At 37.9% G+C, this 144,179-nt stretch overlaps 9 protein-coding genes and 1 long non-coding RNA gene across 11 annotated transcripts; 5 read left to right on the top strand and 5 right to left on the bottom strand.

The window, feature by feature from the left end:
- Positions 1–24,684: 24,684 nt before the first annotated feature.
- On the bottom strand, positions 24,685–31,510 carry slc22a4 (solute carrier family 22 member 4). Its single transcript, XM_085289569.1, has 10 exons — positions 31,025–31,510; positions 29,594–29,697; positions 29,366–29,520; positions 28,822–28,993; positions 27,754–27,880; positions 27,407–27,507; positions 27,090–27,304; positions 26,026–26,208; positions 25,332–25,467; positions 24,685–25,224 (listed from the first exon to the last, which is right to left on the bottom strand). The coding sequence occupies exons 1-10, from the start codon at positions 31,451–31,453 to the stop codon at positions 25,143–25,145; spliced, it is 1,704 nt and encodes a 567-aa protein (XP_085145695.1). The 5' UTR covers positions 31,454–31,510; the 3' UTR covers positions 24,685–25,142.
- Positions 31,511–37,215: 5,705 nt separating this feature from the next.
- slc22a5 (solute carrier family 22 member 5) lies at positions 37,216–42,440 on the bottom strand. The gene is made up of 10 exons (XM_085287985.1): positions 41,726–42,440; positions 41,530–41,633; positions 40,831–40,985; positions 40,562–40,733; positions 40,317–40,443; positions 39,280–39,368; positions 38,910–39,124; positions 38,641–38,823; positions 38,236–38,371; positions 37,216–37,977 (listed from the first exon to the last, which is right to left on the bottom strand). Exons 1-10 carry the CDS (start codon positions 42,113–42,115, stop codon positions 37,923–37,925), a joined length of 1,626 nt encoding a protein of 541 aa, XP_085144111.1. The 5' UTR covers positions 42,116–42,440; the 3' UTR covers positions 37,216–37,922.
- Positions 42,441–45,593: 3,153 nt separating this feature from the next.
- Positions 45,594–61,330, top strand: LOC146566041 (organic cation/carnitine transporter 2-like). Its single transcript, XM_085289564.1, has 10 exons — positions 45,594–46,877; positions 47,303–47,406; positions 48,603–48,757; positions 48,861–49,032; positions 49,268–49,394; positions 51,267–51,364; positions 53,796–54,010; positions 54,246–54,428; positions 54,937–55,072; positions 56,005–61,330. The coding sequence occupies exons 1-10, from the start codon at positions 46,398–46,400 to the stop codon at positions 56,066–56,068; spliced, it is 1,734 nt and encodes a 577-aa protein (XP_085145690.1). The 5' UTR covers positions 45,594–46,397; the 3' UTR covers positions 56,069–61,330.
- On the bottom strand, positions 59,601–68,811 carry LOC146566040 (organic cation/carnitine transporter 2-like). The gene is made up of 11 exons (XM_085289565.1): positions 68,456–68,811; positions 66,770–66,952; positions 66,539–66,642; positions 65,664–65,818; positions 65,397–65,568; positions 61,721–61,853; positions 61,432–61,526; positions 60,647–60,861; positions 60,281–60,463; positions 59,988–60,123; positions 59,601–59,732 (listed from the first exon to the last, which is right to left on the bottom strand). Exons 1-11 carry the CDS (start codon positions 68,660–68,662, stop codon positions 59,663–59,665), a joined length of 1,653 nt encoding a protein of 550 aa, XP_085145691.1. The 5' UTR covers positions 68,663–68,811; the 3' UTR covers positions 59,601–59,662.
- Positions 68,812–68,960: 149 nt separating this feature from the next.
- Positions 68,961–78,373, bottom strand: LOC146566039 (organic cation/carnitine transporter 2-like). Of its 2 annotated transcripts, XM_085289566.1 has the most exons (11): positions 78,124–78,373; positions 76,926–77,108; positions 76,282–76,385; positions 75,691–75,845; positions 74,037–74,208; positions 73,097–73,223; positions 72,736–72,836; positions 72,157–72,371; positions 70,020–70,202; positions 69,753–69,888; positions 68,961–69,244 (listed from the first exon to the last, which is right to left on the bottom strand). In XM_085289566.1, exons 1-11 carry the CDS (start codon positions 78,328–78,330, stop codon positions 69,175–69,177), a joined length of 1,653 nt encoding a protein of 550 aa, XP_085145692.1. In that variant the 5' UTR covers positions 78,331–78,373; the 3' UTR covers positions 68,961–69,174. The 2 variants fall into 2 exon arrangements, with proteins under 2 accessions (XP_085145692.1, XP_085145693.1); XM_085289567.1 differs by lacking the exon at positions 74,037–74,208 and having other exon boundaries at positions 68,963–69,244; positions 73,097–73,227.
- A 6,779-nt stretch (positions 78,374–85,152) lies between these two features.
- LOC146566038 (uncharacterized) lies at positions 85,153–85,532 on the bottom strand. The gene is made up of 2 exons (XR_014894022.1): positions 85,355–85,532; positions 85,153–85,261 (listed from the first exon to the last, which is right to left on the bottom strand). It is a non-coding gene; the product is annotated as an uncharacterized LOC146566038 (long non-coding RNA).
- Positions 85,533–89,626: 4,094 nt separating this feature from the next.
- On the top strand, positions 89,627–92,294 carry LOC146566037 (uncharacterized). Its single transcript, XM_085290187.1, has 3 exons — positions 89,627–89,681; positions 89,821–90,144; positions 91,987–92,294. Exons 1-3 carry the CDS (start codon positions 89,627–89,629, stop codon positions 92,292–92,294), a joined length of 687 nt encoding a protein of 228 aa, XP_085146313.1.
- An 11,413-nt stretch (positions 92,295–103,707) lies between these two features.
- On the top strand, positions 103,708–111,290 carry LOC146566036 (uncharacterized). The gene is made up of 8 exons (XM_085289562.1): positions 103,708–103,760; positions 104,918–105,002; positions 105,178–105,235; positions 105,845–106,165; positions 106,505–106,771; positions 107,099–107,365; positions 107,606–107,731; positions 110,974–111,290. The coding sequence occupies exons 1-8, from the start codon at positions 103,726–103,728 to the stop codon at positions 111,072–111,074; spliced, it is 1,260 nt and encodes a 419-aa protein (XP_085145688.1). The 5' UTR covers positions 103,708–103,725; the 3' UTR covers positions 111,075–111,290.
- Positions 111,291–116,704: 5,414 nt separating this feature from the next.
- Positions 116,705–118,655, top strand: LOC146566035 (uncharacterized). The gene is made up of 4 exons (XM_085289560.1): positions 116,705–116,839; positions 117,049–117,108; positions 117,205–117,263; positions 117,368–118,655. Exons 2-4 carry the CDS (start codon positions 117,085–117,087, stop codon positions 118,623–118,625), a joined length of 1,341 nt encoding a protein of 446 aa, XP_085145686.1. The 5' UTR covers positions 116,705–116,839; positions 117,049–117,084; the 3' UTR covers positions 118,626–118,655.
- A 2,654-nt stretch (positions 118,656–121,309) lies between these two features.
- On the top strand, positions 121,310–142,517 carry LOC146566034 (uncharacterized). The gene is made up of 5 exons (XM_085290186.1): positions 121,310–121,325; positions 121,578–121,637; positions 121,894–122,211; positions 124,180–124,458; positions 142,156–142,517. Exons 1-5 carry the CDS (start codon positions 121,310–121,312, stop codon positions 142,449–142,451), a joined length of 969 nt encoding a protein of 322 aa, XP_085146312.1. The 3' UTR covers positions 142,452–142,517.
- The last annotated feature ends 1,662 nt before the right edge of the window (positions 142,518–144,179 follow it).

Here is a 144,179-nt window from a genome sequence, read left to right as displayed (position 1 = left end):
CTAATGCTGATTATACAGGCAAAAAGTTACACATTATTACAGTGTAGAGACCTGTTTAGAGTGGACTAATTATCATTAGTTGAATGTTATTTCCAAACTGTGAATGTACCAAATATTCTTTTATTTATTTACAATTTGGTAAACTGAGCTGAATAGGTGCTGATTTTATCAGGACACCCATGCTGAACATTAAGTTTGCTGCTTTCGAAGCACACAAACAAGACGCACTACCTTCTAACAAACGCAAACCTACACCACAGCAGCTCACTCTCTGGGCAGTATTTACTTTTAAGGGGATTTATTTGTATTTTCTATATATTATTTTGTCCCCTTTGTTCTTTTAAAACACATTTTAACAAAGTGTAAAGTGTTTATTTGTTATTTGACTGGTTGAAACCCATTTCATATATACTAGACATAATTTGAGCATAATTATTTTTTTTATTTATGCAGATAGAGTATGTGTGAAGCATACATTGCATTGTTTGGTAACATTTGTTTAAATGATTAGTAATAAATATGAAGTGAAAAAAGTTTGGAACATGTTTATTTTGTTTAAAATATATACTTATTCAGGAACATTGTACATGCATTAGTTAAACGGTTATAACATTCTTTTGGAAGGATGTTGCTGCTTCATTTCACAAACCCTGTGTATCTCTGTTAACATGAGCGTCTATCTCTACATCTCGGGTATATCCCGGAAAGTACGGGTAAATATGAAGCTTATCTTCTGAAAGTCATGTTGGCTTTTTACTAACATAATTAAATATCAGCAAATGACTTAATCGATCTCTCTACAAAAATATTTGGGTGAAAGGCAATGGAAAAAAATGGCGTTCTTATCTTGCCAGTATGACAGATCATTAACGACTCTTACTTGTTATATACGAGCGTAAGTACATAATTCACTTCGTGCTATCGCAACACATGACCTCTTGTTTGTTCTGCTAGTTCTTATATACTTTGTTTACCCAATAAAATTGGAAAATGTAAAACTTTCTGTCAATTGTTGACCAAAACATCATGTTGACCTTGATGATCTTGTTGAATATAAGACAAATCTTAATGGATTGTTAACATGACCCCAGTCTAAACATAGATTTACCAGAATTAATTGAAAGTGCATCGTGCATACAAAGAGGAAAAAAACAGTAGTGAATCACCAGGTGGGAAGGTTGTGCATTTTTAGTTTAGTTCCTGTTACATGACACCATTGTGATTTTGTCTAAAGCATGCGGTTCTCTTTATTGTCTGCAGTTCTTAAATAAATGCTTTTTCTCTTTGTTATCCCTTTAGAAAAGCTTAAATATGTCACAGAAGCACAGTCAGTTTCAATAAAATGTTGATACCACTGACTGTCAAGGGTATGGAAGCTTGTTTCTGTCACTGAAAAACATTTTTTCAATACATAAGACCAAATTAAGCTTATTATGTCAAAATTTTGACGTCTGAGAAAATGACTCAAAATTGAAGAGCTAACTTGAAATTTTTGTGATCTAACCTTAAATTTTGACACACGGATGGCAAAAATGCTTTTATTCAAGACAACTCTAGAAGCACCAGATGGCAGATATTTTAATTAGTTAATTTAATTGGTTTAATTTTAACAATTTTAGGAGCACTGTGGCACAGTGATGATTCAGACCAGTGAAAGGCAGCTGAAGGAGAAGTGATGGTTTTGACATAAAGCTGAAAAAAATTGCTTGTGACTGTTCGAATGAATGTGTGGAATCATTGGATAAATATGAGAGTTCAGGAGAAACTTCAGCCTAATCTAAAACCTGGCTGATTTATTACAAAGTATATAAAGTCTGTGTGTAAAAAGTGACCAATAAGATGCGCAAAAAATGAACACAATTCATGTTTCGCTTCTGTTTTAAGCTGCACAAATGTAGATAAAGTTAATACAACATTAATCTAACATACATCAGATTGAGGCCACAAACTCTGTCTGTTGAAAAAAGCAAACTGGTGCCATGGCTGGCTGTAATACCCTAAAATTTCAGGCGATGACTCACTGGCAACCATAAGAGCCACATCAGGTGCAAAATAAGATAAATAAGCTCTTTGGTCCACCTTTGGAGAGCACATTGGAAATGTGCTTGCCAAGAGAAAATGGTTTGTGTTGGGATGTTAAAAAAAAGATAAACACTAAAATGTGCTTAAAATTCCGATCACGTGCTAAAGAAATATAGGCGTTAACACTGTCCCACGGCCAGGAAAGGGTGTAGCACTCAGGGAGGGATGCAGACGATGCAAAACTGTTCCTCCCTACATAGATGACACGGCCATGAAGAGATCTAACATGCAAAAACCGCAAGAGAGGGCCGAGGGGGGAGGGGACTGTATGTGTTGGTAATACACTTGGTGAATCTCTGGTGCTTTCCACCTAACAAGTATAACCATTAGACTTGTTTTGTGCTAATTTTAATGATGCTTCATCCTGAACCACTTTTGAGTGAAGCTCAACCAAAGTTGTTTTTTCTCTTTTCTTTCTTTCTTTTTTTTTAACGACACAGATGTGTTTGTGAAGTTACTTCCTCAAAGCACTTGTAGACACATGCATACCACAATAACCAGCAGGGTAAAATCAAGCTGGCTTGGCATTTCCCTAGGATTTTCAGTCTTGTGACAAAGACTAATATCACTCAAACATTAACAGTTATTAATATTACAGCGAAGCAGCAGTTGTTGTGAAATCAATAAAAATAAACCAATTCTTAGCAGGTTCTAATATGATTTAACTGAAACCTCAGATGAACTAAAAAGCATGCAGCATAACATGCTGTCATGCCAAAATGCAGAAGCAGTGTGTGAAAAACTAGAACTGTAGAACCAAAGAGGGCAAGTTGCAGCCCGGTGCTGCTAGTCAAATGCGCTTGATTAATTAATTAAAGTTGTGGCATTTTGCTGGTCTGGAGTATTCAGGTGTGTTTCAAGATATCAAAAAGGAAAGACGTCAATGTTTAAGTTTGTGACAGTTAATTTAACAAAGGCTGAACAAGTATGGCTTGTTTGGAAAGGCTGCCAGGCGAAACCGCCTTATCTGAAAAAAGAACCTGGGAGCACAGCTGAAGTTTGCAAAGCTGCATCTGAACAAACGTTTTTTGGATAGATGAGACCAACGTGGAGATGTTTGGCGCTAATGTACAGTGCCACAGTTAGAAAATACAAAGCTTATCAGCAGAAAAACACTTCATAGCACACTTCACGAGGGGTGATAATTTGGGTTTGGTTTGCAGCCACAGAAATTGGCCACGTTGCAGTCCATGATTCTGTAGGCAAATGTTAGGCAAACAGCAAAAGTCTGGCCGAAAACTCGGTCATAAAACAGGAAAATGGTCCCAAGCACATCATCAAATCCACAATGTGAGAGATGAGAAAGAAAATAATCAAGATGTTGCATTGCTTCAGGTAAAATTCAGACGTTGGTTGGACTGCAATGCTGCGGTGGGACGTTAAGAGAGCTTGCCTGCAAATCTTAATCAACTGAAGAACGCTGTAGAGAAGAGCGGGCCAAAATTCTTCCATAATGATGTGAAACACTGATAGAGTCGCACCGAGTAGCTAAAATTTTTTCTACCAGCTACTGAACCATGTGCTGTGCTTAGTTTTCCACACACTGCGTCTGCACATTGGCTTCGCTGTTGTGAAACAATGGCATGATGTAATATGTCTTGTTGTTAATCTGAGTTTGTATTTAATATTATTTAAATTTGGTAAGAACCTGATGAATTTTTACGGTCTCCTGATTGACTCCTGAATTTAAAAGGGTGTCCATTCTTTTTACTATGACTGTATAGTAAGAGTAAAAGCCAGATATTTTGAATTAGTTTCACAAGTACAGTAGAAAATAGAATACGTAATATTCTAATTTTAGAAAATTTAATGTTATGGCAATAATGAACACAAGGAAACGCAAACACAGGAAGTCCCATTGCACAAGCATGACAACTCACTGTCTGATAGTGAATTATATGAAACAATTATTTATCTCCAGGTTTACTTCATTGCAGCAAATTCTCCAAGATTTTTTAGTGGTCGATAAACAAACTCTAGCTGTCCCAGCTCAAAGTTTTTAGGAGACCGTCTTGCATATAGGGTTCGTAAAAAAAGCAAATAAGAGACACAATTATCCATGTTTCAGAAGGATATACGACGACAGCGTGCAGAAACTTGTTTTGTCATCTATAACCCGTTGTGAGGAATTTAGGCAATGTTTGATCATTATCTCTTTTTCTCTCACTGATTACTGCTTTTCCAGTTTTGTAGTGTTCATATTCTTATGAATATAGATAAATATATGTGTGACGTTTTGTCTTTCTTTTCAATAATCTGCTTAATACACATAAAAATAAGTAAATAGAAAGATTGGCAAAATGTTTTTTTAGGCTCAGGATGGAAGACAATCTGAAAAATATTTCCTAATTAATGCCAGAATCTGTGCTGTACCACTCACTCACACACCGAGGCTCAGAAAGCTTGTGGTGTATTTGAGTAAAATGAGACCAGGAAATAAATGATCTTATTCTGCTTAAAAGACTTTTATGATGGTCAAGATGGTTTGACCACAAGTCGAGTGCAAACATTGTAGGTTATGCAGGTTATTGACATTTTCCTAGTACTTTTCCCTGTGGGTGTGGGTGAACTCAGTAATATCCTCCCAACCAAATTCATAACTTGGAGGCACATATACGTTTTTTCACCACCGCTCATAACATAAAGCTGCAAACTGGAGCAGATAAATGAAGCCAATGTAGACTTAGTCAAAATCACAGCTGCTCAGATGGTCATTTGAAGCTCGCTCTAAAAATAACCCACCCTTATGTTAAAACTTAATAGGAGCAGAATAGAACTTTTAATAAATATTTACACCGGCCATAGAGACTAAAACATTTTTTTATGTTTAATCACTATAGCCCTACAGGTGGTGAATGCTTATATAAATTACATAAATTGTAGTGGTGTTTTAAATTATGGATACAGAGCAAATATAAAACCTGCAGATTTTTGATGTGGCCCTTGAGGCCTGGCGTTCCCCATCCCTGGCGTAACTACTGGGGGTGCACTAGACTCCTTGTTTAAGTATCATGCCAGATACCATGAATCAAAGCGTGAATTATTGATGCTTGTAATGTTGGTGCCTTTAAGAGCATTTCTACTTCTTATTTTTTAAAAATAAATGGCTTGAGGTGAGATTTTTTTGTGCTGAATGAACTACCATTCTTTAAAGACATGCTAAAACGTATTTGTTCCATTCAACAGTTTGGGTGAACATCCGTTAGGCGATGACTGTCTACACAGCTGATGGTAAATACATTATAATGATAAGGAACCCCCATAATGTCACTAACTGAATTATATTTTCTGGATTACATTTGCATGACCTCACAGAAAAATTACTAAAAGAAATTTAAAACTCATTCTTATCAACAGATCAACCAGTGCTGCTGAATGTGCCACTGAACCAACTGTTGTGGCTGCTTAGACAGCTAAAAGTCTACACTGTTACAGAGAGAAATAACATTATAGAAGCATGTTCACCAGCTTTGTCCATGGCCACTCTCAGAGCTGTGATTACATCAAACCATACAGATGCACCTAACAGCTCTGACTGTTTTGATTGTGGGTGTGACCCAGCAGCTAAACAGTGTAACACTGACTGCATGTAGCAGTTGTGTGGGTGCACTGCTGGCTGAGTGTAATACAATATGTTGTTTACACTGATAAAACGGCATGTGAAATTTATTGCAAAGGATGCAGAAATAATCCAGAATAAACCTCCAAACTATGGCCTTTTGTGGGCTCTGTAGAATTATACTACACAAAAACAGCATTAGCATTACTAATACTACAGTTTAAGCCATCTTGTGTTGGTTTCCTTTGATTGCACAATACAGCCTTTTCCATAATTCTCGTATTCTGGTTCCAAATTTATCAAAAGATAAATAAAATAATTCCTAATAAAAAAAAACAAACAAAGAGCAAATCATAAGTAAATAGGGCTTGACTGTATCAACAGGAGGTAAAGTGCTGCAGTGTTTGCAGCTTTTTATACTCCACCTATTAAGTCACTCTTTGCCCTGTGTTTGTTACTTTCTAACAGGAAACTGCGTCATTCAACAGTCAGTCAGCTTTCTTCCCTCACCGTCTAGGTTGAATGTCTTAGTTTTCATTTTTTGTTTTTTTTTTCCAATTCTCATTACACCGTGCCTCTGAAAATCTGCTGTTGGAGCTATTCAGACATGTAATGATGAGCTCCATGCATATTTTGCTTAATTAACTGCCCCAGTTCTGTTATCTTTTCTTTCAAATCATCAGCCGTGATTCATATGAAAGACATAGTGATTTGACTCACAGACATAATACGGAGTTTCTGTAAAGGACGAATGTTTTGAACATTCTTTGCGTCAAACAACCCACACCGTACACAAAAGAATTTGCAGAGTTGCCTCAGGGAAAAGTCGTGTGTTTTTTCTCATAATCTGGATCAAGTTGTTACGTAAAAAATTGTCAAGTTTTGTATTCACATAATCACGCCGCAATAGAGCTTCTTTTCATTGTGAGAATTAGGTTACTGTAGCCGTTGAGGAAGTCCAACATTAGCATCTGCGGTTGCTGCACAGTTGTTATTTGATCCCCCTCTCAGCAGTGTAGATTCTCACCAGAAAACATAATGTTTGGTCTCATAAACACTACTGTAACTGCTGTAAAATCACCAGCATGCTTTGCATGCCTTTGCAGAAAATAGAGGTTGCATGTTGCAGATAGATGAATTCTACTTCTGTATTGCTTTGATTTAAAATGACAGTGATTTTGTACAAATAGCTACATACATGTACACTCAATAGTGATTAGCCTACTAATGAAATCATTCACTTGCGTTTTACTCCACCCTGTACTGTGCATGTTCTGCATTATAAAAAAAGGCGCCAGATTAGAATGAGTTATAAGTTTATTTATTTAAACCAGGAAGTGAAACTCCTGAGAGCAAGAATCTATCTTGCACGTGTTCCACTATGGGAAGAACAGGCAAAAAGCACGAAAGTTTTAAAATCATGACCCTTTTGCTGTTATGCAACAGTGTTGATCATGACCCACCTTACTGCCAGTGTGCACAGAATTTGCCCTTGTTAATCACATTTTTAGAAATATTAGAAATAATAAATGAACTTTTAACTAAACAGGGGTGTGGTACTCCTGGATTAATTAAATCTTTAGTACCTGAAGCCTGAAGACAAAAGGAGAAAAGCCAAACATCTGTAACACGGAACGAACCAGAGCGGGTGGATTTTCAGGTTTGACGATGTCAGCTTGTGCGGTTTAAAGTCAGGATTAAGCTCTCTGGTGGAACGAATGCGTAACATGCATACCAGCCCGAAGAGAAAACACAAATGGATGATGGTAGAACCGTCATAAAAGCTGAAATGATTGACATGGGATTTGCAATTAAAGGTGTTCTTGCATGAGTTCAGTTACTTTGGCAGAAATTGAATTCCCCAACAACGACAAAGTGTTTCTTGGGAACAAACTGCTCTTATTAATGTGCAAATGTAAAAATGTAGGTCACTGATGCTTTAAACTAGAACACACTCGTTACACAAGTGGCTTTGTTTCTTTAACAAAAAAGATGCAAATTAAAAGAAATAGTCATCGCTGATCAGACATCTTGAGCTACAGGCTGGACTGTGTCCCAGTGTAGTGTCTGATTTTTAAAAGGCCGTCACCTCTCGCTCCCAGTCGGTGTCTTTTCAATTTGGGTTTCAACTCTTAGTAAGACTTTGAAGCCAACAAAAGAAACAAGTTTTCAGCAGTTAAGCATTAGTTTCACAGTGAGTCAAACTGGAAGGCTCTGCTGTCTCATTACATGATACTGATAAGTCACACACATTCCAAAACAATCACCACTCATACTTGGAGTATCCTCTGGAAACATTTGCTCCACCTAATTTTTGTATGAAACCAGTGAAACAAGATGCAGGACTAAAATAATTTTAAGGTGCTCGATTTCAGCTCTATGTAGGCTTTGGAGTGTTTGTTACATTAACCCAAACAAACCATATTCTCTGCAGCAGAACTGCTTACAATACATAATCTAGAAGACAATTTGGAGGAACTATATTGACATAACTTCTGTATCCCAGCACTCGTTTGGCAGAAGTTGTTACTTTCATTCTGAGCAGCTGAAAACAATAGCAGGAAGCAGAAGGAGTAGATGGCCAACTGGTGGGCTTATCGTTGTGATCCATGCTCCATGTTTTAACATCCGCTCCTAGAAAATAGCTTGGTAGAATAGATTTTGTTTTCATCATGCACTGGATTAAGATTATTTTTTAGATGATTTAATGTTCTGGTGTTGGATTAGAGAAATCAGAGCTAAAAGGTATTTCCTGACACTTTCGGGACACAGAGCTAATAAAAACTGAGCGTGTGTAGTTATGGAAGTATAATCCCCATTTGGCGTCACTGGGTTAAGAATGGACTTGAGTTGATCCTAACCGTTTATGTATATAGACTACTTTGGCTGCTCATTACCATAAACATCTAATCAGCTAATCACATAGCAACAGCTGTTTGCCCATTGCAATGCGCATGTAGACATTGTAAAGATTGGGATCTAGTGGGTTTTTCTCACACAACCGTCTCTCCAGTTGAATGGTCCAAAAATGAGAACATACTCAGTGAATGTCAGAGGTCAAAGGTGAGAGGATAATGACCAGACTGCTTCACATTGAAAGGAAGGCAACAGTCACTCAATTAAACACTCATCACAACCAACCTATGCATTGGAGCACAGGTGTCCTGCAGGTTTTAGATGCGTCCTTAATCCAACACAGCTGATGAACTCCTCAACATGTCTTGAAGTTCTTCAGATGCCTGGCAGTGAACTAATCATATGATTCAGGTGTGTCGACCCAGGGTGAGATCTAAAACCTGGAGTTCGACACCCCTGCAATAGAGCAACACCAAACCTTTATACAGATTTGTTACAGCAGCAGAAGACCACACTGTGTGGATCTCCTGTCAGTTAAGAGCAGAAATCTGAGGCTACAATTCATGCAGGGTCGCCAAAATTTCAAAACAATTCATGAAAATGTGTCTGATGAATCCAGATTTGTTCTGCAACATTGGGCTGGTAGGGTCAGAACTTAAACTACGAAAGCATGGATTGTCCTGTCTTGTATCAGTGGTTTGCGCTGCTTTGTGATGGCACAAAGCTCATAATCATCTCAAACAGTTTTTTTGAACATGATGTTCCCTGGCATTCAAATAGCCTCATCAGATCTCAGTCCAATAAAACACCTTTGGGAGTGGTGGACCAGGAAATTTGCATGTGCTGCTGACAGATTTGCAGCAACTGTGTGATCTTGTAACCAGTACCAGTATCTGTTGAATCTATGTGATGACGATTTAAGGCACCTTTGAAGACAACATGGGGTCCAACCTGGTACAGGCAAGGTCCCAAATACACATTGGATAAAGAGGCTCATATATGTCAAACTACATTTAGTAATATGAGCTAAATGTAATTAGCTCATATTACTAATTATCTGATTCCAAGACAATTTTGAAGTAATTTAATTTGCCAACCAAATTGTAGGCTCAAAGAGAAATAAAAAAATAAAATTAAAACACAGCCGCTTCATCTACTGTTGTCTAACATAACTAGAGACCATATGTTGTGAATAACATTTGGCAACAACAAGCAACAAAGGAAAAAGTAACTGCTGGTGATGTAAAGCGGACACATTGAAGTTAATTATAAATATTTAGTGGGCTACTTAGACGTCTGGACTGCAGAATTTGTCCCGGTAGCGATGCCTGTTTAAAGATTACCAAAGTGCCTGACCTGACCTACTTGAACAGTTGTGAACTCTAGTATCTTGCGTTTCACACCTTTTAACAGCACAGATGGTGACTGATGTATTTGTCTTAAAAGGTTCATTCAAGCCTGTATGCTGAAGTACAGACTACTGTGTAACTTTGGCCTCAAAGCAGACTCAAAGTACCTAATGCTGGTTGCTCTTTAGACTGTTTAGATTGTAGCAACTACCCCAGATTCTTACTGTCTGTGAGCTACAGAGACAAGTGGTGCTGCATTTTGCTCAGATAAATATTTGGTTTTTGTTATTAACTGTTTTCCCTTTGATGCAATTTCTTTCCTTCCACCATTTTCAGTTAACATGTTTTCATCCTGTCACATGAATCCTCAGTTTTTAATGATTTAATATGTTGTAAACTTGTCTCATTGACTTGACGGATAGTTTTATTCTCTGTTCTTCTATGTATGCATGTATGTGCATATGTGGGTGACCTCCAATGTTTTGAAATGCACCTAAAATAAACAATATTTCTAATTATTACTATTGTTACTATTATTACTATGCAAAATAGAGTTTTGTTAACCAACTGCAAAAATGCACAATTAACATAGTAAACTTTTTAAAAGTTTCTCAAAGTACACTTGCTAAGATCATGAAGCACGTTTTGGGATCAGATCATGATAATGTGATGCCAAAACATGTAGGTTTCTCCCTAACCTAATTCAAAACCTCCAAAGCGGTTCAATACATCAATATGTACATGAAGATAAACTGATGAATGAACGTTCACCTATAAAATGTTTATTATTACTTTGTTTATTGTCTCCTTTGTCTTTTTTTATTGCCTTTCTTCTCTCTCTCCATTTCCTTTACCTTAACTGCTAGTTGACTTTCCCGAGCTTGGCTCTGCTGCAGGTTTCATCCTATTAAAACATAATGTTTTAATGCCTCGATACATGCAGTCATTTGATTTCAATCTTTATTATTCTAAGATGTTTACCGTAAAATAAAGATAATAATAACAAAGTGCCCCGAGATAACTGCTGCAAATTGGTGACGTATGAAAAAAAACTGAACTTTGGTAGTTGGTCACATATGCAGAGGAAGAAAGACTGCTCTGAGACTGATTTATGCACGCTGTGGGTATGCCGGTGTCTGTGAGTGAGTGGATGTGGGTGTGTGTCTGATAGAGATAAGGAGAGGGAATGAAAGAGCGACTGTGTGTTACAGAGAGTGAAATATTGGTCGGCTGATTTACTGGAAACACCAGAACTGCCTGTGGTTTCATTCAAACAAAAGATGATTGCAGTAAACCTTCAGGATACAACACCCTATAAAACGAAATACGAGCCATATCATCTCCCAGAGTTTAATCTAAATCAGACAAGGCTTTACATTTTTATAATATCCAGTTTAACCTTTAACCAATCAAGTGGGTCAAGTGGGATCACAACAGACTGGAAAAAGAAGTGCATGTATACTTCACTTATATCAGCTACGGCTAGTAAAAAGTTGCTAAAAACTGCTGCTTTAAATAAGGATATTATTAAATGATTACAGCTACTGAGCAGAAAAACTTATCGCTAACTTCTGCAATTCTGTTTTAAAAACATATATATTATTAGTGTATATTTTTTGAGGTAAATCAAAGACTAGGTGGTGCACAGCCATGGTGGTGAGCAGGTGGCCTCTGTCATGTCACAGGAAGAAGGCTGTGGGTTTACACTTGCTAGCCGGTTGGTCCCATTTTGTGTGATGGTTGTAGGTGTAATGTAAGCAATGTAAGGTGCAAAGCTGTACTCTACCTCTTGCCAAGTGTTAAATGGGATAAAGCTCGGTGTGACAGAGTTTACAGACAAATATGAGTGCTCTACACATTTATGAGGTGCCAAATAGCAAAAAAACAAACAAAAACCCCTTAAACTCTGAATCTGTCTTCTGTGCATCCTTGGCCTCAACACCATGCACGGATAAAAAAAGGTGCAGGTGTTTAAAAGAAATTTGCATTTACCTGGACGTTGAACCAAATGATCCACACACAGATACGATTGCATACATAAAGACTACTGGTGCATCTCAGAAAAATTAGAATATCATGAAAAATATTTGATCAAGAAAGGGAACCTTCCTTGTATTTAGTAAGTATTATATCTAAAGTGAAAGATTTCAGGTAGGGTTTTTTTTGGCTTCTGTTTTAATTTTAATGATTAAGTTGTATAACTAATAAAAGTCACAAAGTCATAAAAGTCACAAATATGGTACCCATGAATATTAGAATATTGTGTGTACAAGTAAATTACTGTTCAAACAGTATAAATACTGTGTATCACTCAGTCTAGTCCAGTTGAGGCAACCACAATCACGGGGAAAACTGCTGACTTGACAGTTCTCCAGAAGATGATCATCTACACCATCCATAAAGATTATAAGTTCCAGAAGTAAGTCTATTTATATAGCACTTATAAAAAACAAGTGTTACACAGTATAAACTATAACAATTAAAACCATATAATTGGATAAAACAATGTAAAAAACAATCCTGCACAGGTAGGTCCTCTTTTTTAAAGCTATCAACAGTGTCCACATATCTTAATTCCAATGGAGGCGAGTTCCACAATTTGGGAGCCACATCCTCAAAAACACAGCCCCTACCTGGGCCGAGTTACCGGCAACAAGCGCTGATCAGCTGTCCTAGCACTTAAGAATGGATGTAGTAGATGTGGGGAGGCATCTGACCATGAAGAGCGCTGAAAGTAATCACTGAAATGCTAAACTTACCCTAATTTAAAGGGGAGCCAGTGTAAAGAAGACAGAATTGGAGTTACATGGGACCTTTTGGAGGACCTCGTGAGCAGCTTTCAGTAGCATTCTGGACTTTTTGCAGTCGATCTCGGGACGATCTTGGCACGGATAACAGCCGACAACAAACGGCAATAATGAAGGAGTCATAATACAAACCAGTGTACAATCACTTCCATTTCACACTGAGGCACAATACATTTATGCCTGCCATGTTTCTCAAATGACAAACAAGTTTGTACAAGACGGTCAATGTATTTAGCAAAAAAAAACCCACCAAGTTGTCAGAGGCACAGATAAGAACTTCATTTCTTTCAGGCATGTAAAGACAAGACACTTATCTCCCATCCAGTTCTTTATAACATTAACGTACTCCTAGGGGGCAGGTAGTTTGGCACTATTCTGGGTTTTGAATGACACATACAACTGAATATCATTTGCGTAACAAAAGCAGCAACAAAAGGGTCGTTGCTGAAAAAAGTCTGCTAAGGTGCATCGTTGATTTGCAAAATAGAAATGTGTTCATTTAACATGAAAATCTGTTGGTTGAATTCAATTTAATCAATTTCATCATGGCAATGTGTGGCGTGATTAAATAGTGACTAAGGTTGATGTCAGCGCATGAAGAGCCACCATCATTTCTAATAAAAAGGAAATCCTGAGCCAGAGACAATGCCAAAAGCATCTAACCTAAACAGAAGAGGAACTGGACTGTTGGTCAGCGGTTCTAAGTCCTCTTTTCAGGTGAGAGTATGTTTTGTATGTAATTTGAAAATCAAGTTCCTAGAGTGAGGAGAAAGGGCGGAGAAGCATGTCGCAAGTCAGGCGTGAAGCTTCCCCACTCTGTGATAATTTGGGGTGCTATATCATCTGCTGGTGTTGGTGGTGGTTCGTCCACTGTTTTATCAATCCACAAGTCAAAGCATCCATCTACCAGGAGACTCTAGAGCACTTTATTCTTCCATCTGATTCCCTATCCAGCAGTACTTAGCACCTCCCTACAGAGTCAAAACCATGACCAAGGGTAGCTGTTCAAGTTATTACTGCACTTGACTGGCTAGCCAACTCACCTGACTAACCCACAGAGAATCTGTGAAGTGTTGTCAAGAGTAAGCCGGAAACACCCAGCTCAAAAATATGCAAAAGCTAAAGGCTGGTATGAAAACAACCCGGACTTCAAAAACATCTTAACCTAGCCTCCATGCCACATCACATTGAAGCTGACGCCATTTCTAAGGTTGAATGAAGGTTCAATTGGATGGCATTCAAAATTAAATAAAAAAGCTTCCATCATGGTCTTCATTTATGTCAATGCTTGTTTACATATTTAATAATATTTCTCAGTGCCGCAGTCTTTCGAACAAAGCGGTAAAAAAGGAAAGTCTTTCTTCATCTCTATTTCCATCTTTGCATTAAAATTCAAACACGTTCATGCGCTAATATGAAATATTCCTGTTTTTAATTCTTGATGACCAACTTTAACTTTTTTGTTTTTTGCAGATTTACACTCCTTATGCTTACTAGTCATAGCTATAGTTATTTAACACAATTAATTACACATAATTGCACTTATAATAACCCAACAATATGATACATAACACGATAATAAAGGTGAGTTAGTTGCATTTCAATAATTTTAGCATGGTTAATTTCAGTATTAAAGGTACTAATACTCTCCAAATTCTCACAGGTTACATTTTCAAAGATGCAAAGTTTGCACTGGAGTACTTTTTATATGCCAATATTTCTAATTTCTAATAATTCATATTGTTTCTTAGTTTTTTTCTTTTCTTTCTTCACTTTTATCTAATCCCAAACAGTCAGGGTAGAAGGACTGTCTTCACGAGTCTGGTTTGAATAAACGTTTCTTTCCCTTACTGTTGCCGGGGACTTGCACAAAATGGATTTTTGGATTATTTGAGTCTTTCTCCACGCAGCTAGGTCTTACTTACAAAGTGCCTTAAATAAAATAAAATAAAATTCAATTTAATTATACATAACACAGAGAGAGAAGTCACGCAAGCATTCATATTCAGTAGAATCACATCCTGTTTGACTGTCATACCTTTGTAAACAGGAGTTACCTGTATGCCAAAAAAGTTGACGATGTGCAAAAGCAATCAAGTGTGCATGTGGGTGTAAAGGAGTGGGTGCATTGTAGGCATGGGTGACAGAGATAAAGAGATTTGGATGGAGTGAGGAAGGGTAAGACAGTGTGATAAGCCAAGGCTGTTTTTGGCTGTCTTCTGGCCACATATTGGTTCGATGCTTTATAAGCTTCTGTGTGTGTATGTGTGTATGTGTGTGTATGCACATGCATGTTGTTTTTTGGTTGGGAGGGTAGCTAAATGAGTGAAAGAAATGAGACAAAGGAGAAGGCAATTTACTAGAGTTAGCTCATTTACTGGAAAGACCAAAATCCTTTCTGTTGCTTTTCTGTCTCTTGCTCTCTCACACAGACACACAAAGGAAGTGGATGTCATTTAGTGGCAGGATGATATAGCGCCCATATTTTACCACATTATGTTGCAAAATAAATGCTGCTCTGCCCAGTCAACAGGTGGATGTTAATCAATAGTCACATGTGGTTACCATAAGTGAAAAACATCCTGATGACTTCTTTTCTTAGGAGTGCAACTCACAATCAACAGTGCACTAAAAATAGTCATGTTAAATCACAACTCAAACAAGTCATCTATCATGAATGACTTATCTCTTTGAGACTACCATCATCTAAAGGCTTACTATGCCATGTGGGTCTTCTCAATAAAGTTATATATATGCCTTCTACAAGAAAATGCATGTTTTTCTGCAATCGTTTCTGATAAAGTCACACAGATAAACAGAAACAGTGCTGTGCTAAACAAAACAAGAGCAAAATGTGGTTTATTTTGTTAGTTAACTTAAAATGTTAAAGGCCTAGGAGCAGTGACAGCTGGTGATCTCCAGAGGAGCAATACCTTCTTCCTGTAATTTGTCTGTTTAAATTAATGATACCAGCCCAACCTGCATCATCACAGATTTTGTGTGTGTAATGCCAACAACTCTCCATTAAGGTGGCATGCAAACAGAGAAAAAAATATCTTTTGTTTTATGAGCCAGGGAATGCTGTTATTATCCAGCCTGCCGAGCTGCTTTAACAAACACGTATGTGCATTATAGTGATTGGCACGGTAAAGCTGAAAAACAATCTATGCGGATGTAACAGGGTGTAAACCGTCTTGGACAATTTTGGCATTCCTGAGCATCAGGACACGACAGCTCCCAAGGAATGTGTTGCTTAAGAAGTTCCTCTATATTCCTCGAGAACATAATATCTTCCGCACACTTCAGGATCCATTAGACACATTTACCACCGCCCCAGTGACTGAATGAACTTTTTCCCTATTTTTGCAATCCACTTTCCAATGTCTCCAGAACCTTTTCGTGATATCAAATCTACTGCTGATAAAACATAATAGTAGTAAAAAATTTTTTTTAAAAATGTGTCAGCATGAGAATGAGATCAAGAATACTTTGATGTGATGTGCCAACTTTGAGGTCTTGGTGTAAGCAATATACACTCTTTATTTGTGTTCGAGCCTGTGTGTACAATAAATATCCCATTTACCCGAAATCACCCATCATTCTAAATGTCTTTGTGCTGCCGTGCCATCTGCTGTGGGTGTGGCCACAGGTGAACAAAGTTGTTGCTATGAAGCCAAAACAGCAACAACAAAGACAGCAAACAGGGTTAAAGATAAACATGAAGGTTTAAAAAACAAACCTCATAGTTTTGTTTGTTAGGACATAGCAGACATGTATTATTCTTTGTCCTGGATGCTGTTAATGTTAGCCTCAGGCTGGATGCCTGAGGCTAACATTAACAACTGTGAGTTAATCCCTCCAAATATATTTTTTAAAATATGTATTTCCTTAATGTCAGCCAACAGTAGCGTGACATTAAAGAAATACACTTTATCATACTCTGAAAGCATAGCAAATTAATGGCAAGTACAACTTTTTATTTCTGGGTGTGCTGCAAGAGAACCTCTACACATGCAGTTACACATATGTGATTAAACAAACCCCAATAACTGAACCCAAAACTGCCATCTGTGACAGATGTCAAGTAATTCCAGAGCTAAAAGTTGAAAATATGCACTGGATAATTCATATAAATGGTCAGATAAGCGAAATAAAAGTGGACGAACAGCCAATGCAATAAAAAAAAAAGCACCTGCTGAGTCAAGCCCTTTTCATGGTCTGTGTCAGCCTCAATGTGACCTGCTCTAAACTGGAGGCTCGATTTCTCTTAAATCACGTGACTTGAGAGAAGCAGATGCTTTGCATTTTTGTCCTCTGGCCAGTAGATGGTGCTGCTCAGAGAGAAGGCGAGGCATTTCTAATAAATCCGCCTGGAGTTGGAAAGTCAGGCTTCACCTTTCATGCTTTCATTTGAACTGTGGTTTAGCCGCAGTGGAATGTTTTTTGTTTTTTTTTTTGCTTTTTTTTTTTTGCTTTTTTTGCACCAGGCTTTAAAGTTTCAGCTTTGTAAGAAGAAGCCACAGAAACCACAGCATCAAAACAAAAACTCATCTCAAAGCATTTTTTGCAGGAGAGTTGCTTTTTGGGGGGAACTGAATGCTATTTTTCCTCTTTCTTTCTTTCTTTCTTTCTTTCTTTCTTTCTTTCTTTCTTCTTCTTCTTTTAAATAAACCACTTCTTTTATGAATTATCATCTTTAGTGATGATGAGAGGAGCTCACGGACTCAAGTTTACTCTCTGCTCATCAGATATGGGTAACATTATACTTGCAAACGACCCTCTGCATTTGAGTGCCCGACATCCTTGCATCACTACACACTAGCTTAGTGGTCTATAAGATATCACAGAAAAATGACACAAAACAGAAGGAGGGTATGATTTTTCTATCATTCCATTACAGCAAACTAAAAAAAGCAATTAAAAAACCCACATAAGAAACAGTGCAAAACAAACTCTACCCGAGTGAGTTACTGGCCTATTTGAGATTGCGGTCCTTATCTCATAGGAGGAGATGTATCACCAAATGTTGAGACCTGAGAGTTGGTACACATGTATTTTTTACTGTAAGAATCATAGTATTTATGACTCTTTGCACACGCAATGCCAGTTAGCAAGATCATAAATGATTAGATAACATGTTGTTTGTGGTTTAGTACTTCTAGGTGAATGCCACCCACTCACTGCCAGCTGTTTGTAAGTCGTGCAGTCATGGTTTTACTAAACGAGTAATGATCAGTGTAAACCCTTGAATTTGTGACCATACTGGGATTTAAAATCATGGCATGCAACACACTCACTCATTTGTGGTGTGTCTCTGAGTTAAGGTGTCATACCACTTAGCAGTGCACATGAACATCAAAGAGAACTTAAAACTTCTAGGGTTCAAAAAGTCACTCAATACTGGCATTTTCTTGGGTTAAGCATGCTGCACGTTCACAGTTAAATAATGGCTAAACTTTTGGATTGTTACCACAATGACTTATTCAGTCCTCCTAGGTGTCACAAACTTAAAATGGAACCCCCCCCCCCCCCCCCCCCCGGTGGCTGCATGTTATCTACATGAATTATCTGATGACCAGTGTTGAAGGAAGCATTCCACTTCAAATCAGATTATATGGAAACCAGACAAAAGCATACCTAAAGCTTAAGTATTCTTATGCCGTGACGCTGATACACATAGTCTGCTTAAGTTAAAGTGTTGTATTTTGCCGCGTTAAATATATTTTGCCTACTTTGAATGCTTTTGGAAGGCTTTCAGAGCAGAGGGTTTGCCTGGTGATAGCATGGAGAAGTTTTTTTCATCTTATGTTTTTGCTACAAGAGTTCCTGTAACTCTGTTATGTAAAGGTCGCTGCTGGCAGGCTGGGTTCAAAGTAGCACATCTATCGCTGCTGTAGTTCAGTCGATTCATTTCCTGTTTTTAATGTAGGACACTCATCATGCTGCTCTGCAGACTGATTGTAATAAAACAAAGAAAACTGTATGCTCTAAGACTGCTTTTATGTGGCGAATTGTTGCCTTGTACATATGTTAGCAGACATGCAAAATATAAACGTCAGATGATTAGCAAACAAGGGCAAGTACTCAGCTCATCATTAACACTCAAACCACAAAACTTCCTTTTCTCATGCCATAAGCAGAACACAGTCACCAAAGCCATTTTAACTAGGTCTCCAGTGCCACCTACTGGTTATTAGTGATGTTGTGGTTCTTTAAGTCTTGACCAATGGTGACATCTGGTGTTCATTTATTAAACTGCATGTTTGGCCTGTGAGGTTGATGAGTGGCACAAACAAACAAACATTTTGAGACTTTTTAGTCAAATTGATAAAATTTATTCTAAATGTACTAAGAATTTAAAATAAATGTATCAGCATGTTTTGGTATGCTTTAGTGCTAATAAGTGTTGGAATACAAATATAAATGGAATGTTATGTTTATAGAAAACATAACCTATCAAAATAATTAAAGGAAAATAATTGGAATTCCGATGTTTTGTGCATTTATGTGTCAGCAGTTACTTTGTGGCAAACCTCATGGGGGGGGGGAGATATACACTTTTTTTGGCTTGTAGCTTTTCTTCCAAGAAATTATTAAAAATATAAAAAAATGTTTTCTGTTTTAATTCTTTTCATTTGTCTGCATCACAGTCATTAAAGGTCCAAGTTATAAAATCGATGTAATGGATTAAAAAGTAGAGTGGTACAGTGCGGCAGTTATTTGCACTTTTATGCCACAGCAAGGTGTTCAAATCTACTGGCCTTGGTCAACCCAAGCATGTTAAGTTGACTGGTGATTCTAAACTGGGTGCTGGTGTTAATGGTGCTCTGTCTCTCTCTGTGTTAGCGAGTTATACAGCCAACCTGTCAAGGCTATACCCCATTTCTTCCCTTTTTACTGCTGGCATAAACTTCAGCTCCACCCGGACGCTGAACTGGATAAGTGGGAAAAAATGGATGGACGGTGTAGAAAGTGCCAAAAGTGTCAAATACTCAAGTGAAAATACTTCAGAGTAAAATACTTCTATACCTGGAAGTAAGACGGTAGTACTATTTTGAAGCTTTCAAAACTTTTGTAAGTGATAGAATTAATCTAAGTAAGTAAATACAATGTCATGAAAGTTCCTGTGTAAGTCCAGAAGGGAAAAGCACTCAAATGGTATGCCACCTAACTAAAAAAAAAAAATCATCCATCAACTCTGGGGCTGAAGCCTATCCCAGCTGTCTCAGCACGAGAGACAGGGTACACTGTGGACAGGTTGGCAGTCTGTCGCAGGGCTAAACAATCCAGGAAAAAAAAATCAGCCAATAACAATCTATTTTCCACTTTTAGACTGCAAGAGCTCTTCAGCTAGCAATCTATGAATTTTAAACCAAAAAACAAACAAAAGATTATATCTCTATTTTCCACATTTCCTGGCCAAGCTACATAGCCCTGTAGTGGAGCGAGCAGCCAAAATATTAAACTCACTCTGTTATGTACAAGTTACAAAAAGACTCAGTTATAACTGTGTTATAATTCAGTGCAGCATCCTAGTTTGTTTTGACAGCAGTCTGTAAGTGTCTGGGAACTGTAGAGACCAGCTGCTGGACTTCTGCGAGAGGAATTCTTGCCTGTTTTGGGACTCTAGTTGCTCAATTGTCCAGGGTCTTTGTAATACTTTTCATTTCATAATGGTCCAAATGTTTTCAGTTGGTGAAAGGCCAGGGCTGCAGGCAGGTCAGTTCAGTAAACAGATTTTTCCACAAAGTCATACTATTGTGATAAAAAAATACTTCATCTGGAAGGGAGTATATGTTGCTCTAAAAGCTCTAAAATATACCTTTCAGCACAGCTGGGGCCTTACAAGGCATACAAGCTGCCAATTTCATGTATCCACATACCATCAGTTATGCATTCAATGTTACATTTTGTATTAAACGTGGGACATTGTCTAGCTTTAGACATATGATATATTTTCTGTGTTCTATTGTGGATAAAATATAGGTTAATGAGATTTGCAAATCATTACAATCTGTTTTTATGTTTTACAGCATCCTATTTTGTTGATTTTCTGTATATGTATATGTGAGTTTTTCACATGGTGCCAAAAACGGTGTACTTTAGTAAACAATATATGCAAAAGCTTTGTTTCATAGCCTTAAATCCTCGACCACTTCGTCTACGCAAAATATTTTATCTAATATAAGATGAAATACACAGTTGTGTATATCAAGGGTGTAGATTTGGTTTTGGCATTGGTGGGGACGGATGATTCAACCACCGAACACTGCCCCGTTTCTTTTCTTCTTTTTCCTTATCGTCTTTGCGTCTTGATAAAAAAAGGAGAAATATACTTGCCTACATATGCTATTTTACATGCTTTTAAACCATTTAAAATTTCAATTCATAGTTTTATATGTGAATTAGTTCAGTTCATTTTTATTTTAAACATGTACATTCACAATCATTACAAAATATCATTCCATTTTTTTGTTTGAAAAGGAGTAGACAGAAGTATACACTTATTTGTCCCGACCCCTCTCATTAATTTAATTTAATTTTAGTCTTAAATTAAACAAAAATATAAATATGAATTATATAATGTAAAATTACTATTAAACAAACGACTAAGTATTTTAGACTTTAGTTTACTTCAGCCATATTCCATATAAATCAGGTATCATACAAAAATAAAATTAGCTTCAAATACAGTAATGACCCACCAAGTCATCATCCAATTTCACCTGTGATCTTGTGTCACCATTGCTCTCTGAGCTTTGTGTTGGTTCTTCTGTCACCTGACAAATAGGACATACATGACAATAAGAATAAAATGTGTAGCTGCTTCAGTGTTTCTGTCAATTTGTGCAAAAATACTTTCTTATATCTATGTTGTTCCTTTTCCTGCCATCCTCCTCTCCTCCTTGCAGGTCCTTGCAGCGCAGGCTTGCCGCTGCTAAAACTAAACAGAGCTCCCTGAAAGGCACAGCCAATCACATTGGCCATATTTGTCACATGAGGTAGGACTCCAGGAGAGAACGTAATTTAACTCTTTCTGCACCGCTAGGTGACTGAGACGTTGACAGATCGTTTTTTTTTCTTTCTGCCGGTTTTGTTTTTCTTTACTTGAAGCGATTAAATTATTGGTGGGGACAATTCAATAATCGCTGGATACTGGTGGGGACATGTCCCTTCCGTCCATGCCAAATCTACGCCCTTGGTATAAATTATTGTTATATTGTTATTGTATATATTGTTCTTAATTATTTGTAACTTTTTTTTATTACAAAACAGTAGAAATTCGCATAAATCTAAACACTATGCTTAAATTAATAAGCGTAAGTTAAACACATTGAATATTTTTGACATATTACAAAACGAATAAAAAAATGAAATAGTTGACTATGGCGACAACTAGCGGTTAAATATATATAGTACAGCTGTACAAAAAGTATTATCTAAATAGGGGATTGCCTGAGAGCAGCCATTTAAACAGTCCCAGCTATAGAAGATTTACAATACAAACCCAGAGGCTTTTTCCTTGGAAACTGAAAGAAACCTATGAGATATTCTTAATATATTGCTAAAAAAACCCTTTAAGATTAGCAGTGTAATGAAGGAATAGTTTGATTCAGCGGTTTTGCTACTTAAGGGCCTAGGAAGCAATTTTCCGTCTTTCCGAGAATCTAAAGAGTCATACTGAAAACAGATGTATGTGTCAGTCAAGATGTACATAAAAGGCACAAATGTTTTCATTTAGGCCTTTGTGGATTAAAATATTAAAGTGGAATTAAATACTGAGCACAGTCAATAGTAACGAATAAATACTCTTTAAGATTCATCACCGAGGGGAAAAGATGGGGCTGGAAAAAATAGTTCACCTTCTGTCTGTGAAGCATGACGATCCCTACCTTTTGGTGTTCCTTTATTCATGTTTTGTTTTCTGTGCATATCGTGCATATCGCGTTTCTTTATAATTTTCTAATGAATAGCACGCCAAGAATTGACAGAGAAAGTTGCATTGATTTCCGATTTCATATCTGTTAAGTGATGTAAGCTCCAGCTATTCCAGTTACATCAAGGCTGTAATGAAAAAACAGAACTGCCGCCATCTGGGGCGAAATGATGCGAGTATGCAGATTAAAAGAAAAAAACTCACCTCAACATGTGCCTCCATCAATATATTCCGCATAAAAGATGAAAAAAAATCCATCCATATATGAATTAAAGCTCGAGTGGATTTGAGCAAAGAATGAAGCAGTTAGCTTGTGTGTTCGGTTTCACTTTTACTTTGCTCGGCCCTTCAGGCACAATTCCTACGCAAGACTTACCAGTAACTCCGATTTGCGTTCATCGCTGTGGTCAGTTTTGTTCTTGCAGCTTCCCGAATCCAGCTTCTTATATACAAACAGTCCAGTCGATATTAATTATTTTTACGTTTTGTAATAAAATGTAAAACAATTACACCGGTTTACATTTAAATCGTGCCGTCGCATCTGAATTGAAAGCGAAATGCTGGCGGACTTTCCCCGGAAACTGATGACGCTTCATTTTTTAAAAAAAACAAAACGGTTATTTAAAAAACGCATAAAACTCTAGCCAACACCGCGGCCTTTTAAAAGACGCGCACAAAATAATTAATTAGCAGTTAACTAATGTCAACGATGAAATGTGTCAACAAAAATATGTACAAGCATCTTACATCACACACTGTGTCCTCACACAGCCCCACGTAGCCTAGGCGTCTCATTGCCGCAGTAATAATAGCCTACTGCTGCGACACCAAGGTTTCCTGGATCTTTTGTTTTTGTTCGTTGCCTCCAAGCGCTGGTGAAAGCACGCACATTTTTTATGTCTTATTCAGAGATACCTATGTATTATCTGATTATAGTGAGGGTGAATTAAAATGATACTTTATTAAATATCCATGTCCCTGTTCACACTGCTCTTACCCGTGGAACCTAAATTATTAAAAATAGTAAAATAGACTCATCTTAGTCTAGGTGGCTTTGTCTTTAAGTAGCAAAAAAAAAAAAAAAAAAAAAAAAAAAAAAAAAAAATCTATCAGTTATCCCACCCATTTACCACAATTAAATAGTTCGTACAGGGTCCAGAGAGACAGAATATTAGCACTATTTTTCTGTCATCACAAAAACGGAATTGAAAGAAAGGTCATACAGAAGTTGGGGAAACTATTTATTACATCACAGAAAGCTCAGCTTTTTTGTGCAGATGTAAAACGCAGTGAATAATAATAATAATAATAATAATAATAATAATTATTATTATTATTATTATTATTATTATTATTATTTTTATTTTAAAAAAAGGATACACCAGTGATGCTTTGTGTTCATTTCATCTCCTCCTGCATTACCAGGTCTACCCAGCAGAAGTCCTCCAAGTCACCTCTCCTCTCTGCCTAGCTCAGGTTCAGCTGTCTAAATACAGCCTTTGGCACCACAACAGCACCTTAAGTAATGTTTTACCCACCAGAGCAGTCAGTTGTACAGTAGGAGGATTTAAGCCATGGCAAAAGACATTTTAGAGTGATTAAAATCAGGCAACTCAAAGGATAGAAGCAGCTGGAAGAATTTCAGTAGGTGAATAGTGTTACCTGTCAGCAATACTACATTGCATTTAAGCATTGCTTTAAATAAGGTTTGTGCACATTCATTTATGCAGAGCTGTCCCTGAGATCCAGAAACACCATTTTAATCAGGTCGAGGTCTGGACATTGACCCGGTAATTGCAACACCTTCATTCTTTTGATGTGTTACTAAATAGAAGAAGCTTTCTCCTGGGCCTCCACATGAGGGAGTAATGCAGTGATGATTCTAAGGGCTTTATATATGTATACTAAATCATTTTTTCTGTATCAGTTGACTTGTTTCCAGGACAAATAAAGAGATTGAACCTTTGGCTCAGGCTTGGCTGTCCCCATACTGACACTCCTAACACGCAACCCCACTGATATCTGAAGAAGGTGGGGAGTTCTTTTATGTCAAAAATGTGTGTAACTGTAGAAACCACACCGCCAGGAAATGTATTTTAATTCTAAACTATTTATTTTGTAATAACACATTACCATTATTTGCCACATAGACAGAGGATTTTGGAGAAGTGTGCATTGTGCTGCATATTCTGCACGCTGCCTGTTGCAGGTGGTGAGAGATGTATTTGAAGTCCATTGGGACTCAGGATGGAGACATATCTGAATGCTCCACACCAGCAAATTTCCTAAATTTCTAGAGGTGGCTGCATCTGCTGATGACAAGAAACATCACAATAACACAAGTAAGCTAAACAAACAAATACAGTACCGTTACAAAATAGTTCAAAATAAAAGACATAAAACACAAAAATACTGAAAAGAAGGTTTAAAATGTATAACATGCTGTTTAACTGCAGAACGTCATGCTGCTTCATGATGTTCTGCAGCAACTGAATATCTGAAAAACAAAAAACAACAAACAAACCAAAAAATAAAAACATAGAGAAGCCAAACTATAATTTAGATTCTTTGAGCTGGCAAACAGATGGAGTCGCTTCATTTTCAGCCTCCTTTTCCTTTTCTCCTTTTCTCCTGCTAGAACAACAAGGTGTCGTTTAGCAACAGTGGGACATAAAATTTTTAACTGTGACAAAATAGGTATTAAACATAAAGATTGTAGATATATTAATGCCTAAACGTACCTGCATATCTGTGGCATTTGTGATATAGTCTCTGGCAAGATTTTTCCATTTGTTTCAGGCAACAACAAACATAAGACAGCACCACATATTGCTAGAACTCCCATTAGTATGTAGGGGAGTGCCTTGAATTCTTGTCCTGCAAATAGAAAATGCAAAATAAAATGATAAGGACATCAAAACAAAAACAGACTATCTGTTGCTAGTAAAATAAAAAGAAGAAGAAATAAGCAAAAGTTAATTTTTTTCTTGTTAAAGAACATAAACCTTGACCTTTTAATACAACTTCAAGTCTGAAAAACAAAAACATCAATAAATACATAAATAAATAGAATGTAAACAAAATTATGAACTGAAAAATGTGCTTAATTTTCCAGAGTTCCAGCTGAACTGGTAGCATTGTTAAGCAGACAAATTGGAGAGAATAAGGGCAAAACTTTGGGATTTTGTACTATAAGTTGTTAAGACTTTTTCTCTGTATTATTGTGGAGTCTTTGCCTTACAATTGAGACAACTGTTGTTGTGAAATGAATTGAATGGAATTGGAAAGACAGAATAGTATTGACAGTAGCATTACTATGTAATAAAAGGTACTAAGCCATAATAATAATAAGCCAGCTAACTTTAAATACTTTGTTAAAAATAATCCTGGTAAAAGCCAAATGCCTGAAGAAGTAAAACAAACAAAAAATCCTACCTAAGTAAATAATAAATGGGGAGATGATGGTCCCAATCCGTGCAGCCATGGAGCAAATCCCCATTGCTGTGTTTCTGATAACTGTGGGGAACAGCTCTGATGTGACAGCATACACCACACAGAATGCTGATGTGATGCCAAACTTTCCCAACATCTCAAGAAAAACAGCCACACCTGGTAAACCTATGGAAGTAAAAAACATTTAACATTACAGCACAACCTAAAAAGTCAAAAGAGATGCACATAACTAAGTGTTGTTTCTAACTTCCTCATGTAGCTAAATATACCTTACTTAATCATTCGAGCTGTGCTAGTGCTAAATATTCATGAGCAGTCGATTAATATGCACTTTTAAACAATGCAGCCATGCTAAAGAGACTGCACTTAAGGCCTTTACACACAATGCATTAGATCGGTCCAAATATTTTGCACGTTAAAATATCTGTTCTAATTCTCACCGACTGCAGAACTTCACTTGACGATTTGCCAGGATTTAGTTTAATGAACAAAAAACTTTTTGTCAGTTCCAAATAAATAGCTCTGACCAGTCAGGCCACTGCATCTGGCAACAGGTGCAATTGTAACTTAAAACGGACACTGTTACCGAGTATACAAATACTAAAAAATACCATTTTACATCAGACGAACAGCTACAGTAGACACTGCTCCGGGTCAATGGCCCTCTGAAATTATTTCTCTGCCTCCTCAGATGTGGTTCCAACTCTGTCAACAAGTGCTAAAACTGCTCAACTGCCCTATTTTGTCTCAGTGCATTTTCTGGTGAAAATGCATTTGGAAAATTTAGAACTTTGTGTTTCTTTTTGCACGCGCTCAGTCTGTAATGCCCTTTAGACCCATGTCCGATTTGGTCACAGCGGAAGCTAAAAGTATTCAACTTGGTCAAATAACACGTCACATGCATTCTGAATACATTTTTATTTTATCAAGGTAAGTAAATGGGGTTTTCTTCCTGTTACATTTTCTGAGGACGAAGTGCAAACATTTGTTCATCCACAGTGTGAACTCATTAACAAGTGACTTGCTTGTAACACTTTAATCATTACCTATTGGAATGAGGTGGACACAGAGGATCATGACACCCCCGAGAAAGAGCGTGGAAGACTGGCAGAAGCGCCTGGGGCAGTACTTAAGCAGTACCAAGGCAATTATGTAAGCTGGAACTTCTACGACAGCAGACAAGAAGCTGTTTATGTAAGGGTCACCGTTCAGGTTGGAAGTGTTGAGGACTAAAGCATAGTAGCTGATGGTGATGATGATCCTGCACAGAAATTCAAAGCAAAACTTAATTTGACATAACAAGCAATTATTTTGGTTTAAATCTTTTAATCTCCTAAATCATATGAGCAAATTCTAGATGTACCACAGAAGTGAACATATCAGTGTAATAGAGAATATATTGCAGCTTTTCACAATGACCAAAATGTTTTGCTTCTCCTCCTTCATTGTGAGCGCATCTTCAATCTGTGGCAAAAAACAGACAAAGTGGTTAAACTTTGGATCCTGGACCTGCAGACTTCTGCATATGTGCTATAAAGCCATATAATGAATTTTTATAAAGAAAAATAGGCTAACTTGAAATGCAAACCTAAGCCAAGAGACAAGCATAATCATGATGCAAATGTCAAAGGTTTTAGTTTTATTCTAACCTAATGCACATTTCTCAAAACACACTCTGATTTAAAATCACCAACTTGCTGATGCACTTACCTCAGCTTGCGTAAAAATTGCCTGTGGCGGCTCTACTTTGTTCAGCTTTGCAGCGTGCTTCAGGATTGCTTCAGCCTCGTTTACTCTTCCTTGAGAGATCAGCCAGCGAGGAGACTCTGGGACTATCCTGAGCAGACAAACACAGTGGCAACATAATATTTTCAGAGAAACACAAACTTGATCATTAATCTGATAGTAAAGCAAGACATTGACGACATCCCTGCCAAAACATCTTGTTGAGTTAGCTGTTTGTTGGTTGAGGTTGAATAGTCGTTTTTGTTTAGGAACGATCCTAAAGTAGTGAAATGACCCAGTATCTGAATGGCAGCCATGACAAGAGCTGATTGATCTGTATAAATGTTCAGGAAAAGTGCTTCAGTGATTTCACTATTTGCCCATCTAGTGTAGAATATGCTGGACTATCCTTCACAAAAAGAAAGGAGATGATCATGTCCCACAGTTCAAGGCAGCACACCATTCATAAAAAACAAAACAAGTGATCAACATGACTGACAAGGAATTCAGATCACGTTGCAAATTTTGGGTCTGTTTACCATATAAGGCTGTAAATTTCTAATATGCTGACATATTTTGGAGTCAGAGTTTAACAAACTAACCGGAGAAATATCCAGCTGGCCTGGGCTACAGCTTGGAGGATGTTTTCAGTTGAGTTGATATTTTACTTATTGGCCTTTCAAGATGAAAATTAGCTATTAGCTAAATCTGGTAAAATGAACCTTTTCTCTTAGGGGATTAATGTTTTTGACAAGTTAAGTGGAAAAATGAAACAAAGAGTATGCAACATTTTTTCTATAAATTAGACAGTTTTAATACTGGCAATGAAAATATACACTGTTCCAAACATATGGTTTATAACAGTGAAAATGACAGTGTTAGCCCCTACTGTATTTAACCTTAAACAAACAAACTATGAAGTAAAAGCTGGTGTTTTGCTATCTTGAACTATAAATTAATGTATTACCCTTCAATAAGAAATTATATCTTTTTCTTGAGTTGAAAACAACTTTCAGGACACAAGCCATAATGCAACAAATGAAAAAGTCTCACCACCACAGAGGGACGTAGATCAATCCACAGGCAGCCATTGGAATCAGCAGCAACTGCCATTCCCGGAGGAAGTAGGCTGCTCCAGGCATTGCCATGTACCCCAGTGCTGAGCCCATAAAAACTCCAAGAGAACAAAACGCCACTCTGGTTTTTGGGCTTAGAATTTCTGAACCTGTAAATGTCAAAAACAACATTTTGGAAAATTTGTAATATTGTTACAAGGAAAGTTCTGAAACTGAGCATTAGTGCAGTCTGTCTTACTGTCTTACTTATCAAATCAGATAAACCATTACGGTCTGGCATGAAGCACAATTCATATGTAGTTTTTGAGGTTGTAACAAGAGTTGTGCATAAGTGATACATAGTATGTCTATATAACAGTTAGGAATTATGTTTGCTTATTTCTTGATTTCTTTATTCTTTCATTTAGGGCTTCCTAAATTTTATTGTACATCCAAGCAATTGACTTGTACTTCATGCACAGACAAAATTACTTAATGTCTGTGCAGCATAAAAAATCTCATTCCTTATTAGGAAAACATACCTAGCACAAATGCAATGATGTAGTTGGAGAATCCCCCAGCACCCACCAAAAAGAAAATGAAGGTGAAAATCTCCCAGCTCGGGGAGAATATCTGTGCTGTGATTGATACAGTTTGAAGCAGCATCATGATAAAGAGTATTGGTCTCCTTCCGTATCTGTAAGGAAACACAGTCTAGTAGACTAGATCAACACAAATACTGTTCAAACATTGTTGTGTGGAGTACAGACCTGTCGGACACCAGACCTGAGATCAACGCTCCCAGTAGCACACCAACATAATAAATGGAGCTGGTGAGTGGAAGTTTGTATGCATTCTCACAAACCAAGTCCCACTGCAAAATCAGTACATTGTTTTCACTCACTTACAATTTGTGGTATACATCTGCAAATCTGTCAACCAATAAAGAAATGACAGGTGACTCAGATTACAATTTAAATTAGTGGTAGGTTATAAATCTAAGGTAATATGGTGATAAGTTCTGAAATCCCACTGTAGGCAACGGGGTCCTGCATGGGCTACATCTTGGAGGATGTTTTCATGATATGCTGATATTTTACTGACTGGAATTCTCAGTAACTAGTTGAAGACAAGAATAGAATAAGAACTCACAGTATCTATGACTTCTGAATATGTAAAGTAAGAGTAACTCTCCCACAGGTAGAACAACTTTTATTTTTTAATAGTTCCAGGTAATTGTTTGTGCAACAACACCAATAACTTCATTAATTTTTCATAATAACTATCAGTTAGTCTCCCCAGTACGGGGAGAATTTAATCACACGTACAATTTGTAAAACACCTACTTTTAACTCATATACACATATACTGATAGAAAGTGAGAAAAAATCAGTTTATGTTAGGATAGTTATTGTTTTAGTCTTTTTATTTGCATGATGTAGAGGAAACATTGTGGTTTGATGTTGTTTTGATGCTTGAATGCTTTGCAATCACTGGGGAAAACAAGGAACTGTCAAACTTTATAAAAAATGTAAGTCAAAATCCTCACCTGTGGCATGAGAGAGATGTTTGAATAAGATGAAAAGGACTAATAAACTAAAGAGCATTAATCTTAAATCCATTGTAACTGTAATGCAACTTTAATTGACAGTAACATTAAAAACATGATGCAGGATGCTGCTGGTTGCTGAGTAAATTCAAGTGTTTGTGTGACTTCTTTCAGTCTGCATAATTCTTGAAACAGTCATCTTTAAGCAAGATTATATCTTAACAAGCATTTGTGTTTGTTTTTTTACGGCACTAATGTACAAATAATTACTTGCTCGACTTCTAGTTGCTGCTTAATTTCCCATTAATAATAATATCACACACCATGAACCCTGTGTATAAGAGTAGAAAATTAAAGTTTGGCATTTTGACCTGTTGTTGTTGTACCTGGTGGGCTGCCATAGTTTAGCAGTTTACATGAATTAGTTTTACTTTGCATAATAGCTTAATCATGTCATGGAAAAGTCTATGTAAAACTATCTTGTCTGAAATTCTTCACATCCAGCTCCATGCCAGGCACTTCACTTAAAAGCACATCTGGTAACACTGATAAGACTTTCTAGTTACCAGATTGGCAGATCAATGCTATACCTTGTGCATGCATGTTCTAGATAAATCTATGATGCTAAATAAAATCATGACAAATTTCTCACCTCGGTAACAATAGTTGACTGGTAGATGCTTTTGCTGTGTAACCACCCATCTATACAACTCTCCCAAGGTATTTCACTAACGTTCACATCGACATTTGGGATAATATTGTTCTGAGAGTAGTTCCTGACCACATCCAAGTTAAGCCTTGAACAGGAACTCCGCTTTGCATTGCCACTAACAGTTTCCAATGGGATTGTCACGTTTTTCCACATCTCGCTGATGTTGTAGTTTTCAGGAATATAGCATTCGTGAGATGGAATAGCACCTATGAATACTATATAGCCGCCAATAAATCCATTTGGGAGAATGCTTATGGCCAGTGCTAAAAAAATCCTGAGCTGAAAGGGTCCCCAAGATCCAAGAAAAGCTGTGATGGTGTCATAGTCTCTGATTTTTACCGTATTCGTTACTTCACCAAAATCCTTCATACTTAAAAGAGTCAGTGCTGAATAGCCAGAAGATTGGATGAGCACTATTGGTCTAAGAGATTTCAGAGGTTGTGAACTGTAAAGCTGAGCTCAGGTTTTATATGCCTCACCTGATATGGGAGGTTACACAGTTACATAAAGTTTTTTTTACAACACTATTTGAGCTTTAGCACATGTTTTGTTGTGCTAAACAAGTGAATATCCTGTAGCTGAGGAGACTAGCGCATTATGACCACAGTTACACAAGATTTTGAAAAGTATTTTATTTAGATTTTAATATTTTCAATGACTTTGATGTTTTCTTCACAGTAGGTTAGGTAAATTAGACATACCAAATACTGTGCACAGAATAAAATTTCAAAACAAAAACAAGTAAAATAGAACTTTTGAAATAGAACAGATACCATGACTTAATAAATTGGATTATTTCAGAATATTTCAGAATTATTTATTTTCATTACAAAGAGAATATTGCAAAGGATTGAGGTGGGACCTTATCTTTGAATGCCCAAAAACCTGTGAACCATGTAACCAGGTTTATTGTCCACTACCTGGGCGGGTACATGCTGATGGGCCAGCATGCAAAAAGGGCTGGAAGAAAAGGTTTCATTTGGGAAACATAAAAAGTAGGCTGGATCTTAAAAGATGTTGGAAGCTTGAGATAGACAGCTGATGTGTTAATGATGCTGGGGATGTTGTAAAGAGAGCACCACAGTCTCCCCCTCCTGGACTGGAAGCAAAGACGGTTGACATCCCAATGAAGCTTCAAATGGTGAGGCGGTTAGTGAGCATACTTAACCTAAGGACCATGGGGCCTTCAGAAGGAGGGATTGAGGTAGTGATACAGCACAGGGCAGCTTTAAGCTCCCGATTAGCCCTTTCTTTTTGATTGTTGAACTAGAATCCTGAGAACAAGCTAACTTTTGTGCCTAGTACTTCACGCAAAAACAATATATAAATTGGGAATGTCTGTCTGTCTGAGAAAATGTGTGAGGGAATGCAGTTGGAATACAGAGGTGGCTGACAGGAGTGGTTGCAAAAGAGCTGAAGGCAGGAACGAGGCTTGCTTTTGAAGCAAATTGAACAGGTTGCACATACTCTCTCTGTGGAGTGGGCTACCAAAGGTTAGCTAAGAGATGGTGCCACTTTAACCGGGGCACCAAGCAAATCTGATAATGTGCACCCAAGGCATCACTTGCATGCGAACGAAGGAAGGCGTAGATACATGGGTCGGGAACAGTAAGTAAAATCACAATGCAAGCCAAGAGTGAGTATGCTGTTTATTAAGTTAAGAAAATAGGGTCTTTGGAACACGATGATCTAGCAATGCATTTTTCTGAAGCATTACCTCTTGGGATGGCGTGGACACAGAGGATCAGGATGGAGGAGGAGAGCTGAAGACTCGGAGAAGGTTCTGGAGCATTACTGAAGCAGTACCAAGACACTTCTGTAAGCTGGAACCTCCCTCAGCAGATGAGAAGCAGCTTAAGTAATGGTTGACATGCTGGTTTGATGTGTTAGGGGTTGAAGTGTAGTAGTTAATGATGATGACAGCGATCCTGCTAAGACAGATACTCATAACGAATGAGTTACCCTAATTTAGTTATTTCAATTACAAAGCTTAGTTTTTTTTTTTTGAGGCAATGAGTTTTACATTATTTTTTGAAGTTCTTGGAAATAATTAGATTTTACAGTGTAGAGACTTCAGAGTAAAATTGTAAGACTGGAAATGCAAAATACACAACCAAATATCAAACGAATTAGGTGCAGTTTCGAGACTTAAATAACCAAACGTTTGTACTGTATCTAGCTCATGCATATGACTAAAGTTTACATTTTCATCTCTTGGTTTTAATACTTTTCACATTATATGTGGAAACTGTACACATACCACAGAAATGTAATGTTTTTTTCTTCATAGACAACAAATCTTCAAGGTGTGGGGAGGAAAACAACAAGATGAAACTGTAGTTAAACTTTGGATCCTAGATCTGTAAATGAAACACGACTTCTGCACACATGGTACAAAGTGATATAATGAGTGACCTAACACAAACAGGCTAACCTGAAATGCAAACCTGAGCCAACAGACAACAGGAACTCGAGTCTCTTGGTGTAAGCAAGTCTTAACCAAATACTTTTCATATTCACCGGGAACAAAAATATTTATATTTAATATTTGTTTATAGAAATATTTGTTTAACCAAAAAAAAAAAAAAAAAAAAAGTCACAAAGCCCTCCTACAGCCTTTTCTAGCCTCTTCTGCTATATTACTTCCAGATGATAAAAAGGCCAAGCCAATGAAACTACATCATAATTAAATTATCTTTCATCTAGTTTTTAGAACCTTTGACCTTTTTAGCACCTTTGCAGATTGTGAAGATCACATATTCAAACAAACAACATATTTCCAAGACTCTTATTTCAGCTTGGGTCGAAATAGCCTCTGAGGGGCCTCTTACTTTATTCTTCTTAACAGCTTCTTCCAGAATGGCCTTTACGCTTCCCTGAGAGAGCAGCCAATGGGAAGACAACAATACTAACAATATAACTACAATATCTGACAATATCAATGTAACCAAACGATGACCTGGACACATCAAAGAAAAACTTAAATTGGATGTTAAAGTTTACTTTAAAATCACTTTAAAACAGTCACAAATTAAGCCATCACCATCGCTTATTAATTTCATATGATGGTGTTACCTTTATTTAGTAAATGGAAAAGGGACTGGATCTTATACAGTATTTCTGTTCTACTGGAGCATCAACGTGTTTTATACAACATGTCTCATTCATGCGTTGACACCCATTCAAACAAGCACTTTTTATTTTTTACAACCAAATGCTTTCTATTGAACATTAACATTTCAGATGCCAACTTGGGGTTCATTAACTTTCCCAAAGAAGCTTTGACATCAAAACTTTGTGCTCAAACTACCAGCCTTCCAGTTACCGGATGACCAGTTCAACCTCCTGAGTTACAGCCACGACCATACACGTTGATTTTTTAATTATTATTCAACCATCTTGTTGCTGATTGACTTCAGTGTAACTGATTTGTTGCATCATCTAACCTTCTTAAGCATCAAGTCACAACCAGTTTCCCTGGAAAATATCTTGATGCTGCCTTGACAATTATAGTTTCTCTAAAGATAAGATAAGATAAGATAAGATAAGATAAGATAAGATAACCTTTATTAGTCCCACACGTGGGAAATTTGTTTTGTCACAGCAGGAAGTGGACAGTGCAAAAGTTATATAGCAAAATTAGAATACAATAAGAATAAAATACTGTACACAACTGTACAGAATAGAATAAAATACTATATACAGTAGAATAAATAGAATAAAATATACAATAGGATAAAATAGAATACAAATGCTGTATACAACTGAGTAAAGGAGTGGGCCCTCTACTCCAAACGACCTGAGTCTCCGCAGCAGGTACAGCCTGCTCTGCCCTTTCCTGGGCGTCTGAGTTATGAGTCCAGTCCAGTTTGTTGTTCGGATGAACACCAAGGTACCTGTAGCTGTCCACAGCCTCAATGTCCATACCTTGGATGTTCAGTGGTTGCAGTGGAGGATGTTTGTGCCTGCGGAGGTCTACCACCAGCTTCTTGGTTTTACTGGCGTTGATCTGGAGGTAGTTCAGCTGGCACCAGTCCACAAAGTCTTGGGTCAGTCCTCTGTACTCCTTGTCGTCCCCATCAGTGATGAGGCTGACTATTGCAGAGTCATCAGAGAACTTCTGCAGGAAGCACTGGGTGGAGTTGTGGGAGAAGTCTGCAGTGTAGATGGTGAAGCGGAACAGAGCCAGAACCGTTCCCTGTGGGGCCCCCGTACTGCAGACGACCCTGTCCGACACACAGCCCTGAGTTCTCCCATACTGTGGTCTGTCGGTGAGGTAGTCCAGAATTCAGGTAGTGAGGTGATGGTCCACTCCTGAGTTCTCCAGCTTGTCCTTCAGGACCGAGGGAAGAATAGTATTGAAGGCACTGGAGAAATCAAAGAACCTGATTCTCACAGTGCTTCCAGTGGTCTCCAGGTGAGCGAGGGAATGATGTAAAATGGTAAATGGCCTGTATTTATATAGCGCTTTTACTAGTCCCTAAGGACCCCAAAGCGCTTTACACATCCAGTCATCCACCCATTCACACACACATTCACACACTGGTGATGGCAAGCTACACTGTAGCCACAGCCACCCTGGGGCGCATTGACAGAGGCGAGGCTGCCGGACACTGGAGCCACCGGGCCCTCTGTAGGAGGTGAATGACGGCATCATCCGCTCCAATGCCAGGCTGGTAGGCAAACTGAAGTGGGTCCAGTGATGAGCTCACCAGGTGCTGAAGCTGAGCCAGGACCAGCCGCTCCACGGTCTTCATCAGGTGGGATGTCAGAGCCACCGGCCCATAGCTGTTGAGGTCCTTGACGCGTGAAGTCTTTGGCACTGGTACAACACAGGAGGTTTTCCTATCACATGTCCGGCATGACCTGCCCGAAACCGGAAGTGACGTTATTTTGCGGAAATGTAGTTTTTTACCATCGTGGCCTTATGAGCCTATACTTGTGTTTTTAAAAGTTATGTTTGACTTTATGACTTTCTGTGTCGTTTCTGGGATGCTTAGGACTCATATTGCACTGCTGGAAATATTTTATTTTGATGCATATGCTGTTATTTTGCAAATTTGCACTATAATATATTTTTTTGTTTTTCCTGCAGTATATGAAAATTGGTGTATCTCAAAAATAAAACTATGAAGACACTTAAAATAAATTTCCTTTGGTGGGAAACTAGTTTGTGCAACTTTTTTGTATTTACAGTTTTGAGGGATAAGCCTCTTACATTTCTCTAACTAGAAATATATGTTAAAAAATCAAAAACGATTTAAAACTTTTTTTTGCAAAACTTTTTTTGCAATTTACGTAATTACTATGCACTTAATGCAGACATATTATTAAAATGTGGGCTATAATGGTTGTATTGATGTATAGCAACTTGAAGTGCTCCAAAAAATGGCTCCACAGCATGTAAAATATACTATAAGCTCTGGCGGACTTGGTTCTATGGTAGGTCTTAAAGGGTTAAGTTAGAATTTCTAGTTATTAGATCAGTAATGTACTTTGTGCAATCATTCAATTACATAAAATAAAAGGTGCCAAAAAAATCTGTTCAGGAGGATACTGATGGCCAGTTGCGAAGGTGTCATGATTTTTATGCTGTCCATTTTGTGACTAAATTTCTTAACATTTAAAGCAAAACGTTTTCTTAGTACTTAGAGCTCAGAATTTATATATAGCTCATTTAATCTAGGAGGTCAGATAGTTATGTAAAGTGTCATTTTTTAGGTCTCTTCTATTTGTGTTTCATACAGGTTTTTAATACATTTTACATAATGACAGCTGAGACATTTCCAAAGCTAAAGCTAAAGCTAAAGCTAGAGCTTCAAAAGCTTAATGTGGGACAGCAACTCAAGAGGAATTTATCTTGATACAGTTATGACAGAATTCACTAAATAGGCTTGGAGCATATGACAGCTTAGAGAGACACCATTGTTAACAGCACTGCTTGGTTCCATCTCCCGTTAACCTCTGATTTCTTCGCTGCATTTTATAGCAATTCATAATCACAGTATTGTAGAACAAGTGGTATGTATCAATATGTGGTTTATATTTCTCATTTCAAAACAGCTTGAAGTGGCCCAACAAATTAATAGAGAGCATATATTTAAAAAAGACATAAAAATAAACAAACAACATTTAACAACAAATATTCAATGACAATTTATTTGAAAAAACAGTAAAACAAACATGTAATCTATTAACATCTTGTGCATTGATTCAGTCAAAGATTTGTAACACTTAAATGGTTTCAAGTCTCCCCATTTCAATATTGGGGGTTGGGGTATCCCAGAACTCCTTGCTCTGTCTTCTCTTAAACAAACAAGATATTACAAGTTAATTAGTAAGCTTCAGATATGCTGGCAGGTGAAGTTTGCTACCTTTGGACATAATCAAGCAAACTGCTAGCCATTTCCAGATTTTATGTTAACTAAGCTTAAGACCTGCTGACTGTACCCTTTTCTTTATTAGTATGGTAGCATGATGCTTTTTATTACAGTAAATCAAACTTTTCACTGGCAGTAAAAACAATAAAATAGACAATGATGTTAAATGTGGTATTAGCTGTTAAAACACAAAACCAGAACTGTGCGCTAATAGGGTTCAAATGTTAATTTTTTACTTGAATTTTGTGACCATTCAATTCCGTAAAAAATGAATAATGTTTTTATTTTCAATATGTCTAAATACTTATAGGAATTCTTGAATTCACAATCTTAGCATGCTTGTGGGATTTTATTTTGGGATTTCAGATGGTCACTTTCACGCAAAAGACGCTTAACATCAAATAAACTAAAGAGAAAGAGCTTGCCCATCAGAATGGGCCTCACATGGTATGGGTGGGTTAACTATTGCTGCATTTGTTATGCATTTCTTCTTCTTTTGGTCCACTGCAAAGCCTGAAATTACAAAAAAAGTGAAAAAAAGAGAAAAATGTTATTTTCTATTTCTTCACATTTGAAGGTATGTAGCATAAAAAAATATATTGCCCTTTTACAACATGCACATCACCTTATCAGGAAGTCAATCAATCTAAGTGTTCTCAGAAATTATGCATTGACAAATACTAAAATCAAGTTCTGATGTGTTCTACAGCCCACATGTGAGACATGTAGCACTTTGATCATATCTACATGTGATGCGTGAACTGCCCTCACCCCTGACATTTTTGCATCTGCTCCACGGTTTCCGGAAGATCTTTATGAAGGGTCTCCGGAAGGAAGAGGTTAACCACAGAGGAAGCAATTGTGAGACTTCCCATTAAAATATAAGGCAGAACTTTATTATACGTACCTAGAAATAATAAAGGAACAAAAGTCAACTTTAGAAAATGGCATACTTTTAGATACCTAAATGTATAACCTCATGAAATGTTAAGCATCTACAAATCTATGTTTACTTCAAGTTTACATGAGATGCTGCAAGACATACTTTTACCTGACTATTTAATATTTTTACATACCACTGCTGTTTTTCTGTGCTGGTTTTATAGGTACCTACGCTATATCATTGTATGACTAAGCCAATGCAGTGTCTGTGTGAGATATCTAACATCTGTGTACCTAAAAAAATGACATAAGGTGCTGTGATACTGCCAACACGTGCAGCTGAGGAGCACATCCCCATGCCAATATTCCTGAGTACTGTGGGGTAAATCTCAGCAGTGTAGATGTACACGATGCTGAAGGCCATAGTGAAGCCAAACTTTCCAGTCATTTCTAATGCCAGAGCAACATTGTGAAGGGCTGAGGAGAGAAGAAATAGAGAGAGACTTAATTGTTTTTTGGTTTCATGATATTAGAGCTTTACTTTGTAAGAAGGGAAACCTTACTGTCAGGGATGAACTGGATGAGCAGAAGAACTCCTCCTCCAATGATAAGGAACAATGAAAGGAGCACTCTTCTGGGACATGTTTTTAGCAGCCACGTAGAGACTATGTAAGCGGGGACTTCGGTTGTAGCAGACAAAAAACAGTTCACAAATGGGTTGCCACTGAGGTTGGAGGTGTTCAGCGATAAACCAAAATACCCAATGTTTATTGCCATCCTGAAAATACAAAAAGAAAAGTACAGTGTCATTATTTACCAATATTTGTGTTATTATATAAAGGTCAAGTCAGCCATCTGTTCACACTGACTATTTTTGCTGAATTACAAAAACCTAAAATGTCAGAAAAAGGTGAAAGCAACCATAAAACGTACCATAAAAGGAGACACATCAGTGTGATACATCTCAGATTCTTGGATTTCAGAATATCAAGCATGGTATATGTCTTGAAAAGAGGCAATTCCTGGGTGTTAAATGGAGACAGAATATAATTTATGTGATTTGAACTTCTACTTTTGTACATAGACTATTGTCAGTATATCATAAGCAGATTATATGTGGGCTTTGTCCAAGGAAAAAGCATTATGTGGATATGAATGGGTGAGATTGTACTGTATTTTAATCTTATAGTAATCTGAGGAATGATTCTTAATTCCAAACACTAGCACTAGATTTCTATTCAAGAAAGCAACTTATAATAAAACATTATGGGGCAAAAAAATGTAAATGACTAAAATATTCAATGTGGCCTCTAGAGTCACATTTTTACATTTAGTCTGTGAATATTAAAACTACCAGCGTACACCTGTCAGCCACAACATTGAAACCACCTATGTAGCATTGTGCAGGTGCCCCTCATGCCAATAAAACAGCTCTGACCCTTGAAGGCCTGAATGTGATGTCTGGCACTGGGACATTAGCGGTGGATCCTTTGGGTTCCAGGGTTGGACATCTGTAGATCTGGCTTGTTCCGCTGCATCCCACATATCTGATCGGACTCAGATCTGGGTCAACACTTTGGGCTCTTTGTGGTACCCCCCTAAGCAGGTTTGGCAGTGTGGCATGGTGCACTGTCCTGCAGAGGGAGGCCGGTGCCGTCAGAGAGTGTTGCTACGATGTGGGGAGTGGGTCTGCAACAGCATTTAGGTGGGTGATACATGTTAAAGTAACATGCACAAGAATGCCAAGACCCAAGGTTTTTCTGGCAAAATAATGCATTGGAATGAGAAGACAAATGCTATTTGTTTCATCTGTCAGTGGTTTTAATGTTGTGGCTCATTCTGTGTGTCAAATTTCCAGAAATGTAACCCTAAATTTGTTTTTCCATTTTTAGAAAATACTAGATATGGACCTGAATGTTAGACAAATGCATATATTAATACTAATATTAATAACAATGAATGAACCTCACCTCAGATTCTTTAAAGATTACAGGTGGTGCCTGAACTTTATTTTTACTTGCAGCTTCTCTGACAATGGCCTCGGCCTCTTTGACTCTCCCCTGAGTCATCAGCCATCGAGGAGACTCTGGGATAAACCTGCCCAACCAACATAGTTTTAGAGTCTATTTTCTTCACAGTTATTGACAGTGTAATTGACTTTGCATTTATGCATGAATATTGGAATAAAAATCACTGGATATCATAAAAAACATACCACCACAGAGGAAAGTTTATCAGAGAGGTTGTTGACAGAACTGCAACCAGAGTCCTCCATTCTCTGATGCCGTATGCAATCCAAGGAAGTGTCATGTACCCAATGCAGTAGAAAAGGAAGGCTCCGAGAGTTGTGAACAGCACACGCATAGTTTTACTCAAAACCTCAGTTCCTATCCAAGATGAAATCATAAATCGTTAGTGACAAGCTTGTTACTGAAGGCAGACAGAGGAATCATACCAAACACATGTTTAAATTATATTTCAAACCTAGAACAAATGCAGAAATGTAGAGGGATATCTGAGAGGCTCCAACCCAGAGGTACATGATGCAGAACATCCTCCACGAATGAGAAAAGGACTGAAGCAGGACGGAGAGACACTGGACCCCAAGAGACATAAAAACAACCTTCTTCCTTCCAAACCTGATTAGAAAGGAATCGTATATATCGCAGATATTTATTCACAGATACAGAGCATTTATAAATGCATGTGGTTTGTTTTCGTTTGGTGAGGAAATGCAATCAAATAGCTACAGTTAAGGTTTAAAAAAACAAACAAACAACACAGCTAAATGAACAAACCCTCTTTGGAAATGAACCGAAATTGGAAACATTAGAAACTGAATAAGGAAATAAAAATTTATGTTAAATACAAAACTATATTAGCCCGTGTGTTAGCACCATCCCTCTTATAACAGCAGATGGGGCTGCTGTCATTAATTCCACTATATAGTGTGGCTATAGGTTTTTTTTTTTAACTATTCCGAAATCAGTGTCATTTGCCAGCTATTTATTTTTCAGACACTACTGTAATCAGCACTGTATGAACAGACTTGATTTAGAGAAACTAACAGACTTGTAGTATATAGTAAATGACAGAAAATGTCTTATAATTAAGTCAATGTAGGTATAATTATACAGGGTGGATTCAGGGTAAGTAGAAAAAGGATAATTAGGAGTAAAGTACCTGTCTGAAAGCTGTCCTGAGACTAGGGACCCAATGAGATATCCCACAAATAGACTCGAGGATGCAAATGGAACTTTCCATTGGTTGTCACAAACAAGGTCCCACTGTAAAAGATGCGAATTACATAATAAAAAGACAGCTTAAAGCTTTCAAAACTGGAATTTCATGTTAGTAATCATAATAATATAATACTGACCTCAGTGACTATAGTGGATTGGTAGATTTCTTTGCTGTAATTCCATCCATCTAAACATCCCTCCTGCTCCAGGGTTGTCAGGTTAACTTCTCTTCCAGGAATATATCCTTGTGCAGAAAGATTTCTAACCACGTCTATCTTATATCTGCTGCACTGGCTCTGAACTTCCTCACCATCCACTATCGTAAAGGGAATGATGGCATCTCTCCACTCCTCGGTCAGGTTGACGTCTGGAATCAAACAGTGGTGTTTCGGAGCTGCTCCAACAAAGACAATGTAAAGCCCGTTGAATCCGGTTGACACAAAAACAACATTTAGGAGAAAGAATGTGGTCCAGAAGTAAGGACCGCTCTGTCCAAGAAATGCTGTATCGTCATCATAATCTCCCATTCTTTATATATAAGTATATTACAAAAAATACCTCCCTGCTCTGAAGGGAAAAAGGCAAAGTCTTGTAAAATTCTTCAGAGCTGGCTTTCTTCTTAAACTCTTCAGCTTAGTGTCAGAGTGTTAGAGCTGAGCTCTTTGTCAGGCAGAGTGAGCCGGTCTCTTGGTGGGACGGAGTTAAACTTTAAATTTAAGTGCTGAGTTTTAAACCTCCTTTCTAAAGGATAAATTTTCATCGCAATGTGAAACTTCTTGTTGATCCTCTAGTCTTATAAGCAGTCAAGGCAGAAAATGAATCGAATATTAAAGAATGACAGACAGCTCATGCGGTAATTTGATTGGATTTGATTTACTGTAAGTAAGAATAACCAGAAGCTTCATAGTTACCCAGCCCCCTCACCCAGCCCCCTCACTACTGTGGAAATTTCCTCTAAACAACATTCCACTCTATTAAATACTCCCAAGAAGTCCACGTGCCTGTACTCTAAATGTTGCTAAGAAGAATTAGGTCTCTCACTGGACTATTTTAAGAAACTCTGTTAAGGCAGACATGACTTCATGTAGATTAAAGATTTTTTGTGTGCACCTATTGATCATGCTTTTGTAAATTTACTACAGATTTTTATATTTAGCCACTTTTACATCATGTACATGGTTTGGAGACTGATTGGGGTCCTGTATTGCAGCTTAAGTTCAATTGCATTTTTAATAAGACATAAAATATATAAATAAATAAATAAATAAATAAATTCCTCTTTATAAATAAATAAAGAGGAATGATTAAAGTAAAAAAATTACAAAACCTACAGGCAAAATCTTTATACTCTAAGAACAAAAACCCAGATCGTGCAGAGAGTGCTTTTTCTTTTTAAACAATTTTTAGTGATTAATTTTGTATGTTTTTAGCTCATCTAAGAATTGCACCACCTGCATTATCGTAATTAATTTTAGAGCTAAAGCTGCTGATATCCATCTAATGTACACTCACTACTGACAAACCGCTGATGATCAAACTCTAAGTGTTTTCTTTTACTGTGAACATGGCATGGTTGGTGGTGCCAAAGAGGCTGATCTGAGTATTTCAGAAACCGTTGATCTATTGGGATTTTCCCATGCAAACATCTCCAGGGTTTACAGAGAATTGCTGTCTTTATGACGATAATGTATCCATCATCTGGTGGCTGCTTCCAGCAGGATAACACGCTCAAAGCTCAAATCATTTCAAACTGGCTTCACCGTACTCAAGTGGCCTCCAGTGTCACCAGATCACAATCCAATAGAGCACCTTTGAGATGTTGTTGAATAGGACGTGTATTATGGTTGTGCAGCCAACGATTCTGCAGCCAAGGCATGACAGCATTTTAATATGCAACAAAAACTCTGAGAAATGTTTTCAGCATGTTGTTGAGTCAATGCATTCAGAAATTAGGTCAGTAAACCTATCTTTGTTCATAGGCCACACACAACCCAGTTTGATCCTTAACGGGTCAGACTGTTAAAACTGCTGTATAACCTGTATGAATACAAGTCGGCACCTCGTCTCAAACTTGCGAATACCCTATGTCACGAAAAATTCAAGTTACGAAGGCGCTGAACGGCAATATCCTTGCCGTGGCACAGAACCAACATCCTTATTATTTTTCAGCAGCGAGTCTGAATATTAACAATGATATAGACTTTGAGTTTGGATGAAAATATAGCCAATATAATATGTGCATCCATCAGACAGCTTGCCAGTCTTAATAGGACTGCACGATCCTATTGGACAAATCATTACTGACTGTGAAGTTCTTTGAAAAACACTTTGTTTAGTCCCCCAGTGGGTTGAACTGGATCTTTTGATTGGCTGTCTCTGAACCAAATGCTGTATATTTGACATGCATAGAAACCAAACTAAGATGTGAAACAATATATTGTGAAGACAGTAAATAAAGTACAAGAAAATAATAATGAATATTCCAGCTGGGCCAGTCTTCAATTTCTTAACCACTTACTCAATTCAGGCCACATAAGAAAGGTTGTTTGGTCTTTATTCATTATACAGTGGAACCCCGACTTAAAAAATTAATTCGTTCCCGAGGGTCTTTCGTAAGTCGAAAATTTTCGTAAGTCGAAGCACCCATCGCGCCTTTTGAGTAAGGCGATGCTGAACGATAGGCTATAGGCTAATTGCTAACTAGAACAACAATACGTCGTTCAAGTGGAACAGCGAAGCGCAATTACGAAAGGCAAGGGGTTGTCACATGATTCGGAAGGCATTGTGGGGATTGTAGGCTTAGCCAATCAGAGCCAGCAGATTTTATTACACGGGCAGAAATATTGCCGTTCAGCGCCTTCGTAACTTGAATTTTTCGTGACATGGGGTATTCGTAAGTCGGGGTTCCACTGGATACATAAAAAAAGATCAAAAGTATACAGATAAATCGTTTCCCAAAGTGAAAATACTCATCTATAGATGAAAATTTAAAGCTGAAATTATTTACTGTCTACAGACAAGTTTCCTTCTAAGTGCATAACAACATTTAAAAACATATCAAGTTGTAACAATCACGTGAGAGTCCAGCAGCAGGTGGAATAAAGAGTCTTGCTTAACAGCTCTAACAAAGGGACTTACAGCTCCTCAGGTCACACATGTTGAAAAGACCACATAGATTAAACAGCAACATGCATTTGAAACATTGCAATGAACAGTTATGTTTCTACTTAATAAAGCCTGGAAAACACAAACACTTATGCAACATCAAATAAGGCTTTTAAAACATGTATCATGTATAATAGTAAATATACTGCTGGCTTTTTCTAATCTAATTCATAAACAATTAATGTCACCGATGTTAATGAAGAGCATGTGTCTCCAGTGTCAGCCTGCATGATTTCCTTGTTAATGCTTGGGTGAAAAACAGCATATTCCTTGTCTTTTTTTTTTTTTTTTTTTTTTTTTTTACAACAAATGCGTAAAGCAGTGTACACAATCATTAACCCAAGCTTTACCGGCAAGCAGGTTTTCATTGAGGAGATCATGTTTTACACAATCAGTAAATGCAGAGGCTGGGATTACATGCATGTGACAGTTCTTTCATGATAATGGTTTGTATAAAGATTAGATATGGCGGTAAGACTATCCTACTCTTTGAGCAGAGGGAAAATTACAAGAGCAATGCGCTTCCCCCCCCCCCCCCCCCCTCTCATTTACCCTCTATCTAGCTGTAATTTTTTTTCATTTAATTTTAATAATTGACAGACATTCTGATACACGGTGTTCATTCTTCATTGGTTTTTGGTACTAATGTAGAACAATGTGTAGCCTACAATTTAAGCTGGAATGTAAGTGAGTGGTGGCTGGAACCGTATTTGCTGATCTAGTGGTATCCACCTTCTATAAGTCTGTTACCTAAAATGTTGAACAAGGGTCATAATGCTTACGTAATCAATCATGTTTAGGAAATTATGAGTGTTCGACTTCATGGTCTTTTTGTGGCAGTTCGATTCAGGAGAAAGACACAGTACAACAAAAAAGGTGTCTGGTCTTTGGGGAGGGAAGACTTTAGGGAACTATAACCAAAGAGAATACCGCGCATCGTTATCTGGCCTTGGACTAAAGATAATTTCTCATACGTGTCATTACGATAATTAAAGAGTCCAGAGTGCATTCTGTATGGCAAGACTAAAGTAAGGAATTTGGAAACACAACTTCCAGTGCAGGGGTAAGACGTTGTCCTTTCTGGACTGTCCCTAATGATGGACTTTTCCGTCACAGTGATTTGCTTGCTCTTTGAAACAGCTGTCTTAGCAGATAAATCCAATGCACATTTTATTGTTGTACCTCAGGAAAAAAGCTTTGGCTGATGTAAATCAGCATAGATCATGGCAGCTAATTAAAGCATATACAAAAGGACACTTGTGTAAATCGAATCAAGTATTTTGCTGTCATTATTACTTTGAAATTATTTTAAAATCAGTAATGTTTTATTTGTGCTTTTGAGTATTAGGAAATAGAAATGAGAGATGCTGTAGCTGTCATAATGCACGTGGACTAAAATGCAATAAAAATCGATATGGCTACAGTTTCTATACATATATTAGGAATAACAACGTATGCCTCTTTTAGTTCAGTACAGATAAAAGCAGACCTTTGGGGGCTTAACAATGTATTATTGCGTCATGCAGTTTAAATCACGGATTGCCCCTTTAAAGACAAGTTAATTTGGGGAACTTGGACAATAATTAAAACGGCGCGAGGTGGGAGGGATGGTTTAGTAGTTGAAACAAAAGCTCTGCTTAAGAAATGCCCACTCCAGTCACCATTTCATTTTTCTTAACTCTGGCCCACTGTGCGAACCCTGAGCCGACAGAAACCAGTAAGATGACGGACTATGAAACTTCAACGGCTTTCCTCGGAGAGTGGGGATGTTTCCAGCAGCAGGTGTTTTTCCTCCTTTCTTTGACCGTCATCCCTAACGGTTTGACTGGCCTTTCCACGGTGTTCCTAGCCGACACGCCGTCCCACCACTGCCTCATACCCGCGCAACTCAACCTCACCCCCGCGTGGAGGAACAGCAGCATCCCGCTGGAGCAAGAGAGCAGCCAAGGTGGCGCGTTGGTGCGCAGCAGGTGTTCCAGATACAAACTTGTTGATATCCTCAGTTTCTCTGAAAAAGGCTTGCTGCCCGACGTTGATGTGAATCTGTCTACTGTGCCGAAAGAAAGTTGCTTGGACGGATGGGAGTATGACCAGAGCATCTACATTTCTACAATCATATCGGAGGTATATATACACACCTTTTTTCTAAATGCGGAAAAGGCTGCTTCTGCTTTTATGCTGAGGTAGAGCTAGGCGACTGTGTATAGCCGTATAGGTTAAATGTTGTGATATACAGGAAGTGTGTTAGCTAAACTCGTGTTATTATGGGAATTCATCACAAAGTCAAACAAGATGTGGCAACATTTTCTCAAATAACACAAAATCTCTAATTCGTGGAAAACTGGCCCTAGGTTGTGTGGTTTACAGGAACAATGCTGTTTTATGCTTTTAGATTGTTGTTTAACATCTGAAACACACTGGGCTGTTTGTTTTTTCTTGAAGAGAAAACAACAACAACAACAACAACAACAACAACAGTGTGTTGTTGTTGTCTGCACTGTATATAGAGTGTGATCTGCACTGTATATATCTTCTATGTGTTTTTTCAGTGGGACCTGGTTTGTGATGAAAGCTGGAAGAAACCACTGACTTCTTCTTTCTTCTTCTGTGGAGTTCTCACCGGTTCTTTCATTTCAGGACAGCTCTCTGACAGGTTATGGACAAGATAGCTTAATTCAGTTAAATTCTACTTATTATTATCAATTTTTAAATTCTAGTCCTATGCTTCAAAGTTGAGCTAGAGTACTATTGATCTACTGAATGAACACATGTGGAGTAATGTGACCTAGCACATCTAATCTAGTATTTACTGAGGAATAGTTTTTTAAAAAAACTTTTATGCCCAGCTGTATATTAATATAGCTAATCCTACCACAATATGTGTTAGATATGATATAGAAATAAATGCCCTTAAGCTCATATCTATTGCTACAGAACTAAGCTGTTGAACAAAAGTCACTGCATACAGTAGGCTAATCAGGATGCTCAAGTTAATTATACACTTTTCATTCCACAACTCCGTGTCACAGCATCAGTGAATCACAAAATGATAAAATTTTGAGCCGCATGTTAATCATCCAGATTAGTTTTTTAAAAACACATAAATTTATATTTATTAGCAAAACAGTGTCAAACCACATGCTACAAATGTTTTACCACGTGTCCTGATACTAAACTGGTCAGCTTCCAGTCGAGACCAGCTATCTATAGCTCTGCTGTACTATGAAACAAAAAAAATAAAACAAGAAAGGACCCTATGCAAGGCAAGATATCTCTCTTTTCAAACTATTGCAAGTATTGCAAAAAAAAAGAAAAAAGAAAAACAGGCCTTAGAACAAATTTAGATGATTCATAACTCATTGCATTTTGTTTTAATTGAAAGCAGCTCTTGAATAATCCCTCACAAAGTCTAAACACATTTCCAGCACAACTCAGAAGCCAAGTTGGGTTAAAGGGGAAATCCATTGTTACTCATTAGAGTAAGATTTTTTTTTTTTTTGGGGGGGGGGCAAACTTAAATAGTTAATTGTTTGCTTATGTCTCAGAAAACCACACAATTTCAGACTATTTCATTTGTACTGGACGGAAGCTAATGGCTGGGGCGAGGATGAACTATCCAGTAAAGTTGCTGTAAAACAAAATTGTAATTAAAAAGAAGCAAAGAGATGCAGTGTCAGGGGATTGGTCAGTCTATATGGTATTGGTAGTCATTAAGTGCACATGTCATCTCATTGAAGTACACGTAGAAAAAAAGAATATATGAGACCTTATTGTTGTTGTGAATTTGACTGACTCTCCCACTTTATAAAACATGCTGATTTGTTCAGTCTTGCTGTATTTCAATTTCAGGTATGGGAGAAAAATAGTTCTGTTTGCTACTCAGGCAATTCAGACGGTATTCACATTGATCCAGGTCTTCTCTCCATCTTGGATGGCGTTCTGCGCCCTGTTCTTTGTCGTTGGTGTGGGCCACATTTCCAACTATGTGGCTGCGTTTGTGTTAGGTACTCTATTCAAAAGTTTTCAGATATGTTTTTTATAATACAAAACTTTTATGTAATGTAACTTGTAATTTGAATGTTTTTTATTTATTTATAATTTTCCAAGGAGCGGAGATATTAAGCCCATATGTGCGGACTGTTTATACCACGGCGGGTGTGAATCTGTTCTTTGCTGGGGGCTACATGCTTTTGCCGTTCTTTGGTTTCTTCATCAGGGACTGGAGGATGCTCCTCTTAGGCATTTCACTGCCTGGCTTCTTCTTTGTGCCTCTCTGGTGGTAGGTAGGTGTGTGTGTGACTGTACATGTTACGGTAACTGATAATGCACAGCTGTACATCTGGGGAGTGTTAGGATTTTTTTTTAGGGTAATCAAATTATTTTCCCTTGGATCCTTTTTAATGAAGCCAGTACAAAATATTGACAAAACATTTACATGATGTCCTGACTGCGCTTTCTTTGGTTTGAAAAGACTGAGCCTCTGTTTCTGCCCCCTCTTTTGTTTAATGAAAAAGGTTTATCCCAGAGTCTCCTCGGTGGCTACTCTCTCAGGGAAGGATAGAAGAAGCTGAGGCCATAATCAGAGACGCTGCTAAGAAGAACAAGGTGGAGCCTCCATCAGTCATCTTTAGTCTCTTGCAGGTGAGACCTTTTTTTGGGTGCAGTGCTAGAGAAGCGGCAGTTCTTTTAAAATATTTAGGGAAGACAAAAATGCCTTATCTGTCAGTGTTTTCTCTGTAACTGAAAATCTGTTACTGTCACTACACAAATAATTTAGAAAGAAGGCTGTTTTACTGGAGACAGGATTGCTGTTTTTCATTTGTTTTCAGAAATCACTTAGACACTATAATATTAATGACTGAACAAGATAGTAAGACGGTAAATATTTCTTCTTTTCCAGGAAAATTACAATGCATACACCTACAATTAAACCATGTCACTATGTTTTTTAATGTTCCAACTGAATTTTCAGTATTTCTAGGTGAAAGGGCAAGAAGCATGAACCTTTTCAGGTTCACTGCTCAGTGTGCATTGAGAGGTAATCATTTACTGTTTTCCTGTTTTCTGCATGAATGAACGTTAATCTGGCGGCTAACAGACAGACATGTTGTCAAGGTTCATTTAACACCTTTCCTTCTTGCACTCTTGCACTGGATAATGTGCCTTTTAACTATTGAAGGAAGTCGACTTTAATCGACAAGGAGTTTTCAACGTGCTGAAAAGAACACCAAGCACTGTTATATTGTGCTTGAGTACAGCTATACATGTGTTATGAGCCTAAATGTGCATAGGTTAGATAGGTTAGCTGGTAAATGGTTGAGTATATGGTTAAACCTGTAAGGCCTAAACTTTAACAGCAGTTGAACAAAAGTGTCTATTGTGTAAGAACTGATTAAACCTGTAACTGCAAATAAAGGTAAGTTTATGAAAGAAGCTGTGAAGACAACATGTTTCTTAATATTACCTTGGTTTTTGTCTACCTGAATTCACTTCATAGACAACTGTCTATTAAAAATGAAAGACACCATTACCAAGAAACTGAAAAGAACCCTTAAATCCAAAAAAATGGTAGATTTCCGAGATTGAAACATGAAATAAATCAAACTGTTAATTGCAGTAATAGTGTTCATTGTTAAAAAAAAAAAAAGATCACATGCTTAATAATGGAAAATTACCAGTTGAACTCTACAAAAGAACTTTAAAAAGTGGGTCTGTTTTTTTCCACAATGCATTCCTCCATTCAGATGACCTCTGTGTTATTTTTTTCAACTTTGGTTTCTTGAATAGAGTTGCCACATTCATGAACTTTATCCTGCGCAGCAATCTCTCCCCCTTAGAGATAATGTACCCTTTGCATGGGTTACAAAATGTTGCTTTTTTTTCTCTATCTGTTTATTGTAACTAGGTCTAGAACAATATAGACGTCCAATGTCTTTATGGATGCACATTTTTTTTAATTTTTGTGAACAGATCTGCTAAAAAATGTGTAGAGTTAGCATTTATTTGGTGTCATTTCTGGAAACTGGGAGTGGATTATGGTGGTTTTTGAGGGATTGTTTTTTTGGGGGGAATAAAAAGCTGAATACTTGACCGCTGTCTGTTTCAAATTATAAACATCTGTCTCAAGCAATCCATGGGGATATGATTAGCTTACAAATGTGGTATTACTGCAAATGGCAGTATAATATGCGGTTTAGGGGATATAAATGCATTCCCTCCCCCAACTTTATTATTATACACATAAATATTGGCTCATTTAAATTAAAATCCTCACATTTGAATATACTGTACACACACACACACACACACACACACACACACACACACACACACACACACACACACACACACACACACACACCCACACACACACACACACACATATATATATATATACATATATATGGAAAATCTGACCCTGAACCCACAAGCTTCTCTCTCGTTACATTACTTCCAGACTGATGGCTCTGCTTGTTAAGTGTTTGTTATTCCACATGCATCGATGCCCTGCAGGAACAACTTAAGCCTGAGAAGAGAAGGGCCCACAACATCTGTGACCTGCTTCGTTCTCGAAACATCCGCTGGATCTCTGTCACGCTGTGGCTGATCTGGTGAGTCCCTGCTGTCCCACCTGACCCTCACATTTGGTACCGTGACCCTACACACACAGCTACACACATTCAAGCACTCACATGTAGGCATAAACACACACAACTGCTCACATTCACATACAAAGTTTTAACCTGTTCATGCATCACTTTAACCACATGTCAGCCTGTTTCACTAACAACAAATAATGACCTGTTGGGTGCTGTGAAGCCTGCAACTAAGATCAAAATCAGGTTTTGCGTAACTGCACAGTATGCCTGTATTCGCCCTGTGCACGCTTCCTTGCTGAGTCCGAAAACAGATGCAGCTGCATTTCTGTTTGATCAGGAAACAATTCAATCTAGCTTTACACAGTTAAGTCTTTGCTAGTGGATAAGATTATATTTTTCTTAACCTCTGAAGTTAAAAATATTAATATGAAAATATTTTTAGGATGCATATCCTGAAAATATCAATTGGAATAAATATGTATTCACACATTGCATATTACAAATAACTGACTTATAAAACTCAAATTTTTCATTTCTCTTTCTATTAAAAACTTGTTTTGAGTGCTTTAGGGTTCCTGTAGGGGAAACCCAAGATAAGGTTGAGTTGTGGTTCTTGTTTGGCTTGCTGTTATAATATTTAGCTAGTCACCTTGTATATAAACGGGCGGCTGTGGCTACAGTGTAGCTTGCCATCACCAGTGTGTGAATGTGTGTGTGAATGGGTGGATGACTGAATGTGTAAAGCGCTTTGGGGTCCTTAGGGACTGGTGAAGCGCTATACAAATACAGGCCATTTACCATTTACTATAAACTAAAAAATGGACAAAGACTGCAATGGTTTCTATCTGCTTTGAAGTTGTGGTTTTATGTGTTGCAGTCTTATTATTTTAGCCAAAATTGTCAATTTTTGGACGTTGATGTGCTAAACAAGCTAGCAATGCTAGCTAGCTTGGTTAGCAAGGCATATCCATACACATTATAGATGCATTGCACACACAAAGATACCTGTTAGTTAGTGTTAACATACTAAAAAAAAAAGAATTTCAGTTCAGTGACTTTAATTAGCTTAAATGAAATGTGGCACAGAGCTGGGAACCTAGAGCTGGGAACCGAGTTTAAAACATAGATGTAGCTTGAAAAAATGTTGCCAATACAAAAGTGACTGAAGCCTACATTCTTCAGAAATCAATGGATGAAGTTGCAGTAGCTGCAGCCATCTTAAAACTGTCTATGCCGCTCACTCAGTGTAACCATGTTCCTTATCTGCCATAACTTTGAGGCTTAAGGCAACTTTTGAAAAAAGACAAAAATAAAACTAAGTCCCCTATCAATATAAAAGGAAAAAAATAGCTCTAGGTTTATTTTGTTTCTTTCTAGGCATAAAAACTGTAAAGTACGGAAGCGTAGAGCAGCCACCCAGGCAAAAGAAAAACAGAGCTATATCATGTTATAACGTGAGAAGTTTATTGTTCTAACAATATACTTTTCATGTTTGTACAATATACTATCACGTTAGTACAAAATACTTTTCACGTTTGAACAACATAATATCACGTTATTACAACATACATAATTATCATGTTTGTACAATATAATATTTATATTGTACGAACGTGAAAGGTTTTTGTTATAACGTGATAATTATGTATATTGTAATACTTTATAGGATATTGTACAAACATGAAAAGTATATAGTTAGAAAAATAAACTTTTCACGTTATAACGTGATATAGCTCTATTTATTTTATTTTATTTTTTGCCTGGCTGGCAGCTCTATGCTTCAGTAGTAAAGTACTTCAGGGCTTTTGATGCCATTATCAACTGACCCTAGAAAATTTCATCTTGGCTTTGTTTTTCAGCACTTGAAGGAACCACTTGGACACTCACTAACTGTGTTTATCTGCACTTTTAAAAGTCAAACAAAATTCTAAAATGGATGTTCTTAAAACATTATGAAGCTCTACAAAGCTATGACAAACTTATGTTACACCACCTAAAATACTAGATTTAGCCTTTCATCTATACCACTTCTCACTTTTAGTGGAGGTTTTGTAGATGTTGCCATCACAACATCTACAGCAGGGGTGCCCAATCCCGGTCCTCGAGAGCTACCGTTCTGCAGCTTTTAGATGTATCCTTGTTCCCACACACCCGAATCAAATGAATGGCTTGTTATCAGGCCTTTGCCAAACACGATGGCATGCTGAAGAGGTAATCAAACCATTTGATTCAGCTGTGTTGGAGTAGGGATGCATCTAAAAGCTGCAGGATAGTAGCTCTCGAGGACTGGGATTGGGCAGCCCTGATCTACAGTGTCAAACCACCAAAAAACTAAAGTCTGTTGTTGATACAATGTTTCGTTATGTTTCTGACTACTTTGTAGTGCCATACTATTGAGATGTACAGAATAAGGATACAAAAAGGACACTTTATATCCTCACAGGAACACCTTGACCATTGCCTACTTTGCTGTTTCCCTGAACACGGCAAACCTTCATGGGAATGTGCACTTCAACTGTTTCCTGTCAGCTCTGGTGGAGATACCAGCCTACATTTTGTCATGGACTATGTTTCGCTGGTGTTCCAGACGGCTGACTTTGTCCTCATCATTGTCCATGGGAGGGTTATTTCTGCTACTCATTCAGCTTATTCCAACACGTATGGCACTTAAATGTTTTGTTCAAAACTGATTTATTATAGCTGTAATTTCTGGCAATCTTTAACTAGTTTTTTTTATATCATTATATATTATGTTCACATGTTCTATTTTGAGTGTTGTTCTCATATTTATTGATTAAGTACAGTCATTTTCAATCTTTTGCAAAACTATACCGTTGTTTGAACAAATAACTTACATCAAACCTCGAACAATTTAATGTGTTTTTCCCTGTAGATCTGTTCTCTTTGGCGATAGCACTGGAGATGATAGGGAAGTTTGCAGTGACGACAGCGTATTCTTTGGTCTACGCCTTCACAGCTGAGATCTACCCAACTGTGCTGAGAAATACAGCTCTCGGTGCCTGTTCTATGGCCTCCAGAATAGGAAGCATTACTGCTCCGTTCTTCATTTACTTAAGTAAGGATCTTCTGTCCTCTCTTTAAAGTTGTGTTAATCACTGGTCATAAGGATGAAAAAGAAACACATTTAAAGTGAGGAGAACATATGCTAAGCATCCTGCCATTACATCTAGCTTATTCTTAGTTTCTCGTTAAATGAAGATGTGTTTATGCATTTCTTTTCATCTATTTTAGTAAATACTCTGTCACAGGGCTTGATCATTTAGACGTTCAGAGTCAGATAACTTGGCATTTTGAAGTTTGGAGTTAAACTAACTCCTCAAGGAAACCAGACCACACACGTCCAAGGAGAACATAGCAACTTAGAAATGTCCCAACTAGAACTAAACAACAAGAAATACCACCAGCTGAAGTATAATAGAAGACTTGATTAGCAATCAGAAAGGAAACAACAGCCTTCAGTTAAAATTTACAAGTTTCTTAGCATTTAAGGGATTTTTTTTTTGTAACCATTGTAGGCAAGGTTGCTTTTGACTTTCTTAACTTCCTTTGATATGTTGCCACAGGAAGCTATTCCGTTTCACTGCCTTACATCCTTATGGGAAGCCTTACAGCCTTAGCAGGGTTGCTGAGTCTCCTGCTGCCTGAGAGCTTTGGAATGCCTTTGCCTGAGACCATTGATCACATGCAGCACTTTCCCGGGTAAAGAAAGAGTTTCATTATAGAGTGAGATTAGGTAAAAATATTATTTTGCTATTTTTTTCAGTGTAGTTTAAATTCACAATTGTTGTAGTTTGGTAGTTTTACTTTCCGGTGTTATAAAGAGGGGCCAATCTTTCGATTTTTAATAGTTTTAAACATAAAGTTTAAATTTCCTTTTTCTTGTATCACAATTTTATGCCATTATATTTTTTTTTTTCAAAAAATGTGTTTGCTTAAATTTGAAAGATTACTCTTTTACCCAACTCTGTTAATTTTTGGTGTGTTATTTAGTTCACAAGCTCAAATACATTTGCCCTTTGATTATTTTTCACAACAGCTAAACTGAATGTGCAAAGATTAGATTCTTGCTTGTTTAATAAGTAATGTCTATTTGCATATATTGAAAACACCCTCATCTGCCCTGCATCTTGCCTACATGCAGTTAGTATCAGGGATTATCGTCATGTAATATATATTTCTCAATATATTTGTCATAGCTACAATTGTGTTTAATCAGAAAAGGTAAAAAAAAAACTATGATAAAAAGCTCACTGCATAAAAGACTGACTGTGCTTTGCTGTCATCTTGACCATGTCTATATGTCTAAATGCATTGAGTTGCTTAGATATATGTGTTCATGAGCAGTTGAACCTATTGAAGTGGACAGTGAGTGTATGCAATATACTGAAATGATAACCAAAACAATTGCACCATAGTTTACAATATTTTATTGGTGTCACTATCATTTAGTAACTCGCAAATTTACCCAGATTCGCCCAGTCTGGTCAGCCAATCCCATATAACAGATATTAAAACATTTAGTGGGAATCAGATAATTGTTTGACAAGTGTTTCCACTTCCTCTTTAGTCCAGGACAGAAAATCAACAGAAAATGCTTGATTATGACTTTATTTTTTCTTCCTTCTCTGTAGATGCTGTCAGAGAAAGCCTTATACTCTCACACACATGAGAGAAGAGGAAAATGCTCCTGAATGAAAGACTACATAAACAAGGAGAAAAGTGAAAATCTGACTTGATTCGAATCACTGGATGAGCAGAGATTGTGTACTCGTTTCCACTAAGTGACCTCTTTAACCCTTTAAGACCTACCATAGAACCAAGTTCGCCAGAGCTTATATTATATTTTTACATGCTGTGGAGCCATTTTTGGGAGCATTTCAAGTTGCTATACATCAATACAACCATTATAGCCCAAACTTTAATAATATGTCTGCATTAGGTGCATAGTAATTACATAAATTGCAAAAAAGTGCAATAAACTACAAAAAAATTGAAAATCGTTTTTGTTTTTTTAACATATATTTCTAGTTAGAGAAATTTAAGAGGCTTATCCCTCAAAACTGTAAATACAAAAAAGTTACACAAACTAGTTTCCCACCACAGGAAATTTATTTTGAGTGTCTTCATAGTTTTATTTTTGAAATACACCAATTTTTATATACTGCAGGAAAAACGAAAATAAATATTGTGCAAATTTGCAAAATAACAGCATATGCATCAAAATAAACTATTTCCAGCAGTGCAATATGAGTCTTAAGCATCCCAGAAACGACACAGAAAGTCATAAAGTCAAACATAACTTTTTAAAACACATAACAAGTAAAACACAAGCTCATAAGGCCCCGATCGTAAAAAACTACATTTCCGCAAAATGACGCCACTTCCGGTTTCGGGCAGGTCATGCGGTCATGTGATAGTTCACGCTGATGGACGTAGGAAGTGTTACAAACAGCTGATGGATCGGCGAAGCGTGTTTCTGGAATATCATGTTTTTGTTGCTGCAAGTGATTTTTATGCAGTTTTTGCAAAGCTATATGTGGAAGGAAACTGTGACCTAGGACAAGCTGATGGCATAAGATGTAAGTACAACTCCTCCAGTTTCATATGCAAAAAAAATTATTGCGCTAGCTTACTTGGTTGCAGAGCTACCGGGATTTAAAAATAGTTACGCAAAACAGAGCGTGCCCGCTCCGATCGGCTGTAAAGGGTTAAGGACGTAGGTAAAATTATTGCTGTGTTGTCACTGGATGTATAAAATTATATCAGTTCAAGGGGACCAGAGAGGTAATTTCCTTACAAAACTGGAAAATATTTTTTTACATTATAGCAAAAAAAATATTATAAAAGGAAGCTTATACTCACCACCAATTTGACAACATTAGGATGTACAGTAGGAAACTTGAAAGAGTAACTTGCAGAAAGTTTGTAGAAATTCAGTAATTTGCTTAGAATATAGTGGGAATACATAATGCATTTAATGCATTTTTAATGGAAGGTTTATTCATTAATTGCTTACCATGAACCATGATCTGACCATGATCTGCCACTCTGAATGACATCATACATGAGTATGCCATAAAATACCCAGATACCACAAAGTAATTCTGATTGTGATGATAAGACACCAGGAAGTAGACCGGCTAGTAGTAGATTGATAGTAGAAAATAGTAGATCAGCTCAAGGCCACAACTTAAGGGGGACTTGTAAAAACAAACACACAAACAAGTAACCATTATAATCTAATGTAATAAAAATAATGTTTTCTTTGGATTCAGCTGTTAATCAGATGCAACCAATTACATGGTGCTGCAGGTCAGAAGAAGTTCTATAGCAGGGGTGTCAAACTCCAGGCCTCGAGGGCCGGTGTCCTGGAGGTTTTAGATCTCACCCAGGGTCAACACACCTGAATCAAATGATTAGTTCATTAACAGGCTTCTGGAGAACTTCAAGACATGTTGAGGAGGTAATTTAGCCATTTAAATCAGCTGTCTTGGATCAAGGACACATCTAAAACCTGCAGGACACCGGCCCTCGAGGCCTGGAGTTCGACATCTGTGTTCTATAGGCTAACTAATTACTCAGTCACACTAGAGCTGGGGTGTCGAACTTCAGGCCTCAAGGGCTGGTGTCCTGCGGGTTTTAGATATCACCCTGGGTCAACGAACCTGAATCAAAAGATTAGTTCATTACCAGGCCTCTGGAGAATTGCAAGACATGTTGAGGAGTTAATTTAGCCATTTAAATCAGCTGTGTTGGATCAAGGACACATTTAAAACCTGCAGGACACCGGCCCTTGAGGCCTGGAGTTTGACACCTGTGCACTAGAGTAAAAATAGGGCAGCAATTTGATTGTGACTAGGAAACATGTTTGGTTTTCTGGTGATTGCACTGATTTCTTTTCTTTTTTTTTTTTTATATTTGGGAACTGACTACAAGTAACTGTGTCAGCCAGCCTTTAGCCTTTGGGGGCCACTTTCAAGAGTAAGGTGAATGCACAGCTGGCCTACAAGCCAACCTGTCATGAACAATCACCATCTGACTCAGACTGACTGCAGTCCTTCTCAGGTGAACTAAATGGCCTGCATTTGTATAGCGCTTTTCTAGTCCCTAAGGACCCCAAAGCGCTTCACACTACATTCAGTCTTTCACCCATTCACACACACATTCACACACTGGCGATGGCAAGCTACACTGTAGCCACAGCTGCCCTGGGGCGCACTGACAGAGGCGAACTGGTGAAGGTTTGAAAATAATTGCTGTCTAATTTAGGAACCCCATTCATTCACCAAATAATAACAAAGTAATAGACTGGCTCTGTTTTATTTTTGTTATTTCACCATCCTGATGCACCAAGGTCGCTTTGAAGGCAATTGAATGTGAATGGTTCCTGGTCTTTAACCCTTTCATGCATAGTTGTCACTACAGTGGACAGCTATTCAAAGGCTGTTTTCTTGTATTTGTGTCAGTGTTGATGGTATACTTGCACATAAACCACTACATTGGACACTGATGTGTCACTCCATACCCTGGCACCCACTGAACGTTTAATGTTACTATAGATGTATGACGTGTTTCATTATTCATTCATTCATGATGATGAATATAAATATTTAAGAAAAAAACCTGATTGAGGTTGTTATAATTCATGCATGAAAGGGTTAAATCAACCATTTAAATGAAGTGAAATGAAGTTTATTGCACATGGTTGCAGTAACTTTGTTCATGCTGCAGTTTCCAATCACAGTTGTGCTTTCTGTGGCTGTAGCATAATAAATGAAGAAAGGGTAGGTAGAAGAGATAGATTTTCTGTCATTACTAAATCATTATTTCAGTACTCACTCTTTACACACAACAACAAATTCACTAATTCTTCACAGATTATGACTTCAGTTACAGAAAATTGTTCATAAAGTAATAAAGTAATTATGAGTTTGTCAAACGTGCCCTATTGAAAATATTGCATATTAAACAAATGCAAACATGTAATAAAATAATGCTTTATGTTTCAAGATTAACCAAATTACATAGCAAAATTGCTGACAGCCTGTTCTGCTAACCAACAAGGACATTCAAGCTGCTGCTCCAAAAATATTGGTTACATTAAGTTTACCTTCAGTCATACACACTGTTAAAACAACATCGTCTGGATTCAAATTGTGTAATTACTTCGTTTTCTTCAACTTTATTACCATGTTATTACTGACTCCAATGCAAAGAACAGCAAAAACATAGCAGTGAGACACAGGAAGTAAAAACAATATATTCGTGAGTCATCGGTGTTGGAAACAATCATAGTCGACTTTCAAAAATCTTCACGTGTTTTGATTGTCCTTTTCTAGTAATGAAGGGACATTTCATTCTGTGCGGGACAAAAGACAAAGAAAACACAGTTTTGTTTTTGCAGAAAGGACGTCTGTAAAAGTGTCACCATCTTTGGGTTTACTGCCAAATTAGTTATTGCTATTTTGGTGCTTTTAAGACACACTAAGAGTCAATTTTTGTAGTTGCAGAGTTACTACGTTATCACAAGTCTGAGATCTACGTCTGAGGTCAAGTTTTTATGACAAGTTTCACATTCAATAAATATTACATATGTTCTTCCAACTGATCTCACCTTTCTCTTTTATGCATCTGTTCAATAGTTTGAGGCAAAGGCCGTCCGAAACTCTCTGGTAGGAACACAGTAGCGAAGGCAGACACAACAGCAAGAGTCCCCAGTGTAATATAAGGCAGATATTTAAAGTACTGACCTGCACAAAGACAGGGAGCAATTAGGATTGGAGAAAGGCCTTGGCCTTGTGTTTATGCAACGTAATGTAGTGTGGGAATTTGTAGTCTACACAGACCACTAGATATACTTGATAAAATGCTTATTTATGAAGATTTGAGAAACATTCCTTCACTCACTCAGCTTTAACAAAAATGGTGCAATACAGCTTCCCACTCTGGATACAGTAGTACACATTCCTGTTGCAGTATTCCTGAGTACTGTTGGGAACAGTTCTGCTGTATATACAAACATCAGGGCAGTACCGGTGGTAATACCAAATTTTCCCACCATCTCTAGAGTAATAGACAGATATGATAGACCTGAAGGGAAAAAAAAATTAAAGATTTGTATAATGCTATATACTAATTTGCTTCAGTACCTACTTCTAATGTCGGTATTTGAGATAAGATTTGCCTGAAAAAAACCTCAGACATATAAATAAATAAATAAATAAAACCTCTGACACTCCTATGGACACAATATGGTGCATTTTTTCTGCTTACCATGAGGCACAAGTTGAATGAAATACAGTGATACTCCTCCAAGGAGCAAGATGCTTACGACAGCGAGTCGTCGTGGAAGGTATTGCAAAGCCAGCCAGCTGGTAATGTATGCTGGAACCTCCACGGCTGCTGAGATGAAACAGCTGATAAATGGATCGGCATGGAGTCGAGATGTATTTAGGGATAAGCCAAAGTAGCCAGTACTTAGAGTGAACCTGTAAACATATGTCAAATAAAACATGGTAGCAATCTGAAAAGGAATCTGCTTGGAATTAGCAGTAGTGGGTTTATATTATCTATTCATGCAATTGAACGATGAGGTTTTTGTTATTAATCATATTACTACTGCACTTCTCACTACCAAAATCAATAATCACATCTCTGTAATGTGTTACGTTACAATGCATTACACTCCAACTCTTCCCAGTGACTTACCAGTAAGGAGCTTTTCTGGGAGACTATTGGGATTGCATTGAAAAAGACCTTCAAACGCTTGTCACCAGTGAATACTGCTAGTTGTGTTCACTGAGTGCCAAACCAGCAGGAATTATGTGTCTGCAAGGCCAGTGCAGCCAGCTCTCTGGTGATTATGGGCCTGCAGTGGGTGATGGTGCTGCAAGTGCTTGTAAAAATATAATGTGAATAAATATGGCTTAGAGCAAAACACTGCTCTTCTAAACAAAACTGTCTTTTTTTCTGTTCTCTCATCATTTATGGGAATTCAGCGATACACATAGGATATTCTATTCATCCCCAAAATATAAGTGCTTTGAATTACTACTCACCACACAAGGCAGAGAATGATCGATGTGTTTCTGATGTTTGCAGTCCTTAGCAGGCTGAAGATACTGTGACGTTCATTAGCCTGAGTCTTATCTGCCTAAAAGACACAAAATCCCAGTCTCAGCATCTGTACATATGGCAATATCTGTTGCTCCAGGGTTCTATCCCTTTTTTGGTAACAGTAATATTTCTGATCATTTGGGTATTGTCGTGCGTAGTGCGAGAGATATTTATGTGTCTTCCTCAGATTCTCTTTACGTGCCTGAATGATTTAATTCAAAGCCAACTTACTGGTGAATCGTAATCATCAAAGATGACCTGTGGAGCCTCTACTTTGTTCTTCTTGGCAGCATATTTCACTATGTTCTCTGCTTCCTCCACTCTTCCCTGTGAAAGCAGCCACCGAGGAGACTCTGGGATTAACCTGCATCAGTATTCAACACAAAGAAACAAAAAGATTTAGCCTGGATCCGGTGGAACAGAAGTTATAGTATTGCTTATTACTCTCTTTGATGCTTGGCCAGAAGTTATATACTGTACAGGGTGGGCCATTTATATGGATACACCACAATAACATGGGAATGGTTGGTGATATTAAAGTCCTGTTTGTGGCACATTAGTATATGTGAGGGGGCAAACTCCTCAAGATGGGTGGTGACCACGGTGGCCATTTAGAAGTCGGCCATCTTGGATACAAATTTTGTTTTTTCAATAGGAAGAGGGCCATGTGACACATCAACCTTATTGGTAATGTCACAAGAAAAACAATGGTGTGCTTGGTTTCAACGTAACTTTATTCTTTCATGAGTTATTTACAAGTTTCTGACCACTTATAAAATTTGTTCAATGTGCTGCCCATTGTGTTGGATTGTCAATGCAACCCTCTTCTCCCACTCTTCACACACTGATAGCAACACCGCAGGAGAAATGCCAGCACAGACATCCAGTATCTGTAGTTTCAGGTGCTGCACATCTCGTATCTTCACACCATAGACAATTGCCTTCAGATGACCCCAAAGACAAAAGTCTAAGGAGGTCAGATCAGGAGACCTTGGGTGCCATTCAACTGGCCCACGACGACCAATCCACTTTCCAGGAAACTGTTCATCTAGGACTGCTCGGACCTGGCACCCATAATGTGGTGGTGCACCATCCTGCTGCAAAAACTCAGGGAACGTGCCAGCTTCAGTGCATAAAGAGGGAAACACATCATCATGTAGCAATTTCAAATATCCAGTGGCCTTGAGGTTTCCATTGATGAAGAATGGACCCACAGCATGTCAATGGCTGTGAACAAAGAGAAACTTGTAAATAACTCATGAAAGAATAAAGTTACGTTTTTTCAAAAAGGTCTCAAAGACTTTAGAGTCAGACCTGTTACAGATCGTCAACTTTTCCTTAATGTCGTGTGTGTCCAGAACCACTAAAAACTGCTGTAATCAAACCTATACTGAAAAAGGACAATCTTGACAAGACACAAATGAAAAACTACAGGCCGATCTCAAATCTCCCATTTTAAAGTAAGATCATTGAAAAAGCAGTTTCTCAACAGCTCAATTACTTCTTAAAACAGAATAACTGCTACGATGCCTTCCAGTCAGGTTTTAGACAGAACCACAGCACTGAAACCGCTCTGACAAAAGTGTTTAATGACATATGTCTGAACACAGACAGTGGAAAAATGTCAGTCCTAGTTTTACTGGATCTCAGTGCAGCATTTGATACAGTTGACCACAACATATTATTCAAACGACTGGAGAACTGGGCAGGTCTTTCAGGAACTGTACTAAACTGGTTCAAAACATACTTAGAAAACAGGAAATACTTTGTATCAATAGGTAACTTCACATCCGAGCAGACAAGTATCACATGTGGAGTTCCCCAAGGTTCCATCTTGGGACCCCCTCTGTTTAACATTTACATGCTCCCACTGGCACAGATTATAAAGAACAACAAAATAAACTACCACAGCTATGCAGATGACACACAAATATATATCACAATGTCACCAGGAGACCGAGGCCCTGTACAGGCTCTTGGTAAATGCATTGAGGAAATCAATGACTGGTTGTGCCACAATTTTCTCCAACTAAACAAAAACAAAACTGAAGTAATAGTCTTTGGCGCCAAAGAAAAACGATTACAGGTCACCAGAGAACTTCAATCTATACATCTAAAAACCACAAACCAGGTGAGAAATTTGGGTGTAGTGATGGATGCAGACCTAAACTTAGAAAAACACATTAAGACAATAACAAAATCAGCTTACTATCACCTCAAGAATATTTCAAGGATAAAAGATCTGATGTCTCAACAGGACCTGGAAAAACTAGTCCATGCATTCATCTTTAGTAGGCTTGATTACTGTAACAGCATCTTTACAGGTCTACCTAAAAAATCAGTCAGACAACTACAGCTCATTCAGAACTCTGCTGCTCGAGTCCTCACTAAGACCAAAAAAGTGGACCACATCAGTCCAGCTCTGAGGTCTTTACACTGGCTGCCTGTCCGTCAGAGGATAGACTTTAAAGTTCTGATGCTGGCCTATAAAGCTCTGAATGGTTTAGGACCAAAATACATCAGTGACCTCCTGACCCAGTATGAACCTTCCAGATCCCTCAGGTCATCTGGATCCGGTCTTTTATCAGTTCCCAGAGTCAGAACCAGACATGGAGAAGCTGCATTCAGCTTTTATGCTCCTTATATCTGGAACAAACTCCCAGAAAGCCTCAGATCAGCTGAAACACTCAGTTTATTTAAATCCAGGTTGAAGACTTACCTATTCTCAGCTGCATTTGAATAAAGCACCAAATCCACACTTTTAAGCTTAAATTTCAAAACTTACACTAACTACTGATCTTATCTATTTCTGATTTTATCTGTTTTGATTTTATATACTGTTTTGTTTGTTTGTTAAGCTTAAATTTCAAAACTGATTTTATCTACTGTTCTGATTTTATCTGTTTTGATTTTATATACTGTTTTGTTTGTTTGTTTGTTTGTTTGTTTGTTTGTTTGTTTGTTTGTTTGTTTGTTAAGTGGGTTTAGAGCTCTGGGTAGCTCCCCAGCTGGGTCTAGACTGGGTCTAGAGAGTATTTTAAATTCAGGGAATTTAAAATAGAAAGTAGCTCGTCCACAGAAGGACTGGTAGCTCCCCATTACGATAAGGGTTCAGATCGCGCGAACAGGTGTGGGATTAGAGCTCTGGGTAGCTCCCCAACTGGGTCTAGACTGGGTCTAGAGAGTATTTTAAATTCAGGGAATTTAAAATAGAAAGTAGCTCGTCCACAGAAGGACTGGTAGCTCCCCATTACGATAAGGGTTCAGATCGCTCGAACAGGTGTGGGATTAGAGCTCTGGGTAGCTCCCCAACTGGGTCTAGACTGGGTCTAGAGAGTATTTTAAATTCAGGGAATTTAAAATAGAAAGTAGCTCGTCCACAGAAGGACTGGTAGCTCCCCTTACGATAAGGGTTCAGATCGCGCGAACAGGTGTGAAATGTGTGTGTTTAGTTAGTTAGTTTGTTTGCTTGTTTTAATCAATTTTAAATCATGCTTTTTATTTGTTTTTGTTTCTAATGTCTCTGTAAAGCACTTTGAATCACCTTGTTGTTGAATTGTGCTATACAAATAAATTTGCCTTGCCTTGCCTTACGTTGAAACCAAGCACACCATTGTTTTTCTTGTGACATTACCAATAAGTCTGATGTGTCTCATGACCCTCTTTCTATTGAAAAAACAAAAGTTGTATCCAAGATGGCCGACTTCTAAATGGCCACCATGGTCACCACCCATCTTGAGGAGTTTGCCCCCTCACATATACTAATGTGCCACAAACAGGACTTTAATATCACCAACCATTCCCATGTTATTGTGGTGTATCCATAAATGGCCCACCCTGTCTAATGAATTCATGAGAAGATAAACTTAACACAAACGCAGCTTTATTTTTTTCAAGAACAACCTACCACCAAAGAGGAAAGTAGAGAAGGCCAGGGAGAGATATACCTAACAGGAGATATGTCCAGTCCCTTAAAAAGTAGGCAAAGAGAGGAAGCATCATAAAGCCAAAGGCAAAGGCAAGACATACACCCATGGATGAGAAAAGGACCCGCACATTGCCAGTGAAGATTTCAGTGCCTGCACACACAGAGAAAGCCAACAGAAGTTTTGAGGCAATGGAGGTTATTGGACACATTGTTGCAGTAACCAAAGAACCAAAAATATGCCTTTACCGAGCACAAAAGCAGAAACATAGTTAGAGATTTGTCCCAAACCACTGATGAACAGGAGGATGCAGAACACTGTCCAAGATGATGAGAAGATTTGAACAAAAGTGAAAAGAGTCTGAAGTGCCATGGTCAGAAACAGAACTGGCTTTCTTCCAAATCTACAACGAAAAGTCAAAAGATGAAATAAGTGTAAAAAAACAAATAAGACATACTGCGTATCATAAAGTATTTATTATAAAGTATTTATTAAAAAGTATACTTGTGTGTTTATTGGTAATAGCAATATAATACTCTGCAATAAAGTAAAAATGTAATGAGGACTTTTATTACATGCTAAACAGAGCAATTGTAGAAATTAAAAACACTTTATAATACGGCCTGAAACTATTAACTATATAAGAGTCTAATTCGCCTGTAATTAAATTGAATTTAAACACATTTTATTTGAAATTATAATAATTAAAATATTTAAAAAATATATATATTTTTAAGAATTACATTGACTTACAGTCTTAAATGTATGTACACTAGAATAAGGCGATAACAAGTTGTGGTTTTGCAGGGAAAAAAAGAAAAAGAAATAAACAATGAATAAATATTGTTTGTTTTTCCACAAAATTAAATTGTATTTTGTAAAATTACAGTACTTATTACTGTTTGTAAGAATTGTACGTATTCTAGTGTACCTAACTTTAAGTATTTGTAGGTAAATATAAGTACATTTTAATTTCAAATAAAATAAATTGAAATTAAGTCTAATTACAGGAAGCCATATTATAAAGTATTAATATGTAATGATAGCTAGAAAGAATTTAAAAGATCAATATACAGTTTGTGCTGCTTAAAAGGGGGAAACAAGTATTATTTTTTAACTTTACCTGTCTGACAGCTGTCCTGAAAAAAAGGATCCAACTAAAACTCCCATGAAGTAAACTGTGGAAGTAAACGGCTGCTTCCACTCTTCACTGCACACCAGGTCAAACTGAAACGTCCAGGCATAAAAAATTGAATAAAACAATACAAAGACTTCATGTGCTGTTTATGCCTCGTCAGATCTTAATTTTCAATTGTCAATCATTGTTCAAATATCGTCTGTATTACACACTTACCTCAGAGACTATAGTGGATTTATAGATGTCTTTGCTATAGCTCCACCCATCAACACACCCCTCTTGCTCCAGGTTAGTAAGATTAACATCCTGGCCTGGAATATATCCCTGAGCTGAAAGATTTTTGACCACATCCAGCCTGTATCTCCGACATCTGCTCAGCTCCAGCTTCCCATTCACCATCTTGCAGGTAAATAAATGCATTAATTTATTTACTTTTCTGTGAAATTGTGTTGAATACCATACTATAAAGGAAATAGCATGCTCTAGAAAGATAAAGAAAAACAAATCTAAAGTAACTGCAACAACAACAAAACAAACAAAAAAGCAAGCAAACAGAAACAAACAAACAAATACTGAAATGTAGAACTGGATAACAGGAGAATTAGGTTATTGACAAAAGAGGAAAAAAAACGAAACTAAACAAGAAACAAAATACTTTCAAAATAAAACAGGAAGTAACCTAGGGGGGAATTACCTAAAAGAGACAGGGGTACACTGGAAGGGCCAGATCAAAGTAAAACACAAGCGATCACAATACAATTCAAAAAACCAACAGAAACAAGATCACAAAGTTTCAACAACTAAAGATTAGACACAGAGGCATTACTCTTGTAAAGATAATCTTAAAACCTGTAAGAACTCTAAAAAACACAACTCAAAACTAAAGCTAAAATAAAGAATGGTTAAAAATAAACAAGAATGCAAAGTCCAAAATCATAAAACCCCAAACCATGACAGTATTTTGACCACTTAGTGCTCATAATAACCCTTCACACATATAAATATATACCCTATCATAAAATATGGCCATTCTACTTTATTGAGCTTAAAGCTAAAGCTGGCTTTGCAGAATGCAAAGAAAATACATCTACAAAGCTGCAAATATGATCATTAAAGTAAATATCAGACACACACATTTAAAAAATTTGCACATCCTCCAACATTAACATTTAATTCAAACATACAACATGTTGTCTTAGAAAAAAAGTAGGTAATTACAAGTAATTGTGAATTCGCTTTAACTGTCCTGCCCATTAAATGGGTCTGAGTGTGATTATAAATAATATATAATTGTGTGTTACTGTATATGCCTTTTAAAGTGTTGGTATTGGGCTGGTATTGCATTTGACTAACTCTGTTTCTAAAGAAGGAAGCTATTTCAAATGTAGCTTTCGTTTATGCTGTGCTGGCTGAATGACTGAGTGACATTCACAGACTTTTAGTGGGAACTATCATTCCTTCCAGCCATGCAGCATTTCCTTTGCCACTGACTGTCATACAAATCCAAAGCAGATTTCGCCCCACCTTAAATGATTCAAATTTTGTTATCATGACTCATCTGTCATAACGACTTAGTTACAGAACGCATTGTCGAGAAGTTATCTTGCACAAGCCAGACTTTTATAATGATGTTCCAGTTTGTGTATCAAAGCTGCACAGTGAAAATACTATTTCTTTTTCACCTAAATTTTTGCTTTATGTGAAGTTTTTCTTGGTCTTGTGGTTATGTAATTCACGACTCAAATTTCATACTGACATTTCAGACTAAATACATTAAATACCTTTGAAGAAAATATTAGATTTAGACGATTTGATTGCAACACTGACACAACTTATCTGTATTGGTGTTGTAAAGATTACATGCAGCTCTTCTTGTTTCTTTTAATTAATATACTTCTTTACCTCCATTGGAATGATAGCTTGATGCCAGTCTTCTGTCAAGTTAATATCAGGAACCAGGCAGTGGTGTCTGGGAATGTCAGTCAGGAAGATGAGGGAAAAAGAACCAAATCCATTTGGCAACACGCTGGCACAAAGTAGGAAGAAAACACTTTGCTGGAAATGTCCCCAGTGACCAAGAAATGCTGTGACTTCATCATAATCCTGCATACTCTTGGAATTCTGTCTTTTAAATCACTTCTTCATCTATTGTGAAAGTAAAAAAATACTCTTTAAAGAAAAAGTTGCATAAATAAACAAGTGCTACTCTGAAAGTGAGGACTCCAGAAACTCTGCAGAGCTTTTATGTAGTGTGCATTCTTAAAGGTATCAACTCCAAATTTGACTTTTTATAGTCACCACTGGGTTATAGATTACAAAGGCAATAACAAAATGCTCAGATGTTGAAAGATAATCTTTGACCATCACTTGCATAATAGGTTTCCAAGAAATATGGGAAAACTTCCAACTTGTGCAAGACAGCATTTATTATTAACCATCTATTGAGGATTTATTGGTTAAATAAGACAAAAAAAAGAAAATTATAGGTTTATCTTTGTTATGAGACTATTTATATATAATACAGCTTTCAGTCATTTAACAGACAACAAAGCCAAACAAAATGTAAATATAAAAGACTGTAAACAACAACAACATCTGTCTAGACCAGGACAAACAAATAGTCATAGTGAACTGTCCATTGGTACCACAGGTACAGGCGTCATATTTCTTGTAAGACATGGGCACTTCACCCTGTTTTAAAGAGGAAAGACAAACACGAGTTTTATTTTCAGCGATAAACTTCATTATCATTATTACTTATAAGATGTGAACACTTATTTTTTGTACTATTGGCTAAGGGCTTTCATTCAATCTGCAAAAAAACCCCCAAAACAAAACATTTGGCCACTTGGTGGCAGTAAAGTTCACTTGGAAATAAATAGCAATCTCACTTCTTAACCTTCCTGTCGTGTTCAGGTCAATGATAGTCAGTGATAGTCAATGATTTTTTAAATTTACATACCCAACATTTAAAGTTAAATTGAACATGATGATACATTTAGAGTCACCCTGAAACTTCTACTTCACTTCTACTCAGTCACTTTCACTAACTCCCTAAATGACAGATACTCGCCTGACAACATACTTTTCTGCATACTGTGTACCATGTTTAAAGAACTTGCTGTATAAGAATGTAAAATTACAATTGCCTTTATTACTTCATAGAAAGTAAAATAAACTGTGAATGAAAGTAGCTTACCTTTCTCGTCTTTGCATTTGTTCAATAGTTTCAGGAAGAGGTTTCTTAAAACTCTCTGGAAGGAAAAGAGCTGCAAAGGCAGCCACAACAGCCAGACTCCCCAATATAATATAAGGTAGATACTTATAATACATACCTGAAGACACAGAGGGGGAAGTTAGGATGAGAGAAAACTCCTTTATGAGTGTGCATTAATCAAATGAGGTAAAACAGACAGTCAGAAACAGTTAGTACTAATGCTAAATGAATATTAATCAATGCACTCACCCAGACTTAACAATAAAGGGGCAATGCAACTTCCAATTCTGGAAACAGTATTGCTTATCCCCGTTGCTGTGTTTCTGAGCACTGTTGGGTAAAGCTCTGCGGTGTAGGCGAACATCAGGGAGGAACCGGTCGTGATTGAATACTTACCCAGCATTTCCAGTGCAAGAGCCAGATTTGATAGATCTAAAGAATAATACATTTGTTTAGTTTGTAGATATAAGTAAACAGTAAGAGACAAAACTCTAATCAAGTCTGTGAAACTTGTTTTATATAAGATGGTAATTCTGCATATACCTATCATATAGTCACTTCCTGCCTAGTAACACGAAAAGATCACAAAAACAAATTCTATTCTTCTATTATGATTATTTACATGTTCATATTTTTGTTGGTTCACATCCTACAATGTTAAATAACGTATCACATTTCGCACAATGCACACTGATGCTTTGGGTTTTTTTCCATCCTCTTTTCAACCTCTGTCCCTTTAAGGGCCCCACCTCCAGAAAAGCCTGATTTGTGATTTGTCAGCTCATCAAAGGCAACTTTGGCATAGTCTCCTGAAAGCTATCTGCCCTTAACATACACCTGTAGTTTCCTGATACACAATGAACCAGAAGAGACTGTGGATTCCAGCAGAAAGTCAGAAAGAAATGCATTCATGCATTCTCTGGGCCGAAAGATACTGTAATAATCATCCTCCAGTCAGTACTAATGCTAATGTAAACAACAATAGCCATGGACAAGGCTAGAACTAAAGATACAGGAAGCTACCTTTTTCCAGGATACATTACATTACAAAAAAAAAAGTAATCCTAAACTTTTGTAATGCTTTGAGACATTTTAGAGTTAGCAGAAGGGGCTCTAATGCGAAAATTTTAGCAGGCTCTAAGGCAGCTGTTGCATTTGGATTGAGTCAATTTCTTGTTCTTTGAAGAAAATGTTGCCAAACAGCTGCTCTGCAGACACGTCACTGCATGCAGATAACTGATGATAGATCAGTTACGTCACGCAAAGAAAGGTTCAGTGTTTTATATGTATGAAAGAATAACTATCTTTGCCAGAGGCTTTATAATTTGTAACTGGAAGAACTTTTATGTGCAAAATAGCTACAGTGCTTTCCAAAAATAATTTTTTGGGACTTTTGGTCCCCTTTTTCTTTAGATGTTACCTGGAAGATGGGAAGCAGGTGCAGTGATTTATTAGAACATGTGCAAACCCATATGGGAATATAGGTTTCTTTGTATAGTACAAAGGAGGTTAAAGTCAATATTTGGTTCCAGATAGCACATCTTTGTCTGTTTCCTGCCTTTTGTTCAGTTCTCTGTCAAGACGATCCCAGACCGTTTCAATAATGTTGGGGTCCAGGCTGTAAGGAAGCCAATGCGTGTTTTTCTATATAGGTATGTTTTTACTATATTGCCATGCTAAAAGTTGAAGCTGTTGTCCTTCAGATAATAGGTACTTTTAAACCAAAAGTTTTAAAAATGATTTTTGTTCCAGTTCTTGAGGATTTTGGTATATCTCAGCCTTTTTGTTTACCCTCCTTAGGAATGTTTTTTTTTGACAGCCATACATTGCACACCATCCCAGTTTATGCTGCATTTTCAGCAAACATCACTCTTTGCATCTTGTTGTTGTAAAAATATAATTTCATCCTTGTCAAACTGTTATCTTTGACATTTTTATAGATTCCACTGAAGAAATGAGAACAAATTACACGTTTCAATGGCAGGCTGCTAGTAACGAATGCCTAAAGCAATACTTTAGGTTCTTTGTTATGAGTTGTAGGTAGACACGACAGTGTTTCATGCTTTGAGCTAGGTGCCCTGTTATGCTTGAATGATTCATAAATCAATGCTTAACAGTGGCTTAACAACATTTTTTCCCTAAAATGGACAATTACAATGACTGAAATTTAGAAGACCAAGACAAAATACAAAAAAACCAACAAGAAAGTCTGGGTCCTTGAAAGCACATAATAAATAAATTAAAAAAAAAATCACAGTAGTGTGTATCACTCATCAAAGGAAAAGGAATAATTATAGTATGGGCACTTTAAGCAATAAGTAACTTATATATGACTCATCAATTGTTCTAATGTGAATTCTTGCAGCTTGCTTTTAAGAAATTTTACCATCTGGAACAAGTTGAATCAGGTAGAGTGGCACGGCTCCGAAGACCAACGTAAGGATCACAGACAGGCGTCGTGGAAGGTATAGCAGAGCCATCCAGCTGGAAATGTATGCTGGAATCTCTACAACTGCTGAGATGAAACAACTGATGTAGGGGTTTTCATGGAGTTGTGCTGTATTGAAAGACAGGCTATAGTAGCCAACAATCATAGTGAACCTGGGAAAATCAAAGGGAAATGAAAGCGTTTTTTTCATCTAAGTGAACTTTCCAAAGATTTTTCTGCATGCATGCATTTTTTTCAAATGCAAATCGTAATCATTTTGTCTATCACAGATCTTATATTATGGAAACAGAAATACATGAAAAACCAAAAGAAAAATGAATTTTCTTTTAGTAAAAAATCATTTTTAGTTAAGAGACAGGTCATTTTAGCTGTTTATCTGCTAATTCTCCTTTTGATTTCCATGAGGAATCCGGCAAATTCCTTGTTTGTTAATTTTCTCGTTGTTTCATTATTTTCTCAATCTGAGGATGTCTCATTAAGTCGCTATGTACCACACTGTCTTCACTGTTTACTCACAACACAAAGCAGAGGATGAGTGTTGTGGCTCTGATGCTGCTCTGCCTCAGCAGGTCAAAGACATTGTAATGCTCCTTGGAGTGTGTCTGCATCTTTTCTGTCTGGAAGACACATAAAATTAGTTTGACTGTGTGAGCAGGGCTTTTTCAAAAAATATTAAAACACAAAAATGTTTAAGATTTCTTTTTTTTCATGCATTTTTATACTAATAATATCAGTCAAATGTCAAATATATTAAAAAAATATATATATATATTAATATATTTATTTATTTGTAAAACTTGAACTTGTTTTCAAATGATAACAACTGTGTTCTGCATCTTGGGTTAATCCAGTAATGTTTAAGTGAAAGTTCACTTACACCACAGTCTTCAAAGATGATCCTCGGAGCTTGAACTTTGTTCCACTTAGCAGCAGTTCTTATAATGGCCTCGGCTTCCTCAACTCTGCCTCGAGAAAGCAACCACCGGGGAGACTCTGGCATAAGCCTGGCTTAATATTTAACACAAACAGAAGGATGCAGACTTAATCAGAGGGATTTTGGAGACAAAGCAAAAAAGACAGTGAAATAAGGTCAATAAACTTGTTAGTGGGAACAGTTTGTTCTTTTTGTTTCAGCTGCTCCCTTTAGGGGTTGTGACAGAGGATCATCTTCATCTGTCACACCTTATCCTTAAGATCCTCTTCTATCACACTGACCCATGCATTTCCTCGTTCACTACATCCATAAACCTTATCTGTGATTTTCTTCTTCTCCTGTCTGCCATCTCCATGTTTAACATCCTTTTCCCAGTGTATCAGCTATCTCTCCTCTGTCCATCTTCAAACCATATCAACCTGAACCTTGCCTCTTTTTCTCTCCAAATATTGAGCTGTCCCTAGGAAATATTTATATCTAATCTTGTCTGCTTCTAGTAACTGAAAAATCTGCCATCTTCATTTTGGCCTCATGTCTTTCTGTAAACACTACTGTGTCAAAACCTTACATTACAGCAGGCCTCACTACCCTCTCTTTGCATCTTCACCATTCCAACTGTATCCCTCTCGTTCACATACATATTCTTCTACTGGCTATCATTCCTGCAGTCCATATTTCCACCTGGCTTGGCTCTCTTGCACCTACACCGTACTCTTTCTTTAGATAACAATATCATCTGTGTATGTCACAGTCTATGGAAACTCCCCCCTGACTAATGTCCACCACAGTTTCAAGCAAGTCAATACATTTGATTCAGTTCCTACAGGGAATGCTATATAAAGATATGTAGAGAGATAGATATGCTAGAGCTAGTGCCACCTACCACCAAAAGGGGACGTAGGCCACACAAGGCAAAGATAAAGCCAATGACAGTGATTTCCAGTCCCTTAAAAAGTATGCTAAGAGTGGAAGTATCATGTATCCAATAGCAAAGCCTAGACATGTGCCCAAAGATGAGTAAAGGACACGCACTTTGCCAGTTAAGACCTCAGAACCTGCAAAAAAAGAGGGGGTAATGATGAATAAAAACTTATGTGTTACAAAAAACAAAACAAAAAAAGGAAACAAACTGAAGATTGCACAAAAAACTCTGTTTGTATGTTATCATCACCATGCAGAGTGCCACCCCACAATAAATAAGCTTTCATGTATATTTTTTTAACATCTGAATTTGTTTATGGCAGTGAGGTGTGGTTTGTGGCTCAGCTGCAAAGGGACACGTGAGACAGAGTGCTTCTAGAAGCACTGTCCACTGAGAGGGTTCACGCATCTGCAGCAAATTTGCCAATCACTGCCTGTTATTTTATGTAAAAGTGTGCTGAGACCCCTGGAAAGACTGAAAGTGCTGGAGGCAGCGGGGGCTTGCCAGTAAAGACTTGTCAAAATGTGTTTCAGAGTGATTTTTGTGAGGATTAAATGCACCTTGCCATTGGGTATATATGGCACACAGACTAAACGCACACAGTGTGCATTAAGAAACTGAATAAAAGCATAGAGGCTGCAGAAACTACTCAGAAATATGTGAGTGATGTGACACCTGACAGGTTAGCTGTGAGAGTTACAGCAGAATGATCTGCAATAAAGCAGCTGTCTTCTGAATGACTCCTTCACTCCATTTGAGCTGTCACCTGACTTCAGTTTCTGACTAATTTTGCACTTATATCAAAACATCTGCTGCTCTTTTTGCTGTACAAAGCACACGTGTAAAACCTGCATTTAGACATTCCTCTGGTGTTTTCTATTCTTGGCTCCCTAGTTTATGCTCCTTGTGTTAGATTGCATCAAAATGCATCTTTCAAACAGCATCATTTATTAATTGGCATGATGTTAGTAGATCAGCAGTAGAACCTAACGCTCCCATTGGCACTTTTTAGGATTGTGGTGTCATTACAATTTGTCCCACTGTCACGGCTGCGGCAGCAGTCATGTGGTGTGTGAGAGTAAGGACCCAAGATGCAGGTACAGGCTGAGATGCGAGTGAGCTTTATTTACAGTAGTGGCAAAAAACAGGAAATGCAGAATGGGGAGCTACCAAAACTAACCTGAAACCATAACTACACGGGATGATGAGCAGGGATGACACAGAGAATGTAGAGCAGAGAGCCACAGAGATACACCGAGTAACACAGACGGTCCGACAGTGAGCAAAGACAACCCCACACTATAAATACACACACAAAAGGAAAAAGGGACAGCAAACAGGAGGGAGGCACAGCTGATCCTAATTAACATGACGAGACAAGAGACACAGACCTTAAAAGTAAAACAGGAAACGCAGAACACAGGGAATCCACATAACAAAACCTGAAATGAGAACTCAAGAAATACTAAAGGGCTGAGGAGCTAAAGTGAGCAAGAAATCAAAAACTAAAAGCACAAAACTCAAAAACACTGGGTCACTGACACAGGACCATGACACCCTCTTATAAATCTGGCCCTTAGTTTTGTATCATAGCTAAATAAATGTTCCATCCTACCCAACACAAGAGCAGCCACAAAGTTGGACATCTGTCCCAAACCGTTGATGAAGAGGATGATGAGGAACATAATCCATGAACCAGAAAAGACTTGAGCAAAGGTGAAAACTGTCTGTAGTGCCAAAGCTGCAAAAAGAACGGGTTTTCTGCCATATCTAGACAGAGAAGATAAATATATTAGTAAACATATACATGCATAAAAAGTGTTGTACTTCCTATACAGTTGTGTGAATTGCATCTAAAAATCTGGATGGAAGGAGCACAAATTGAAAATAAATAAGTACATATCTCAAAATAATAACTGTGTTCTACCACTCTATTTCTTATTATACTGGTAAAAATACAACTCCATCATCAATTAAAATCACAGAAAAGTTCGTCTGGATGTAGCATTTTCAGCAGCATAATACATGTCTTTTATATTACTGACTATTATAAGTGTATACTGTAACATGATCTTTTTAAATGATTTTCATTTTTATTTCTTTTTACAATAAAGACAATCTTAATATCGAAACACGGAAGCCTTTCCTGAACCTTTAAAGAATGGTGTGGTGTTTGGTCTCTTTCACATGAATCTCATGTCAGTACCTGTCTGACAGCTGGCCTGACAAGAACGATCCAAGGAGTCCTCCCACGAAGAAAACAGTAGATGTGAACGGCTGCTTCCATTGGTTACTGCACACCAAGTCAAACTGGAAAATGAGATATTAACAGTTGAATGACTGAATATGTGCATGCAGGAAATAACAATGTTAAAGTCAGTGTGATTTGTGCTGACTGTTGCTGGCTGTATTCAAATGTCTTTTCACTCTAAGTAGAAAGAAAAAGGGTGCGTCTTTCCTGGTGTGCAGAAACTAATCCCCAAAGAGCACCTTGAACTTTAAGCACTGACAAAATAATGACAAGCTGAAGACTCAAAGGTCAACAAGATTACAACAAGATAATGAGAAATAAGCCATGTTGATAACAGTAGAGAAAGAGTTTTCTAGAGGAATTTATATCATGTTCCTATGTTGACTGACTGCACCTACTGTATGTTCACAGGTGTGTTCTGTCCTAACTGTTGAATAAATGGATGGGTTGAAATCCCCTGTCTTGGATAGGGTAGGAGGAAAGGAGCCACATAGACTAAGGACTTAATGATATATCTGCAACATCAAGAAAAAACAGCTGATGCTGCTAAAAAATACTACATGAAAAATAAGTAGATGTAGAAGAAGGATTGACCATACCTCAGAAACTATAGTGGATTCATAGATGTCTTTGCTATAGCTCCACCCATCTACACAGCCCTCCTCCTCCAGGTCTGTAAGGTTGACATCCCTGCCAGGAATGTATCCCTGAGCAGAGAGATTTCTGACCACATCCAACCTGTATCTGCTGCATCTGCTCAGCTCCTGTTTCCCATCCACCTCCTCATAGTCACAAGGATACAAACAGTTTTAGGGTTATTAGTATTGAGACATTTAAGAAAAACTCAGTAGGATGTCATAGTGTTTACAAAAATATGTAATATTGAGGCAACAATGGGCCTATACGGTGGCCCTGAGAGGCCAAATGGACTGCAACTTAAAAAAACACCAGCAATAACAAAAATGCTGCGAAAACACACAAAATACAACGGAAATAGTACAAACGAAAACAGAAATAGGAATAACTAAAACAGGAATAGGAAAAAACAGATTTCCAAAAGCACAAGGGAAGTGTTTCTGGGGAGACAATAACCTGACGGACCAGTTGCAGGAACCAAAATAGCCCAAGAAGTGGAGGATCTATGGTTTTGTAAGGAAAGAAAAGATGAGAGGAAAGTGTGTTAGCCTAACTATTAGCCTAAAAATCCATCATCACTATTATATAAATCATGACAAAACACACCTATTATTTTTTGGGTTCCTGCAACTGGTACATCGGGTTATTGTCTCCCCAGAAACACTTCCCTTGTGCTTTTTCCAACCAAAATATTTGTATAAAATTGCACAAAAAGAATAGATGGTCCAAATCCTCCTCTTCTGTTTCACAAAATACACAATTACCGGTTTCTATTTCTTGGAAATGTGGATCTTCTGACGACCAGGGAACTTGAACTTTGTGCTTTTTCCTATTTCTGTTTTGCAATATTTTATTGCATTTCATAAAGATTTAATGGTTTTTAGTTTAAATGTATTGTTTACACTGCTTTTTTTAAACTTTCAACTACCAGCAACATAAAAACTCATTTAGTTCCCAAAAGTAGTTTTCTACTTCTCCCAAGCATGTTTTTTTTGTTTTGAAATAAGCATAAATGTGTTCGAATAAATACAAATGTTTTGAGTTACATTATTGGAATAATATTTGAAGCAAACTCAATTATCACTGAAAAACTGCATCAGTAGTTTAAATGTTTTCTTTGATGTGCTGTATCACAGAGTTGGGGCTCTCGCAGTCACTTACTTTGATTGGGATGACACTTTTACGCCAGTCTTCAGTGAGGTTGATACCAGATACCAGGCAGTGATGACTCGGTGTATCAGTCAGAAAAACGAGAGTGAAAGCACCAAATCCATTTGGCATAATGGTGGCAACGAGCGAGAAGAAGACAATTTGCTGGAAACGTCCCCACTGCCCCAGAAAACCAATGGTTTCAGCATAATCTCTCATAGTCAAATAATTATAACTCTTTTTCTAAGCTGCTGACTCTTCTGTCTTCCTGAAACAGCATTGTGTCCAGCCACACCTGTTGGCTGTGCTTACATGTACTCCACCCAAACACACACAGATCCTGGCTCCTATTACCTCTTTTGTACTGTTCAAAATAACCTTCCCTGCAGAATTCTACAAAGAATTCTGGACAATTTTGGCACCAGTATTCCACAGCATGTTGCAGGAAATCGAGGAAAAGGGCAGACTACCACCAAATATGAATTCTGCCAACATTAGTCTCCTGCTAAAACCAGGCAAAGACCCTTTATTTCCCTCAAGCTATCGTCCAATTTCTCTTTTAAATGTAGACCTTAAAATAATCTGCAAAGCTCTCTCAAAGAGATTAGAGAAAATGACCCCCCTCTTAATTCATCCTGACCAAACTGGTTTCATAAAAGGTCGGCACTCCTCAACAAACACTCGTAGATTACTTAATTTAATAGACTACTCATACGATAAAAACATCGAAACCATAATATTATCTCTAGATGCAGAAAAAGCATTTGACAGAGTTAATTGGAAATTTTTATTCGCAACTTTACACAAATTTGGTTTTGGAAACTCTTTCATAAACTGGATAAGAATATTATACAATTCCCCAACGGCTCGTATCAGAACAAATGACCAGACATCCTCCAGCTTCTGTCTCCTGACGGGCACCAGACAGGGATGCCCACTCTCCCCTTCACTTTTTGCAATTTTTATCGAACCTCTAGCAGCAGCATTTAGACAGGCTACAACAATTAAGGGCATAAAATGTAAGAACATAGAACATAAAATCAGTCTCTATGCGGATGATGTGTTGCTTTTTCTGCAAAACACACAAACCAACCTCTCTGAGGTAATTACTTTAATAAACTGGTTTTCAAGAGTTTCAGATTATTCAATTAACTGGCCAAAATCTACAGTTCTCCCCATTAACTGCTCCTTCCATAATTCTTCCTCTGCCCCACTGCAATCCGGAAATATTAAATATTTAGGTATTAATGTCTCTCCTAAGCTTTCAGACTTAACTAAACTAAACCACATCCCACTTCTAAAGAAAGTAGAAGGCGATCTGACTAGATGGAAATCTTTACCCATATCACTCATGGGAAGGGTCGCCACTATAAAAATGATGATCTTGCCAAAAATAAATTACTTATTTTTGATGATCCCTAACAAACCATCACAAGATTGGTTCAGATCTCTGGATTCATATATTTCCAAATTCCTTTGGAAAGATAAACCCCCGCGTATTAGCTTAAAAACGCTACAAAGAACCAAGGATAGAGGAGGATTAGATCTGCCTAATTTTCACCAATACTTCTTAGCCAACAGGCTTCAGTTCATCTCAGAATGGTTAAAACATACCTTCTTAGTTGAGCCCTGGCTAGATGTTGAACAGGCACTATGCAAGGATCTAGAGATTTCAGACCTACCATTTATTAGCTCAAACATCAAAAGACATGAATGCTTTAAAAGTATCAACATCAGCTTTTCTCTAACAGCATGGTGGGAGTTTCTAAAAATAACGGAGTCTTCATTAATCCCATGCAAACGTACACCTATCTGGAATAACCCTGACATATTACAAAACAATAATATGATTAATTTCCCAGAATGGAGTTGTAAAGGAATTAAATACTTAGAACATATATTAGAGGGAACAGAATTTATTCCATTTGACAGACTAGTTGAACAATATAGGATCAACAAGACAAGGTTTTTAGAATATCAACAAATTAAATCCATAGTAAAAAAGAAATTTAACCTCAGTCAAGTTGAATTACAAACACCACTAAGTGCGGCACATTTTCTTACTCTTAAATCCCCCAAATTATTATCTAAAATATACAGAACACTTTCTAAATTAGATGAATCAATATCCCTTCCTACTGCAAAGTGGGAAGCAGATTTATCAGTCAACCTAGACCAAAACTTCTGGTCTCAGATTTGCTTAAAAACTTTTAAATTAATTAAAAATCCCAGTCTGCAATTAATACAATACAAAATACTTCATAGAGTGCACTATACAGGTCATCGGATGTTCAAGATGGGCTTTACATCTTCCAACAACTGCTCACACTGTCAAGGCAATACACCAGACAATTACATCCACGCTCTTTGGTTCTGTCCACCAGTGCAAAAGTTTTGGCGCGAGATATGTGAAGACTTATCAAAGTGTCTGAAATGTAACATTCCAACTTCCCCCTTAGTGTGTCTACTGGGCAGCTTAGATAATGTCACTTCAGAAAAGAATATAGCCCATATGATCTTCACTGCCCTATGCATAGCCAAGAAAACAGTCCTCATGAACTGGAAAAATAAAAATAATCTTAATTCTAACCAATATAGAAATTATCTATTAGATTACATTAGTCTTGACACAGCCTCTGCCACCACATTAGATCAATTGCTCTGGGCCCCTTTTATCAGCTCCATCACCTAGTGGGGGTGGGGGGTCATAGTTTGGTCCCGCCTTCACTGTTGTGATTGGTGAGGGGGTAGGGACAGGCTTAGGGCGTCGGGGGGTTCCCTGGAGGCATCTTCCTTGGGGGGCTCAACCCGGGGTAGCGGTCACGTCCGGTTGGGGGCTCTGTTGGCTCTCAGGTGACTGTTTCCTCGCGGCTGCGTGCAGCGGGGCTAGGGGAGGGTCTGTGCTGACGGACATGGGTTACTGACCTGGCAACCTGGCTGCCCCTGGGTGGGTCCGGGATGGGCGTGAGGTTCTGGGGGCGCTCCGTCTCTGGGCTGGGGCCCGGGCCGGGCCTCGGGGGCTTGGGTCCTGGTTGGTGTGTTGCCGGGGTTGTGGGCGGGTGGGTGCATGGGGGCCCGGCCCTGGAGCAGGGTGCCGCCGGTGCGTCGAGCCGCCTGGGGGGCTCTTCAACTGGTGGGGGGGATGGTCACATCTTGCAGGAGCTTTCTTCTCTTCAGGAACTCTCTGCAGGAGGGGGAGATACAGGAGAGGTGGAGGAAGATCTCAGCCTGGGCGTTTACCGTCTTATGTAGTCTGGAAGATGTGTGGATGGTGGGGTGGGTGCAGTTTTCTCTGTGGTGGGGTTGGGTGGACTGTCCAGGGCTCTGTGGAGCCGGGGGGCGCTACTGCACTGGGCCCCGGTCTGATGGGCCTGGGCCCCCCTTCCCTGGCGGGTCGCGGAGGGTGGGGGTGCCTACTGGGGTCAGCGGGGGAGCTGGCCCCAGGGAGGGGTTACCTGCCCCTCCCTTCCTTCCCTCCCCATCTCCAGCTGCCTCCCTCTTCCCGCTCCTCCACAACCACCCACACATGCAGGGCCTTGGAGTGGGGGTATGTCACCAGGGTGCAGAGGAGGCTACCCCCCCCCCCCCCCCCCCGTCCCCTTCTGGCTGCCTCTGCCTCAATTTTATCCCACAACTTAGACATTCACATTATTCACACTCTCATTACACATACATATAGGATCTTGGGGGTGGGCACAATCACGGAGTCCAAATCACCATCAGGGTGTATACCTCACCCCTGACGTCGTTGCCCACCTCTCAATTTTAAATACACTTAGTCATTGAGGGCTAGCAGGAGGGACTATGCGCTTACCTGCTGCTCCTTGGCAGGTAGCTCCATGCCCTCCTGGGTTTTAATTGCACCTTAGAACACATATGCATCAACACTACAATGAGCAGGTGGAGGGAGGTTTGGAGTCTTCTCCCACCCCCATTCTCTGCGGCCTGCTGGAGCGGGAGGGCTAGTAGGAGGAGTTGGCCGTCCGACTGCGGTCTGGGGTGTGGGGCCTCCCTGCTGCTGCGGAGTCGGGGTGGTCTGCCTCTCCCCACCGCAGGGAAAAGGGTAATACCACCTGGGTCTGGGTGCAGTTCCCCCCTCCAGGGGCAAGGGTACCTAGACCCGGTTTGTAGAGTACGCTTGGGGAGTGTGATTGTGTGTACAGCGTCTCTTTATGTCTGTCTCCACGTTGGTTGAGTGTGGAGTGAGTGCATATGAGAGCATGAGGGTGGGAATGGATGTTTGTGTCTGTGTGTGCCTGTATGTCTGTGTCTATATGTCAGGTTGGGTATCAGACGCCACCTCTCTGGGGACACCTCAGGCCCTCCAAGGTTTGGAGGCCTATCTCCACCCACCACCACTTCCCCTGCCGGTGGCGGACTCCCTCAGGTGTCGGTGTGTTGGTGGTTCTTTGTGTCTGGGGGTGGGCGTCCGGGTACACACCGGCTCACTCCTTGGCGGCCGCTTGTCGGGGCCTGGGGCCTGGGGCCTGGGGCTCGCTCGGGCCCCTTTGGAGGTGGGGTGCCCCTGGCCTCTCGGCCTGGGGCTCGGTCACTCAGGCACAGCTGGGGGCCGGCGGAGCTCACGGGCGCGTCACTGCAACTCCCCCTGACTTCTGCTCCGCGGCTGCTGGGCGAGCCCTCATCTGGGACTCTCCTCAGCTCTTACTGGAACAGTGGCGCGGCTGCCCCTCTGTTGGTCTTCCATGGTCTCTTGTGTTCTGGGGGCCTCTGGATGTCTGGAGTTTTGATCTCCTCCATACCCACTTCACACCCTGGAGGACGGGGCTGTGGCCCCCCCACACTCCCTAGCAGATCATTACATGGAGAAACCTTTGGAATGCAAGCATGCTGATCCACACAGGTATGCACACATGGGTATTCACAGACGCGGACTAAAGCTTTCTTGGCTGCTGCCTCAAAGCACACTGTGCGCTGTCTATCTTGCGTGCTGCACAATATCGTTTATTATTTAGTAAATATTGATATCTATGACTAGCTAGTTTATTGTGATGGTGCTTTGTTTTCTCTATTATTATGTTGCTCTTTGTTGTTTGCTGTCTCCTCTGTTTTTTTTTGTTTTTTTTTTTTTTTCTCCATACAGGTGACCCAGGAGTTCTTTTTTTTTTTTTTTCTCTCTCTTCCCCCCCTTCTCACCGTCTCTTCTCCCCTTTGGTTTTCTTTCTTTCTCTCCCCCTCTTTCTCTCATTCATTCCCCCTGTCCTATTTATTAAAAAAAAAAAAAAAAAAAAAAAATGACAAAGGATGAACTGAAGCTCTGCCATCACGTAATGTTGCATACTGCTGTTTCTGATGTCATTTAGAAAAAAAAACAAAAAAAACAAAAAAAACAAAAAAAAACAAAATAACCTTCTAAACTTTTATTTATATATTTTTAAACTGTGACTTTCACAAGCTGCTGTGTTTCCAGGAGTGACTAATGTTATCATAATGACACATCTGTGTATTTTTTTTTCCAGTTAACTTTTCACTGTATACGTGAACATACACATTTAATAACATACTTGTATATAATATAACTGAGATTTGGACAAGGAGTATACATAAGTAACTGTATCATTGTGGCTAGGGTATAGTTTTGCCTTAGCTGCAGTAGGAGGAGTGGGTGCAGTGCAGAAATCAGCGCCTAGTGGAGTTATTGGCACACAGGGTGTGGATTGCCTAACAAACCGGTCTTTATTCTATAGGATAATAAGGAGAACCTTGTGTGCGTTTCATAGGACAAACACACACATATAGGCGTGGCCGTGTCAGCTGCACAGCTCTGGGCAAGAAACCCGAGCTGTTGCTGCGAGAGTGCACCCTGGAGCCAGGCACATCAAGCAGGGTTGAGTTTCCAGTATGCAGAGCAATATAAGGGAGGCTAAATTTAGGAAGCAAAACAAGATGGCTGTTACTAAAAGTTAATCTAGATCTAGATGTGCAATCAGCCATTCCTATCATTATGGGCTCTAATATTGGAACACCAGTGACTAATAGCATTGTTGCTCGAATGTAGGCTGGGTAGTGAAAACACTTTGAAAGGTACAGTTATATCCTATGTGCCATATGTTTATATGCATGTTTATCTAAAATATAATGTCATAAATGCTACAATGGTTTTCTCGAGCATTTGATAGAGCTATAGTTCATGACTTTAACCTGTTGTCTGTCTTGACACTTCTCTCACTCAAAGCTGCAATTGGATTGGCGAGATAAGGCTAATCAGTCAGCCTCAAGCGCTGTGGTTGACACACTACAGCTCAGCAGTGCTGAAGAAGCCCTGGAATGTCTTAAAATTGTGACTGAGCCACTGACTTAAATATAATTCAGGCAGGCATCCCTGAGAGATCCTAAATATGTCCAAATCTTTTCTTTTACTAATCTAAAATTCACTGAGGTGTAAAATATAAATGTTCTCTCTGCTATTTGCAAATCATAATGTTGTAGCTCCATTACAGTTAATATAAACTAATGCTGCATTATTATTCCACAGCAGGTTGGAAAGAATGAAAAAGCTGTCATGCCAATGAGACTGAGAAGACCAAAAATAAAAGAAAACAAAACAGAATTTGCTCTAACGTAGTGAAGTCAATTTGAAAACTGCCCCCTCTAGCTTTTCACAGTGTGCATTACACTGTATGTTCATAATTAAGTGACGCAAATACTCTGAAATATAGTAGGGACATAATGCCCTAGCTTAAACTAAGAAAATAAGATTGATAATAATCATTAACATTATTAAACAAATTTAACGTTATGAAATGATTTAACAATGTCAGTTATAACTTTATAATATGCTAAGTGTGAGAAGCAAGAGTCTGGTGAAGCACTGGTGTCATGTCAGTCATGAAGGTGCAGCTACAATATCAATCATAATACTGAACCTGTCCTGCCTGTTTAATCTTAGTTACTCAGTATAAGGACTAAGGCCCTTTATATTTTAAAATTGTGCAATGTTACGTAAGGCCCAAAATGGCCTCCGTACAAGAAAGTAGTAGCTCTAATATTGACCAGTAACGAACCACCACACGCACACTGTAATGGGTTACACAAGATTTATTTGTTCTTTCTCCGGGTAAAACTACTGGCTGAAGACACAACTCTGGCCAGGAATCCAAGGCCCAAAGCCACCGCGGTCAGGGTTGTTAGCCTGGTTACAAACAGGGGAAAGGTGGTCACTTGGAAGAACAAGCAGCCAAAACGTATCAATCCTGCATCTTCCTCAAAAAGGCTTGCCACCCACCTTTTCAGGCCTGACTTCATTCGAGGCTGGGTCTCCACATCACATCCTGGGAGCTGGAACTTCCCCAACACTGGTCCAGTTTCCTTGTCAGGGGCACAGAGAGTCTCCAGTCCAGTGTTTGTTTTCCTGCCTTCCAGCACATCCACTCACATCCCAATAAGAATGAGTCCTCCCTCCAACATCCACCATGCTATACTCTGTAACACAGACTATAGAAAAATACTAATTATAGTTCAGTCTGACAGTTAAATTTAAATGTCTGATCCTTACATTTGAAAAATGTAAAGAATTAAGTGTAAACCCTCAGGCAGGTTGTGTGAAGACATGTCTGAAAGAAAACTGCTCGTGTTACATTTCCCTGAGAAAATACCTTATGTTGTTTCAGTTGCACAGGTTTTACTTGTTTGCTAATATTTGTTAGCAATGCTTCTAATTTCTCTCCTTGTGCACATTCTCTCAGTGGTCTCTTTTATTGTTACGCATATATTTGTTTTTGTTTAACCTCACTGGTATCCTGCTGTGGTATTCCATACAGTCACTAAGACAAAAACAAATAACACGCTCCTACTCAGGTATCGCTGGTTTGCTGTCTTGTACCTCCTCTTCTGCTTTCTGCTACTGCACTCCCTCTTGTTTGCTCTCTCTATTGCTAACTGGAAGGCGATTACAGGGATTGGGGAACCAGTCATTACAATGATTATATTCGTTGCAAAATGTAACATTTTTTGGTTACGCAGACCTGACAGTTTGCCAGTTAGAATACCAAACATGACTGGATGACCTCATCACCAATTCAATTCAATTTAATTTCAATTCAATTCAGTGTAATTTATACATTGCCAAATCACAACAACAGTTGCCTCAAGGCTCTATATTGTAAGGTAGACCCGACAATAATAACACTGGAATGACTTTGTGGTGCAGGCAATGGATATCTGCAACTACTATCATCTTACTATCATCTTAACTCTATTACTCCCAGTTTCAGCCAGTCCTTCATTGTTTATGTGAACATTGTTTTCTGTTCTTATTTTTGCTTCTAGGCTGCATTTTAAAAAGAAATGATAGTCCAGTTACATCGCTGGAGAGAATTATGGAAAACCCTGAGAGACGAGATGAACTGAAGCAGAACTGCAAGAACCCAGAGACTGATGAAAGCTGTACAAAACAAAGAGGACTGAGCAATTTTGAGTGTTCTGACTTAGAATGTAATGAGGAAAATGATAGAAACTAAATAATAAGCAACATGTCAGTCTCTGAATAATGTGGATAAGTTGGTTGCAAAGTGGCCCATAAACAAAAACACAAATTTAAGCAACCAGAGCATTTTCACCTGTTTGACACATGTAAAACAAGTTAGCTTTTGTTTAATCAAGCTGAAATAGAAAGGACTCTGATTGCTATATGTGGTAATCAGTACGTTATATGCAGTGAGGTGTAAGGAATGTCAACATTAGATTGAGACAAAAGATTGAGAATAAATGGCGGAAATTATTGACAGTTGTGGGATTGCATTAACAACTTGTTTTTTTTCTTTGATAAAGAGTTCTGGAGGACGTCCATTTTTTCAGCTGCTTATCCAATGAAGTGTTGCAGGAGGTGTAACCTATATCTGACTTTGGGAAAGAGGCAGCATACACGTATCCGTCACAGCAGAATAACAGATAGACAGAGACACACACAGCCTGTGGGTTGGACTCGGCCTGGGTTCGAGTCCAACCCACGGCCCTATGCCGTATGGTTTCCCCACTCAGAAGTTTCCCCTGAGAGTTTCACATTAAAAGCTACAGATGAGACAGTGACGGAAACAGAAAAAGAGCTGTGGTTTTTAACTGTCAGTCTCACGCTTGGCTTAATTTGTTATTGCCTTTGTTGTCGGTGAGAAACTTGAACAATTATATGAGTGATGTTTTTTTTGTCTTTTGCTGGCAAGCCCCAAACACTCACACTGCCTTTTGGAGAAGAAGAGGAAAACTGTAATGCCCACACTCCACAATTTTTATCAAACATTTTGAATCCAGAGGGGATTTTAATAAAATAAAGGTCACAATAATAGCATCAATAAGCAAGCTGTTCTTTAGAAACAAATATGGTCATCAGAAATGCCAGCCCTTATGAAAATTAAAAGGTAAAACAAAAATACACCAGTGTCACCAAAGAAAATACATAACATTGTATAACTTCACTAATCTAGTATCACAATTTGTGAAAATAAATAAATAAATGAAAGAAATATCTATAAAATAAAATAAAACTGTAGCTTTCTGGATCCTTTTAGATTGTGTGAAAGCTAAAAATAATTTCATGCATAAAAATACAGCATTCACAAAAAGTCAAATAATTTATATGTTTGTGTTGTTCTTAGATCAAGATTGTCACAATAACCGTCTATATCTTGTTTCTCCTAAGGACCTGAATTGTTGAACTACTAGTTAAAGCTACCTGGCTTAGAACAATATCGGTCCCCCTGAGCGCACACAAAAAAAAAATAGATAAAAAAAACCTCCAACAACAAGAACAGAACAAATAAACAAAACAAAAGGAGCATAAAACTTTTGAAAACCCTGTTAGTATAATTAACCAAATGTGAAGCCCTACTTTTGGTCTGATAATGGCAGAAAACACCAGCACCACAAACATGATTGAGTGAGGTTCGGCTTTGCAGCTTTCCTAAATAGACACATAGCAAATATAGCCACCTTTTGTGGTCTGACAAAAGGGGCTAAAAACTAAAGCATGTATGACCAATTTGTACTGTACAGTTGTGGGAACCAGTGCAAAAGCTCCTTCCTTAATTCTTATCAGAGAAGAAGAAAAGAGGATAACTTTAAATTTTGGTATCGATCAGATACCAACTAAATGTGGGGCCAGTATTCCCCACACAATGCCAAAAACAACACTTTTAACTTAGAAAAAAAGTTAATGTAGAGGAGAGCAGTGTGTTATGACCTATGAGTTGATTCATGATCGATTAGCAAATTCTGAACACATTTTAATGATCACTAAATCACAGTGACTTTTACTATTCACAATAATTGGTTATACTTTTGAAACTGGGTTTTGTGGAAACCTAAAATATAAATGTGCCTATTTCTAAACAACTCTTCTATAAATCAAATTGAGATCACATTCAGTACAACGAGGTTTACACATACAATATTTCTATGTATTTCCCCATAAATAATTTACGCAGTTAGGTTGGCAACATACTGAACTTAGAGGATAGAAACAAAGTATTGATTCTATCATGCTACTATCAATCCAATACCAATACCAGCATTGGTATCAATACTATTGATATTTAGATTGATCCGCCCATCTGTAATGATCAGCCTTCTGCTTGTAAAACATTCACAGTGCAGTCTTACACTGCCATATAGAAAACATCCCCTTTTGAATGCGGTAAGTGAAAGCTTATAATTTTAATCCATGCAGTCTGATCTTGATTAAAACTAACTAAAAATCTGTAAAAATTTATTTAATTAAATTATAAATAATAATCCATGTATACTATTTCATAGAGACTGTATAACTTTTAATTTGTGAAATCAACCTTTTATGCAGTGTGGCAAATGTTTAAATAATACAAAGAACAATTAGGGCATTTGTTAAGAATAAACTAATATTATTGATCATTTTGAGAATAAAGTTGAATTTCAAGATCAAAGTTGAAATTCTATTTTGAGAAAAAAAGTCAAATTTGGTGATTACAGGTGTTTCAGGACAAAATGCCATGACTGCTATATACATTCTACAAAATGCCTTGTGCAGATGAATTAGTGAAACAAATTGATCAGCCGTCTTATAGTGTATTGTGATACAACGTACATCCTCTTCATTGCATGAGGTTGCAGTCATCGATATTCCTGCATCTGTCCATTGGGAGGCATTTAATTTGTTATAAATTCATTCAACTCTTCCACGTTTGTGTGTTTTTTCCTCTTTCTGTCATACTTATCACCACACTTTGGTTATGTGCTAAAAGAGAAATAATTTTATGACCAAAAACAGATTATGAAGTAGGATTTTACTAACTCATCTACACAAGGCATTTTATAGAGGGTATAGCAGGCGTAGCAGTTTGTCTTAGTCTCCACATTTTATCTTTTTTCTCAAAATAGAATTTTGACTTTAATCTAGAAATTTTCACTTTATTCTCAAAGTGATCAATAGAATAAGTTGAAGTAGAATCTGTAGAATAAACTAGGGCAGGCATACCTTCCAAAAAAATGTGACATGATTCTAAAAGTTGACCTCTGTGTTACAGAAACAATGATTTTCATTTACATCAACATCGCAATTCTGGCAACAACAGCCCTGGCAAAAGGTATATTGTACTCTGTTTTCAATACAGAAATACTGATTGAATTTGTAAATTTGTACCAGGTTTTTTTTTATAGAATCAGTTTCGTTTTAATCCATACAATCCTTACATAGAAAATTTTTTGTGTTTTTGTTTCTTTTAGGATCAGTTGAATGCATTTTCTCGGAATCTCCTGGAACCCATTGTTGTTTTGGAGCCGTAGGACAGTCGCTAATTTTTCATGTGTCATATAAAACTGATACTTCAATTGTAATCGTGAAGGATAACAAACACAGGGTTTTAAAAACTGACAATCATGAGACTGTGTTTTTAGATCATGAATATGTAAATCAACCAAATAGGATCAATAATGGAACACTGAAACTGGGCAAAGCCATGAAGAAACACTCTGGATATTACCAGTTGGAAGAACATGACTCTAATGGAAAGTTACTGAAAAAAGCGAATGTATGTCTAAAAATACATGGTAGGTTTTTATTTTATTCTTTTGTTTGCTTCAAACTCAAGTTAATCATTATTATTAATTTACATGAATGGCTTTGTTTTATTAAAAGATAAAAAAGCAGATATTGTAAACCTAGTACATTAATTGTATAGTCATTTTTAATTTTTTAATTGAATATATATATACATATATATATATATATATATGTGCGTGTGTGTGTGTGTGTGTGAATATATATATATATGACTAGATTAAATCTTAATTCGATTAAAATTCGTTATTGCTTTAATCTTCAAATCTGCAAAAGCAAAAATACTTTACTGCTTTACACTTCACTGCACAGATTTAAAAAGTAACCTAAATATATATGCAGGATACAGTAAAACAATATTTGAGAGAAAACCTGAATACTAAATCAAAATTTGAGAATGGTCTGTTATACTGAATATGGGGGGAGCAAAGGCTGCAGGTTCATATTTGAGTTCTGTCTTTTAGAGAGTATTAGTTCATGTTATTGACAAGAAATGTAAATCTTAATTAATTCTTGATGCAAAAAAGTGTCAATGCCAGAGGCAAGAGAGAATACTACTGGTATTCTTTTGGCATTTGATCCCTGTCAAGGAATAAAAAAGGGGGTATTTTATGTGATTAAATCAAACTGTCGAAATCCTTTGTCTTTTTACTGTCAACAAATTCAATAAACTTGAACTTTAAAGATTAATGAAGTTTAGGTAAAAAATCTATGCATGCTTCCAACCGAAACAAACAATAGCAAATAATGCATTTTATTTTGTGAATTGGTGAACAAGAAACCCTTGAAACTTTTTAAAGGTTTTAAGACTTTAAACTTGTCATGATCTGCGGAAACACAGATTGTGAGTAGTGAAATAAACGACCAAAAATGCAGACTCACGAACCAAATTTATTAAGGCTGATGTCCAGAACGAAACTTAGGCAATCAAACAAAAGCAAAGGGAGCTAGAAAACCACTAAGAAAAATAAACTGGAAAACTATAACTAGAGCTGCTAGAAAACAGGAAGACAGATGCTAGAAGACAGGGAGAAAGTGACTTAATGATCCGACAAGACACAAGGGAGACTGAGCCATTATAATACAGAGAAGGGTGATACAGAGAAGTGAAGACACATGGGAACACAATTGGAGCAAACTAGACATAACAAGAAATAACAAGACAGAGGAAGCAAAATTAAACATAACACACACCGGACAAGAGACTGTCATAGCCACACCGAACGTGACATTCATAAACAGACATGATAGACAACACACTGGGAACTCACAGGGAGGACACAACGTGAGTTCCCAGGAAAGCCTAAGAGAACTAAATTAAACAAGAACTAAAAACTAGAACTTAAGTAACAAAATACAGAGTCCCTCTCAACTGAACATCAGAATCTCGATATTCTGCAAAAATGAAGTCAAGACAAAACCCTTATGGCACTAATTGTAACATATCTTTGCATTATTATATTATTGTCTTTACCTTACAATATAAAGCACCTTGAGGCAACTGCTATTGTGATTTGATGCTGTATACATATAACTAAATTAAATCTGGAAATTCAAATTTTCAACCCTAGAATGTTATTCATATTTGCTTATTGTTATTATTATTATTATTATTATTATTATTATTATTATTATTATTATAACTTACATTGCTGTTTTAAAAAAAGATTTCCCCAAATGTGAGATAAATTAAATGTATATTTTTCTTAATACTTGATATTTTCCTATAAACCTTTTTTGTGACTTAAAAAATACAGTGCACATTAACTTATACGATATGCGTTATGTTTGTGTTGTACACTGCTTACAAAATATGATTACATGTCTTCCAGCTCCAGTGTCAAAGCCAACATTGTCTCAGACATGTTTGTCACCAGAACAGATGAAGATCAGCTGCTTCTCTGAGGGAGATGTAGTACAATTAATTTTGAGTTTGGATGGTCAGATACTTATACAAAGCAATGACCACAACCAGTCCCTAACCATTTGGACAGCCGAGTTTCCAAATGTTACCATCATCTTAGATGGAAAGCTGACTGGAAACTTTATGTGCGAAGTTTGGAATAATGTCAGCAGAGATGAAATCGTTATTCCCCTGGCAGCCTGCAGTGGTAGAGTATTTAAACGTAAGATTTTCTGAGACAACACTACATATTTTCTTTCAAAGGGAAATTGGATTTGAATTTATATGCAGTAAAATAAATCATTTACCATATGGTTTTGGTTGTCGCTTGTGAATTCTTGCGGGAAAAAGTTAGTACACATCACCTGTGACTTCAGATGTTACTGTATGTTGAAGAAATGGATAGGAAAAGCTACTAATTGGAAATATTTAAGAAGCATTTTGGTATTTCAAAATTCGTCATGATATTCAATATTGTTTGACATTTGCTTTTGCATTCTAGGTTCTGTTACAACATTGACAGTGGCTGTGATAACCAGTGTCATCATGCTGTTTTTTATTGTAGTTTTGATTGTGGTTGTAAAACGTTTTTCCAAGAAAACAAGACCAACAACAGTTGATGAAGGTAAGTAAAGTATTTAAAGCCTTGCTGGGATTTTTTTTTCTTTTTAAACAACATAGCTTCATCCAAAGCACAATACACTTTTTTGTTTATTTCCCCTCTAGGTAACTTTGGCAGTGATGTTATCTACACAGATGTTAGAGTGATCAGAAATAACAAATGAAATAAAACCAACTTGGGAAAATCAGCTGGGAAAGGATCCAGCCCTGACCCTGAAGTGTTTAAGTAGTTAAGAAGATGCATGGGTGTTTTTTGTTTTTTTTTCTAAATTTTGTTTTGTTATTGGTAATTACTCTAAAATTTAGCAATTTAAACAACTAAAATGGGTAACAAGGATGAATAATGTTTATTGTTGTGGACATGTATTAGGATATTACAATCAATTTACAATATTCATTCGCAACAAACAGTGTAATCTTTGACACTTCCAGCTTGCACATAACTTCACACAACACAGCTATGGACAGAAACAGCTCCTGTCCTCACTAACAGCTGAAATAGTTAATGTTCACAACTGTTAATATTCTGTAAAGCTTCTGTTTTAAACAAATGAAATGATCAAAATAATTAGTAAAAAGAATTAGTAAAAGAATAAAACCTTTATAAACTTTATCCCAAATCCTTATTTGGTTAATTCTAATTTGTAAACTGAAAATTACCAAATGTTTCAAGAAATTACTTCTTTGTTGTAAGATCTGTTTTTGCAGAATGGTATAACAATCTTTGGTATCAGTATTGTACTATCATTACTACATACGTATATACATATATATCATATCATATGTCAAAGCATATATCCAGTGAATATATGCTTCACTGGATATATATATACTGGATATATATATATCCAGTGAATATATATATATATATATATATGTATATACATGAGGAAGACTATTTAGGAAGTTCTTTTTCCACGTATGCATGTATGTAGCTTCTATAAATTTGCTAAACCTTCATTTGTATTTTTGAAACAAAAAGAGTTTTTTTATACTTGAAAAAACGGGGATTCTACATGTTGCTAGATGACAGGCTGATGTTGTATTAATAAAAGGCATTCTTGTGAATTTACAGCACTTTGCTTCCTTTTACTGTTGTGTTCTTATGTTTGCATCCCTAGTCTAACTGCCCATAACATAAGGAGCGTTAATGTTCAAAAGTAAACTCTGCACATGCTTTTTAATTTTTTTAGTCATTCAAACTTAGTAGATCTGTGCTGTATTGTATCTTCAGAGATAAAAATAAACACCCAAGTCATTCCTGTTTCTGAAGCAGAGATAGTGAAAATGGAACAAGTTGTGGTTTAAGCACACAAACACGTCTACGGTTTTCATGTCTAATGTGAAACTTCCTGTTAGCATGTTCTACCAAACTTTGATGTACTATGCATGACTTGGGAGAAAAAAGCTTTAATGGTACTTCATGCCACATAGTTTTGTAAGTTTATGGTCTGAATTCATTTAGTAATGCTCCACTGTGGGCATATCACAGGTCCTACTTGCACATGCTTTCTACATTTACTGACAAGACAGTGTATTTATAATTCTATGAACGCGAGCAGTCAAGTTTTGATTTCTGTTTACTCTCAGTTAGCTGATTTTAGACTTACGATAGATTGATTCTGAACAGTTTATTGACATTCAGGGCCGAACTGGCATGCCGGGTGTTTTCCTGGTGGACTAACAAACTTTTGGGCTCCTGTTTGCTGGCCGTACAAGCACTGACCACATGGGCCTCTGCCCCTGACAGGTGCACAAAGCACTGAAGACCGACATTCTCTTCTGTGACTGAAGGCTTAGAGTAGGGCTTGCCATTTTCATGTTGGGCCCAGCCTGGCTCAAAGACCTAAGGCCAGGCCACAAGCACTCTCAGTGGAGTAGAGGAAACTTTTTCATTGTCTCATTATACGCATTTATGTATGTTCTCCCAAGCCCGTCTTTTCTCTCTCCCTATTTCTCTCCCTCCTTCCATGTCTCATCCTCTTTAATGTGTTTACCTCTCTGTGTTTCCTCCCATTGTCTCCCCAGCCTGTCTTGTTCCCCTGTGCATGCCTTTTTTTCCGGCCCCCTGTCACTGGGTATTTTAGTTTGTGTCTTAGTGTTTCTAGTTTTACTTTGACAGCGTCATGCCCTATGTTCAGTGTGTTCAGTTTTGTTTCCTCCTGTCTCGTCTCCCCTAATTCATTTCTGCTGTGTTGCCCATGTGTTTCCACTTCCCTTGTCACCCCTCTGTGTATTTGTTATGTGAGTTTACCCTTGTTCACTATCGGGTTGTCTCTTCTTCATATCGTGTTGTCTGTTCTTCGTGCATTATGTTCAGGTATTTACGTTTAAGTGTTCCATGTCCAGGCTTCATGTTCCAGTATTTGTTTAGGTTTACTTTTCCCAGTGTAGTCCAGTTTGTCTACCAACAGTTGACAACTAGGGTGTCCTGGGGCCACATATATACTAGCTATCATAGAGCCTGATCTTGTAATAATCAAACAAGGGCATTTTTGTGAATTTACCCTCTATTTCCCCTTTTGATAATGGTGTTTTTTTCCCCCTTTAGATACTAGACTTGTAAATAGCGTTGCTTCAAAGCTAAAAGTCAGTATCGCCAGTGCCTACCCTGACAGTCTGTCCACCACATAAGGAACTTGCGTGCTAAAAAGTATTCCATATAACGTACTGTAACCACATCTCTTTCATTCTGTGTAGCTCTCGTGTTGTTTTGTATCTATGTAGTTAAAAATACACACCCTAGTTTGCTGAATGGAATAGTTGAATGGAACAAGTTGTGGCTTAAATAGATTCTGTCATGCATTGTTTTTTGTCTACTGTGAAACTTCCTGTTTGTTTCTTTTAACAGACTTTGTTAATGCAGACTATGTTGCTGAGTGTACATGCAGGACATGAACCCCCTCTTATACTCCTAGGGCATAAGACAACTCTTACTGCACAACACATAGCTGATGCATTGTTGGTTCAATGTATTTTAAGAATTTTGTTGTCACTGCATAGGTAGAATAATAAATGTACAATATTTCATTAATGTAGGTTTTTAAACTATAATTCACAATTGATAGGAGTCTTTCAAGTACAGTTTCAGAAGACACCAATTTTAGTTTATATTTATTTATTTTTTATTTATATTGTCATTAATATCCTGCCGCGGGCATATTGTATGTGATGTAGGAATTTCAGAAGGTAAATGCTAGAAGGTAATGTTGCTGAAAGTATAACCACAAATAGTTTGGTTCATAATTTGTTAGAAAATGACAGTTTTTTGTAATTTTGTTGGTACACCACAACATTAGATTTCAAATCAAAAAATAATATGCAATCAAACACAGACTCTGAGCAGAAAGATCTGACAAGGTAGCATTGTTTGGATCTTTTCTCTCCATACCTTTCAATTCAATTCAATTTATATAGCGCCAAATCACAACAAAAGTCTCTTCATAGATACAGAGAAAAACCCAACAATCATATGACCCCCTATGAGCAAGCACTTTGGCGACAGTGGGAAGGAAAAACTCCCTTTTAACAGGAAGAAACCTCCGGCAGAACCAGGCTCAGGGAGGGGCGGCCATCTGCTGCGACCGGTTGGGGTGAGAGAAGGAAGACAGGATAAAAGACATGCTGTGGAAGAGAGACAGAGGTTAATAACAGATATGATTCAATACAGAGAGGTCTGTTAATACATAGTGAGTGAGAAAGGTGACTGGAAAGGAAAAACTCAATGCATCATGGGAATCCCCGGCAGCCAACGTCTATTGCAGCATAACTAAGGGAGGATTCAGGGTCACCTGGTCCAGCCCTAACTATATGCTTTAGCAAAAAGGAAAGTTTTAAGCCTAATCTTGAAAGTAGCAATAGTGTCTGTCTCCCGAATCCAGGAAGCTGGTTCCACAGAAGAGGGGCCTGAAAACTGAAGACTCTCCCTCCCATTCTACTTTTAAATACTCTAGGAACAACAAGTAGGCCTGCAGAGCGAGAGCGAAGTGCTCTAATAGGGTGATATGGTACTACAAGGTTATTAAGATAAGATGGGGCCTGATTATTTAAGACCTTGTATGTGAGGAGCAGGATTTTGAATTAAAGGCTGTCGGACATAAGCCGGTCCGTGGCACAAAAAAGGTTGGCATTGATGACATATACGACTGCTGTGTTGTATGGTCTTTTTACCTTAGACACCTCTCAAACCTACTTTGTTAGGTTTATTAGCTAATGTCTCTAAAGTAGTAATTTGTTTAAGAGTTTCTTTTACTGGAAATTAAATACAAATGAAATAAATATATAGCCAACAGTTTCCAATTGGTATCACATTTTCAAGAGACTATATATCTGTTTTTCAGCCCCTGTGTCAAAACCAGCTATATCACAGACGTGTTTGTCACCAGAACAGAAGACAGTGAGCTGCTTCTCTGAATGAGATGAAGTAGAGTTCACTTTGTTGTTGCATGATAACTCATTGATACAGACCAGACCCAAGAAAACAGACAAACACAACGTTTTAAACATTGCCACCAGCTTACATGGTCAGCTGATGGGAATGTTGACATGTATTGTTCAAAACAATGTCAGCAGAGAACAAAGAGTCATCCGCCTTAGAAGCTGTACAGATAGAGTCATGACATTTTATTTTATCTGAATATCTTTTAAAATATATATTTTTTTGTTTTGTGTATTTTGTTGTAGCTATTTGGTATAAGTGTGTGCTTTGATTCATTTTACAGAAAAAAAAGAAAGAAAATGATCTAGCTTGCATTTTTAGGTTATAGAAGTTTACAGTATTATGCACCAAATTCAAGTATGCATCTTGGGCTTGAGGTCGTGTAGCCCTCTAAATGAGAGTGCATTATCTCAGTTCCTTATTAATGTTGTTTTTTATATCTTCTAGATACAGTTTCTCACCTCTCTGTTGTGAATGTGGTTGCGGTGACAAGCATTTCCATTCTACTTCTGGTTTTGGCCCTATTTCTTGGTATGAAATGTTTCAATAAGACAACTAACCCCATCACCGTTAATGAAGGTAAAATATACATGTTCACTTAATGTTCTTGTCTTTATAAACTAGTATAAAAACCTGGACAGTTTTCTTGACATTTCTGAAAACAATAATAATTAATACAAATATTTGAAAAAAAAAAATAGAAATTGGAAAGTGTGCATTTATGTATTGGGAATATGTACCTTATTTTACCATTCTGTATAATGTAAAAAACAACAAAACAATATTATTCTTTAACTATGCACAGTTAAAATGTCTTTTTTTTTTTTTTTACTTCTTTCAGTTGATGCAGAAGAGGAGGTAGTCTACTCAGATGTCAGAGTGAAGCAACAAACAAAGAAAACAACAACCACTTCACTTCAAAATGCAAATTAATTTTCTAATGAAACATGTGAGAAAATTAAATTACATATATTTTCTCTGTACATAGCAAATGCTTAAGGTTAAACCCTGGCTTCTCTCCTTTCCATGCAAAATATCACTGGGTGAAATGCTAACCCCAAGTTGCTCTGTGATGCATCGTAGTATGAATCTTGTGAATGGAAAGTGCTGTGTGTGAATGAGGCAACTTGTATAAAGTGATGTGATAGAGTAGAAAAGTGCTATATAAGAACCAGCACATTTACCTTGTTTTTGTTTGTTTGTTTTTGTTGTTGTTTTGTTGTTGTTGTTGTTGTTATTGTTTTTGTTTTTTTACTATTTTGCCCTATCTACAATAGAAATGTCTTAAAAAAAACCCCCCAAAAAACAATGTGTCCACAGTAAAGTGAATAAATAAATAAATAACACAGGACATTTTTTCTGTTTTTGGTAACAAAAACTTTCTGCTTTATATTTATATATATACACAGGGGACGCAGTGCTAATGGAAGTTCATTCATTTACACCTTTCTACACATATATCCATGCATGTTTTTGCATTAACCAGGGTTTCTATAAATATAACAACAGAGGTTGTGCACACTGCACAAGCAAGATATGGCAGGAAACAAGTGACACTTGAATTCTGTGGTTACTGCAGAACATGTTTCTGAACATGAAAGGATGGCACTGCAATGTGTTTTTTTAATTCAAAATTGAAATTTAAACACAAAATGATTATCGGTTGTTCCTGTCAGAGAACAGTGTATTTAAAACGAGATACAAAAGGCCAAGTCAGACAGAGAGCACTATGACTGCAACACCCATATTTGTCCTGTCTGCTCAAATCCAGATAAATGCAATCAAATCGATTCGGCAGCGTTTCATAATACAGATGAACAATGACTCAAAACATATAGTCAATGCAACCCAGGCCCTTATTAAAGCAACGAAGTAGAATATTCTTGTATAGCCAAGTCAGTCACCTGACCTTAACCCAATTGAGCATACATGTCACTTGTTGATGATGAAACTTCAGAAAGAAAGGCCCACAAACAAACAGCAACTGAAAGCAGCTGCAGGAAAGACCAGGCAGAGCGTTAAAAACGAGGGAACCGAGCATCTGGTTACGTCCACGAGTTCAAGACTTCAGGCAGTCATTGCCAGCAAAGGGTTTTCAGCAAGTATTAGAAATTTACTTTTTTTTCAGTTACTTAATTTTTGCAGTTGCTTTTGAGGTCCTTTAGTTCCTCACATGTTTATGCAATATTTTTATTGCATCTGTAATGAGAGCTTGAACTTTGTTAAAAAAAAAAAAAAAAAAAAGGAAGAAGAAAAAGTTAAAAGGTAAAATCTCTCTCTGTGTCTTTCTCTCTGATTGTAAAATAAAAGTATGAACGTGTATTTATAAGTTACACTTGTGTTTGAATCCTGCAACTTATCACACATTTGATTTCCATGTGTGACAACTGCAAGTGTCCAGAGTGAGGACAGACTGAGGGACCCACTGCTGCACATCATCTGTGAGGCTTTGCACCCCTGATGATCCACCAGAACAAACTCAGCAGTGTGTGAGGAAGAGGAGGAGGAAGAGCCAGCAGCAGCTGACAGATGGAGAGAATAGACAGACTGTTCCCTGTTTGTGAAGGACTCAGGGCCTTCAAGTTACACACTATGAAAGGCAGCAACAAGTTTAATATTCAGAAACCTAAAGTATGTACCAGCAGCAGAATGGAGCTAAAAATAAATGTTTGTTTCAGTTCTATGAAGCTTTGAGTATTTTGGATTAGTAGCACTGCTGTGTTTGTTGCATCATATTGCTGTAATTGTTTATATGCTTTATATATTCTGAGGTAAGTTGATCTATAGTGTTACATCATATTTTATAAGGATGTTATGTGTTTGGATACCTTCTGCCCAGTTTGACCCATTTAGCAGAAGTCAGCCTGTTTAAGGCTCTGATATCTATTCTGTATGACTTAAAGCAGTTATGACATGGTCTGATTTTCTCACCCAATAAAGGAATATTTCATATATCAGTCTACTCTTCATTTTATCAGACACAGTTATCACAGCTCGTACATTTGCTTTTTACACATATATGTAAGCATTGAGCCAAATTTAGTAATGCCAACATATTGAAGGAACATTTGTCTCATATATAATACATCTATATTATATATAGATACTTGAGTGTCTTTGAGTGAAGATTTAAGGTGATAGGACATATGAATAGCTGCAACTTGAATCTTTACTGAAGCTCAGTATTTGACACAGAGTTCACTCACATGAATTTCACTCACATGTGCTGTACCAGTGTACCTGCACATGTGATGTGACAATAGAAGTGATTTGATTTGAGAGTTCAAACTCACTGCTGTAATAACTAATAATGATTAATATAATAACTATAATATTGGCCATATCATATTTACACTGACTTTAGTCTCATGGATAACATTAACTATTTGTTATTTACTAGTACAGAAATGAAGCCCAACAATCATGTTTTACAGTCCTGTGGTCTCAGCCTCAGATACTTATTGAATCACACAAAGCTCATGTAGAAACAAAAGAACAAAATATGTTCTCCTTTATTTCTGACAATCACACATTTCCCCGCTATCATGGTTGCTAGGCAACCTGGGCAGCGAGACGGAGGCTAGACCGTTCCATTTCACAAGCCTCACACTTCCGGCCTTAGCGGTCTTTGAGTACGCGGCCCTTGAGGACCGTTGAGGCAGCGTACTTTAAGGCTGCAGACCCTGAATTGGGATACAGCCTATGAGGGTGGTGCAGGACATGTACGAAGATAGTGAGACAGTAGTGCAGTGTGAGGAAGGAGGTCAAAGTGGGGGTGGGATTACATGAGGGATCTCTCTGAGCCTCTGAGGTGGAGGTATGCATCACTTATACTGTCATCAGGGTCTTTGGGATGCCATCTAACATCAGGGTTAAATAGATTCAACTCGTAAAAAATTTGATGCAACACTTTTGTTAAATTCCTTGAGTTTAAATCTAGACATCAGTCATATTTTGATTGTTTTGTTAGAATCCATTGTGGTAGTGCACATAGCACAAACTGTCCAAAAGATTTTGAATCTGACAGTATCTTAACATTATTGTTAAGTCTTTCATATATAATTGTAAAATCTTTTGACTACCTAAAAAATCAATTTCTGTTTCTATGTCTTTCAGATGATGCTGAAGATGACATCATCTACTCAGATGTTAAAGTGAAACAGCGTACAAGAAAAGCAACACCACGTTCAAATCAAGATGCAAGTTAGCTTTCCCCTAATACATTCTGACCTAGCACCAGTCTTAAACCTGTTCATGCCAAGTTAGCAGTTTCAGTTAGAAGCTCTCACCAACATCTTACATATAACACTGGAGATTTAAAAAGCTGTGGTCATTAGTGTTTGTGCTTTTCTTGTGCTGTGCTTTGTATATATAGCAGATAACAGCAAAGGTGAGCTGTGCCTCTCTAAGACAACAGCAGAGTCAAGCATCAACCATCATCTCATAGCTTGAGCATTTTAGCTAATATTCACTGTGTCTGTCATGACCGTAAAACAATGAAATCATGTGATACTAACTTAGTTGCACACGGTGAGAAAGTGCATACTATACATGTGTCTTGCATAACACTGGCTTGTTTTTTTTACTATTAAGAATCACAGCAGATGACAAAATGCCTACTTATTATATCTAACAATACAAAAAACATGAAAGATTTACTCTAGAAATAGCTGTAATTCTGCTTCTATTACAGTTTGTTATTTAAGTCATGTATTTTCAGTGCATACAGCTTTTTGCCTGCAGCTTAGAGTCTCAGTATTATATGTATCAACCTGCAACTTGTGAATAAGAATGATTGTTTTCCTTTACTTATATTAGTTTCTGATTAGTGGTTCTGTCATATTCTGGAACAATCTGTAAACTTTAGTAGTAAATGTAAAAACAGTTTGAGAAATTTGAGCTGCAAGAAATGCAGGGATCAGCACTCACCTCATGAATCCAGTGTTATGTACAAATAACTGGAAGCAATAAAATAAAATGGAAATTAATAATTTACTAGCTGACATGACATCAAAGCACTGAAAACACATAAAAAATCCTGAGTTACAGCTTCTTTCAACAGACTGTCTGTTAATATTAACCCTGGGATGAAGCATTACAGGCTCATCACCAGGTGGCGCCAGTACTAGTGACTTCAGCCACCAGCTGCCTAGTATGCACCAAGTGCTAGTTACATACATATATAGCAGACTTACATGGAGAGACTACACAGGCTGAAGGACATGTATGCTGTAAGTACATGTTTATGTCATTTTTTAGTCTAAGTATAGTATAGCTTTGTAAAAACTGGACTCTTATTGTTAATGCAACAACTGATAGCTCAGTTTATGCTTCAGCTATCAAACCCATATACAAAGTGACAGAAATGAACAAACTGGTAGGTTCAGCACCAGAGTGATGCACCTGAAACTAATAGTAAAACATTACAGCAGTGTGTTGCAGATAATTTGATTCTATCCGTGTAAGACAGACAGAAAAAAATAGACTTTTTAACTTTTTTTTTTTTAACTCAATCTTGTAGAGTGAGAGGATGGCTGAGGAATGGAGAATTGCACTGGTACCGTCTTTTAATAAATCTAGTAACGTACAGAAGGATGAAGTCGATGAGCCATACCATGATGATAAAGGAAAGTTTTGCAGCTAGGTTAATAAGAGAGAAAATGACGAGTGAGCAACAGTTAAGCGTAATGCCAAGAAAAAGCACTACAGATACAGTTTGCATTCAGGGAGTTGATGTAAAAGTATAGAGACGATCGGAAGGAGCTTCACTGTGTCTTTGTGAAGTAATTTTCCAAAAAGTATAAACAACTCTAACTACACTAACATTATTCTATTACTTTTATACCAGATCATTTAACTAACCTTAATATATTATAATCAGATCTCTCTCCTTGCAGTTTATATGATATTGTACCCCTGTCTTTCTCACTCTGTGTGGGTGTGCTAGTAGATTTTATTTGTATTTTTAAACATAAACTAAAATGAGGCAGTGAATCTGCAACAAATTTAAAATAGAAAGAGCTGTGGTTTTAACCTAACATAGTTTTAGCATCCCACATTAGGGTGTCAACTGATACTTGCTGTAGACCATGTTGATGAATTCAAATTGCAGGATGTGAGAATAAAATCCCTTTAAAAGCATATAGTGCTTTATTGGTAGGTTTACAGAGATTCAGAGAAGCATGCGGTATCACAGTCTGTCTAGTGAGAATATAATATGGGATTATCTGGGACATATTCCATGATTTTCCATGATTTAAATGAACCCTTTTTGCATACATTTTAAAGCACACCTTAAAGCATTCTCTTCTGTTACCAACAGTTTAACCTTGAGATGATTTTCTGGGCTACAGTTAAAGTTACTCTTTTTAAATTTCATCCATATAGCAGCTCAAAAATGCTTGATATTAAGAACATGAGAAATAAAATGTCTGAATATCATCAAAAGCAATACTCTAATTTGTCTAATTACTATATTTACATGTTTGTATAAGTAAAGACAAGTATGATGAGACACTAATTGCTTGAGTAAGACTAACATGACTTTAAATACATGTTTACTCATTTCTGTCCAAACCACAAGACAAAAACAGCAGCCCAAAGCCCATCATGCCTGCCGCCACAGAGAAGAACTCCAGGTGCTGGTAAGTAATGCTAAACTTAATTCTCATCGGTGAAATTACTGTACTATAAAAACAATTTTAAAAAGATTTCAAAGATCCATTGATTATGATTGTAAAAAATACTAGATGATACAAGAAGAAATGTTATGAAACCCTTTTGATTGGACACCATAGCTTTGGTGTCCACAGTTCAAACAATATGTCATAAATCTGTTGACCAGAACTACAAAATTTAAGCTTAAAGTAGCGATTTGAAAACAGACTAAGATTTTAAAAGTAGTAATATTTTGTTTGATAGGATAGCCTCAACCAGCGAGCACAGAAAAAAACCAAAGTAAAGAATAAAAATGTTTTTCTAAGCTAGATATTTATAATTATCAGCCATATAACAATTAATATAACAATTATATTTGTTGACTTATTAAAATAATAGGAAGTTTTATACTGTGGGTGTCTGACATACAGGTACAACCCACACATATGCACACAGAACTTTAACTAAACGTTGTACTGTTGTACCGCTGGGTATTTACAGTTAGCACTTGATTCTAAACATGTCATGTTGTTCTTATCCTTCTGTTTTGTAACTACATATTTGCTAAATTACTTTATGTTGTGGAAATGTTTCAGGAAGATCTTTGATGAACATGTCAACTATATCTTATAATCTAATTTGGATATTTGCATTTTTAATCATCCAGTTCTCATCATCATGTTCATGTGCATTCTTGTCTTGGTACATGCAAATAAAAAGTGCACAAACAAAAGCAAGAAGCAGCATTGTTGATTAATGTCAGAGAGTGACTCCTGTTAATTCATTGTGGGCTAACATGAACACCCATTGAATGTGACATAAAGCTTGGTAACTGCTCTCACGGGATTAGCTGTAGCACAGGCCATCTCCTAATTGGAACATTGGTGAATGCTCCAGTCTGCAGAGTATCCTTGGACAAGATACCGAACCCCAAGTTTCTCCCAGTGTGTTTGTCAGAGTTGGAATGTGTGTGCAACTGTAAGATAGTAAAAATTGTGTGTGTATGAAACATGTTGTAAAGTTCTTTGAGTGCTCAAGTGGAAAAGTGCTATATAAAAACAAGTTTATTTAATATTTACGTTGAGTCTAGTCGTCTGGTTGTGCTGAAGGCAAATAATGTCTTCCTCGATTTTCTTCATGAAAGGGAAAAAAGACCAGAAATATACCATCCAGGTGCCAGTGGTGAATTCACATGCCAGAGAGTAAGAAGTGATCTTCTTTTAAATGTGGTGAGTGACTGTTGTTATGGCGACATTAGTTAAAAAGCATGCAAATGTCTAGTATGTCAATAGTTGTTGCATTATTTTCCAAAGTAAGAATAGTTTCTATTTATCCAATATGTAGATAATCCACACGTTTGATAGTACACTACACATGCAAAATAATCTGATTCTGTCCAAACAGAAGATGATTTTGATCTACATCATCATCGCAACTCCAGCAATGACCGCTGTGGCACAAGGTACGCTTCAACTATTAAACAGTACGTAGAAGAACAAAACAAATCTACAATGTTAAGTCATTATTAACCTCCTAAGAACTCTTTCATGGCATGCATTTTTAATTTCTCTTTGCTATTTGGGCTGATTGGGACCCGATGAATGTAAAAACAAAGAATTACAAGATTTTTATTTTTTACCTGATTTTTTTTTTTTTTTGACAAAAATGAGATCCACAGATGAGGACCTTCGTTTTAAATTTTAATAGTTCAGTGGCAGTCTAATGTCCTCGTAAGTGGATATCAGGCCTTGTAGAGTAAAATTCAGCATTTTGGTCTAGACAACCCAAATGTTGAATGATGTCCACATATGTGGACCAGGTCCTACGAGGTTAAAGCATTTAAATGTTTTGTCTGATGAGAGAACATTTCTCTTTGATATAGTGCTGTACAACAGTACATCAGACAACAGTGTCATTAATACTATTTCTCAAATTCCATACACGTGGATTTTGTCAGTAACTATTAATCGGTTACATAGATACAAAGTTTATGGATTTCTGTTTAGTACAATTACATGATAGTTATTAATTTCCCTCTTTGTATACATTTGTTTATTCATTTTCTTACCAGGGTCTTCAGAATGCAATCTAACTGAACCTGGACCCCAGACGTGTTTTGGAGTTTTAGGAGAACCACTCGTTTTTTACATACCTACTAAACCACATATGAAGACAAGCTTGAAAAAGAGTACAGAAAAAATTTTAACCTTAATAAATGATACATTAATTAGTCTCAATGAAAAATACAAGAATCGTACTACAGTCTCCACAAATGGAACATTGAAGCTCAACAAAGCAACAAAACATGACTCTGGAGAGTACAGCATGGAAACATACAGTTCTACTGACGGTGTGTTATTGCACACAGTTAACATCCATCTACATATACTCGGTAAGACCAACAACTTATTGACTTATTGAATAACATCTGTGTAATAACAATGTACATGTCAAAATGTGGTTTAGAGCTAAAACCAGAAATTTAAAAAGCAGGTAGTTACATGAACAGTTTATAGATTGCATTTATCGTTGTTCTTATTGCTGGTTATATATTAGTAAGTGAGTTATAAAATTATCATTCATTTTATGCACACATTTTATATAAGTAAGCTATGAGTAAGCACTTACATAAAGCCTGTATTGATATGTATTTACACTCCTTAGAGTAGCAGTGAATGTCATATTGCAGTTGATACTGTGTCTATATGTGACTATGCGTTTGTTTTTGCAGCTCCTGTGTCAGAACCAGCTGTTACGCAGATGTGTTTGTCACAAAACCAGATGACAGTCAGCTGTTTCTCTGAAGGAGATGAAGTAGAGTTCATTTTGTCTTTGGATGATAAGTTGTTGATACAGACTACAGCCAACGGTACAGAAAACAACAGCGTTTCAAATGTTACCATTAACTTACCTGGTCAACTGATGAAAAACCTGACATGTGTTGCTCAAAACAATGTCAGCAGAAAACAAAATATCACCCACCTTACAAGCTGTACAGGTAATGTAAAATATATGTAATAGAAATGAACATGTTAAATGTGTTGTAAAGCTAAAATATATCTTTGGATAATCAAAGACATTAATAACCTGTAACATTTTTCAAAAGTAGCATAGATCTGTTTTTAAAAGTTATCTATGCTGACAAAGTCTCCCAAAGATAATTCTTTTTTTTGCAAAATTCAGTTTTGTAAAAACTAGAATAACTTACCAGGTACCACTAAAAACAGAGTTTCTGAAGACATATATGATAGTTTGCAGAGCTGGCAGTGGATGTTAAATTGCAATTTGTACTGCATACATATGTGACCACATGTTTGTCTTTCAGCTCCTGTGTCAAAACCAGCTGTATCTCAGGTGTGTTCGTCGCCAGAACAAAGGAAAGTCAGCTGCTCCTCTGAAGGAGATGACGTAGAGTTCATCTTCTTATTAGATGATAACTTGTTGATAAAAACCCAACCCAACATTTCAGAAAACCACAACATTTCAAATGTTACCATCAGCTTACATGGTCAACTGCTGGGAAAGCTAATGTGTATTGTCCAGAACAATATAAGCAGACAACAAACCATCATCCACCTTATAAGATGTACAGGTAATATAAAAAAATGTTCTACTTAGATATTCATTTATTTTATATTTTTAATTATTTTGTTTAGTTTATGTATTCATAGGCATTGTTCTAATTAAGTTATTTATTTGAGTTAAAAAAAATCAATCTTATATGTCTATAGACCAATTACCTTATAGATACTGAAGCATAAATTGCAAGTGACTTGAGGCCATTATATCCCCATTTTCTCAGTACATTCTTCTTAATGTATTCAATTTCTAGGTAATATTTCTGACCACTGTGTCGTGACTGTGGCTGTGGTAGGAAGCATTGCCATTCTACTCATTCTGGCTGTGTTTCTTGGTGTCCGGAAATTCCAAAAGACTGGCACTATGACTGTTAATGAAGGTAATATTTTAAATTAACTATATTGCTGCTATCAATTTTATCTCAGTGAGTACCACACATGAATGTATGTCAAATTGTTATAAAACCTTTACAGTAAGCGCCATTATTTGTATTGCTTCTGTACAGGACCACAAGGGATTTTAGTAAAATTTTAGTAAAATAATCAATATGTGATTGAAATGCTGATTTTCACCTTTAATTCAATGAGTTTTACAAAACTTTTTATTAAATGTTTAGTAATTACAGTCATTTTCTCCTCAGCTGTAAAAGGCTGATGGGTTATTGTTGTCATCCTGACAAGCAGTGGGCAGGTGGGTTTATCATTGTGATAACTCGAGAATAAAGCAATTGATATCTTTCGTGTATCTACAAAAAAAATCATAACTTTTGAGAACAAAGTGACGTGTTTGGAAAGTTAGAACATAGGTCTATCTACCTTGACGCTGAGGGTACCACTGGCCAGTGGAGGTTTTTTTTTTTTCCAGTCTCTCGTTTTCAGAGAACCAAAATTTACTAGAAAACTAAAATGATTTAAAGTGTAAGGATCAGTTTTATACTTCAGTCTTGCAGTAAGACTGCCTTCAACCCATGGCCTTTAGCTTAGCTCAGGAAAAGTGCATAGAGAGCTTCATGGAATGGGTTTCCAAGCCCCAGTGCAAAGTGTTGATGCAAAGTGTTGCAAGCAGTTGTGTAAAGCACACCACCATTGAACTCTAGAGCAGGGACGTGTTCTTTGGAGTGACACATCACAGATGGGATCAAGGTGGGGGTCAGAGAATATCTCTTGGATAGAAGAAGAATGGTATATTTGAGATGGCAACTGCAGCTCAACCTTGTACATTTTTAAGAATGTACAAAGTTGTTTGGCCACTCCTAAATGTTTTGCCATCTCTCTGGTTTATTTCTGTGCTTTTTCCACAGAATGATGGCCTCCTTTACTTATACTGACATCTACTTGAGCATTATATTTAAAATTACATCAAAAAGCTATAAAATACAAATTTAGAGCTTTGTTATGACTTTAGATATGATGTCTGCTTCATTTTTCCAGAAATAAAATAGAAACAGAACTTGGTCATGATGCTACTTTTCCATCTATTGTGTAATTCATTGATTAGAGGCTTTGTAATTAATCTTGATTAATCGCATTTAATTGCACAAGAAAATTTGCCCCAAGGCGCCATACTTTTTCATTTAAAGGGGTTTTATTAGGTGACCAAATCAAATAATAGACATGGACATTAACACTGTAAACTCCACCTCTTTTAATTTCTGGAAAGAAAAAATAGGGTTTAAACTGCATTTAAATTCAAAACAGAGAAACAAAAAATAATATCCCTGGCCAAAATTGGGCAGACTTAAAAAGAAAGTGCTATTTTAAGTCCTTTACATACATTTTCAAAGTGGTATTGTCTTTAAATAATAATAATAATAAAAATTTCAAGATAAAGTGCAGTTTTTCTTCTTAAAAAAATAAGGTAGAAACGTGTGACCTGCAAGTGAGAACAGTCTCTCACATGGGACAGAAGTGGCAGGATACTTGTGGGCCAGGACAGACAGCTGTGGGTGGGTCCCTGCTTGACTGACCACCACTGCAGCAGGCAGTCTTTCTGTCGCTGATGGTGGATTCTGCTCTGTACAGACTCAGGGCCCTGTTACTCAGGGCTTCTTCATCTGAATCAGAGTCTAAAGACAATGAAGAGAGGAGGAGGCACTTTGTCTTTGCTGGCTCCTTTGTGGTGGCATCTTTACACTATTCCTGCAGCAGGGCCTCAAGGCTGGTTCAAACCTCTTCTCACTCTCCCCTCGCAACACACTTGAAATCCTTAAAGCGTGGGTCAAGCACAGTAGCTATCTTGAGCCACTGATGGTTGAGTGTAGCTACACGTTGGGATAGGTCCTTTGTGAAGGCAGTCTTAAATTTCACCATGTAGTTTGAGTCATAATTGGAGACCTCCACGGTGTGATGCAGGTGGCAGAAAGCAGGTAAAACCACTGAACATGAGACATATGTCTCACCTCCAAGAAGCTCAGTCACAAATCTGTAGTAGACAGCTCAAGAAAGTAATTATTAATCTACACAATAACTGTTAACTATGGATCTTTTTGAAGAAACAGTAACAATAAGTTAAAAAATAGTTTTATTTACCTGCATGGCTCAAGGACTGTGGTTTACCAGCTCTGATGGAGTTAAAATCACTAGCTTGTGCTTTTGTTTGTCCAAAGCAGCAAAAACAGCCTCTTGATTTTTTAGTAGACAAGAAACCATATCCACTGTTGAATTCCACCGTGTGGAAACATCCTGTATAAGTGGCTCTTTCTGTTGCCCCAGTCTTGTTTGCTCCTGGTGTAGTTCTTCCACATTAGCAGGGCTGTCTGTAATGCATCTAATTTTGTTTGATTTTCAGTGTCATGAAGCTGTTGAATTTTACTTGAAATAGTCTTCAAGTAAAAGTAGCTGGAAAGTTAGATCACCTGATGCTAACTGTAGCAAATTTTCTAACCCCCTATCTTCTACCACTGATAGTGGTCTACAGTCCAGAGCAAGCCATTTTGCGAGAGAACTTGTAAGTTTGTCTGATGTTGACTTGCTAATTTTGGTCCTGAAGCCAGTCATTTCATCAAGTTAAGGTTAAATTGTTGATACTCAAACTGACACTGCTGGAGCTAGCAGCTCCCACAGTTTCTGTGCTCGCTGCAACATATTTTGCATTTAGATGGTACCATAAGGTTTTTGCACAGTTTGCACAAAACCACGCTTTTTTTCAAGGCTTCTGTCAGGTAGTCTTTTGAAATGAAATTTGCCTCCGATCAGTCCCAGCAACATGCTTTCTTCTGATTCCTCGTAGCTCTGATGTGTGTATCAGTGTAATTGGTATACCAGGAAATCCAACATTAACAAAAGTTCCTCTTTGCTTGAAATGCAAAGTGTGAATAAATACGTTTTCCCCCTTTTTTTTCTAATTAATTAATCACAATTATCGCGTTAAATTGCCACCCCTAATAATTATCCAATTTTGGGCCTAATGCCTTAAATTAAAGGTAATTAAAACTAAATGCTTTATTTCAATCACAGTTTTTTATTTGATTTAAAATCCACTGTGGTAATGTACAGAGCCAAAGCTACAAATATTGTGTCATGGTGAATGTTTGTGAAAACTTTCTTGCTACAAGTTTTTGATGTACAATATTAATCTCCCTTGATTACACAAGACACAGATTTCTCTTTCTACTTCATTCAGATGATGCTGAAGTGGATGTTGTCTACTCAGAGGTTAGACTGAAGCAGGATGGAAGAGAAACAAGAGAAACACCACCTATTTCAAATCAAGATGAAAGTTAACGTTGACTTTTGGTCAAGTAGCTAATAAAACTATGCCAGTTTAGCAGTTCCAGCTGTGCAGTTAATGTAAAGGTAAACATATTTTACAAGTACTCACTGGATTACTTTAATTTTGAAGAAAACATAAAGGGATAAAAAAGGAATTTAGAAGGCATTTAATATAATGAGATATTATATTAAATTAAATTAAATTAAATACTTAATACTTAATATTCGAACTACATTTTATTTCACATAATTTAAATAAACTACAACAACCCTGTAAAAGTTCCAACCAACATTTTACATTTAACCTTGGAGATTGAATAAAAGGCTTTGGTCAGTGATGATGCTTTCCTTGTGTTGTGTTTAGCAGACGTGGGCTGTGCCTTTTGTTTGAGATAAAAACACAGTGAAGCACCATGGTTACTTTTTTCTGTGTTGTCATGACATTAAAACCACAAACTACATCCTGTATTCACTGAGCTGCTAAACCTCTAAACCATGTGACATTACCTAAGCTGCACAGACGTCATCGAGAAAGGAAAACTGTATAATGCATAAAACACTGGCTTGTTTGTTCACAGCTGTTAATCAGAGACTTAAGAGATCTAAGATCATGAAAAGAAGCTTTAAATTTTTTTGAAGACGTTTTACCTCTCATCAGGTGGAAAGTCCCAGTTATCTAACCCTTAGGAGGTGATCATTGACCCACTATTAATCATCTGCGACATGACATTAGCCATAGTGTGTAAAAAGGCGTGGGCCATTACCATCAGAGGTTTTGGATGAAACCACTGAAAGACCTTTACCCTATCATGTGACCTATTGAGGGATCTCAGGACTGCATTGTGGGTAGCTGACAGTTGGTGTCATAAGCTGCTCGCTCTGTTCAAAGGTGGTCGTTCACAGTGGACATAGATGGTCTCTTTTGCTCCTCTTTCAAACCAACCATCTGTCTTTTCAGTCCAAAATATGAACATTGGTATCCCTGAAAGAGTGACTTTGTCCTTTAGGTGCAGAGGTACAGCTGAGTCTTGACCTGTCATGGTGGCTCCTCTATGTTGTGTCACGTATTTGTCGAGTGGCTATGCGGCTTCTCCAATGTAGAGTTCTCTGTACTGCACAGCATATGCTTTGTTGCTCGGCTTGTGTTTTGGATGACTGAGAACCAACAGAGACATCAAGCAATACAAAAACATGAAAGGCACAAACTCCCCTGCAGGCAGTTCTTCTAAGCAGTATTTTAATGAAAAGTGTGATTGATATGAATAGCTTGTGTAAAGTGACATAAATTCATCAATAATTTATGTTATATGCTTGACATGTATGAAAAAGTCAGTAAATGGACTTTGTGAGACACGTATAACAATGTGTGTTTGGTCGGCAACCTGGTGATGCAATTAAAATTCATTGTCTTTTCAAATGCAATGATAATAAATGCTTTGAAGCTTGTTGACCAACATTTAGATTTCCAGTAATATTTGTCAGGTTTTGTGATCCCATGCCAATTTTTAACTACAATAAAATCTGTGCTTTCCTCATGTTTTACATAAATCTGTCTCAAAGTGTTACATTTATTCTCTGTATGTATCTCAATCATACAAACCATTACATTTAAGTCAAGCATAATGTAGAAAGGGACAACGCTATAATAACCCTTACATTAAACAAGAATCGGTGTTTTCCTTTACATGTATTATTTGGTGATTAGTGATAATTCTTGTGATGATCTAGTAAAAGCTGTAACCTTTAGTAGTAAATGTAAAAACGCATAGTATCAGCACTCATCACATGGTGGAGCCAAAGTTTTTACAGTTAACTAAAAGCAGGAAAATGCAGAGCACGTGATCTGCAAGATCTTGTGAAATTCACTCAGATTTAAAAGTAAATGATTTATAAATGTGGAGACAAATCTGTAACTATGTGCACAGAAATGGCTGATTTTCTGAAGCTGCTGAGAAAAAAGACAAGCCATCAGTTGCAGCTGTCACATTTTACATGTGATTTTTGTTTCACTCCTGTGGTAGCAAATGTTTATACATAAATGTGTGTGAACAGACTTTTCTCTATCTTTTGACCTAAATCGTGAGATGAAGATCACAGGTTCGTGCTGTCTCCCACGCAGTACATCAGAACATACATGTCAGTGTGTCTTTAGCCGACACACTAAAAAAAGAAAGAGTTGTGACTTTAATCTAATGTGGTTTTCACACCAGGCTGTTAACTGATACTTCCTTTTGCTTCTTTTCACAAACTTTTGTGATGCAGATTATATTGACAAATGTACATTGCAGGACATAAAAAAGCAAAATAAACAGTTGACATTAATCCTGTGATGAAGAGCACAGGTTCAGGCTGTCTGCCACGCTGTTCTTCAGTATATATCACCAGGTCGAGTAACAGTAACTTAAGCCTATTTTAAGACATCCACTACCCAGTGCAGTTGGTGTCAGGCAGACACAGACAGACATGCTACATGGGATAAATCATATGGTATTCAATTTTTAGGTGTGTTCATAAGTATCCAGTGGTATATCTTTGTTTAAAAAACAAACAAACAAATAAAAAGTCCTCAAAATAACATTCTTAACACAACTGGAACAGGAGCGTCTGGATTCAGTATCTAGCAGTCAGCTATAGTGATAGATAGTCTAAGGAGCTTGGAAAGAAAAGCTTCTGGACTTCTGTAAGTTGCTTGAAGACGTTTCACCTGGCATTCGAGAAGCTTCTTCATTTCTAAGGACAAATGGTGGAGAGTCCCAGATAAATGCAATAGTAACAGTATGTGACTACACCACATTTACATTCCTTGTGTTACTTCTTTCAGATGTTGCTGCAGATAACATTTTTAACTCTAAACTTCTATACAAAGAAAACATCACTCAAGTCACAGGAAAACTTTAACTTTTGCGCAAAACATTATATCTGACCTCAACTTAGCTGAAACTCTACAATGATGATTCCTATCAAAGTAAGACATCTGCAATTGATGTTACTTTCTTATTACATGAAGAGGTATTCTTCATGTAATAAGAAAGGTATTGCCTTCTTTTCTCTGGGCTCATCTTCATTCACCTTTTTTAAGCATACTGACATATATCAAGTAAATAACAACAACAATATTGACAATATTGTAAAAGCCCCAATCAAAATTTCGGATTAAACAAAGCCTTTTTTCAATAGTGTTGGTGCTTTGCTTACATTGTGTTTTGTTGAGAAGATGTGAGCTGTGCCTCAAGCATCATAGCTGGTCTTCACTGCGTTGATTGTCACAACCTTAGAAACCACAAGGTCGTGTGGTCACTGAGCTGCTAAACTGCTAAACAACTGCTGCCGTTGCACAGAGGTCAGTGTGCAACTACAGTATCGGTACCATGCATAACAATGGCTTGTTTGTTCACTATTACGAATCATAGTAGATGATCCATAATAGTAAATGCTCACATATTCTTATCAAGCAACAATACAAAAAACATGAAGGGCACATGAGGCAGCTTGTAATGACTTTACACATTAGCCTGTTTCATTGTGGAAATAGCTCTAATTGACTAAGTAACATTTTAAAAATATTCTATGTGACACAAATGCAGCAGTAATAAGAATATTTGTTGATATGTATAAAAAAGACATTTGAAAAGTGACATTTGTCATTATGTCCCATTTTTGAAGTACAATAAAGATTTTGTTTTCCTCATGCTGTGTTTGTGTGTTTTACCATAAAAAACATTACAACAAAAGCAAGCACAAGAGATAAACAGAATAATGCTGCCTTTTCCTTAATACACAAGTTGATTTTTTCGTCTTCTTCTTCTTTATTTGTATTACTTTATTATTATCAATTTCTCTGTGTCAATATGTCGACATCTATAATGTTGGATAGTACAGGGAAAGAACAATTTGAGACAAGATGAAGCTTGATTTGCATTTAATGCAGTGATCAGCACTGACCACATGATGGGGCCAAAGGCATTTCTATTAACTAACAGTGTGAAGGTTTCATATTAGATACAAACAGTAATGATAAACTGACAGTGTGTTTTACATTTGCCTGTTTTTTCCATCTTTAGTGCAACATGGCCTTAAGTACATTTTGGTAAAGTGTGCTTTTCCTGTATAAAAATAGATATTCCAGTTGATAACTAATTCTTTAAAGACTTAAATGGCATCAACCATCAGTGACAGCTCTTCATGTCAGTTTTTGTTTATCAGTGGAATAAAAAAATTACCACATTTTTTTTCTTTCAAGTTCATGAAGGAAAACATCTGTCATCTGTCACTTGTTGGGTTGAAGGAAGTAACTGAGAAAGAAAAGAAATAGAACAGCAGAGTTTAATGGGTGAAGATTTTACTTGCACATAATTTCTTCAAACTCACTCTCACAACATTACTTAGACCACAGAACACTGTAGTTGAAACCACATCCTTTTATTCCCCAGAAGTTATGTAATCTCATCTATATTGAGCCAGCACTCTTTTTTTTAGTTGTTCATTTCTTTGTTTTGTCCAGGTTTTCTTAATATAGTTTTTCATTTTCTTCAATACACGTACATTTTCTCACTTCTCATGAATATCAGAGTATCCCTCAGCACTTTTCTGTTTTTTCATGTGTTTAAATGTAAAATACAATTTACAAAACTATTATATTTCATTCACACTCATCTGTACATTCCATGAAGGGACCTAGTCCGCAAAAAATCAGCATCTCCCTTAAATTCTTTGTACCTGTTGACTGAGAATTCAACCTATCTGCCATGGAAAAGGATTAGAAGATATAATTAAAATAATTTTTATTAAATTTTTCCAAAGACATTTTCTGAGGATAAGCAAAACATTGCAATGCATTGGGGGGTTCTCGTTCTCTCTAACGTCCAGCATGATTTCTACCAGCTTCCACTGGCTGAGACAGAGGTGAAGGATGGGTTTTTTTGTCACTTCTCAAGCTTCCACTGATTCAAGACGGGCTAATTGGACTGTAGCTTATAGGAAAAAACAAAACAAGCCAACAAATAAGCAAAAAAACAGGAGAAGACAAGCCCCCAGAAAAGCTCCTGCTCTGTAGGACGTAACAAAGCACTTTACCATATACAGATGACATGCACATTAATATAACCAAGCATGAGTGAGAGCAAAGTGAAATATGAAAAAAGTACTGAAGGAGAAAAAATAATCAAAAATGCAAAAATTAAATAATAATGTAATTTTTAAAATTACATTATTATTAGAAATTTAAATACACTGCTCAAAAATTATTATGTTTTTAAATGAAAGATTATTTAATTTAAAAAAGAAAAAAAAATCACTTCCTGATCAGAGTATAGCATCAAGTCAGTTAAATTGCTGGGATATTGCTCTGGACAGATCTGCCCATCTAATTAAAATTTAATTGAAGTGAATATCATGTTTATGAGACACTGTCAGTGTGCTGTTATATAACTCAGGTATTTTTTAAGGCCTGACTTGTTGCATTGATGCCCATTGCTTTACTGTCCTGTTGGATGTGTAATGTCAGATCCCTTGTATCTGACATTTGATTGGGCATCACTGTGTTGCTATGGCATGATCCTGGTAGTTATTGTTGTTAAAACAATAAGAATAACAAATTCAAATTCAAACATTGCTGCATTCTTCTGTAACTGACAATTCCAAACCTGCACTCAGTCTCCTCATTACACTGGTTCTGAACAGACACAACATTGGAGTCTTTGCAAACTTTGTTCAAAAACTACAACTATTTGACACAAAACTGCGACAGCAAGCACAGAAACTTCAAACAAGTCACTGAAGTAAGGATTGAAAGATTTACTGTTAAACATTAATGATTAAGACCTGATCATAAGGTTGTTTTACCTTGATTGCCAGCTGTTCCTGTTTTTATCTTCATTTCTTTCGTATTTAATCACCTAAACAATGCTGTAATGATACAGTTTGATTGGATATACATTGTTGAAACTGACTTGAAAATGTATGGCAACTGTCCTGTAATGTTACACAGAGAAACCAAATCCTGCGTGGATCTTTCTCCTGACAGATGCCTAAAATGGCTCGAGCTGTGGTAAGTTACTCTTCACTGTGTCTGTTTCTAAACATTAAATCATGTGAATTCTTAATGAAAAATACAACAACAATAATAATATTTAACTTTTTAAAGGAAAATCCACATCTTAAGAGGTTTAACTCACAAAGCAGCTCAGATGTCAGCAGTGACAGGTATGTTTGCTTTTCAATTTAAAAAAAAAAGGACATTAAAACATCTGTTTCCATCATATGTTGCAAAAATAATCAGCTGCTGACTTTTCTTGTTATGTGTGCAGCAAGTACTGCTTCCAGGATGTGGGGATCTTACCGCCTCCTAAACGTATGAGGCTGATGACGTGGGATCTTTCCCTGCCTCCAAGTCCTCCATCATCCCCTGTAAATGATGACAATACTGATCAAAAGTGTATCAGCGGGCTGCCTTATGATGTTCCATTGCCTCCGCGTCCTCCACCTTCTGAAAAGAAGTATGCTTCCCTTCGTTTCCTTGAACACGAGAGGTCTTATTTGATGCCTCTCAGTGTCCTGGCTAATATTCCACTGCCTCCAAGTCCTCCACCATCCCCTGTGTGTGCTGAATACATGAATCCAAAGTGTGTCAGCCCACTGCCTCATGAGGTTCCACTCCCTCCAAGTCCTCCACTTGTTGAAGCATTTGGTCCCTGTGGAAAGAATCCAAGTTCAACAGTGTGGTCTGTAGGTGATGAAGAGGAAGAGTTAATGCTTAAGCTCATTAGGCTGACGCTTCATGATGTTCCACTGCCTCCATGTCCTCCACCGTTTGAAAAGAAATATGCTTCACCTCATTCTCTAAAACACAAGAGGTCTGATTTGATGCCTCTCAGCCTCCTGGCTAATATTCCACTGCTTCCAAGTCCTCCACCGTCCCCTGTGTTTGCTGAATACAGTGATTCAAGGTGTATCAGCCCACTGCCTCATGAGGTTCCACTGCCTCCAAGTCCTCCACTGTCCTCTGTGTTTGCTGAATACAGTGATTCAAGGTGTATCAGCCCACTGCCTCATGAGGTACCACTGCCTCCAAGTCCTCCACCGTCCCCTGTGTTTGCTGAATACAGTGATTCAAGGTGTATCAGCCCACTGCCTCATGAGGTACCACTGCCTCCAAGTCCTCCACTGTCCCCTGTGTTTTCTGAATACAGTGATTCAAGGTGTATCAGCCCACTGCCTCATGAGGTACCACTGCCTCCAAGTCCTCCACCGTCCCCTGTGTTTTCTGAATACAGTGATTCAAGGTGTATCAGCCCACTGCCTCATGAGGTTCCACTGCCACCAAGTCCTCCACCTGCTGATGCCTGGCCTCAGTCAAAGGACACTCATAAGGTCCTGCATCCAGATCTAAAATATGACCGTTCTTCCCTGGACGATGAAGTGGCCTTTTTCATGTGTCCCACAGAAAAGCCTCCTGGTGTAACCGCTCTTGACGTTTCACCACGTCCACTTTATGAATTTCCACACCTTTCAGAGAAGAGATGCCTCAACTTATCTACTGTTGCTTTCCTTTGTCTGGATGATTAAAGATGTGTTTGTTGTAATAAAATAATTTTTGAGCAAATACATGTTGAGATGATTTGGTTACTTATGATGGTTATAATTATTCAAACAGCATTATTGCTGATAAACTTTTTCTACTCATTTTCTCCATGAGCTATTTAGATGTCTATTTTGAAGATCCACTCACATTATTATTAAATATGCTTATTCTCAGTAGAGTATATAGCTACATCTGAACAAGGAATAAATTAATTTCCACCAGATACTCATTAACAAGTTACCTCAACATGAACCACTTAAATAAAGCAGGCATTAGTGGAGTGCACAGATGGGAAAAAACGACTACATGCCAGCATTTACTTTCTCTCCTTGCTTCTCTACCCTCTGTGTTTTATGGGGTGACTGCAGGAGAAAAAAGGAGGGCTTTCCCTTCTGCCTTACACCCCTTCTTTGAAAACATGTGGCCTGGGAATAATTGGGTTACAACTGCAGCAGACCAATGAGTTGGCCTTGATTTGGAGAATGACTCCATTTACTTTTGTCTGACTGCCTGCTGCTCCCACAGCTGCACCTTTTATCCTCTATTCAGGATCAAGATTTTACTGAGCATTAATATACAGGACTAACCCACATTCAGGATATGAGGTGACAAAAAGTAACAGTTAAAAGTAATGGTGATTAAGAGTAACAATGTTACTAAAGGCTTTACTTTTTTTTAGTATCGAGTAATCTAACTAATTACTATTTCTATTGTTACAATGCTGTTAACATTACTAACAAGAAAATATGGTGCAGGTGTGTTACTATTTTTCAACACACAGACGGTTGAAGCTGTCTTCCTCTTACCTGTAAGAACTTTGAAGTACTTGGTTAAAGTCTTCAAAGTTCTGTCTAACTGATTTTAAGCCAGAGGTTAGACAAGTTTCTTATGGGCCTGTTAGTTTCACATTAATGCTGCAGATGAGACAGTGGCAGAAAAAGAAAGAAACTGTGGTTTTTAACTGTCAATCTCACTCTTGGCTTAATTCGTTATTATATTTGTTTGTAAGAAAGGCAAGCAACTGTATGATGCCCCAAACATTCCTACTGCCCCTTTATAGTAGAAGGTGAAAAATGTCATGCCTACAAGCCATAAATTTTTATCAACCATTAGGAATTCCATGGGGAGTTTTAATAAAATAATGGTCAGAACAGTGGCATCAAGAGGCAAGCTATTCACCAAGAATAACATGGTTATCATATACAAATACCAAACCTTAAAAAGAAGAAAACATACACCCTAACAATATCCCTTTAAATATCTGTGCCTCTGTGAATCTGCACATTGGGTCCATTTCCTGCCCGCCTGCACACAGACCAGGACAGAACGACATGACCACAACATGGACCCAGCAGACTCACGGTTTGCCTCGGAGGAGGAATAGGTTGCGCAGCTATGGGACTACTGCAGGAGCATAATCCATGCCGCAGACAATTGCAAGCAGCACATACAGGTGGTGCTCTTTGACAGCTTCCTGTCCTGCACTCCCTGTTTAGTGAGTTTTGTGAACATTGAAAAAGTGGCTCAGTCACCGGCCCAGTTTTCTGCACAGTCTGCAGTTCAGTTACCTGCTGTGATGCCTTCGGTTCAGTGTTATTGTTATTGTTGCTGAGTCACCAGCTCCTCTGACTCAGTCATCCATTTTGTTATCTGTTCAGTTATCTGCTCAGCCTGCAGTTTGGTCACCTACCCTGTCAGCAGCTCAGCTCAGCTCGTGGCACAGCCTGCAGCTCAACCGTTAGCCCACTCACTGGCTCAGCCTGTAGCCCACTCACCAGCTGCCATTAGCTCTGCCCGCAGCTCACTTATCTGTTCAGTCAAGGGTCTCCATACCTGCTGACCCTGTGTCTGCCTCTGCTGGAGGGTCCAAGGGGCCCGTCCAGCCTTCGTTTGTTCCCGCTGGGTGTTCTGGAGAACCGCATCAGCCTTCGTCTGTTCCTGCTGGGGGTTCTGGAGAACCGTGCCAGCCTTTGTCTAAATCTGCTGGATGGTCCGAGGGGCCCGTTCAGCCTTCTGCCTCCGCTGGAGGAGTCTTCCACGCAGCTGCCCTCAGGACCTGCTCAGGCCTCGATTGTAGGATTCTTTTTTTATTATATTTATGGCCCTTGGGAACCATCATTAGAAGGCATGGAATATCCTTCCACTGTTATGTCGACAACTGCCAGATTTATCTGCCTCTGAAGCAGAAAGATGCCTTCTGTATTAAATCGCTTCTGTCATGTCTAGAAGATATTGAAACTTGGATGTGCCCAAAACCTTTTAAAATGTAATTCAAGCAAAACAAAGGTGATCGTGTTTAGTCCAAGCAGACCTTGTGATTCTGCCTCTATTGATTTAGGAACCCAGCAGAGTATTTCAAACTTGTTGTTACTAACTTAGGTTTTAATTAACTGATTTTATTGTTTTAATTTAATTTCAATTATTAGTTTATTTTTAAAACGTAATTTAATGTATTGGTTTTATCTCATGTAAAGTGTATAGCACTTTGTTTTCAGCTGTGAGTTGTCTGAAAGTGCTATATAAATAAATTGCTAGCTTGCTAGCTAGACCAATTTGTACATCTGTGGGTGCAGTAGCTGCTTTCTTTAGAAGCAAAGAGGATGACCATAGGCCAACCTTCAGTCTATTAAAAATTCACAGTGCAGTCTCACGCTACCACATAGAACACATGCCCTCCTTAAATGGTGAGTGAAAGCTTTTAATTTGAATTTATGCAGGTTGATACTGATTAAAACAAGATAGAGCCTTTAAAGTTTTATTTCACAAAAGTATTAATAATCACACATGTATACTATTCTTTAGATATTATTTAACCTTTTTTTCATTTATATGGAAACAACTTTGTATGTAACCTTGTAAATGTTTGAATAAACTAGGGCGAGCACAACTTTAAATATAGTGTGACATGTTTCAAAATGTTGACGTCTGTGTTACAGAAACAATGATTATCATCTACATTAGCATTGCAGTTCTGGCAACAACAGCCCTGGCAAAAGGTACTCAGTTTAATAGTATGTTGTACTCAGCTTTCAATACAAAAATACTGATTGAATGACCTATAATTAAAAAATTATTTATTATAGTTAAAGATTTATATTTGAGGATTACGCATAGTACTTACAGTGCAGGTAGCAATTATACTGGATTAGCCTAATATTAAAATATATAATTTGTCAGTTTTATTTTATTTATATATTTGGTTTTCTTTCAATCTATATTTTACATAATATGCTTGTTTGTTTTTTCTTTTAGGTTCAGGTGAATGCATTTTCTCTGAATCTTCTGCAACTTGTTTTGGTGCTACAGGACAGCCGGTAATTTTTCATCTGTCATATAAACGTGGTACTTCGATTGTAACCACGAAGGATGACAAACACAGGATTTTGAAAATAAGCAATCAAGGGAAAGTTACATTAGATAAGGAATATGTAAATCAGTCAGACAGCATAGACACTGTAATACTCAAAGTAGGTGAAGCCTCGAAGAAACATTCTGGACATTACCAGTTGGAAGAACATGATCATGATGGAAAGTTACTGAAAAAAATTAATGTATATCTAAAAATACAAGGTAAGTTGTTTTTTGTTCGTTTGTTTGTTTGTTTTGTTTTAAACTCAAATTTTGTTGTTTTTGTTAAGATATACAAACTTTTACGTTTTATTAAAAGATTAATAAATGCAGACGTTGAAAACCTAATAAATGTTAAAAAGTCAATAAATGTTAGACATGTAATAGACAATATTTCAGACTTAACAATACATCTATCATAAGTTACATGAATTTTTGTTAATATCAGGAACTGCAGCAACGTGCTTGTGTATGCTAGTGGACTGTAAATTGGAAAGTTAACACTGAATAACAATTTAGAACCAGAACACCAGTGATGGAGTAGCTCACAGTCCATCACAATTCATGTTATTATCTGTAAAATGACAAATCTGATCTTGACATAGAGCACAATTTGGTGTCAACTTAGGTGATTTTTTATTTTATTTTATTTTTTTTGCAAATTTCACTTAAAGGCTGATTAGGTAATCACTATGTGGCGATCGTGGTTCAGGGGGTTGGGAAGCTCATCTTGTAATCGGAAGGTTCCCGGTTCGATCCCCAGCTCTGTCTGTCTGTCCTGGTCCTTGTGTCCTTGGGCAAGACACTTCACCTACCGCCTACTGGTGTTGGCCAGAGGGGCCGATGGCGAAATATGGCAGCCTCGCTTCTGTCAGTCTGCCCCAGGGCAGCTGTGGCTACAACTGTACCACTGAGTGAATGTGAGAGTGAATGAATAGTGGAATTGTAATGTAAAGCGCTTTGAGGGTCTCGAAAAGCGCTATATAAATGCAATCCATTATGTGCAAGTTTGATTCAATTCTCACCAATATTGTAGAAGGATGATGGGCACCTAGCCGTACCATAAGCTCATTGAGTGTTAGGCTTGATGGGCTAATAATTGATTTTAATTTTTAACCTTCAAATCTGCAAATGCAAGTATACTTTTAGTATGTTTGCTTTCCAGATTTTAAAATTATGCACATATGCGGTGTACAGTTAAACAGATATTTAAGGGAAAAGCTAAAAACTGAATTGAAGTTTGAGAATTGTCAGTTACACTGAATATCATCAACATCATAATGCGGATACCTCCTCGGCGCCAGCTGTGGGCTCAAGGCTGGAGCCGAACGAAAACTCCCTGATAAAGACTGTGTGTTTACGGTTCTTCCCATTCCATGCAAGGCCACCTGGGTTGGCTGGCAGACTGTTTACTTAGCCTGATAGGGCAGAGGACACCGTCTCAGCTGAACTAAGGATACGCACTCACTCATCCCCCCTCCCTCTCCAAACGCCTTCGATGCTTGTCCCCTCCTGGAGACCACGGCGGGTCTGGGCCCACGATGGAATAATAGTGCAGGGCAGGATGACTGCTGTGCTTCCTTCAGATTACTCCTCACCCCCTACCCAACCCTATGGCTTGTCACGTGCTCCATAATGTTGTGTTGTGCTCGCCGTGCAGAGGAGTTTTTTTGTTTCCTGTTCTCATGCTGTCCTGCCATAGGAGCCCAGCATGAGTAGAGATCTCTTTTTCCTCTTCTACTTTCCCATTGTTGTGTACTTTTTCAGTGTTTTTCTGTAACGCTGCCGATCTCCGACCTGTATTCCCATGTGATGTCTATGTTGTGTGTGTAAGTCGGGGGGGGGGGGGGGGGGGGGGTTCTATTCCACTGCGGGGCAACCTGCATGAGGCCAATAAAGCCTTGATTCATTCATTCATATGGGAAAAAACTAAATGCAAACACGGAAGGTTCATGTTTGAAATCTTATTTTTCTTTCAGTAATTTAATTGACACGAACTTTGAATTACTTCCTGATAAGGAAAACATGTACAAGCATAAACACTAATGGTATTTTATCTCAGTCAAGAAAATTAAAACAGGTTTATTTTTTAGTCAAGCTAACAAAATGTGTTTTCTCATTGCTCTGAAATTTGTCACGTCTATGTTTCTTTTCTTTTTTTTTCTTTGTCCTTTTCATTGTCTCTTCTAGCTCGAGTGTCAAAGCCAGGACTGTCTCAGAAATGCTTGTCATCAGAACAGATGGAGGTCAGCTGCTTCTCTGAAGGAGATGGAGTACAATTTATTTTGACTTTGGATGGTCAGATACTTTCACAAAGCAACAATCACAACCAGTCTCTAAACATCAGTACATCCCAGTTTTCATATCTTACTGTCAACTTACATGGGAAGCTGAATGGAAACCTTAGTTGCCAAGTTTGGAATAATATTAGCAGAAATGAAACAGTTATTCACCTGGCAGCCTGCAAAGGTAGAGTATTTAAAAACTATTGTTTAACAGTTCAATAACATTATCTGATACAGTACTGTAAACCTATTCAAATGGTGGCCCGCGGGCCACATGTTCCCAGAAGTAACCTGCGAGTGGCCCTGCCTGTGGTCATGGCAGAAACGCAGAGAAAACGCAATACATAAATTAATTAATTAATTTAAAAAAAGAAAAAAATGAAATTGTGCAAATATCGTTTTTCAATAGGAAATTGTTCGGCTTATTACCGAAACACAGCTGGAGAAATAATGTTAGAGAAGATTTCAGCTTTTTTGAGGAAAGTGGTCTGCATATGAAGCGTGTCTGTATGCATGTGACGGATGGGGCTCCATCCATGGCGGGTAAAGTGAGTGGTTTGGCAGCGCGGTGGTTGGCTGTTGCACCTCAGTTGAGAACCTTACACTTCATTGTGCATCAGACGGTGTTGTGCGCAAAACTAAGTACAGAGCTCAAAACGACAATGGACAGCGTCATGACTACAATTAATTTTATTCGCTCCACATCAAGCCTCCAGCACCGCTTATTCCGCATGCTGCTCTCAGAAAAGTCTGCTGAGCACCATGACCTGCTATTGCATAGTGTCAGGTGGCTGTCCAAAGGCAGGACACTGGAGCATTTCTGTGATCTCAAAGAGGAGATCACATTTTCCTCTGCAACAGCAGGCAAAAAAACCTCCAGAAACAGCAGATGTGACCATTGTCCTTTAAAATGTGTCTGGGTGAGCAAATTATTTATTTCGTTTTGAAAAGGAATTATGAAAACGTTCATTATTTTAAATGTGCTAAAAAGTTTAGTTATAGCTACCTTTTTTAAAATGGACCATTTGGTGTGCATTTGTGAGAAGTCACCAGATTTACAGGGAAAAAAGAATATATCATGATCTGCTGCTTGCTGGCTGCAAAAACATACCTGGCCCAGATAAATTCCTCAGTTTGAAAATCTGGCCCAACTAACTTTTTAATTGAATAGCCGTGCAGTACTGTATATCATTACATATTTTACTTTAAAGGAATTTAAGTATATATGTGATAAAATTGTCATTGTGCTGGGTCTGTAACCCAGCGTTTATGTTTTTGGGCTTTTTGACTTTGTGTTCTTATGATGGTAGTAATTGTTTCTTAGTCTTTTTCTGTTATTGTTTAATTTCCTCATTTAATCACTATAATTTCTGGTTCTTAGTCACTTGTTCTTTTAGTAAATTCCCTTTCACGCCCAGTTGCCTGGTCTTGCCTTTGTATCTCCTGTGTTACTGATTTTTGCTTCTCTGTGTTTTCTATCATGTATAGTTCTGTCTCCATGTTTATTCATCTGTTTCCAAGTCGTGTCCCTCGGTCATTCTCTTCCCGATATTAAGTCAGTGTACGTGTCAGTGTGTGCTTCCTGTTGGATTCTGACAGTCTCTGTTTGTGTGTAAATCGCATTCAGTTTTCCTTTTCAGTCTCGCTTTTCTGTATTAGTTCCAGCTGTGTTCCCTAGTGTTTCCCATGGCATCATCATCAGGTGTGTATTTAGGCCCACTGTCTTCCTCTGCTCATTGTTGCATTGTCCTGGTTCCTGTGTGTTTCCCTGAGGTACTTCGTTATTCCTGGTTAGCTCCCAGTTCCAAGTTCTTAGTTTCCTGTTTCGGTTTCGTTTTCTTGTATTTAGTGTTCCTGAGTTTTTGGTGTTACAGCAAAAAAGCCGCCCCCTTTAGTTCATCCTTAAGTATTTGATTCCTACAATTGGTGTCCCAACCTCTGCCTGCCACGCAGACGGTTATGACAAAAACAGTTTCAGCCTCAGTGTCTTCAAATTGCGGTATTGGATGTCACTTATGAATTCTTGTGGGTACAAGTTATTATACATGCCCTAGGATCTTACTGTATGTTCAACATCAGGTGGATGGAACCATGGAACAAAATATAAATAAATATCTGAGAAGCATTTTGGTATCTTTCATTTTGTCAAGATATTCAATATTGTCTAACATTTGCTTTTCAATTTCAGATTCTGTTACAACCTTGACAGTGATAGCAACTGTCATCACGCTCTTTATCGTTGTGGCTTTGAGTTCGGCTGTAAAACAGTTTTGTAAAAAAACAAGACCAACAACTGTTGATGAGGGTAAGTTAAATAGTTAAACATTACTTGGGAAAAAAGATTTTTAAAACAATATACCTTCCTCTAAAACGCAATACACTGTTTTGTTTAATTTTCCCCCTCAGATGATGTCGACAGTGACATAATCTACAGAGATGTTAAAGTGACAAATGATAACAAATTAAACATAATTAACTCAAGAGAATCAGCTGGGATAGGTTACAGCACTAATGTTGTCTATGAAGTGGATCAGCCATGAAGAAGATGGATTGATGAATTTTTTTGCTTGTATTCCAAAAATGTTTGTTATTGATTATTTGTTATTATGTTTTTCACTGTCGAGTTATCCTAATTACTCAATGATTCAGCAATCAAAAGGACTAACATGAATGACAAGCAAAACTATTTTGTTATTGCTGTGAGTAACATGTTAACAGAGGACAAACTGAAAGCCCCTGATCATTTTTAAACACAAGATGGAGACCTATCTCTATCACTATTTTTGTTGAATAGATTTTTTTGTAACTGGGTTCCGGAGGCAGTTTATTATTTTCGCGAGGATAGGGAGATTAATCAATTACGCTGCATTTTTGACGTCTGCAGTCGGGTGCTCTCATGTTCGCTCTGTTTACGTAGCTCTGTTAGCTCTGTAATTTAGACCAGCGGTTCCCCAACCCCCGGGGCCATGGACCGGTACTGGTCTGTGAGTTGTTTGGTACCGGGCCGCGAGTGTTGAGGTTCGGGTGTGAAATTTATGGTTTTCAGGGTTTTTATTCGTTTTTATTGTTAATATTTATTGTTTTTATCATTACATCAGTTTCCCTGTGTCTTTTCCTGTGTGTTATGAATAAATTTTTTTTTTTTTTGGTACCGGTACTGGTTTTACTTTGTTGTATTTATCCGCGACAGCTTAAAGGCCGGTCCGTAAAAATATTGTCTGACATAAACCGGTCCGTGGCGCAAAAAAGATTGGGGACCGGATTTAGACAATAGGCTGTTGACAGACTAACGTTAAAGTTCGGTTCAAAAGGATAAAACAATGCTTGTGTAGTTGTGTCGAATTGTATGCAAGTGTGGGAGTTATACGGTACATATAGGTTGCTCTGTCTTTTGCAGACAGCAAGATATAGGCTATAGGCTAGTTAACCTTAGCAGAGCTTCCCGTTGTCCATTAAATCATTAGCTTAGCTGAAACTCCCCACATGGATTTGGCCAACCAAATGGAAAAGAGTGCTCCTGCTGCAACCTCTTGGTCCTCCCCCAGCCAAAACAACTTGATCAAGTTCTGTGTGAAAGCATTTTACACTCAGCGCTGCAGATGAAACCAAACTGATATGTAACGTGTGCAAAAGTCAGATCAGCAGAGGCAGAGATATCAAACATCTGTCAACATCTGTTATGCATAATCATATGCACTTAAAGCATTTTATTCCTGGTACTGTCTGCCAATAGCAGCTGGTTAGACTACACGCCTTTGGAACAGAGGATTGCAAGTTCGATTCCTGCCTGGGGCGTCTGTATCCAGTAAGGGTCCTAAGGCTAGACCCCCTATGCTAAGCAAGCCTACCGCAGACATGAGCGAGACAGATAAATATGAAGGCATGCCGGCTCGGACGTCGCCCGGATCAACAAGGTCCGCGTCAGGTGTTGAGGAACCAGGGCACCCTGACGAAAAGTGGGCTACTGGAACAAGAAGGCATCGGTGGGCAAGGGACGAAAACAGGGCGTTGTTGGAATGCTACTACGCAAGTAACCCCGGCGGAAGGGGCTACATGAATAGGATGAGGGACCTATGGATTCTTCGATACCCAACATCCACAATGACGGCGAAACAACTAGTAGCTCAGTGTTCCAACATTCGAAAGAAGGGACTGCTCTCACAGCTAGAGATTGACGAGGTACAACACAAATGCTACGGCAAGGAGGAGTCAGGATGCCAGGTCAGGGGGGAAATATCATCACCCCCACCCGAGATTGGGTACATAGCCCCAAGTGCGATAGGAGAAGGATCGTTGAGTGCGAGAGGAACTGACCTGAAAAATAGGATCATGGCCAAGCTTGAAACCTGGATCCCCCGTAGCCGGTTACCAAGATTACATGAAGTACCCTCAGAAGGTCTGCTAGATGATGTTAATGCAGCACTACGGGCAATACCTACAACCACGATTACCGACACTAACAAGCTGATCTACAATACGGCAGCAGTGATCAGTGAGATGCTTGGCTACAAGTTGAACAGCCACAAGGGGCAGTACCCTCCATGGAGAAGGAGGCTAGAGGGCAAGATCAAAGTAGCACGGAGGGAGGTTAGCCAACTAACGGAGTTGCAGAAAGGTGCGACAAAGAAGGTGCATAAGAAATACAGCAAGCTGTCCATACCTTGGAAACTGCCAAGCAAAGACTCACAGCCTTAGCCAGCCGCTTGAGGAGGTACACCAGAGAGATAGAAGGCAGGAGAATAAACCAGCTGTTCTCCACAGAACCAGCAAAGGTGTACTCTCAGTGGCAAGGGAACAATAAGAGAACAGCACCACCAAGGCTGGAGACGGAGCAATACTGGAAGAGCATATGGGAGAAGGATGCAACCCATAACGGCAATGCTCAGTGGCTAGAGGATCTGAGGGCAGACCACAGCGACCTCCCTGAACAGGGTCCAGTAACCATCACAGTGGCAGATATCCAAGAAAGGGTCTCCAGTATGAAGAGTTGGACAGCACCAGGGCCCGACATGGTTCACGCCTACTGGCTGAAGAAGCTGACTGCACTCCACGAGCGTCTGGCAGCACAAATGAACCAGCTGCTAGTTAACGAGAGACACCCGGAATGGCTAACTGAAGGCCGGACGGTCCTGATCCCCAAGGACCCCAAGAAGGGACCGGTCCCCTCCAACTACCGACCAATAACCTGCCTCAGTACTACATGGAAGCTCCTGTCAGGCATCATATCGGCTAAGATGAACAGGCACATGGGTCTATACATGAGCGGGACACAGAAAGGAATTGGCAAGAATACCAGAGGTGCAAAACACCAGCTACTGGTAGACAGAACAATCAGCCGAGCCTGCAAGACCAGACTGACCAACCTGTGCACTGCCTGGATTGATTACAAGAAGGCCTATGACTCAATGCCCCACAGCTGGATACTGGAATGCCTAGAATTGTACAAGATCAACGGGACCCTAAGAGCCTTCATCAGGAACTCAATGGGGATGTGGCGTACAACACTAGAGGCCAACTCCAAGCCCATAGCACAAGTCACCATCAAGTGCGGGATCTACCAAGGAGATGCTCTGTCCCCACTGCTGTTCTGCATAGGCCTGAACCCCCTCAGTGAGATCATTAACAAGACTGGCTACGGATACCGACTACGGAACGGAGCAGTTGTCAGCCACCTCCTGTACATGGATGACATCAAGCTGTATGCCAAGAGTGAACGAGACATCGATTCACTGATCCACACTACCAGGCTATACAGCAATGTCATTGGAATGTCGTTCGGACTGGAGAAGTGTAGTCGGATGGTAACAAAGAGAGGGAAGGTAGTCAGAACTGAGGGGATTGAACTACCAGAAGGCAACATTGCAGACATAAAGGACAGTTACAAGTACTTGGGGATCCCGCAGGCGAATGGGAACCATGAAGAGGCCGCTAGAAAAGCTGCAACCACCAAGTACCTGCAGAGGGTCAGGCAAGTCCTGAGGAGTCAGCTGAATGGTAAGAACAAGATCCGGGCCATCAACACGTACGCCCTGCCCGTGATCAGGTACCCTGCTGGGGTAATAGGCTGGCCAAAGGGGAGATAGAAGCCACTGACATAAAGACAAGAAAGCTCCTTACCATGCATGGAGGGTTTCACCCCAAGTCCAGCACCCTGAGGCTGTATGCTAAGCGGAAGGAAGGGGGCCGGGGACTGGTGAGTGTCAGCACCACAGTCCAGGATGAGACAACGAACATCCAAGAATACATTGGGAAGATGGCCCCAACTGACCGAGTGCTCAGTGAATACCTCAGGCAGCAGAAACCCAAGAAAGAGGAGGGAGACGAGGAACCATCATGGAAGGACAGGCCCCTGCACGGTATGTACCACCGGCAGATAGAGGAGGTGGCTGATATCCAGAAATCCTACCAGTGGCTGGACAAAGCTGGACTGAAAGACAGCACAGAGGCACTAATCATGGCAGCACAAGAACAAGCTCTGAGCACAAGATCCATAGAGGCTGGGGTCTATCACACCAGGCAAGACCCCAGGTGCAGGCTGTGTAAAGATGCCCCAGAGACAATCCAGCACATAACAGCAGGGTGCAAGATGCTAGCAGGCAAGGCATACATGGAACGCCATAACCAAGTGGCCGGCATAGTGTACAGGAACATCTGTGCCGAGTATAACCTGGAAGTCCCGAGGTCAAAATGGGAGATGCCCCCAAGGGTGGTGGAGAATGACCGAGCTAAGATCCTGTGGGACTTCCAGATACAGACGGACAAAATGGTGGTGGCTAACCAACCGGACATAGTGGTGGTAGACAAACAGAAGAAGACGGCCGTAGTGATCGATGTAGCGGTTCCGAATGACAGCAATATCAGGAAGAAGGAACACGAGAAGCTGGAGAAATACCAAGGGCTCAGAGAAGAGCTCGAGAGGATGTGGAGGGTGAAGGTAACGGTGGTCCCCGTGGTAATCGGAGCACTAGGTGCGGTGACTCCCAAGCTAGGCGAGTGGCTCCAGCAGATCCCGGGAACAACATCGGAGATCTCTGTCCAGAAGAGCGCAGTCCTGGGAACAGCTAAGATACTGCGCAGGACCCTCAAGCTCCCAGGCCTCTGGTAGAGGACCCGAGCTTGAAGGATAAACCGCCCGCATGGGCGTGCTGGGTGTTTTTTTTTATGTATATATATATATATATATATATATATATATATAAATATATATATATATGTATGGACAGATATATATATATATATCTGTCCATATATATATATGGACAGAAGAAAAAAAATGCTTCTGTCCATCACATAAGGAAGTAATATTCAAAAGTAATATTCAAAAGTTAACTCTACATTTTTTTTTAATTAGTCTAATTTCGTGTACTGTAACCACATCTCTTTCTCTTTCATTAGATTACTGTCTCACTGTTTTATTGTATCTTTGTAGATAAAAATAAACACCCTAGTCGTTACTTGTCTGAAGCAGAGACTGTTAGAATGGAAAAAGGTGTGATCTAAACACACTAGCGCATGTTTGATTCTTATGTCTTATTTGAAACTTCCTGTTAGCGTCTTAACAAAGTTTGGTATACCATACAAGACATGGAAAAAAAAGTGCTTCAATCGTATGTCCACCACAATTCTGAGAAGCACAGTTCAATAACAGGAAATGAGCTCTTACTGCACCCTACATATCTCATGTTCTGTTACTATAATTTCATGATTTTGCTATCACCAATAAATGTATCACAGTGCATTAACGTATGCTTTAAAAATATAATTCACAGTTAATGAGATGACTGTCAGTGTAAAGGTCTGTAAACACCCGATAAGTATATGGTTTCATTTAATTTAGGAATTTCTCACCATGGACATACTGCAGGTGCTACTCGCACACGTTATATAACCAAGGGCCTGAGGGATGAGCCTCACCACCAACATGTGTTTAACTACTGTCAGTGGGATCATAACTGGCAAGAAAATGTCAGGAATGGGAAATAAAGTGGTTATTGGAAGGTCTAAATGTCTTAACCACCTGATCACATGCAATAAGGTGATTCTACATCAGGGATGTCAAACTACAGTCCTCAAGGGCTGGTTTACTGAAACCTTTAAATGTGTCCGTGCTGCAACACACCTGAATAAAATTAGTAGGCCATTAGCTAGACTCAATAGAACTTGACTGCATGTTGAGGTGGCAATTCAGCCAGTTGCTCCATGTTACAGCAGCTCATGAGTGAATGAACATGGTGCAATAAAAGTACTTTTATAAGTAAATAAAAAAAAATACTGACTTTATTTAAATTTACTTGAGTAGGGTTAGGAGCTGCATCAAAACTCAATAATAATGATACAAAAATCAAAATGATAGCATTTTTTTCTGTAAAAGATAATTTAATTTTGTTTCAATTCTCATACAAAGCAAAGATCACAACCAATCATCAAGCAACTGGACAGTGGAGAAATCCAGTGTTTCAAATGTTCCCATAAACATAAGCTAACTTCAAATTTTATGTACTAATTTTGGCACCTGGCTGCAGAGGTAACGTTTTTACAAGATTTTGTTTACTAGATTAATAATGTTTTCTGACATATAACTGCATGTTTTATTTCAGGGAATATACATATATAGTAAACTAAATTAGTTTTCAGTTATACATACAGCACTGTTTTCGGTCCTATATGTAAGTGTTCAAAAATATAGTGTAACACTACATATGTATTGAAACTTTTTGGGGGAATAATTCAATCAAACTGAGGGTACTGTAACTACATTTGTTTTTCTTCCATTTTATCAGTGTATCTCTGTGTTGTATTTTATCTTTGTAGATAAAAATAATCAACCTAGTGAGACAGTGAGAATGGAACAACTTGTGGTGTAAATACACTCTATTGTTCATTTGGTTTTCATATCTAATGTGAAACTTCCTGTTAGCTTCATCGAACAAGCTTTGATAATTCACACTATGTTGCTGAGTGTCCTATGCAGGGCATGAAAAAGAAATCAATACCATGAAAAGACGTCTGACTGCATGGCAGAGGGCAGATACTTCATTGTAATATTTTGAGATTCTATTATTTATACTGCTACTTTGGTCTGAATAATAAATACATGATTGTACCATTAATGTAGGTTTTAAAAATACAGTCCACACTTGATGACATTAAAAAAACAGATTGCCTTTAATTAATGAAAGTCTTTTTCAAGCTTTTTTTTAATTTATAATAAATGTAATTATTATTATTATTATTATTATTATTATTATCATCATCATCATCATCATCATCATCATTATTATTATTATTATTATTATTATTATTGACTGTCCCATTTGGCACTGTAGAAATCAGACTTATTGTCTGAATTACTGTTGTTTTAAAAGCCTGTAAAATAAAACTTTAAATAGCACTATAACTTCATGTTTATATTTAGTAATCCCTCACCATACAGGTTCTATATGTAAAAAAAAAGACAAAATTTTTATATGACCGCTGTACACCACTGGTGATCTTAACCCTTGCTTGCTGTGTCAGGTACTATCTTACTCTAGAGCTGAATTGTCCAGCGCTGGGTGTCAGGGCTCCTGGGTCGTTGACCCAATGTTTTCAGTTTGTTCACGTTCTCTGTTTATGTTCCTTCTCTAACCCCAACCGGTTGCAGCAGATGGCCGCCCCTCCCTGAGCCTGGTTCTGCCGGAGGTTTCTTCCTGTTAAAAGGGAGTTTTTCTTTCCCACTGTCCCAAAGTGCTTGCTCACCGGGGGTCATATGATTGTTAGGTTTTTCTCTGTATCTATGAAGCGCCTTGAGGCGACTTTTGTTGTGATTTGGTGCTATATAAATAAAATTGAATTGAATTGAATTGTTCCACATGTTCATGTTTCCAGTTTTATTGTGTTTGTCACCTGTCTCCATGCCTTATGTTCCGTTCTATTTCCTGTGTGTCTTTTTTTTTTTTTTTGCCTGTCCCGTTTGGCTCTTTTGCCATCAGAATTGTTGTCTAAAGGCAAAGAAAGATGCCCAACGGATTTACTTTACCAAATTGACCATCCCAGCCTTGCCGTAATGGTCCATTTGATTCACCTTTTATTGTTTATTTTATTTTCACTTACTGAATATGGGACAGACTTGACTGGGGGAAAGAAGGGGAGAAAGAAAGAGGGAAAGAGAAACAGCTGAGAAGAGGGACGGGGGAGAAGGGCAAAAAACAAAAACCAACAGAATGGGCAGAAAAAAAAAGAAGAAAAAAAGAAAAAAAATGCATATATCAATCACCTGGATCACCTGCTGAGAAAGAAAAAAGAAAACAAGCAGAAGAGAACAAGAGTAATAGAATAAACAACATCACAATGATATATGGGAATATAACAGTAAATACTAAATATTAAACATTATTGTGCAGCACATAAGATCAACAGAACACAGTGTGCTTTGAGGTAGGAGCCAAAAAGGGTGTAGTTTGTGGGTGTGATCACCCGTGTGTACACCTGTGAGCATGGATGCGCTTGTTTTTTGTTTTTTAAAAGGTTCCTTCATGTAATGATCTGCTAGAGGGTGTGGGGGGGCCACAGCCCCGTCCTCCAGGGCATGAAGCAGGTATGGAGGAGATCAAAACTCCAGACATCCAGAGGCCCCCAGAACACAAGAGACCAAGGAAGACCAACAGAGGGGCAGCCGCGCCACTGTCCCAGAAAGAGCTGAGGAGAGTCCCAGATGAGGGCTCACTCAGCAGCCGAGGAGCAGAAGCCAGGGGGAGTTGCAGTGACGCGCCCGTGAGCTCCGCCAGCAGCCAGCCGTGCCTGAGTGACCGAGCCCCAGGCCGAGAGGCCGGGGGCACCCCACCTCCGAAGTGGCCCGAGCAAGCCCCAGGCTCCAGGCCCCGATAAGCGGCCGCCAAGGAGTGAGCCGGTGTGTACCTGGACGCCCATCCCAAAGAACCACCAAAGAACCGATGTCTGAGGGAGTCCGCCACTGGCAGGGGAAGTGGTGGTAGGGGGAGATAGGCCTCCATACCTTGGAGGGCCTAAGATGTCCCCAGAGAGGTGGCGCCTGACACCCAACCTGGCATATAGACACAGAAATACAGGCACACACATATACAAACATCCATTCCCCCCCTCATGCTCTCATATGCACTTACTCCACACTCAACCAACGTGGAAACAGACATAAAGAGACGCTGTACACACGATCACACTCCCCAAGCGTACTCTAAGCCCCGGGTCTAGGTACCCTTGCCCCTGGAGGGGGGGAACTGCACCCAGACCCAGGTGGTGTTACCCTTTTCCCTGCGGTGGGGGGAGGCAGACCGCCCCGACTCCGCAGCAGCAGGGAGGCCCCACACTCCAGACCGCAGTCGGACGGCCAACTCCTCCTCCTAGCCCCCCCGCTCCAGCAGGTCGCAGAGAATGGGGGTGAGAGAAGACTCCAAACCTCCCTCCACCCGCTCATTGTAGTGTTGATGCATGTGTGTTCTAAGGTGCATTTAAAACCCAGGAGGGCATGGAGCTACCTTCCAGAGAGCAGCAGGTAAGCGCATGGTCCCTCCTGCTGGCCCTCAATGTCTACGTGTATTTAACATTGAGAGGTGGGCAACGACGCCAGGGGTGGGGTGTACACCCTGATGGTACTTTGGATTCCGTGTATCGTGCCCACCCCCAAGATCCTATATGTATGTGTAATGAGAGTGTGAGTAATGTGAATGTCTGTTTCCTGTGTGTCTTTAGTTAGATTCAGTTCAGCTGTGTTCTTACCTGTGTCTAATCATCATTGTTATTCATTGTATTTAAGCCCTCAGTTTCCCTCAGTTCCTTGTCTTGTCATCGCCTAATCCGCGTTTGTGTTTTTCAGTTCAGTTAGCCAGCAATTTAGTGTTTCAGTCAGCATTAGTCTATCTTTTAAATTCTGGTCACCCTGCCTGTCCACATCCTACACCAGCCTGCGAGTCCTGCATTTGTACATTCTGTGGTATTCATATTTGTAATCCTGTATTTTTTCTATATAAGGATTTCGATTGTTTGTTTTTATTGTGGTTTATGTATATTGTTCATTCACACCAGCAACTCAGCTTGCCCAGGGCGCCAAGGGAAAGACAATCCTGCACACAGGAACAAGCGGTTAATCCAGCGAGAAAAAACAAACTTACTACCGAGGTTACTCAATAGTCCAGCGATGACATGTTTCCAGCCACTGCCTTAAGTAGTGGACACTGGTGAAGAGATGAGCCACAGGTGCGTGATGATTCACAGGTGCAAGGGCCAGGGGCGGGAGCCCGCGATGAGCTCCACCCAGGCGACACACGGTGAGCGCGAAGGAGAAGGAGAGGGAAAGGAAAACAAGAAACATATGTAGCCAACCTGGGTCAGCTGGGCAGACACGGGGACCATGACAACTTAGATACTGACTTGGCCATTGAAATGATCTCATCTCTGTACCACGCAAAAATCTTTGCCCATGTAGACGTCAGTTTACGTCCTTCTGCTTCTACTACAAGAAAAATTGTTTTTCATTACATCTATTGTTTTGTGATGAGTGATTGTTCTGGAATAATCTAACCTTTATGTAACCTGTAGAAGCAACTGTAAAAATACTTGGTATGTGTTAAGGTTCAAAATTGAGGAGGGAGAGTACAAACCACCCTTGGTCCAGAAGCTCTTGGTCAAACAATGATTTTAATGACTACACACGTGTGGGAAGACAACTCTGTACGCAGACAGCAATTAGTCTTCAACTTAATCAAAGCATAAACAGATATTTTATAGCATCAGGGTTTGATTTACTGACGCCCCTTCATGCGTCACAGATACATTTTATACATAGATCAGATCAACACCACAATGACTTTTAACCCAGAAGATCATCTTCTATTTTCATGGCTGGTACTTTCCGTTCTTGTCTTAAAGTGAATTGTTCCTCTTTCTTGCCGAGACAACAAGGACGGTTCCTCTTTTACCGAGACATGACTAATCTCTCCTCTAAATAAATCTAACTCATGTGTGTGTGTGTGTTGACCTCACATGCTCTTTGTGTCACCTCTTCACCTACTAACTGTCTGTGTCTCGTCCTCAAATGCTCTTTCTCAATTCACCTGTTGCACTTCTGACCTTTCACCAGACCAGAGGCTCACTGAGACTATATGTATGTCTTCTACTAAATAAATGTTTTAACCAAGAACCTCTACTTAAAACCTTAATATAAAATGACCTGATATATAAGTGTTTTGTAAGCATGTATTGCAATTCCTTCTATGTTCTAGTTTTCCCTCAGCATGTATCACCTGAACAGTCACGTCAGTGAAGCTTAAGACCTTTAAAGAACCTGAACATCAACTCAAATAAGCACAGATATGCATTGTGTACACAATAGTTATAACTGCATCTGAAATACAAAATTAACATCATCATAAACATCTTAAGGCCATCTTAAAGCTGTCTGTTACATTGTTAAAGCCTCGTCTTAGCCTGCTGCTCAAAATAACTTCCTGCTTCTGCAAACTCTCTGCAAGCCTGTTTCCTGTCAGCCTGTGACTTTTAGCCTTTCTGAAAGACACACACTGTTCAACCCCTGAATGCAATATAAACTCCAGATTATATTATTAATGCAATGGTAATAATGATGATTATTTAACAATAGCAGTAAAATAATTTCCCTGCTCCACATATGACAGATACATTTGACTTGCAAGTAATACAGTGATCAGCACATGGAGGGTGTGACAAGAAGCAATACAATGCTAACTACTTAATCTACAAGATATTGTAAAAATATATGTACAGGCTATTATTGTAGCATTCTTGTTTAAAACATGAATGCAGAGCTGTATACTTGTACCTCAGTCGATGTCTGTATATTCAGAACCATGTAGGAGGGAGCTCTAATTTCAAATATGTAAATGTGTAGAGAAATCTGTAAATATGAGTTTTACTACACCCGTGCTCTCTACCATGCTGTAGAGAGCAAGTAGTATTTAACACAGAACATACCACCAGGTCGCAGCAGTACCGGTGATTTAACCCACCAGCTGCTTAGATGGTGGTGGTGGTGGTGGTGGGGTTGTCGATGCAGTTTATAACAGAGGACAGGAGTCACAGGCCTGGGATCATTTGCTAAGGTAAATGATCTGGTTCCTACATTAAATTGTGCTTTTCTCCTCAAACACTGTCCACTCAAAGTGCTTTTATACATATTTATATTGGAGAATGTTTCTCTGACAAACCTGCTACATAACAAATGACAAATTTGTCCATTTTTTACATTTTGTTTCTCCCTAGTTTATTTCTGACCTTCTTTCCTGTACAGTTTCACTGATTTGATGAAGGTCCCACTGGGATTTTCACATATTTTGAGAGCTTACTTCATGTGTGTGTGTGTGTTTTTTTCCTTTTTGTCTAATGGCAGAGTGCCATGAGAGGAACTGTGGTACTGGATGAGGAAGTCAGAAGTATGTGATGGTGGTGCAGGAGATGTAAGAGAACAGCAAAACAGTGATAAGGTGTGCAGTAGGAGTGACAGATGAGTCCAAGGTCTATGTGGACTTTGGTGTTCAGGGTGCATGAGGGTCGATGAGTTTAAATACCTGGAGTCAACCAAAGCACTGGACAGTACACGAGTGGTGAAGAGACTGTAGGCAGGCTGGAGTGGGTGGAGACGAGTATCAAGCATGATTTATGTCAGGGTAAAAATACAAGTTGGTAGTGAGATAGTTCATTGGTGGCACTGACAAAAAGACTGGCTAATGGTAGCAAAGCTAAAGAATTTTCATTGGGAGTGAACAAGATGAACAAGATTAGAATATATAAAACAAATTACACAAGGTGTGAGTTTGAGATGCATTGGAGGAGGGATGCTGGATACACTGGACAACGGATTTTGAATATGGAGCTGCCAGGTAGGGATACTGTAAGGACAGGGATGAATAATAATTCCTGTTATATTCTTGATAAACAAATCCGTTTTCTGATAAAAAATCATTAAAATCATTTATTCACCTTTACATCAAACTTGTGAACTAGAATTAGTGTTATCATTCCATGCAAGCCTTTTGAGTGACTAAATAATGCAGTAATCAGCACTTGCCACATGATGGCGCCAATGCTTTTCACAAGTAATTAGAAGCAATAAAATACAGACCATATGGTCTGTACGATATTATGGGCAATAAATGTATGCACAATTGCAATATCTGCACTTATAAGTTAAAAGCTGTATATGCGTAACTCAGTCCATGTGTAAGTAATTAGATTTGTCACACTCTGAACAATGCTCAATGTTCTCATGTGTATGAGTCTGCAAATACATATCTCAAATCTGTTTATATAAAGAATTTAGTACATTTGTAAGAATTAATGAAATTCACCATCAGTGTTTAAAGGTATATGGGGTGTTTAGATAAATATGCCCCTAGCAAGAAAAACATCTTTTCCGGCAAAGTTGTTGTTTATTTTAACAAGAAACCGAGGTTCTCAAGTGATCAATCAAGATATTAAGGAATTTAATTCTTATTATTTCTGTCTTTGTTTAATTTTTTATTTTTAGTTTGTATCAGTAATTATCCATATTTTGATGCATTGACCTGTAAATAACTATTTTTTAAGGAGAAATGTTTGTAAAATAAAGTTGCTGAATATAGCTGTATCTCAATTGCTTTTTACACAAATTTGTGAATGTAAATTTTAAATGTGTTTCATTTTCAGTTTTCTCTCTTTAGTTACGTTTCAGTACATGCAAACGTTGCCTCGTTTAAAGAGAAAAAAAGTGTAAAGTAAGTGTAATTCTTCCCAAATCTTTTTGTTAACAATTAAATAATAATAATGAGAACATAAACTTATTGTGCCTTTTAACTTGTTACATTGCATACTTGCCAGATGTAAGATGAACTAACCAAAATAGTTTACAGAACGTAAAGTAGAAGAACAGAGCTCTTAGTAAGAATAGAGTTCTTAGTAAACTGGGTTTGAATATAACTGCTTCCGTTCTTATCATAAGAGAAGGCAAACAGCAAGGAAGACCATAAAACCAACCCTCTGCCAGTGAAAAATCAGTCACTGAGTCTTACACAGCAGCGAACAATACGTGACCAACTTTTAAATGTGGTGAGTGACAGCCTGGAATTTGAATCTATGTAAGCTGATAATTAATTTAGCATTTTGGATCAATAATCCATATATGCTATTTCACTTTGATTGCCCATATCTTTTTTAATTTATTATGAATATTATGATTATTACTATTGTGTTATTTTTTATCAAATGCATTTTTTTTAACTTAGCCTCACAATTACTTGAGTAAGATTAGCTAAACATAACCTTTTAACCTTATATATATTTTCTTCTAGCATTAAAAGTAATACGTTATTATAATCAAATTTTTTACTGCTGTGTTATAGAAACAATGATTTCCTTCTACATGAGTATTGCAGTTCTGGCAACAACGGCTTTGGCAAAAGGTATTTACTGTAAAGTAAGATATTTTACCTGGGTTTCAATAAAGACACACTGAATGAGAGAGTAACGCAGAAGGCAATCATTCGCACATTCAAAAAAATTGACTTAAAACAAAAGATAGAAATCATCTTGGACCAACTTTAATGTTAAATTTACATGAATTTTTTTTTAATATAAGAAATTAAGGATGTATCTCACCCCGTGGTACTTCAGATAGGCTCCTCCTCCCCCCCCTCCCCCGCTACCCTGAATTATACATGCCATAGAAAACGGATGTGAAAGGCAATAAATTAATATAATAAATAATGTTTTCCAGTCGGTGTAAATGTTTTAAAAATGTGTTCTTTTTTGTTGTTTTAGATTCAATTGTGTGCCATTTTTCAGAATCTCCTGGAAGTCATCATTGTTTCGGAGCTGCAGGACAGCTGCTAATTTTTCATCTGCCATTTAAACCTAACGCTTCACTTTTAATCATGAAGGATGACAAACACTGGATTTTATCAAAAAAATATCAGGGGAAAATAAAATTAAATGAGGAATATGCGGATCAGTCACAAAGCATAAGCAATGAAATGCTTAAGTTAGGTAAAGCTATGAAGAAACACTCAGGATATTACGTGTTGGAGGAATTCGATCATCATGGAATATTACTGAAAAATGTGAAAGTGTATTTGAAAGTACAAGGTAAGTTTATTATCATTATTATTATTTATTTGTTTATTTATCAAAATCAAGATTTTGTTCAATCTCAGGTTTTTTAGGTTATGTTATTAACAAAACACTGAATGCACAAATTGTAAAAAAAAACAAAACAAAAAAAGGTGAAAAAGTATTGGTGGCGAATGACTTAAGATAAACAAATGTCAGAAATGAAACTTAATGATGTCTACGCTTTAATTTGTATCAACAACTACAGCAGCGTACTTGCAGTTACTACTGAAGAATAATTTGAAAAATAACTAATTTTTAGGTTAAAACTACTGATTACCACTTTAACCTTTCAAATGATTTGCAATATTTATTTTGTTGTTTCAGAAGATATTGAAACATCCATGTACAATGTACTGTGAATTAATATTTAAACAGAAAAGTGGAAAATTGAATAAAAATTCAAAAATAAGATACACTGACCAAACAGGATTCATGATTACATTATAATTTTCATCTTAGACTTTCAACTAGTATGACAAAACAAATTAATAGTTTTACATTTTAACAGGATTTAATAATAATGTAATTAGCTATGAGACAACTTAAATTATTAAATAATTCTCATTGTTTTTCTGATTAACAAAAAAGAATAGTTCCTCTGGAACATGTTTTCTTTCTTTCTTACTTACTTTCTTACTTACTTTCTTACTTACTTTCTTACTTACTTACTTACTTTCTTACTTACTTACTTACTTTCTTACTTTCTTACTTTCTTACTTACTTACTTACTTACTTACGAATCTTTCAGCTCCAGTGTCAAAGCCAACACTGTCTCAAACATGCTGGGCACCAGAACAGATGAATGTCAGCTGCTTCTCTGAGGGAGATGTACAATTAATTTTGACTCTGGACAATCACTTTCTGATACAAAGCAAAGACCAATCAATGAGCAACTGGACAGCTGAGAAATCCATTGTTTCAAAGGTTACCATCAACTTGCATGGGATGCTGACAGGAAACCTTATGTGTCGAGTTTGGAACAATGTCAGCAGAGATGAAACAACTATTCACCTGGTAGCCTGCAAAGGTAGTACATTTGGTTAACAGATTAATAAAAATTTTTGACATATCACTACACACTTTCTTTTCAAGGAATTTAAACAGGTTAAATTAAAGCAGCGGTCCCCAACCTTTTTTGCGCCACGGACCGGTTTATGCCCGACAATATTTTTATGGACCGGCCTTTAAGGTGTCGCGGATAAATACAACAAAATAAAACTAGTACCGGTACCGAAAAAAAGAAGATTTATTCATAACACACGTGAAAAGACCCAGAAAAACCGAGTTAACGATAAAAACAATAACAAAATAATGCTGAAAACCGATAAAAACCCTGAAAACCATACATTTCACACCTGAGCCTCAACTCTTGCGGCCCGGTACCAAACGACTCACGGACTCAGGGATTGGGGACCGCTGAATTAAAGTATTAAAGCAAATTAAATTAAACACGTCAGCTTTCAAACAGAGTCCTGATATTCAATATTGTTTGACATTTGCTTTTGCATTCTAGGTTCTGTTACAACTTTGACAGTGGCTGTGATCACAAATGTCATCATGCTCTTTGTCATTGTGATTTTGAGTATGGTTATAAAAAAGTTTTGCAAAAAAAGAAGTCCCGCAAAGGCTAATGAGGGTAAGTAAAATAAAATAAAGAAAAAATAAAATAGGAAATATAGTCAGGAAAACGATTATTTAAAGAACATAGTTTCCTTCAAAACACAAAACACTCTTTTTGCTTGCTTTTCTCCCACAGGTAATTTGGATGATGAAATTATCTACACAGATGTTAGAGTGATAAGAGAGGCCAATTGAAACTGCATTTTCTGCACTGAAAAATCAACATGATAAAAGTTCCAGCCCTGAACTTGATCTTTAGGCGGATAAGCAGCTATTAAGATAGATGGATGGATCAGTAAATACATACTAAAATCAGCATCGAACTCCAGGAAACTATGTCATATATGATTGTTCTAACCTGGGTTTTTTTTATTTTTATTTATTTGTTTTGCTTTAATGTTGAATTTTGCTTTGTAGTTGATTAAAAAAAAGTTCAAATTTTAGCAACCATACACAAACACACACACAGAAGATCACTTTTTAAAATCACAATATAATTGATATTAGGGCTAACGTTATAGCACTTGAGAGTTTTTGCGATTTACGTTGAATTGTGCAGCTATATGACATTTTTACTAAACCTGTATTTGAATGTTTGAAACTATTTTAGAACTTTTTAAATACTTGGAAAAGGGAGAAAATAATTTTCTTTACCCTAGATCCTGGTTTCTAATTCAATGGCCATTAAAAATGAAGTATGAGTGATGTTTTTATTGAAGGATCATTTATTTCTTTATTATTATTTCCTAGATGCTACGTAATGATTCTCAATGACTGTTCAATTTTGTGATTTTACTGCATTTTCCTGTAGTTTTTTTTGTCTTTTTCTTTACTGTAGTCACCAGACTTGTACATTGCACTGTTTTCAACCTAAAAGTCAATGTCTCCTGTGCAAATGACTAAACTCCCCAGTGACAGCAATTCTTATGAATGTGAAAATGCTACTTCCCACCACTTAAGGAACTTAAATGCTAAATACTCTGTATATGTGGCCACATCTCATTCTCTTTGATTCTGTCAATGTATCTCATTGCTGTATTTCATCTTTGTAGATGAAAATAAACACCCTAGGTTGTTACTATGGCTTAAGCAGAGAATAGAACAAGCTGTGGTTTGAACACACTCTGGTTTTCATGTCTTATGTGAAACTTC

This window comes from Mchenga conophoros, linkage group LG10, assembly GCF_057382185.1.
Source record: "Mchenga conophoros isolate Kocher_MC1m ecotype Shallow Benthic linkage group LG10, M_conophoros_male_GT1.1, whole genome shotgun sequence".
NCBI classification, from domain to species: Eukaryota; Metazoa; Chordata; class Actinopteri; order Cichliformes; family Cichlidae; genus Mchenga; species Mchenga conophoros.
This window is presented reverse-complemented; position numbering and strand designations above follow the sequence as displayed.

Bases quoted from the DNA above. Each gene is read 5' to 3' on its own strand.
- LOC146566041 (XM_085289564.1), top strand. From the start codon at position 46,398: ATGCCCACTCCAGTCACCATTTCATTTTTCTTAACTCTGGCCCACTGT. The intron at 48,758-48,860 runs GTACTCTATTCA...TAATTTTCCAAG, and splicing joins TGTGGCTGCGTTTGTGTTAG to GAGCGGAGATATTAAGCCCA. The intron at 49,033-49,267 runs GTAGGTAGGTGT...TTAATGAAAAAG, and splicing joins TTCTTTGTGCCTCTCTGGTG to GTTTATCCCAGAGTCTCCTC.
- LOC146566039 (XM_085289566.1), bottom strand. From the start codon at position 78,330: ATGAGAGATTATGCTGAAACCATTGGTTTTCTGGGGCAGTGGGGACGT. The intron at 73,224-74,036 runs GTAGGTGGCACT...ATATTAAGCCAG, and splicing joins GCCTACGTCCCCTTTTGGTG to GCTTATGCCAGAGTCTCCCC. The intron at 69,889-70,019 runs GTGAGTGCATTG...CTGTGTCTTCAG, and splicing joins CCCTTTATTGTTAAGTCTGG to GTATGTATTATAAGTATCTA.
- slc22a5 (XM_085287985.1), bottom strand. From the start codon at position 42,115: ATGGGAGATTATGATGACGATACAGCATTTCTTGGACAGAGCGGTCCT. The intron at 40,986-41,529 runs GTACTTTACTCC...CTTTCTAATCAG, and splicing joins TCAGGACAGCTTTCAGACAG to GTTTGGAAGGAAGAAGGTTG. The intron at 38,824-38,909 runs GTAAGGTTTCCC...TTCTCTCCTCAG, and splicing joins CATCCAGTTCATCCCTGACA to CCCTTCACAATGTTGCTCTG.
- slc22a4 (XM_085289569.1), bottom strand. From the start codon at position 31,453: ATGAAGGATTTTGGTGAAGTAACGAATACGGTAAAAATCAGAGACTAT. The intron at 27,305-27,406 runs GTACATCTAGAA...ATTTCTGTGCAG, and splicing joins CTGATATGTTCACTTCTGTG to GATCATCATCACCATCAGCT. The intron at 25,468-26,025 runs GTAGGATTTTTT...TTCTATTTGCAG, and splicing joins CCCATTTATTATTTACTTAG to GACAAGAATTCAAGGCACTC.
- LOC146566035 (XM_085289560.1), top strand. From the start codon at position 117,085: ATGCCTAAAATGGCTCGAGCTGTG. The intron at 117,109-117,204 runs GTAAGTTACTCT...AACTTTTTAAAG, and splicing joins CTAAAATGGCTCGAGCTGTG to GAAAATCCACATCTTAAGAG. The intron at 117,264-117,367 runs GTATGTTTGCTT...TTATGTGTGCAG, and splicing joins TCAGATGTCAGCAGTGACAG to CAAGTACTGCTTCCAGGATG.
- LOC146566037 (XM_085290187.1), top strand. From the start codon at position 89,627: ATGATTTTCATTTACATCAACATCGCAATTCTGGCAACAACAGCCCTG. The intron at 89,682-89,820 runs GTATATTGTACT...TGTTTCTTTTAG, and splicing joins AACAACAGCCCTGGCAAAAG to GATCAGTTGAATGCATTTTC. The intron at 90,145-91,986 runs GTAGGTTTTTAT...CATGTCTTCCAG, and splicing joins TGTATGTCTAAAAATACATG to CTCCAGTGTCAAAGCCAACA.
- LOC146566040 (XM_085289565.1), bottom strand. From the start codon at position 68,662: ATGCAGGATTATGATGAAGTCACAGCATTTCTTGGTCACTGGGGACAT. The intron at 66,953-68,455 runs GTAAAGAAGTAT...TTTACCTGCAAG, and splicing joins AAGCTATCATTCCAATGGAG to ATGGTGAATGGGAAGCTGGA. The intron at 66,643-66,769 runs GTAAGTGTGTAA...TGGACGTTTCAG, and splicing joins AATCCACTATAGTCTCTGAG to TTTGACCTGGTGTGCAGTGA.
- LOC146566034 (XM_085290186.1), top strand. The intron at 122,212-124,179 runs GTAAGTTGTTTT...TGTCTCTTCTAG, and splicing joins TGTATATCTAAAAATACAAG to CTCGAGTGTCAAAGCCAGGA. The intron at 124,459-142,155 runs GTAGAGTATTTA...CGAATCTTTCAG, and splicing joins TCACCTGGCAGCCTGCAAAG to CTCCAGTGTCAAAGCCAACA.
- LOC146566036 (XM_085289562.1), top strand. From the start codon at position 103,726: ATGCCTGCCGCCACAGAGAAGAACTCCAGGTGCTG. The intron at 106,772-107,098 runs GTAATGTAAAAT...TTTGTCTTTCAG, and splicing joins CCACCTTACAAGCTGTACAG to CTCCTGTGTCAAAACCAGCT. The intron at 107,366-107,605 runs GTAATATAAAAA...TTCAATTTCTAG, and splicing joins CCACCTTATAAGATGTACAG to GTAATATTTCTGACCACTGT.